This window comes from Eucalyptus grandis, chromosome 7 (assembly GCF_016545825.1).
Source record: "Eucalyptus grandis isolate ANBG69807.140 chromosome 7, ASM1654582v1, whole genome shotgun sequence".
Classification (NCBI taxonomy): domain Eukaryota; kingdom Viridiplantae; phylum Streptophyta; class Magnoliopsida; order Myrtales; family Myrtaceae; genus Eucalyptus; species Eucalyptus grandis.
Window position 1 is genome coordinate 9506937 of NC_052618.1, and position 129799 is coordinate 9636735.

The 129799-nt window shown below is 38.9% G+C and overlaps 4 protein-coding genes, 1 long non-coding RNA gene and 1 pseudogene across 7 annotated transcripts in view; 5 read left to right on the top strand and 1 right to left on the bottom strand.

The window, feature by feature from the left end:
* The window catches only part of LOC120295819, a 5470-nt gene extending 1201 nt beyond the window's left edge, over window positions 1–4269 (top strand). The window contains exons 2-6 of the mRNA XM_039317402.1: window positions 1954–2613; window positions 2871–3368; window positions 3627–3729; window positions 3847–4124; window positions 4252–4269. Of these exons, the coding sequence (XP_039173336.1) occupies window positions 1954–2613; window positions 2871–3368; window positions 3627–3729; window positions 3847–4124; window positions 4252–4269 (1557 nt within the window). The remainder of the gene's footprint in view (window positions 1–1953; window positions 2614–2870; window positions 3369–3626; window positions 3730–3846; window positions 4125–4251) is intronic.
* A 4086-nt stretch (window positions 4270–8355) lies between these two features.
* LOC104454910 lies at window positions 8356–9761 on the top strand. The gene is made up of 2 exons (XM_039317403.1): window positions 8356–8931; window positions 9045–9761. The coding sequence occupies exons 1-2, from the start codon at window positions 8848–8850 to the stop codon at window positions 9759–9761; spliced, it is 801 nt and encodes a 266-aa protein (XP_039173337.1). The 5' UTR covers window positions 8356–8847.
* A 1618-nt stretch (window positions 9762–11379) lies between these two features.
* Window positions 11380–12992, top strand: LOC108960979. The gene is made up of 2 exons (XR_001988945.2): window positions 11380–11811; window positions 12287–12992. It is a non-coding gene; the product is annotated as an uncharacterized LOC108960979 (long non-coding RNA).
* Window positions 12993–30306: 17314 nt separating this feature from the next.
* LOC108960983 (disease resistance protein At4g27190-like) lies at window positions 30307–36919 on the top strand. The gene is made up of 4 exons (XM_039317404.1): window positions 30307–30667; window positions 31157–34175; window positions 34889–35551; window positions 36125–36919. Exons 2-4 carry the CDS (start codon window positions 31197–31199, stop codon window positions 36917–36919), a joined length of 4437 nt encoding a protein of 1478 aa, XP_039173338.1. The 5' UTR covers window positions 30307–30667; window positions 31157–31196.
* Window positions 36920–38980: 2061 nt separating this feature from the next.
* LOC104454997 lies at window positions 38981–116115 on the bottom strand (annotated as a pseudogene).
* Window positions 98506–103031, top strand: LOC104454996 (disease resistance protein RPV1). 3 transcript variants are annotated; one of them, XR_005552686.1, is made up of 4 exons: window positions 98506–99631; window positions 100344–101016; window positions 101588–102308; window positions 102528–103031. XR_005552686.1 is itself a non-coding variant. In XM_039316374.1 (2 exons), exons 1-2 carry the CDS (start codon window positions 98525–98527, stop codon window positions 100773–100775), a joined length of 1539 nt encoding a protein of 512 aa, XP_039172308.1. In that variant the 5' UTR covers window positions 98506–98524; the 3' UTR covers window positions 100776–101182. The 3 variants fall into 3 exon arrangements, 1 of the variants encoding a protein (XP_039172308.1); XR_005552685.1 differs by having other exon boundaries at window positions 101588–103031; XM_039316374.1 differs by lacking the exons at window positions 101588–102308; window positions 102528–103031 and having other exon boundaries at window positions 100344–101182.
* Window positions 116116–129799: the final 13684 nt, after the last annotated feature.

Consider the following 129799-nt stretch of genomic DNA (forward strand, 5'->3'; position numbering starts at 1 on the left):
ACAATTTTATTCGCCTTTTGATTTACAATTGAAAAATCATCTTGATTATTCGTACAATTTTATTCACCTTTTGATTTACAATTGAAAAATCATCTCAAATAGAACACAGGTCCAATTATAATTAGAGGGAAGCTGCTTTCCACGACTTATTATTTTTAAAAAAAATAATCAATGGTAGATTATTGGACCTATAACTGGGGTTTCTACTGTGACTATTTATTAGTTATTTAACATTTTTAATGAGTTGAAAAAATAGTAATGTGCTTAATGAATATAAGCAAAAATGAATCTTGAATGAATAAATAAAATTCAATAATTTGAAAATGAAGAAAGCGACGTCCAGAAATTCAATAAAGATGGCGAGCGAGAAGCCACATAACAAAGAAAGTCCCCAGAATTCATGTCCCACCTAACATGCAATTTTGTAACTTCCAACATGTCATGCCAAGTTTCCAATGTCGCCATGACAACATGACCGTGCAATTGTGCGGCACTAGCAGCATGATAGTGGTGAAGATATCATCATGAAAATGATTTTGCTTTTCACAGAAGAGAAATGATTTTATTTTATTTTTTTGCTTTTTAGACTGAGAGTTTCACTTATTTTCTTGTGAAAATAGCTTGATTTGTAACAAACTCACCTTTAATGAGTCTCATTGTGGCGCTTTGTTAGGTTTCATTGCCTCACTTGGAATCCCTAGTAATGGTTGGATTCCTTGCCCCAGAAAAAAATACTCTACAGTGAACCCTCAATAAAATACAGCGTTGTGAAATCGCTAAGGATAGAAGAGTCTAAATCCACGTTGAGTATTCCAAAGATAGGATACTCAAGCTGCCAAATTTGGAGTCAATGAATATTTGTTGTCGTTATTCATTAAATAATCGGTACGAGTGAACGAAATTCAACAATCTCGAAATGAAGAAAGTGAGATTAAATAAATGGAAGGTGAACCAAGAGCCACGTAACAAAGAAAGTCCACCTAATTGATGTTTCACCTACATGCAAGTTGTAATTGATTTTAACAAGTCATGCCAACCTCACCATGTCAACATCATTCTGCTTCCGTCATCCCTTTCTTCAACTACTAAGGGGATATTTCCTTCTCCATTCTTTCAGGCACGACAAAAAATCTACATATTCCGTCCTCTGATCAATTGATTTTTGAATATTTAATTTTGATCAATTAAGTTTTTGACATTCTTAAGAGACATCGAGCCCATTCATGTATTCAATGTCCATTTGTTTCAGTAAAAATTCCTTACTGTTGAAAAATGTTTTCTTGGTAAATCGTTTTTTTCTAGAAATTGTTTCCCCGTATTTGGTTCTACTGAAAACGCAATTTGAAAAGATGTTTTATGATGTTTATTAACGAAGCGCAAAAATTTACAAAGTGAAGATAAAAACTGTTATGGATCCTTAATAGAAACAAAGCTCGAATAAGTCATATTTACTTGTTCTTAATGAAAACCAATAAGTTAACAAAAAATTTATGAAAAACTGAACTTTGATATGATTTTTTTTTTTTTGTCAATTTTGAAGTTCAAAATAGAAAAACAAAAGAAAAATTATGGTAGTTGTTTTTTTAAGATCGGTAAATGATTTGAAAAGAAAAGAGAAAAAAATAGAGTTGTAGTTTTGAATATCGACTAAAGAAAAGATAAAAAAATATGATGACTGTTGAGAGAGAGAGAGAGAGAGAGAGAGAGAGAGAGAGAGAGTTGTGCGATAGTGTTGCAGAGAGAGTTGTGCAATAGTGCTGCATTTGCAACATGATAGTGGTGAGGATATCCTCATGAAAATTATCCCTTTTCACAAAAGAGAAATTCATAAATTCATTTTTTGCTATATAGTCATTTTCTTGTATCCATGAGAAGTCTGAAAGCAATTTCCTGAAAATAGCTTTACTTGTAAGAAACTCACCTTTAATGAGTTTCTTTGTGGTGCTTCATTAGGTTTCATTGCCTTGCTTGGAATCCCTGGTGATGTTTGGACTCCTTGGCCTAGAAAAGATACTCTATAGTGAACCTTCATTAAAATACAGTAATCTGAAATCACTAGAGATAAAGGAGTCTACATCCACGTCGATTATTCTAAAGGATTGGATACTGAAGTTCCCGAATTTGGAGTCAATGAAAATTGCGTGCACTCCATATGTAGAAGTTGTTTTCAACCTAGAGGAGCTAAAAGTCATCAAAGAAGTGGAGATTCTCTCTCGGCTAAGTACATTGGAATTATCTAAGTTACCAAACCTGCGGCACATGTGGAAACAAAATGTACAACTACAAGGAATATCGATACTTCAGAACTTGAAAAAGCTCTTTATCAACAATACAGGACTCTCATTTCTCTTTCCACTGTCTGTGGCTAAATGTCTTAGAGAAATTAGAGACATTAAAGTGGAGGATTGTCCGAATATGAAGGCGGTGATTGTTGATGAAGAAGGAAGAGATGATGGGATAGATGATATTATAGAGTTCCCATTATTGGAGCGACTATCTATAAGCCACTGTCCCACGGAGAAATTCTTCTCATATCCTCATGGACAAAAAGAGTCAATAACCACTACTTCAAATTCACAAGATACTTATTCGGATTCTTTCTTTGATCAAAAGGTACGAATCCTTTCTTTAGAGCTTACGCCCATAACAGTCATAAGCACGCGATTGGTGGGGCAAGTATTAATATTTTTTGAAGATTTTTTTATTTGTTATATTAGTTAAAATGTTTTTATAATTTATAGCTACACTTGTTAGAGTAAGGCCATTGGTGAAAATTCTATCCTCCACCGCATTAGACAGATTAGTATAAGATTAGACCAAATTGTAAAAAATTTCATAGCTATGATCTGATGTACAACTCTTATGAGCAGATAAGTTTACCAAACTTGGAGAAGTTAATACTCGACTCGCTAGGATCCTCTCGCCGTGGCTGTGGGCTCGGCCTCGCCATTGTTGGGCGAGGCATATGGCATAGTGAGCTTCCCAAAAGTTCTTCCGACAAATTAGCCAACCTCACCCCGAAACAAGATTTGCAATCACAAGGAACATCAATATTTCGGAATCTGAAGGTGCTCTCTATCAAAAATACAGGGCTATCATTTCTCTTTTCAGTGTCTGTGGCTAAATGTCTTAGGGAAATTAGAGAGATTGAAGTGGAGGATTGTCTGAATATGAATGCGGTGATTGTTGATGAAGAAGGAAGAGATGATGGGATAGATGATATTTTAGAGTTCCCATTATTGGAGCGACTATCTATAAGCCGCTGTCCCACGGAGAAATTCTTCTCATACCCTCATGGAAAAAAAGAGTCAATAACCACTACTTCAGATTCACAAGATACTTATTCGGATTCTTTCTTAGATCAAAAGGTACGAATCCTTTCTTTAGAGCTTACGCCCATAACAGTCATAGGCACGCGATTAGTGGGGCAAGTATTAATATTTTTTTGAATATTTTTTTATTTGTTTTATTAGTTAAAATGATTTTATAATTTATAGCTACACTTGTTAGAGTAAGGCCATTGGTGAAAATTCTATCCTCCACCGCATTAGACAGATTGGTATAAGATTAGACCAAATTGTAAAAAATTTCATAGCTATGATCTGATGTACAACTCTTATGAGCAGATAAGTTTACCAAACTTGGAGAAGTTAATACTCGACTCGCTAGGATCCTCTCGCCATGGCTGTGGGCTCGGCCTCACCATTGTTGGGCGAGGCATATGGCACAGTGAGCTTCCCAAAAGTTCTTCCGAAAAATTAGCCAACCTCACCCCGAAACAAGATTTGCAATCACAAGGAACATCAATATTTCGGAATCTAAAGGTGCTCTCTATCAAAAATACAGGGCTATCATTTCTCCTTTCGGTGTCTGTGGCTAAATGTCTTAAGGAAATTAGAGAGATTGAAGTGGAGGATTGTCTGAATATGAATGCGGTGATTGTTGATGAAGAAGGAAGAGATGATGGGATAGATGATATTATAGAGTTCCCATTATTGGAGCGACTATCTATAAGCCGTTGTCCCACGGAGAAATTCTTCTCATATCCTCATGGAAAAAAAGAGTCAATAACCACTACTTCAGATTCACAAGATACTTATTCGGATTCTTTCTTAGATCAAAAGGTACGAATCCTTTCTTTAGAGCTTACGCCCATAACAGTCATAGGCACGCGATTGGTGGGGCAAGTATTAATATTTTTGAATATTTTTATATTTGTTTTATTAGTTAAAATGTTTTTATAATTTATAGCTACACTTGTTAGAGTAAGGCCGTTGGTGAAAATTCTATCCTCCACCGCATTAGATAGATCGGTATAAGATTAGGCCAAATTGTAAAAATTTTCATAGCTATGATCTGATGTACAACTCTTATGAGCAGATAAGTTTACCAAGCTTGGAGAAGTTAATACTCGACTCGCTAGGATCCTCTCGCCGTGGCTGTGGGCTCGGCCTCGCCATTGTTGGGCGAGGCATATGGCATAGTGAGCTTCCCAAAAGTTCTTCCGACAAATTAGCCAACCTCACCTCGAAACAAGATTTGCAATCACAAGGAACATCAATATTTCGGAATCTGAAGGTGCTCTCTATCAAAAATACAGGGCTATCATTTCTCTTTTCGGTGTCTGTGGCTAAATGTCTTAGGGAAATTAGAGAGATTGAAGTGGAGGATTGTCTGAATATGAATGCGGTGATTGTTGATGAAGAAGGAAGAGATGATGGGATAGATGATATTTTAGAGTTCCCATTATTGGAGCGACTATCTATAAGCCGCTGTCCCACGGAGAAATTCTTCTCATATCCTCATGGAAAAAAAGAGTCAATAACCACTACTTCAGATTCACAAGATACTTATTCGGATTCTTTCTTAGATCAAAAGGTACGAATCCTTTCTTTAGAGCTTACGCCCATAACAGTCATAGGCACGCGATTGGTGGGGCAAGTATTGATATTTTTTTGAAGATTTTTTATTTGTTTTATTAGTTAAAATGTTTTTATAATTTATAGCTACACTTGTTAGAGTAAGGCCGTTGGTGAAAATTCTATCCTCCACCGCATTAGATAGATCGGTATAAGATTAGGCCAAATTGTAAAAATTTTCATAGCTATGATCTTATGTACAACTCTTATGAGCAGATAAGTTTACCAAGCTTGGAGAAGTTAATACTCCACTCGCTAGGATCCTCTCGCCGTGGCTGTGGGCTCGGCCTCGCCATTGTTGGGCGAGGCATATGGCATAGTGAGCTTCCCAAAAGTTCTTCGACAAATTAGCCAACCTCACCTCGAAACAAGATTTGCAATCACGGGAACATCAATATTTCGGAATCTGAAGGTGCTCTCTATAAAAAATACAGGGATGTTATTTCTCTTTTCGGTGTCTGTGGCTAAATGTCTTAGGGAAATTAGAGAGATTGAAGTGAAGGATTGTCCGAATATGAATGCGGTGATTGTTGATGAAGAAGGAAGAGATGATGGGATAGATGATATTATAGAGTTCCCATTATTGGAGCAACTATCTATAAGCCGTTGTCCCATGGAGAAATTCTTCTTATATCCTCATGGAAAAAAAGAGTCAATAACCACTACTTCAGATTCACAAGATACTTATTCGGATTCCTTCTTTGATCAAAAGGTATGAATCCTTTCTTTAGAGCTTATGCCCATAATAGTCATAGGCACGCGATTGGTGGGGCAAGTATTAATATTTTTGAAGATTTTTTTATTTGGTTTATTAGTTAAAATGTTTTTATAATTTATATCTATACTTGTTAGAGTAAGGCCATTGGTGAAAATTCTATCCTCCATCACATTAGATAGATCGGTATAAGATTAGGCCAAATTGTAAAAATTTTCATAGCTATGATATGATGTACAACTCTTATGAGCAGATAAGTTTACCAAGCTTGGAGAAGTTAGTACTCCACTCGCTAGGATCCTCTCGCCATGGCTGTGGGCTCGGCCTCGCCATTGTTGGGCGAGGCATATGGCACAGTGAGCTTCCCAAAAGTTCCTCTGACAAATTAGCCAACCTCACCCCGAAACAAGATTTGCAATCACAAGGAATATCAATATTTCGAAATCTGGAGGTGCTCTCTATCAACAATACAAGGCTGTCATTTCTCTTTTCGGTGTCTATGGCTAAATGTCTTAGAGAAATTAGAGAAATTAAAGTGGTGAATTGTCCAAATATGAAGGCGGTGATTGTTGATGAAGAAGGAAGAGATGATGGGACAAATGATATTATAGAGTTCCCATTATTGGAGCGACTATCTATAAGCCGTTGTCCCACGGAGAAATTCTTCTCATATCCTCATGAAAAAAATGAGTCAATAACCACTACTTCAGATTCACAATATACTTATCCAAATTCCTTCTTTGATCAAAAGGTATGAATCATTTCTTTAGAGCTTACACCCATAATAGTCATAGGCACGCAATTGGTGGGGCAAGTATTAATATTTTTTTGAATATTTTTTTTATTTGGTTTATTAGTTAAAAAATGTTTTTATAATTTATAGCTACACTTGTTAGAGTAAGGCCGTTGGTGAAAATTCTATCCTCCACCGCATTAGATAGATCGGTATAAGATTAGGCCAAATTGTAAAAATTTTCATAGCTATGATCTTATGTACAACTCTTATGAGCAGATAAGTTTACCAAGCTTGGAGAAGTTAATACTCCACTCGCTAGGATCCTCTCGCCGTGGCTATGGGCTCGGCCTCGCCATTGTTGAGCGAGGCATATGGCATAGTGAGCTTCCCAAAAGTTCTTCCGACAAATTAGCCAACCTCACCTCGAAACAAGATTTGCAATCAGAAGGAACATCAATATTTCGGAATCTGAAGGTGCTCTCTATCAAAAATACAGGGCTGTTATTTCTCTTTTCGGTGTCTGTGGCTAAATGTCTTAGGGAAATTAGAGAGATTGAAGTGGAGGATTGTCCGAATATGAATGCGGTGATTGTTGATGAAGAAGGAAGAGATGATGGGATAGATGATATTATAGAGTTCCCATTATTGGAGCAACTATCTATAAGCCGTTGTCCCACTTTGAGAAATTCTTCTCATATTCTCATGGAAAAAAAAAGAGTCAATAACCACTACTTCAGATTCACAAGATACTTATTCGGATTCCTTCTTTGATCAAAAGGTATGAATCCTTTCTTTTAGAGCTTATGCCCATAATAGTCATAGGCACGCGATTGGTGGGGCAAGTATTAATATTTTTTGAAGATTTTTTTATTTGGTTTATTAGTTAAAATGTTTTTATAATTTATATCTATACTTGTTAGAGTAAGGCCATTGGTGAAAATTCTATCCTCCATCACATTAGATAGATCGGTATAAGATTAGGCCAAATTGTAAAAATTTTCATAGCTATGATATGATGTACAACTCTTATGAGCAGATAAGTTTACCAAGCTTGGAGAAGTTAGTACTCCACTCGCTAGGATCCTCTCGCCATGGCTGTGGCTCGGCCTCGCCATTGTTGGGCGAGGCATATGGCACAGTGAGCTTCCCAAAAGTTCCTCCAACAAATTAGCCAACCTCACCTCGAAACAAGATTTGCAATCACAAGGAATATCAATATTTCGGAATCTGGAGGTGCTCTCTATCAACAATACAGGGCTGTCATTTCTCTTTTCGGTGTCTATGGCTAAATGTCTTAGAGAAATTAGAGACATTAAAGTGGAGGATTGTCCAAATATGAAGGCGGTGATTGTGGATGAAGAAGGAAGAGATGATGGGACAGATGATATTATAGAGTTCCCATTATTGGAGCGACTATCTATAAGCCGTTGTCCCATGGAGAAATTCTTCTCATATCCTCATGAAAAAAAGAGTCAATAACCACTACTTCAAATTCACAATATACTTATCCGATTCCTTCTTTGATCAAAAGGTATGAATCATTTCTTTTGAGAGCTTACACCCATAATAGTCATAGGCACGCGATTGGTGGGGCAAGTATTAATATTTTTTGAAGATTTTTTTTATTTGGTTTATTAGTTAAAATGTTTTTATAATTTATAGCTATACTTGTCAGAGTAAGGCCGTCAGTGAAAATTCTATCCTCCACTGCATTAGATAGATTGGTGTAAGATTAGGCTAAATTGTCAAATTTTTCATAACTATGATCTGATGCATAACTCTTATGAGCAGATAAGTTTACCAAGCTTGGAGGTGTTAAAACTTGAGTCGGTAGGATCGTTAAAAAGGATATGGCATGGTGAACTTCCCAAAAGTTCCTTCAACAAATTGGCCAACCTCACCCTTGAAAAGTGCTCCAACCTACTTGATGTCTTTCCTTCGACAATCATGGGGAGATTGCACAACCTCGAAATAGTTAGAGTTTCAAAGTGTCCCTCCTTGGAATCGTTGTTTGATTTTGGATCCCTTGATTCATATACGGAACAAACAATTGTGTTGCTCCCCGAATTGAAAAAAATTAAGGTTTTAAGCTGTCCCTCCCTAGAATCGTTGTTTAATTGGGGGCCCCTTGATTCAAGTACAAAACACAAAAATGTATTGCTCCCCAAATTGGAAGAAGTGTGCATGGGTGGAGCAGGAAGGCTGAGACACCTGGTGATGAGTGATTCCCAAACTGTTTTGGGTTTTCCTAATCTAGAAGAAGTCTTTGTTTTTAATTGCTCTGAGTTGAGATATCTCTTCCCCAATTATACAGCCACAACTCTAGAGAAACTTGATACCCTGTGCATTCTCAAATGCGAACAAATGAAGGAAGTGGTTCCCAAGGAAGAAGGTGGTCGATCCAAGGCAGAAGTGATGAGTTTCCATTCCTTAGCTAATTTGGTTATTTGGCGGTGCCCCAACATTAGAGCATTCATATGGAGTCCTACAAGTGCCAAGAGGCGTTAGGTGAAATGATCGAAGAAAATGATGAATCGCCCCAACCGTTGTTCAATGATATGGTTTGCTCTATATCTTATTGTGATCATCTTTAATCTCACATTATCATGTTTTAGAATGAACAATGTAATAATTTGTCCTACTTATTTTCCTTTCTCACATTATCCTCGTGCAGGTTACATTTCCCAATTTAGAAAAACTATATATTGGAGGTGTCCGGTGCAAAGAGTTATGGAACAATCAAATTTCTGATGATTCTTTTTGCAATTTGAAATCTCTTATATTGAAGGATTGTGACAATCTCCAACATATTGCCCCATCCCATATGTGGAAGAGGCTGCAGGACTGTCTGGAAACCTTAGAAGTGAAATCATGCCGTTCAATCGAGATCATATACGAAAGTGATGGGACGGTGGCAAAAAGCGGTAATTTGAGGATGCTGGATTTGCGTGATCTGGACAACTTGAGGCACATTTGGCAATACGACAATCTCCCAAACATCCCGTTCCCAAATTTGAGATACATAAAGGCTGTGAGGTGCTCCCGTTTGGATATGCTTTTCGCCACCTTCACGGTGAAATTTCTCGGGCAAATTGAAAAGCTGGTGGTAGGGTCATGTGAAGATATGGAACTAATTGCTGGCCATGAAGAATGTGAAGAAGTGACTGGTAAGACAATCACATTCTCTGGGTTAACCACTCTTAGACTTTACAATTTGCCGAAATTCAGGAGCTTCTTACCAGAGAAATATTTTACGGAATTCCCATCCTTGGATGACTCGAGTAGAATAGAGCCAGACCAAGGCAACCGAAGTGCGGAGGAAAGTGAGGGGGAAAGTGAGCAGCTAGACCACGGAATTGAGGAGTATGACCGCGGAAGTGAGGGGGAATAATTAGTTTTATGAAGCGAGCCACAAAAGTTTGTGAATGTTGCAACGAATGGTGTTTGGCAAAACAAAATGGACGTGTCTGGTAATGTGAGATTTTGTTTTTTTCTTTTGTATTCTCTTTCTACACTTCCCTCGAAGTAACTGTCTTCTTGGCTATTCATTTCTTTGGTTTGTGTCCTGGGCTACAGTGACGAGTGGCTAGTCATTGGACCATAAATTGTGGGGTTATGATGTATAAATTCTAATCAAGTGCATTATCGTGTGTGTAAATTTTCCTGTAATATTAGAAAATGTATGTGCTATTATATTAAGCAATCGAAGTTGTAATGAATTACCTCACGACAACCGTTGTAGGGGGAAGAAGGAGATCGAGGAGATTGCAATCTGGGAAAGCCCATGTTCCTCTCCTCTCTCTCTCTCTCTCTCTCTCTCTCTCTCTCTACAATTGATAAAGGCTGAGACTATTTGAGTTTGAGGGACGGTATTATGATTTCGAGTTCGACGAAGGTTGAATGTGAGTTGAAATCAGTGATAACGAGGCTTCCTTTGAGTGGGTTGAGTATTTGAATCTTCATGATTCTTATCAAGGTAAACTTCGCTCTGTTTCTCCTGGAGGTAGGGACCGAGTGCTTGATTCCGCCGGCGTGAAATCTGGTTGAGTTCGGGACTGTCCTGATGAACTCATTCAGGTGCCCTTTACTGAAACGCCTACCATACGTTTGATTGAATTCTTGAACGGTACTAGCATGCGTATTTTGCAAGTATTCTTGCATCGTGATGATTATCTGGCAATGGCGTGCTTAAATTGAGAGTTCTCCAGGGCATATGACATTATTTTCGTTGATGTTGGTTGAACTCTCCCGGTTGTGCTCAATGCTCCCATGACTAAGAATTTGAACATGCCGTGTTGGCTTAATTTACTCAGAATTATGTTTTCCTTATCAATCTATGATTTTGTATATGGCTATTCTAATATTCAAGACAATTACCATCTTTGAATTGGAAATTGTGAAATCCTTCTTTGAAATGTGCATCGTTACTGTGTACTTCAGTGAATTCCTGTGCAGACTTCATCCTTTGCTTGATCTCGCTTGTAATCAATTTCATGTGCCTGGATGATTATGCCTTGCATTTCTTGATCCATTCAGTGATACCCAACCCCTTTGCACTGCCAATGATATTCGGTTCATTTTTTTGGCGAATGCATGGGCCTCTACCTCTTTGATTTTCTTCATTTACTGAAAACTCTGAAGTTCATTCCTCAATGTCATTTGCTTGTATCTTTTCTGTAAATGGCGTGCGAGTCCCTGTCATACTGACATTTGATGGCTGACTGCATAATGAGTTGTTCATGCCATGACTGAATGCTTTGCTCGATTCATTATCCACATTGCCAATTTGTATACAAGTTCAGTTGTTGCCGAATGAGTCTCAACCATGAGAATTGTTCCCGTGTTTATGATGTTGCGTTTCAGTTTTTACAGCATGATTTCTTTGAAAATGTCTCCGCTGGAGCCACCCGTGGGTAATTAGAATGTCTTTAGTATTTGGTCCAACAGTTTTTTTGTGTAAAATCAAATTGTTCCAAGTTATTCAAGTCATTTATCAATATATGTTGGATTCATGTTGACTCCATGTTAATTTCTTATAGAGTTCAACGTGTTTTTTGCATCATATATGGGCTAGGATTGGATTTGATAGATCTTGGTTTCATATGAGGGTTAATTCGGTAGCACATGATGGTACATCGACGTGCAGATGATTTCTCATCATTTTTTAGTTACTAGTCTCTATCTATCTAAATCATGCTCATGCATCGTCATTCTACTACTCGTATTTCTCAATTTTCAGTAGTTGAAATTACCTCAATACCATGAGCCACATTGCTTTAGAATCGAATGTGACTAATTTACATATTTGATCATGTTGTAATCGTATCGGGAAGAGTGGTGGGCGATCTGAGGATTTTGCCGCCCACCTGAGGAAATGTTTCGAAACTGGCCAAAGGACTGACTTTACCATCTTTGCTCAGATGGATCGGATATTGCATCAGGTGGCCTCTCATTTCCTTGGGACTATGTTGGTCCTCATCCGCATAAGCCCTCCAATTCCGTTTGGCTATTTTGTTCACCCTCTTCATGCGTTCAGTGCTTTGCGGCTCCCTGAAGCTGTCCTCTAAATCTCCCAAGTGCTCCACCCAAAGCGACATCCTATAACCATAAGCCTGCACAGCATCATTAAAACATTATTAGTCACAAGCTTAAGTTTTTGATAAATGTCGATGCACTCACTGGGTGTTCAGCTAGTACCTGCTATTAAATAGCTGTAACCACATGGAAATATGACATACTTGAACTTCATAAACAATTCCATTGTTGTGCCCTTTGAATCCAAAATCAGTGGTATTAGCTAATGCGCAATTCTCAGTGGGACCCACATGCACTCTACATCACGCGACCCTCCGCAGAATTCTCTGCCTCTCTTCCTGTCTCTCTACATCTAATGAACTGAGTCGCTTTCCTTTTCAGCTCAGGCTTGGCGCGCTCTGCAGCAGGGGGGCAGAACAGAAACAGAGCACCTTCCAACACGGAAAAGGAGCTCAGCAAATTCTCTCTAGCCCTCGGTTATTCCTTTGATCTTCATTCCCTCTTCATTGTCCTCTCTGTCACCCTCCATCCACCAACAGCCGCTGCCACACCTCCATCGCTGGCCACCACAGGACATGTCACGCTGAGAAGGGGCAAGAACAAACAGCGTTGATTAAAGGAACTCGGGTGATTTTTGAGCATTTATAAGGCTGAGAAGAACAGAGGGCGAGCTTTAATTGACACCGTAGACTGATGCTTCAACGAGGATTATCACCGTAGACAAATGATGTGGACAAACATGAAGAGATTGTTCAGATGGAGCTGACTGAATAGTGATGGCTATGTTCTTTTTACTGAAGGCAACGGGAAAGATAAAGTTGGAGTTTTGATTTGGATCCCTCTTCCTTGGTGGCTCTTATACCATGGAAATATTTCTATGATTTGCAAGCGAGAGGGAGAGAGAGAATCAACAAATACTACACCTTTACTCAATAGCCAAATAAAAGAGTATATAGTAGCTCCACTTATAAAGATTGAGAGACATTAACAAAGCTCCGATTACCTTATTTGTGACCACCTGCTAATTGCCGACTAATATTCATAATTGTACTTCAACACAAATCACAATTGGAGCAAATACTTGACAGTGTTTTTGCATGTTTTTCCAAGATGTTACTGCGTCACTTTCAAAGAAGTATACAAAACTGCACAAAGAGGGAATACGGAATTCATACTTCAAGTGGAGAGTTGTGGCAGCCTAGGCTTTTTTTTTGCAGTCTACCGGTCTCTTGTCTTTTATCACTTTGTCACAGCTTCTAGTTCTACTGGTCTAAATTCATGGGGAAAAACGTTCGGCCTCTGGGATGTCAGCACGATGGTATTTGCCTGTGTTGTCACTATCAACTTACGCCTTCTTTTGATGTGTAATACAATTAAATTATGGCATCATATAGCTGTCAGTAGGTTGTCAATGGGTCCTGAACGGAAGGAAATTTTGTTAATACAATTACAGATATGTTTCTTAATACTGTAAAATGAAGTTTTTAGACTGTTCGAGTTTCTCCATTATTGTCAGAATCACAAGCATACGATCTTTAGGATTCTCCCTTCCAAAAGTCGTACCCATCCCTAAACGGAAGGAAAGGGAGGGATGTGATGATAACAGACTTCTGGACTCCTTCCAGACGCCAAGAGTATCGCACGTTTCAGAGCAGTAGGAAAGCAGCTTACGTTAATTCTGTTCGTGCATTTATGGGCTAGTTCTAGCCCAACCGCAAAGTCCTAAATGCTTTTCTGGAAACGTTTTCTTATATCTTCCTGTTCATTGTTTCTTGTCAAAGCTTGCTTCACAAAGGAGGCTCACCTTTTATTCCCAGACACGCTGCTCATTTCTTGCATTGCGACTGCTTATATGGCAGCAATAAGGAGTTCCTTTGCCTGTTCATTAATTCTCTGGTCGCTTTTTCTCTGGTTGAGTGGGAGATGTGTTAACAGTTAGGTTATTTTAGGTGCTACTCTGGGAGCCATCGCTGGCTGAATCCCGAAGTTGTTTGAGGATGACAAACTGACCATGCCTCTGTCGAAAAAGTCGGGTGGTTTATTAGGAATTGCTAAAAGTGTGATCGTTGAAAGCACCTCATTAGTTGAAGAAGGAACATTTTCTCAGATTTTTATAACTGATTCCAACCGTGTCCTATGATCCCCTTCCAACACAGAAGTAATTATGGACTCGGCTCGGTCCTTGCATAAGTACCAGCGGCTCTGTACTTGATCATTCCGTCTTATGCAGGGGAAAGGCAGAGGATATCTGTTGGAGCAGTATCCTATTCTATTCTGTAAGCAAAAGCCGTTGCAAGAATCGCATATAATCACCTTAACGATGGACCAAATATCTCACGAGGAGCTGATGAACTTGGCCAAGTTTCTGAGACACTTGACTGCTGGGATTCGTCCAACCGTTCTTCATTACCATCGTCATCATCATCATCATTCTCGAAAACCAGCTATATCCGGCGCTTTTTCAGCGAGAGCCCAGGAAAGGTATGGTGGGTCTCGCAGGACTATATCTATTCTTGTCTCCTTTGAACAGCAGCTCTGTACTTGCTTTTTCAGCAAGGCTTCTCAGGCTTGAATTCTGGATATCTAATCTGGTAAAGCTGGTCTTCGCTTGTGTCATTTAATGTCTGACGTGTATCGGATCTTCAAGCCTGAGAAGCCTTCCTTTAATGTCCTCGATTGCTGGTAGCGGAATGTTTGCCCGGTTTGCACTGTCCATAGACAACAACAGCGAAAATCATTCCCTCTAACCTCGCAGTTCTTTGGAGCAGCAAAATGAGGAACTTCCAGACAAAACCATCCAGGAATCTCACTCCCAGGGACACTCGAGTTGTGCAAATGCTTTAGAGCAACCTGAAATTTCTTCTGAAAAAACACATTTAAGGTCAAACTTTTTGCATTCATGATTGAAGATACTGAACAAAGGTGGAGAAACGGAACTGATGAGTAGTTTTCCCAAAATGGGAGTTATGAGTGATCTTTTTCACCTTTTCAATTCTTCTCTCCCAAGAATAAACGCCTCAGAGATTTCAATACCCGGAGACCAGTGATGTCAACTAGATTGCTGCAATCAGTAAAGTTTAGCTCCTTCAAATCAGTAGAATTCAGATGAAAGGCGTAAATTTGAAATTGATTAACCTCAACGCGGGATAGTTCTGGGGGATGATGGCGCCACAACGGCGCCGAGTCGTCGATCACCTCCGGAAGGCCCGGCGCTATCTCCTCCCCTCACTCGAGGCCTTCTTCATCGAGCCAGAGCCACGGCACGCTGCTGAGCACGTGCTCGTGGTAGAGGTGATCCATGATGCCGTGGCAGGGGGGGTGTCGGCACCGTGGGAGCTGAGGAAGACGTCACAGAGGAAGCGAGATAAGAACATAGCATCTTCCTCTTCGGGATCTTTTGTCAGCATCGTCGTCTTCGGCTTCTTGATCGGCCTTATGAAGGAGTCGCCGGTCTTTTGAAGGTGGTCAATGCAGAGATTGGGGCACCACTTAACAATGAGCAATGAGCAACGAGCACCTTGCCGACGGATTCGTGTTCCCTTTGAAAAGCGATTTCCACAGCATGGGAAATGTGCTGTCTTAATTTTTAATTGACGAATCATGGCATTCTCATTAGTTAGGAAAAATTATCTAAAAAAATTAAAATTTATTGTACGGAGATCAATGTAATTTTAAATTTATGTATTAATTTAGTATAAAGCAATCATAAATATTTTAATTTAATCAATTTAAAAATTATAATTTTTTTAAAAATTATAAATGTAGTCATTTCGGATAATTTTGGCTGGAAATCTCTTATGTGGTGTTCTAGTCAATACTAGCCATCATATGTGAAAGGCTCATATGAATGTGGAAAATTGTGTTTAATTTTTTTAAAAATTTTTACTTTTTTATATTTTTTTTATATTTTTCTTTTCTTATCTTTCTTTTTATTTTATTGTTTTCTTCATAGCAAGGATCCGTAAGTCCACCGGTCACTAGCCGAGGGCCAGCAGCCCTACCACCCCGACACGACACGTAAAGAAAAAAAAATTAAATGGTAAAGAAAATTAAAAATTTTAAGAAATTAAAAAAATTCTTAGTATTCATGATGGATAGTTTATGCCATGACATAGCAACATGTCTCCTCGATACGTAACCAAAATTATCACCACCACAAGGATGTTCATATCTACTGCAGTTAAATGTAGGATAACAAGTGTTGTCAATTTGGCTTTGAGTTGGTTTCAATTTCAATCCTTTAGACTAAAATTAATTAGACCTTGAGGCCGCACGCCTTGCACGTGCTGGTGTCGGAGAACGTCAGCACCTCCCTGCACCGATGGTTGCGGCACGCCGACGTCTTCTTCTCCCTTGGGTCGCAGCCCCCGAACCCCTCTTGCCTCTGCAAGATGACCTCTCTGGTCTTGATCTGCACATGATTTGCTCGTTTGCATGTAAAAAATGTGTGATTCAGGATCGAAAAATTATTGAAGAAATCTTTCTTTCCGTATAAATTTTTAATGGATTGGCCACCAAAATCGCAAACTCGATTGCTTCATGATCCGACATAAGCAATCGAAGTCATGATGAATTACCTCACGACAACCATCGCGGGTGGAAAAAGGAGATCGAGGAGATTGCAATCTGGGAAAGCCCATGTTCCTCCTCCTATCTCTCTCTCTCTTTGACAATTGATTGAGGCTGAAACCGTTTGAGTTTGAGGGATAGTATCATGATTTCGAGTTTGACGAAGGTTGAATGTGAGTTGGAATCGGACATAATGAGGATTTCTTATCAAGGTAAACTTCGCATGCTCTGTCTCTGCTGGAGGTGGGGACCGAGTGCTTGATTCTGCAGGCGTGAAATCTGGTTGAGTCCGAGATTGTCCTGATGAACTCATACACGTTTCAATGATTCGGTGATTGTTTGGATGCGCACCTTTTCCTTATCATTGCATTTAGGTGCCCCTACCGAAACGCTTACCCCATGTTTGATTGAATTCCTGAACGGTATTAGCATGTGTATTTCGCAAGCATTCTTGCATCGTGATGATTATCTGGCAATGGCGTGCTTAAACTGAGAGTTCTCCAGTTTATATGACATTATTTTCCTTGATGTTGGTTGAACTTCTAAAGTTGTGCTCAATGCTCCCATGACTGAGAATTTGAACATGCTGTGTCGGCTTAATTTACTAGGAATTATGTTATCTATATCAATCTACGATGTTTGTATGTGGCTATTCTAACATTCAAGACAATTACCATCCTTGTACTGGAAATGGTGAAATCCTTCTTCGAAATGTGCATCATGTGTTGTGTACTTCAGTAAATTCCTGTCCGGACTTCATCCTTTTCTTGATCTTGAAAGTAATTGGTTTCGTATGCTTGGATGATTATGCCTTGCATTTCTGGATCTGTTCATTGATACCTCAATACCTTCTGTATGTTAATAATATTTGATTCATATTTTTAGGCAAATGCAGGGCCTCTACCTGTTTGATTTTCTTCGTTAACTGAAGATTCTGAAGTTCATTCCTTGATGTCAAAACTGACATTCGATGGCTGAGTGCATAGTGAGCTTTTTATGCCATGACCGAATGCTTTGCTTGATTCTTTGTCCATTTTGCATTTGTATACAAGTTCAGTTGTTGCTGAATGAGTCTCAACTATGAGAATTGACTGTAGAACGCGGCTCAATGCTGTTTTCCTGTGTTTATGGGTAGACAGGCATGCGGCATGCTGGAAAACGACAAAAAGAGCTAAGAAAACTTGCTTCCGCGGGTGGCTTCCCAACTTGAAGGCACATTATCGTCTCGGCAGGGAGGGGAGGAGGACAGCCAAGGCCATCCGCGCACTCGAATCGTAGATTAAAATAATAATCTATTTCTTCTAAAGATAATTTTCTAGTTCACCATATGCAAGACGACATTTTAAAGCTTTGGCTTCTAAGGGCGTCCGATTTGTTAGACCTCAATGATTTTTTTTCTGGCAAATCTATTGCTGTTGGTAATTCTTTTCATATAGTTAGTAAATCCTTAAATAGAGTAGTAACTTGAGATAAATGAAGTAACTTGTACTCGGCATCCACAAATTTTATTGTTCGCCTTTAGTTTTCTCTAAATACGTTGTCGATTTCAGTACAAGTCTGGATTCCCTATTCAATTTTTCACCTATACTTTCAATTTGCTTGGGATTTCAGTTTCCTGCATTTCGACTCGAGTTGTTTATTGTTTTGGAAAAAAAATTCATTTAATTTCCCAAAAACAAATACCAAGTGTAGAAAACAGAGGTAAGAGATGCAAAGGAAATCTCAGTGATTGAGGCTGGCTTTCTCTCAGTAACGAATAAGACTCAAATGGCTGACTTCAAAATTTTCAAGTCTGATTCCAAGGAAAGAAGGGAACTCTGGAGTCAATTTCACTTGCATAGCTCTTTTGCATCAAAGGGATTGAGTCGACTAAAACGTTCTATTGACATCCGAATTTTTATCAACGTTCTAAATATCCATTTATTTCGAAAAAATATAAAAATTTATAAAAAGATAAAAAAGGAAAATAAAGGAAAATAAAAAAAGAATAATGAATAAAAATGGATCAAATAAAATGAATGAATGATGAAAAATGAAGTCGTGTGGGCCGGCGTGTCTAGCCCACTTGGTTATTTTCAGCTCACCCCTTAACCGGGCTTCCCATTCAGAAGGGAAGAACTTATGTGAGTGTCTCAATTTCAATTCAAACATGGGTTTGGCCCATTTTCCTTCTTTTCTTTGGCCCACCAGAGCCTAAAAAAGAAGCCCAGCCCATCACTCTTTCTTCTTGCGCGCGCGCGCTCGTGAGAAGAGCGTCTGTGACGCAAGGAGGAGAGAAGGTACAGTGACGGTCACCGAAGAAATGCCCGTGAGCGAGTGATGAGAAAGGAACCTATGAATCTTAATCGATATACTCCCTGCTCAACCCTGCGAAAGCGAGATATATTCGTGCGAGATGATGGAACCTGTCGCGTCGTGTTTTGGTTGGAAAATAGTGTCAAAGCTGAATCAAAAACCTGCTCTCGTAGCTGCACAACATGTGTTCGACAAAATGCTCGAATGATGCACCCAAATCCATGTTATCCGATCGACGTTAAAAGTTTAGTTCGAGGCTTGATCACGCATATGTTGTTGACGCACGTCTGCTTTCTTCGTTTTTTGCTATGTTTTTGCTTGATTTCACGGCCCACTTTTTGACGTTCGTTAACGGCCACGTAAAACCGAACTCGGTTCGGCCGTCGCCGGCGATAGGCAGACGACGACGGCCGGAGATGTAATCTGGTGATGGTGTGTAGTGGTGTGAGCTCCGGTGTCCGTAGATGGCATCTAGTTGTACGGGTTCAAAAAATGGAGAAGAAGATGAAGGTTCGGAGTGAAAAAATGACTTCGGGGAAGAAGAGGGGAAGAAGAAGAGTGCGGTAGAAAAGGACTTAATAAGGAAAAAAAAGACAAAAGAAAAAAATTTAAAAAAAAAAATTCAAAAAAGCGTATTTTTAAAAAATTCCCCGAAAAAATAAAAATAGAAAATTAAAAATCAATAAAAATTAAAAGTTTAAAATCATTAAAAATATAAAAAAGTAATCAAAAATATTTAAAAATTTGAAAATTTGAAAATTCAGAAAAATCATAAAAATTCAGAAAATCATAAAAAAAAAATCTGAAAATTTCAAAAATGGAAAAAAAATTTCTTAGAAAAAGTAAAACCAAAAATAGGTTTCTTTATTTTGCATTGTCTTTTTATTTTTTATGGACAATATTAGGATGCTTGTATGTTTCCTTTATGATTATAATTTGTTTGTGCATTTCAATATTTTGGGTGTTCCTTTCTTGTTCTAGAATGGTTAGGATGAACCTTAAATTTCCTTTAGATAGGTTGTTATGGCGTAATCAAGGGTGCTAATCTTAATGCAAGTCTAGAATATTTTGTTGCAAAGAGGAAGATATCCTCTCGTATCTTACTTGGGTTTTAGCTGACCAAAAAGGCTAGTAATGACTCCTTTGTCAAAATTTATGTAGATTTAATTGATTTAAAATTTGAACACCCAATATCATGTCGGGGTATAAATTTGGGAGAGCTCAAGTCAATGAAATGTCATCGGCAAAAAACACTGACAATACCCTAAACATAACTCTCTCTCCCCCAAGGGTTAGGTCGCAACACCTTCCACTAAGAACAAAACAACACAATCTGGAATGATAATCATTGACACATCGCATGTAACAATAATCATTGATGTGCTATTTTGATACTAGCATGATCATCAAAAAGCAGTTTCGCTTAGATAGCAAAACGATCGAATAAGAAGAAAGCAACTGGAATGGCATCAGCTGGAGCTTGAACTCATGGAAACGAGCAGCGGGGGGAATGATCTGCATCTGGTGCACCTGAAGGTCTCTTTGGCAGAGACATTGATAGCCGGAGACAATGAACGTGACTAGAAATCTTTGTCTACTTCAAGCTCAGCGTCAAGGCAGAGCGAGCATCCCTTTCTTTGGTCAAATCAACAACGACACCTCGCAAGGCGGAGGAGGGGAAAGAGAAGGCCAGGCCAGGGGAAAAAGCTGAAATGTTGCGGTGATGGGGCTGATGGGTCTGGGCCGCGGATCAAATCAATGGGTTTGCTCTTGTGGGCCACGCCAATTGGCTTTTTTATTTGTTATTTATTTTTATCTTTTTATTATTCTCTTTTTTTGTTCTTTTTACTACCATTCATTGTTTTTATGCTCTTTTTTTTACAAAAAAATGCAATTTTAATTTATCAACTAAAATTTAGGTGTCGACAGTTTCGAAAATATTTACCTAATATTCGAAGAAGAATATCATGTCATTGCAAACAAACTACAAGACATTGCATGTGTTGTTGCATCAAATCTTAACTTACTAAAGGTTATAGTAGTTTCTTGATCAATGGAAGAAACAAGCCAAAAATATGCGACAATCCAATGGAATAGAATTAGGTATGTGTTGATGAAATATTGACTCATCTAAAATGACTTAATTTATGACTCGGATTAATATGGACCCCAATTCCAATCTCACCCATTTGGTGGGTCGAAGTCCTAAAAAATCAGAATGGAAGATTAAACAAAGATTGGTACAAGGGAAGAGAAAGAGATGGCTTTTTGATAGTGGAAGATGATTCTTTCGTGTTTTGTTTTTCTTGCTTGAGGATTCTTTTTCAATTTATCTGAAGTTTTCAAAGTGAAGAAATGATTAAACATGGCAAAGAGTCAAGGAAAAAGCAAAAGAAATGAATAAATATGTTGAGAATAACATAGGTTTAAATAAAACTAATGTTTATAAAGTTTCAATTGAAAAACCGACCAAGTGACTGGTCAAGTGGCCCAAGACCTGATTTGCAAGTCAAAGGTCGCAAGTTTAATTTCCCAATCTGATCCGTTTTGGGATAATTATGCAAATAACTTGGTGGAATTAATTTGAACAATATCTTGTGGCAAACACATTCACCCGTTTGGGGCCAAAGATTGTTGTGGGTTGGAGAAACTCCAAAAAGAATGTCCAGCAAAAACATATGAGTCACCATTTGATGCCCCTTGATGGAGGGCTGTGACTCCACTTCGACGAATTTCCACTTGCACCATGACGTCGAGACAATTTCCTTCACGCGCAATAGCATAATTAACAATAACCTTTTTCAACAATAACAATAATAATAGACAATTTTGTCTCCATACCAAACAAAAGGCAAATATATGGTGGAGTAGTGAAATTTCATTTGCTTCCAATTATATTTTTCTTGTCTTGAATAAGTATAAGCTTTATTTGGTATTTCAGCACATGAAGTTACAATCATGCGAAATTGCAACAATCAAGTCATAACGATGAATTAAATGTTGATAATTAGCTTATGTAGAGAATGATGGTGTGAAATAACTGAATAAAACGTGTATTTTGTAGGTAGTGTGGCTCGAAGGTAATTTTAGTACAAAGAAATGGTGGAGTGCCTCACTTGTTTTTAATTAGTGGAGCATAGGATTTGGGAGAATTTTTTTTTTTTAAATAATTTTGGATTCTTTGAGGTCAAGCATAATCAAAGGACGCATTTTTTTTTTTTTATTGATTATTTGGATGTTGTAGATGATTAGATGACGCAATGTACAACCTGCCCGAACTGAGGACAGGCCAAGAGATGCAAACAATCCACATTCTTGTAACTCAACTTTTTGCCTACTATCTCTAATAATCCATCCGTTGGTAGTGAAGGTGGATTTTGATGGTACAGTTCACGTTGATAGAGTGAGCATGTCATGTTCCACTGTGGAAAGAATAGGAAAACACGATACTTTTGGCCTTCCATCACCTAGAAGGTCGACATTGTCTTCCTCAAAATTTTCAAATGCAATTCCTGTCATCCTTGCTGGGATATTCATTCACCTCACTAGCATTCGGCACCAAAGTGCTCGAGGCTGGCCGTTCTTTTTTGGGGCACATGTGACCCAAGAGCATAGGTCCAAAGTGGCCCGGCCCGTTGGCCATCCTAGCTAAAATCTATCTGAGCTCATGCACAGATGTTCGAACATTTTCTGCTAGTCGAGGACCCTTCACTAAAAAAGAGTGTTGCCGACACCTTCATAGATATTTTTGGAGCTCCAATCCATCTCATTCGAACATCAAATCACATTTCTCATCTTGCATTCACTTTATGTCCCTCCTTCACTGTCTCCTGTCTTTCACCGAAAGTGTTACCGACAGCCTCGCAGATAATTTCGGAACCTCAACCCATCGGACATCTGTAAAATTTCCCATCTCGCAGTCACTCTGTGTCCTTTCTATCCTTCACCGAAAATTGTTGGTGACAGCTTCGTTGACGTTTTAGGAGCCTCGACCAATCTTATTTGAGACATCTATCCACAATTCGCATCTCCCCATTCAATCCGTGTCCTCCCTGTCTTCTATCCTTCACGGTAATTCAGACATCTGTCACGTGTCCCATTTGAAACGAACAAGAGTCCAGAAAATGCAATATGTTATGGGCTTACTGAACTTGTCTTTTAAGGAAAGAACTCATTTTGCATTTCCCCTCGCTTTCTCCCGACTTTCCGGAGGAAAATATCTTGTGGCCCCCCACAGGAAAATCTTTCTCAACGGTTCTCTTCGTATTCCTTGAATCTTTATTTTCCTCGCTTCTTTTTCCCCCAATTCCTGAAACCGGCTTCATTCTACGGAATGGCTCCATTCGGATTTATATATACAGGTCTTGCTCTCAAAAGAAAAATCATGGTAGCAAACATTTGGAGTGGCTCCATAAATAACATCTTTCGTTTGATGAGAAACTTGAGATATAAGAATTCTCCCACAAGTGTTGATGTTCTCATTAATAATAATATGTGTCGACTTGACTACTATAGTTGCATGAATAGACATTCCTCAAAGAAACGTCAATAACATTGGTAAGCTTCTAAATTCAAATTATGTTTTGCACTCGGCATTATAGCCTGTCGTTTTTTTCTGGTCCATCAAGCTATGCTAAGAATGAAGTAAAGATGAGATGTGAATGGTTTGGGCAAAGAAAAAAGTGGATGAACAAGACAACGTCTTTGTCCTCAGCAATGGTGCATATAGATTTTTTGCAGAGGAGCGAGAGGTTCTTTTAAGTTCTTCCGTTGATCGATATCTTGCAATTAACTATCTTGTATTATCTGTTTTTAAATATTGAAATTGAATGTCATGGCTACATATGGATTATGTACCTTTTTAACTAGAGATTTTTGTTAGCACCATAGTTGATAGAATAACAACTCCAATTGTGACACTAAAACAATTATACGTGTATCATGATTATTTGATTATGTCAGGTTATTTAAATTTTTTGGTCATATTTTTAAATATGTTTTCCCATCGTTTAAAGCAGTTTTTGTTTTGGGTGATCAACTGAATATGTTTTTTTTTTCCAGAATTAAGAAGTTGCCTTTTTCAGAATATTTATTGTTGTTATTCGTAAAACAATTTGTACAAAGTTGGGACCAAATATATAATCATATATGGCTACGCACATATTAAGTCGAAGCTAGACAGGACAACGTTGAGAAGAGAGAGAGAGAGAGAGAGAGTACAGTGGAGTCGGGTCGCCCGACGCGAGGTTGAAAAATGAAAGAATGCGTAGAGAAGCAAGAAGCGTAGAAGTTTGGGGAGAAATCTTTTGTGTTTCTTCAGTTGTATTCAATGTACAAAACTTAGTAATTATAATACAAGATGTACATGAAGAAAAGGTAATGAAATATTCTACAAATCAATCTAATATCTCAATCTAATCCCTAATTGATTTAGTGTATGATTATAATCAAATCGGATTCCCGAAATATCTTCCGAATCTTCAGCTATATCTTCCAACAAAAAATCAAGAAACTTTAATAATTGCAACACGATCCACAATGTATAAAGTCGTACTGTCTATATGCATCACGAGGCAGACACAACACTAACCTTCAATAATTGCAACGTGATCCACGGCAAAAAAGCAACTTAACTTTAAGCCGTTTAAACTCTTAACCTCGCTTTGTTAAGTCTTTCTCCCTCCTCCTCCTCCTCTGCATTTTAGAGAGAGATATCAGTAGTAGCATCAGAGGAACGATTGTGGACGTGTGTGATCTGTACTTGTTAGGGAAGGAGAGAGATGCAAGGATTTGGAGTTCATAGAGAATCGGAAAGAGGGTCATTGAATTGTTAACGAGGTGTAGTCAATCAATGCAATTGTCGGGTTTTCTTTAAAAATATTTAAAGTGAGGTTTTGAGAAATAAGTGATGAGTATAATTAGTAATTTTTATTGAAAAAATGAAAAGGCGTTTGTCATGGACCTTCAATTTCTCTCAATGGAGTTGTGTATGTAGCTCAAAGCCTATGCATGTTCACAAGATTGACAAATTGTTGTCTTTTAAATATTAATGGAGTGCCGAAGCATCCAACAAATCTCCATCAAATGTGGCACTTCCTCCATTTCATACAGATTGGATAATTATCAAAGACATATATATATTTTTTTTGATACACATGTGATAAATTTATTTTTTATATTATTATCTTTTGAAAATGGGCAAGTTACTACACTTGACTTTTTCATCTCGATTTCTATTTGAAGTTGATTTCGGCAGATTAACAGTCTACACTTGGGAGCTAAGCCCCCTTCCCTTCTTTTCCTTTTATTCTTGGGAAGGTTTGGTGAGTATTTCTTCTATACTATAAACTATTAGTTATTTAAATTCTAACCTTAATATCAAATTATTCATTTTTTTTGCACGTGAAAATAAAATTAAGATATTGGGAATGAGAAATTACTTCCATTAAAGTTCACATATTTAAATGATGAGGCATGACCAACTAAAATTTAACAATAAAATTTCGGGTCATCAGCTTGGAAGAATTTATGATTTGATGGTCGTAGCATAATCAGCTTAGATATTAAGATTGATGGGGAAACTGAGCGCGACTCTTGTGGATCTTATCTTCATTACGTTTTGTCAAATAAACTGGGTGCTATTAGAGACGCAATGCCTATCTTCTCGAGAATTGATGTAAGGGGCTGAACATTTTCCTGTACTTTTCACATGTCAATTGTCGTACCGAGCATCTAAGTAAAAGAAAGACAGACGAGCATCTAAGTAAAAGAAAGACGGACAATTCGGTGGACAATTCGGTGGAGTTGGGTCCCTCGGTGACTGGCTGAGTAGCCTTCAGGTGCATGAAGCCGTACTGCCCATGGGCACCACTAGGTTGACATAACATGAAACTTTAATAATTGCCAAGCGACTGCTGATGGCCAAGCAGCAACTTCATCTCCATCCTCATTAACTCTTAACATCACTTTGTTCAATCTTCCTCCTCCTCTGCGTTTTAGAGAGAGAGAGCACCGTCCCAACTGGCACGGCCCGTTGGCTATCCTAATTAAAATCCATTCGAGTTCATGTACCATTTTCTGAGAGTGGAGGATCCTCCATTAAAAAAAAATGTTGCCGGCAGCTTCATAGATATTTTTGGAGCTTCAGCCCATCCCTTTGGAACAATCATTCACATTTCCCATCTCGTGTGCACTTTATTTCCCATCCTTCACAGTCTTCTGTCTTTCACCGAAAGTGTTGCCGACAGCTTCGCAGATAATTTCGGAACGTCAATCCATCAATTCGGACATCTGTAAATTTTCCCATCTGGCAGTCACTATCAAAAATTGTGAGTGACAGCTTCGTTAACGTTTTATGAGCCTCGACCAATCTTATTCAGACATCTATCGACATTTCCCGTCTCCCGATTCAATTTGTGTTCTCACTGTCTTCTGTCCTTCACCATAATTCAGACATGCGCCCCCGTCGAATCTCCAAATGACCAAAGAGTCCAGAAAATGCAACATGTTATGGGCCCACTGAGCTCGTCATTTGAGGAAAAGAAAGAGCTCCATTTTGCGTTTCCCGCTATTTTCTCCACACTTTCCGAAGGAAAATATGTTGCGGGCCCCCACAGGAAAATCTTTCTCTACCATTCTCTTCGTATTCCTTGAATCTTTTATTTTCCTCACTTCTTTTCACCCAATTCCTGAAACCCGCTTCATTCTACGGAATGGCTTCATTCGATTCTATACATACGGGTCTTGCTTTCAAAAGAAAAATCAAGGTAGCAAACATTTGGAGTGGCTCCTCATCCGTAAACAACATCTTTCCTTTGATGGAAAACTCAAAATGTAAGACTTCTCCCACAAGGGTCGATATCCTCATTAATAATAATAATATGTATAGACTTAGCTATACTTGCATTAGTAGATATTACTCAACAAAATGTCAATAATATCAGCAAGCTTCTCAACTTAGATTATGTTTTGCACTCTACATTAAAAAATGAAGTAAAGACGAGATATAGATGGTTTACACAAAGAAAAAGAGTGGATGAACAAGGCAACGTATTTATCCTCAGCAATGGTGCATGCAGATGTTTTACATAGGAGACAGATGTTCTTTTCATTTCTTTCGTTGATCAATATCTTGTAATTTTTTATCTTATATTATCTGTTTTTCCATATAGAAATTGAATATCATGGCTACACATGGAATATATACATTTTTAACTAGAAATTTACTTAGGTCCATAGAATAACAAATCCTACTATGAGACTAAAATAACTTTACATGCATGATGATTATTTAATTATATCGGGTTATTTAAATTTTTTTGTCATATTTATAAATATGTTTTCCCGTTGTTTAAAGCAATTTTTGTTGTATAAAGCAGTTTTTGTTTTGGGTGATCGATTGGATGTGTTTTTTTTTTTTTTTTTGGTGAGGATGATTGACCCAATTAAGAGGTTGGTTTCTTTAGAATATTTGTCGGTCTTGTCCATAAAACGATTTGTACGAATTTGGGACCAAACGTTTAATCATATATGGCTTTGCACAAATTAAGTCGAAGCTAGTGGGACAACGTTTAAATTGATAGAGAGAGAGGATAGTATGGTGGAGTGGGGTCCTTGGGCGTGGAGTTCAAAAAGCATGAACTTTAATAATTGCAACACGATCCACAATGTATAAAGTCATACTGTCCATCTGCATCACGAGGTTGACATGACACCCCAGTTAAATTCTTAACATCACTTTGCTTTGTCCTCCTCCGTTTTAGAGAGAGAGAGAGAGAGAGAGAGAGCAGGGAGCAATGATCGTGGAGGCGTGTGCCGTGTGGTCAGTACATATTAGGGAAGGAGAGAGACTCCCAAGGATTTGGATTTTACAGAGAACAGGAAAGAGGGTCATTAAATTGCTAACGAGGTATGATAAATCAATAGAATCAGGTCTTCTTTAGAACTATTCAAGTGAGGTTTTGAGAAATAAATGATGAGCATAATTAGCAATTTCTATACAAAAGAAAAATGAAAAGGCGACTTTCATGGACCTTCAATTTCTCTCAATGGAGTTGTGTATGTACCTCAAAGCCTATGCACATTCACAAGATTAATAGATTGGTGTTTCTTAGATATTAACGGAGTGCCTAGGTCTCTTTGAGCATCTCGTGAATCTCCATCAAATGCGGCGGTCCCTTGATTTTATACACATCGGATAATTACTGAAGACAAACGGTTTTTATTAATATATTAGTGATAAATTTATCTTTTATATTACATTTTTTTGAAAAGGGCTAGTTGCCACATTTGATAATATCATCTCAATTTCTATTTGAATGTTGGTTTTGGCAACTTAACGGTCTAAATTTGGGAGCTGAGCCCCATTCCTTTTATAGAACGGTTACTTAAGTATCATAATTTTTTGTCAATTAAGTGGGTGTCATGACTTAAAAAATTTCATTTAAGTGTCATGGCCTTCAATTGCTCATTTAAAGACTACAACTCCCATCATCACAAGTGTCATGATGCTAACACTATTGGGCAATGTTTTTGAAAAGGTTATAATGCTCAAGTGAATATTTTTTAGAGGTTTTAAAATATTTAAATGATCAGAAAAATAAATTTATGATACTTAAATAAGCGTCATATGTGGTGACCTTTTTTCAAAATTAACCTTGTATAGCTAGGGCATTGCAAACTTCTACATGCTATGACAATACAATTACACAAGCACTGTAAGATGCTTTTGTATGAAAATGATAAAAACTTTTATGAAGAAGAAGGGATGAGAAAAGCATTTTGGTCAAAATTGATGGTCTCTACATAATACAACATTAGAAAGCCTTATTGCACTCAGCGGGCTCTATTGTTGTGCAACTTTATTAAAGCTGATACTTAAAAGAGCTCATGAAGCGACTGAAATTGGAGTGCAGCATCTGAATCGGATTCTGGACTCATAGAGATTGGGGCCTCGCCGCTGTTGATAGCTGGAGCTGAGCACGTATGAAATGATTGATGGACAATGATAGTCATAGACAGCTGGATAATTCTCGCATTCTACCCGCGGTGGGGTCCGAAGGCAATTTTAGTCCAAAAAGAAACGGTGGACTGGATTTTTTTCGAACCGTTAAATTGATGTTCTCCATTGAGGTGCATCATCTGAATCGGAATCTGGACCATTAGCTCGGTCCCAAGCGGAGATTTGTGCATCGCTGCTGCAGTGCTGCTGATTTCTGGAGCTGAGGTCAGATGTGTTGAACGATTAAGCATAATCAAATGGGAGAAAATATTTGGGGGTCCCGCTGCCAAACCAGCGTATACCCCGACCAATGAGGCAGTGACGCGTGGCTCGACGATGCGCTAGCGGCTCACTGGTTTTTCTGCACAAAGTATATTATTTTCCCTTTTCTGCTTAAAAATTTACGGTCATTAAGGGCGCGTTTGTAACGTTTCGTTTAAAAAATTGTTTCAGGAACAGAAATAGAAAAAAGTATTTACTTAACAATTTTGAACAAAATACGCGTTTGTAAACTTGTTCTAATAAAAAATAAACAAACATGTTTGGTAAATTTGGATAATTTTTTTATTTCTTTTATTTTTTCTATTTTTTTCTTATTTTTCCTTTTTTTCTTTTTTCTTTTTCATTTTTTTTCTTCTTTTGGCGGCCGCCGCCAAGGCCTTGCCGGCGACCGCCGGCGAGGGCCGAGCTCGCCCGGCGGCGGGCGAGGCACGGCCTCGCCGGGCCACCGCCGGGCGAGGCCGAGGCTCGCCCGGCCGCCGGGCGGCTCGGCCTCGCCCACTGGGCGAGCTCGAGGCCGGATCCGGGCGAGATCGAGCTCGCCTGGCCGGCGCGAGGTCGGCCTCGCCTTGATCCGGCGAGCCGAGCTCGCCCGGCCATGGCGGGCGGCGCGGCCTCGCCGGACCCCGCGAGCCGAGGCTCGCCGGCCGCCGGGCGAGCTCGGCCTCACTGGGATCTGGGCGAGGCCGAGCTCGCCCCGGGCCGGCGCGAGGTCGGCCTCGCCATGGCCGGGCGAGCTCAAGCTCGCCCAGGCCGGCGCGAGGTCGGCCTCGCCATGGCTGGGTGAGCTCGAGCTCGCCCAGATCCGACGAGGCCGACCTCGCCCCGGCGGCCGGCGAGCCTCGGCCTCGCCGAGCCACCGCCCAGTCGGCGTCGCTGGGCGGTGGGCGAGGCCGAGGCTCGCCGGCCGCCGGGCGAGGCCGCGCCGGGGGATCCGAGCGGCGGCCTCGCCGGGGCCGGCGAGCCTCGCCGTGGCTGAAGCGAGGCCGGCCAAAAAGAAAGAAGAACAAAAAATAAGAGAAAAAGAAAAAGAAAAAAAGTGTTTCGATTTGTGTTCCAGAAACAAGAAAAAAAAAAAACAAGCAAACAAGTTTTTTTGTTTTGTTTCTGTTTCTTTTGTGTTCAGAACAAAAGAACAAAAAAGGAACAGAAACGCACACAAACGCGTTTCTGTTCCTTTTTTGTTCCCAGGAACAAAAGAACAGAAATTTCTGTTCCTGGGAACAGAAATAAGTGCCAACCATGCAGGGCCTAATAGATCTGCTGCCGCTTTTTTCTCTCTCCTCTCTAATGGAGTTGGCCTGCATGCATTAAAAGAGCTTTGTCTCTCGTTATTTCTTTCCTTCTCACTTCAAAATTTTGGGTGAGAACTCGCTCTCTGGCCAAAGGACGTTGCTCCTCCGCCTTGCTCTGGCGCCGGGTCATCTTCGGTCTCTGCCCCAAAGCTCGTTGCTTCTTTGGCCTGCGTCGTTGTGTTCCTTCTCCGCCCTGCTCCGGTGTGGTTTCCTTGCGCAAGACGGCCAGGAATGTTCTTGCTGTAAGTCGCAGACTTCAAGCGACAAGAAGTTCCAGCTCTCTCCGATTCGGCTTCGATTCTGCTACGTTCGCGGCTCGTACCAGTGAGTTGATTCTTTCCCTGATTTTTGTACTCTTCTTTTCTTTTCTTTTTCTTTGCTGTTATTGCCTCTCTCTCTCTCTCTCTCTCTCTCTCTCTCTCTCTCTCTCTCTCTCTAGTTTTAGTTTCTTTTGTTGGTGGGTGATTGCACGAGCTTGGCTATCGAGTCGGCAATTTTGCCCGTGAGTGTCCGGTGTTGTAATTTTTGGGAGGTTGGTTTGTCTAGGCTAGCACTGAGTTTCAGTCCGAGGCGAAACGAATGGTTGGAAGTTTCCGGGAAACCGGGGAGATTAGCAGAAAAACGAATGGTTAGTAATATTGGAGATGATGGGGAAGTATTTCGTAGAAAAGAATAGTCGGCACTCGTCTGATTTTTCTGTTGTTGGCTTTTGTCTTCAAGTATTTCGGTGGAAGTAATTCGATTGGGGAAAATGGCGGATATTGTTCCGCCTCCCTCGGCATATATACGTTCTTAACTCTCGTTTCTCCACAGAGAAGGGAAGAAAACCAGAAAGAATCCAGAAAGGGGGAAAATGGCGGAAGTCGTTCTGTGTGCGGCTTCCACAGTGGCGGGGTGCCTGGTGGCTCCGGTCGATCGTCTTTGCGGCTATGTGATATCCTACGACAGCCACGTCCGCGAACTTGAGGCCAAAGTTGCGGAGTTGGGCAACGCGAGGCAAGAGGTTCAGAAGTCCATCGATTATGCTCAAAACAACGTGAAGCCTATCGGAGCCTATGTCAATAAATGGGTGGAAGATGTGGACAAGCACGCCGAGGAGGCGCGCCGTGCTCTGGATGACTACCGAAGAGCTAATGAAACTTGCTTCTATGGGTGGCTTCCCAACCTGAAGGTGCGATATCGTCTCGGCAGGGAGGCGAGGAGGAAAGCCGAATGCATCCAGGGACTCATTGATCGGAAGCCATCCGGGGAGGTCTACGACGATCCTCCTCCAGGGCTCGTTGATGGTACTTCCAATGTGATTTCCTCGGCCGGTGATCGAGGCGACACTACCTTCGATTCTCGAGCTTCCATCTTAGAGGACATAATGAATGCTCTGTATGACGAGGAGCACAAAGTGATTGGGGTCTACGGGCCTGGTGGCGTGGGGAAGACTACGCTGTTGGAGGAAGTCAACAAGAAGCTCAGGAAAGAGGGGAGACCGTTCAACATGATCGTCAAAGCAAGAGTCTCACAGACTCCGGACTTGAATGATATCCAATACCAAATCGCTGACGACTTGAATCTGAATCTGAAGGACAAGCAGAGCCAACAGGGAAGAAGAGATCTTTTGTTTCAGAGATTGCAAAAGGATCCGAATGAGAAGGTTCTCATAATATTGGATGATCTATGGAAAGAATTTGATCTGAAGGAGGTTGGAATTCCTTCGGGAGATGAGAGCAGGGGATGCAAGTTGCTGCTAACATCGAGATTTAAAGATGTTCTGGAGCAAATGAAGTGTGACACTCCCATCTTTCATCTTGAAGGTTTAAAGGACAAAGAAGCATTCGGGCTATTTGAGAAGACGGTCGGTGACAGGCTCAAAGACGATGAGGAATTGAAAGCAATAGCACCTAAAGTCGTCAAGAAGCTTGCAGGTTTGCCTCTTCTGATTATCTCCGTCGCGTGTAGCTTGAAAGATCGGGATGTGGCCGCATGGAGAATCGCTTTGAAAAAAATAGACCGGTCAAAAATGGAAAGTATAGTGAAGTTGAGTTACGGCCATTTGAAGAGTGAGGACACCAAGATTTTATTCTTGCTCTGTGGTCTTATTGGCGGGACTATTTGCGTCGAAATCTTGCTGGTTTTAGGCATGGGTTTAGGCTTGTTTAAGGAATTTGGAAGGACGATACAAGATTCAAGAGATGGATTGAATACTATGCTTGATGAACTCCGTTCTGTTTGTTTGTTGCTGGATGGTGGCGATGACAAGAACGATGTAACCATACATGATCTTTACAGCGAGGTGGTCGTCTCAAATGCATTTAGTGGTCAGGATTCCTTAATTATCAACAACGATTATGGCTCATGGCCAAAAGAAAAGCTTGAGAAATGTTGGGCATGCCTAGTTAATGTTGGCAGCGATAGGCTTGCTGAACTAATGCTGGGTCGGTTTCGCCACGTGAAGATACTTATGTTGTCAGAACAATATGATATGGGAGATTGCAGTATAATGGATTTCACATACATGGGGGAGCTTCGAGTCCTCTGTCTTGGTTCCATGTGTATCAAAAGTTTACCTTCCTCGATGGAATTCCTCGGGAATCTCCAGTCATTAAGCATAAATTGCCATGTGGAGGATGTGGCAAATCTTGGCAAGCTCAAAGCATTGCAGATTCTCAGCATCACAGAGTCTAAAATTTCTAGGTTGCCTAAAGAAATCGGGAAACTGACAAATCTGAGATCGTTGAATCTGAGCTGCTGCTCTGAGCTTCAGATAATCGAGCTTGGAACATTAAAAGGCTTAATCAACTTGGAAGAGTTACATATGTATAGAAGCTTTGATCAGTGGATGGGTAAGCATGGAAAATCATCAAAATCATGTAATGCTAGGCTTGTTGAGTTGAAGAGCCTGACAAATCTAGCATCTCTAAAAATATCGATTCCTGATCCCATCATACTCTTGGAGGCTGGTGACCTACCATTGGAGAACCTGGACAAATTTTGGATCCAGATAGGAGATGCTAGGTGGAGGGATTATGAAGGTTTGACAACCATGAAGCTCAATTTGGAAGGGTGCGATAGTATTCTTCAAAGAAAATGGGTTAAGAAAAATCTGCAGAAGACTCAACACTTATATTTATGCAAGTGGAGTGAGTTCAAAGAGAGCCCTCGCGAATTGTGCACCCAAGGATTCCAAGAAGTGAAGTATCTTGGCATTGAAAACAGCCCCTCAATCAAGTACATTGCCGATTCATCCAAAGACCTCCCTCTCACTGCTTTTGGAAAGTTAGAGTCTTTTTTCCTTGAAGATCTTATTAATTTGGAGAAGATATGCCATGGCCCCATCGCGCCAGAGAGCTTCAACAAATTGAAAGCCGTGAGGGTCAAACAGTGCAACAAATTGAAATACTTGTGGTGTCTTTCAGATGTGCAAAGACTTGTACAGTTGGAAGAGATCGAAGTGTCGGATTGTGACTCAATGCAATCCATTGTCACACATCATGCGGGAGAAGATATAGTTTCTACCGATAACAAAGTTGAGTTGCCTAATGTACGCCGTATGGTATTGGATAACTTACCAAAGATGCCAGAGAGCTTCAACAAATTGAAAGCCGTGAGGGTCAAACAGTGCAACAAATTGAAATACCTGTGGTGTCTTTCATATGTGCAAAGACTTGTACAGTTGGAAGAGATTGAAGTGTCGGATTGTGACTCAATGCAATCCATTGTCACACATCATGCAGGAGAAGATATAGTTTCTACCAATAACAAAGTTGAGTTGCCTAATGTACGTCGTATGGTATTGGATAACTTACCGAAGATGACAGGCTTTTGTGATACATCAATTCAGGTAAATTTTTTTTTTTTAAATTTTTTCCCTCTTGTCAATTTATCCTGTTAGGATGAGATGATATTGGTGTTCACTCAACGTCGGTACATATTGCATTTAACTTTTGACTATTTGTACAATTTGATTCAGGTTTTGATTTACAAATAAAAAGTCCTCTCAAATAGAACACAGACCATATTATAGTTAAAGGGAAGCCTCTTTCCAGGACTGATTTTTTTAATTTTTCAAAAAATAAAAATTCAACATTAGATAATTGCACTGCTAACTTGGGTTTCTTCTGTGACTAATTTGTTACTTCTTTAACATTCTTAATGAGATGAAAAATAGTGTGCTGAATGAATGAAAGGGAGAGTGAATCTTGAATGAATAAATAAAATTCAGTAATTTCTAAATGAAGAAAGCGTCGTCCAGAGATTCAATAAATATATGGAGCCACGTAACAAAGAAAGTCCCCATAATCCATGTCCCACCTAACATGCAATTTGCAACTGATACCAACATGTCATGCCAAGTTGCCAACATCACTGTTCAGTTGAGCTGCATTGACAGCATGATAGCGGTGATGATTTCCTCATGAAAATGATTTCGCTTTTCACGGGAGAAATTCTTTCCTTTTTTTTTTTTAGCCCTAGATTTCCACTTATTTTCTCGTGAAAATAGCTTTACTCGTAACAGACTCACCTTTAATGAGCTTCATTGTGGTGCCATGTCAGGTTTCATTGCCTCACCTAGAATCCCCGATAATGGTTGGACTCCTTGGCCTAGAAGAGATACTCTATAGTCAACCTTCGTTAAAATACAACAATCTAACATATCTAATGATAAAAATGTCTAAATCCACGTCGAAGAGTATTCTGAAATCAGATTGGATATTGAAGCTGCCGAATTTGCAATCATTGCGCATTGACAGCGCTCCATTAGCAGAAGTAGTTTTTGAGTTGGAGGAGCTAAAAGTCACTAGAGATGTCAAGATTCTCTCTCGGCTAATTGAGTTGACATTAATGTGGTTACCAAACCTGCGGCACATGTGGATATGGGATGTAAAATTACAAGGAATATCAATACTTCGAAACCTGAGGAAGCTTTTTGTCAATGAAACGGGGCTATCATTTCTCTTTCCGGTGTCTGTGGCTATATGTTTCAGAGAAATTAGAGAAATTAAAGTGTTGAGCTGTCCAAATATGAAGGCGGTGATTGTGGATGAAGGAAGAAATGAAGCAACATATGATATTATAGAGTTCCCACAATTGGAGTGTCTATCTATAAGGCAATGTCCCATGAAGAAATTCTTCTCATATCCTTGTGGAAAGAAAGAGCCAGTGACCACTACTTCAGATTCACAAGATGCTAACTCCGATTCCTTCTTTGATCGAAAGGTACAAATCCCTTATCTTGAGATTACACCCCTACTAGCCATAGGCACACGCTTTGTTGGGGAGTGTAATAAAATCTCTTTGAAGAATTTTATTTGGTTTTATTAGTTAGAATATGTTCATTATTTAAAATTACATTTGTCATAGTAAGGCCATTAGTTAAAAATTCATTCTTCCATCGCATCAAATAGATTGTTAAGATTAGGCCAAATTGTCAAATGTTTCATACCTATGATCCAACGTATAACTCTCATGAGTAGGTTAGTTTACCAAGCTTGGAAATTTTATGGCTTCATTTAGTAGGATCCTTCAAAAGGATATGGCAAGATGGAACTGCCTAGAAGTTCTTTCTGCAAATTAGCCACCTTTATCTTGAAAATTGCTTTGAGCTACTCAGCGTCTTCCCTTTGACAATCATAGGGACATTGCACCATCTAAAAGAAGTCAGAATTTCAAACTCTCTCCCCTTGGAATCGTTGTTTGACTATAGGTCCTTTCATATTATCATGTATTAGAACGAACAATGTAATGAACTTTGTCCTACTTTTCCTCCTTTCTCACATTATCCTCATGCAGGTTACAATTCCTAATATAACAAGTCTAAATATTGATGGCCTTTTGTGCGAAGAGCTATGGAACAAACAAATTCCCACCGATTCCTTTCAGAAGTTGGAATCTCTTGAATTGAGGAACTGTGACAACCTCCAACATATTGCCCCACCCCAAATGTGGAAGGTGCTCCAACGTTGTCTCAAGAATCTTGTAGTGATGTCATGCCATTTGATTGAGATCATATACGAAGGACATGGGATGGATATAGAGGGTGGTGAATTGAGGAAGCTGATTTTGCGTGATCTCAAAAACATAAAGCACATTTGGCAGTCCGAAGGTCTCCCAAATGTCCCGTTCCCAAACTTGATAGATGTAGAGGCCAGGAGGTGCCCTCATTTGGAAATGCTTTTCACTACCTTCACGGCGAAAATTCTCGGGCAAATCCAAGAGCTGGTGGTGGAGTCATGTGAAGATATGAAACTAATTGCTGGTCATGAAAAAGGGGAAGAAGGGACCGGCACGACAGTGACCTTCTCCAAGTTAACTGTTCTTAGACTTTTCAAGTTACCGAATTTCAGGGGCTTCTTACATGAGAAATACTCTCAGAAATTCTCGTGCCCTAAGGACTTCCCATCCTTGGAACTCTATAGTATAGAAAGCTGTGGAGAAGAGTTGGACCAAGCCTGCGGTGACTGGAGAGAACACGAAGTGGAACAACGAGAACTTAGCCTGCAATCACCTGATGTATTCCTTCAATATTTCATTGCTTTGGTTTGGCTTTCTATTCCTTTGAATCGAAAATCAGTTTGCATTAGCTAAGACACAATTCTCAGTGGCACCCACATGCACTCAACATCACGTGGCCCTCTCTCTTCCTTTATCTCTCTCTAGTTCTCTTCCTTACTCTCTTCGACTAACCATCATCGATTCCCTTTTACGCTCAGGGTGATATGGTTTACATGTATCTCTATTGGTGATTTTTGAGCATCCATGAGTCGACTCTCTCGGTGATTTCAATTGAATCCTTTTCACTCCCTTCGTTGCTGGTCGTCACCGCTTCCCGAGTGCCACCTGTTCCGCTAACGCCAAGAAGTTCTGTAATGCTGGAGTGCTCGAACTTTGGTCACGACTGCCTACTTCGATGATTCCATCCCTTGATGTTGCTTCTGTTATTTCTTTACTCATATCCAATCTCAATTGCTATAGCTAATTGTTCTCTATTCAACTAAACCATATATGCTTTGTTTTCCGTTCCTATTGTTACTATCTATGTGCAAATCGACTATGATTGAAGGGTTGTATTAATGATTAGAAGCAGTGCTCGTCGGCCGAAATTAATGTATGCAACTTGTTTGATGAAATTCCCAAAGTAAGTCGATGTGTATTTTTATTCAGTTCTTGACCGAGAATTCCCTTGATTACTAGATTGTTGATCGATTCTGGTCATATAAGCATATTTGAGTTTTGTTTGTTCATAAAAAAAAATAAAAAAATAAAAACAAAAAACAAAACCACAAGTATTCAATTTCCAACTTGTTTGGAATCTGTTGGAACCTTGTCGATACTTGTTGATTAGCCACTGTTGCGGCCCTGAGTTGATGTCGATTGGTACTTGATTTCCACTCAAGTAAGCATGTGCAGTGATATAAGATTTGTGTTATGGTGAATTTCATGTTCGCTTGGGAAAGAAATTATGTCATGAATGAATGAAATTTTACTAGAAATTGATCTGTGTATGCTGACCCTGTCTTGATATCATTGATTGGGTGTGCTTTTGATTCCTGCTTGAGGCAAGTTTGGTTATGGAATCATATATGTTCATGCTAGAAAAGTAATAGGGTGAATCTCATACCATTTAGCGAGAATTGGGTTCATCTCCAAACTTGAATATGCTAGAGTGAAGTATTGCATGCTGACCATGATTGTTTTGTTTAAATTTGGCACTAATTTGGTCTTGGATTGATGTCATTTTGATCAAGTAGACTCATATGCACTTATAGGAAGATATGGCTTCAATTCATGTCAATTAGTCATCAAAAGATCACAATTTGTGGTTTTTATGCTCTGTTACAATTTTGAACATGTGCCGGAATTTGTGGAATACGCATGAATTAGACAGATTTTGTCTTAGTTTGGTTGCCTTCTTTATTTCCCGTGGATGAGTGATATGCATGTGCATGATTAAATTGATAAGATGTGTGCTTGATATTTCCATGGTAGTCTTGGCCTGATAAATAACTTAGAGGACTTTAATGTTAATTGAAGCATAATTCCATAATTCTTGCGATTCCAGGGCAAACCCTCTACTAGTACACATTGCAACCTACTCATTCATGATGTCCTTTTTCTCGAAGTGTTCACTGGTCACTACTGTTCATAATGATGTTTCAAAGATACGGTTTCCTCCTCCCCCATAGAATTCGCAAAAGCATGTCAACAGCACTACCAGTAACCTACCCTTGAAATCCATAGGACCCTGCCCATATGTTCCACCAACCTGCCCTTGAAATCCATAGGACCCTGCCCATATGTTCCACCAGGAGTAGGTCCCTAGTTCTGATTGTCTCTCCTATAAACTATTCTGCAATGGAGGTGCAGGGCTCCATCTATCTCCTTGCAGCAGGTCTCTCTGTTGATGATAGTAATTATTTTTTAGGACCTTGCTTATTGGAGGTCCCCTAATCTTAAAAAGTTGAATCTTTTCCCTCTGAGAAGTTTATGCTATAAATCTCAAATGGAAAACACTTAGCCAAGAAGAACTTGATGAACCATATGAATTTATCTTAATGTCCACACGATAACATCAACTCATCCAAAGCATGTTATACGACAATGACATCGTGTGTCCTTTCTACAACTTGCTTTAATTAGTAGAGAGTATCCATATGAATCACAACTTTGTCCTACTCATGAATGCTCATTCTACTCATATTTCTCAATTTCAGCTGCTCAAAACACTGCGATTTAACCCAAAATCACTTGGAAAATTTGTTATATATCATTGCATTTGCACACTCTCAGAATCGAATGCCACTAATTTTACATAGTCAATTATGTCGTGAGAGCATCGGGAATAGGGGTGGGTGATCCAAGGATTTTGCCACCCACATCGGGAAACGTTTCGAAACCGACCAAAGGACCAACTTTACCGTCTCTGCTCACATGGATGGGATACTGCATCAGGTGGCCTCTCATTTCCTTGGGATTATGTTGGTCCTCATCCACATAAGCTTTCCAATTCCGTTTAGCTATTTTGTTCACCCTCTTCACGCATTCAGTGCTTTAAGGTTCCCTAAAGCTGTCCTCTAAATCTCCCAAGTGCTCCGCCCAAAGCGACATCCTATAACCATAAACCTGCGCAGCATAAGTTAACATTATTAGTCACAAGCTTAAGGTTTTGATATATGTCGCTACCCTCGCAAGGGTGTCTACCTAGTACCTCCATTTAGATAAGAGGCTAATCCGATGTACTAACTTGGCCATGCAGATGCCTCTTTTTCCCAGCCCAAGTGTGATGCGGCTGATAAGCCCCCATCGCAATTTCGTTGTCTCTCTTGAGCCATCTAGAGATCTTTGGTTGATATTTGCCGATCCCATGATCACATACTAATCATCTACTATCATCCCTTTGGCATGCACATATATCATGAACCTGCGAAACTTTTGAACCGAAGCCTGAATGGATAGAAACGACAGCATGCTTCGAAGTAGAAATCTTTCTACCACTCATTCAAAAACCATAGCTCTTAATAACTATTTATGTTTTGCTTTTTAACAAATAAGTCAAAGGAGGAATCCATGAAAAGAGTATAGACATATACCAAGGCATTATTTTCGGATTGTTGATTCATTGCTTAGGATGAAGACTGTGTAGAGGTCAAGGGCTCCCGCTTGCCAAGACAATATAAGTGCAAGTAATCTGACGGATGGTACTTGTGTGACAACCCGGGTTTTTCGGGAGCCTGGGCTATAATTTTGTACATCATCGTCATGGTTTGTCCCTATCCACATTATCAATACACAAATATGAGAGTAGTGAATGTTTATCTTTGGAGAAAAAAAAATGCTAAAATGACCTAAACAGGGGCGGGTCTCAAATTTTTGCCTTTAAGTAGCTTGGTTTGTTCTGCTTGGATAACTTCCTTTTCTGCTTAACTCTGTTCATCGTATTGTTTAGTTTCAATTTGCTAGGACATTATATTTATTGATATACCGTTATCGAAATGCATGTGTGATCGCTATTTTTTTGCAAGATGAAAGAGTCTATCCTTGATCTAACCTGCCTGAAGAGAATTTCTTGCACTGCAGCACTAGTAGGGACACCCTCCGGCCACATCGGTATCACTATATATACACACAGAAGCACTTGTTTTCACTAATCTTACTTGCGATTTTCAATGCCAGCTCCATCGGCACTAGATTGTTTGCACTTGCTTGTCAAAACCAAATCAAGCATTGGTTGCCATCAAAACTTGAACTCAAGAAATTAGATAGGCCGACAAAACTAGAAAATGGAGGAAAAATTCTAAATTTAAAAAGGTTTGATCTCATAAATATAACATATTGAATCAGAAGTCAATTTTAATGTCTTATACAGTGAGTCCTAGCTATTATTAGCTAATACACAATCCCCAGAGGAAGCAAAGTCTGAATACTCTTTACTAGGGGTGCTATTGTTCACTAAACTCAAGTTAGTCAGAATGAATAGAAATGTGCGTCTTATGCCTGCATTTTTGTATGATGCCCAATGGTAGGAAGAACCAAGAAAATATTGGTTTTCAATGTAGATGAAGTGTTATGCCAATCTAATCGCTTTCACATACACCGTGTGAATGCTCTTGTCTACTTTCAAGTTCTTTCCGCATATAAGATTCTACAAGCATGAAGAGATTGAAAGAAATTGTTATAATTATGGTTATAATTATGGTTAATGGATCAACGAATGCCAATAAATTAAGACACGTCTTTTCTATTCACGTATCTCTTTTGGATTCATGAATTTCTTAAACTTTTCCGTTCACGTATCTATTGAATTCATGAATTTCCTAGATCCATGTATCTTTTAGTTTATGTATTTATTGAGTTCACGAATCTCTTGAATTCACGTATCTCTGGATTCGTGAATCTCTTGAATTCATGTATCTCTTGATTCATGAATTTCGTGGATACATGCGTCTATTTAATTCATGTATCTCTTCTGTACATGAACTAAAAATCTCTATAAATAGATGGGAGCATAGAGCTTCATTATGGTTTTTGGTTTTTCCGACTCGATTTCAAAAAGGCTCTGATACACTTTTCTACTCTTCTGAATTTTCTGAGTGTGCTGGTTCAATTGAACGGTTCGATTGAGTCTTGTTTGCATAGTGCTAATCCAAGCGGGTTCGAGGTGTTGTATCTTGGGAGGCATAGTTCGTGAATCTGCGGAGCACCTTTGGTTGGAACTAATTGCCTTAAGGAGATTCGGATATCCGTACCTCACCTCCAACTTCATGTTCTGATTGCAACAAATAGTTTGTGTTTTCTTTGGATTATTTTCCAACAATCTTAAGGCAATTATCTCACTCACTGTTTGTTGTTCTTGTCAGATTATTGAGATGGCTGGAAATAACCAAGTGCCCTTCAATGTCCCGAATGTTTCTGGAGACGTTCCTATGGTCGATTCGGCTGTTGCTATGGAAGATGTTCAACCCTTAGGGTCTGAATTTGTAGCAGCCAATGCTACGGGCCCTTGGGCTAACACCAATTTTGGTGGTGCGGGTACAAGTCATACGACCGGTATGCCCGGGACTGTTTTTCAAAATGTGTAGGCCAAATGGCTTTTGGCTCTATTTCGGAGGGATGGTTCAACGAACCTTGCCTACCGTGATGGCAACACCTCCGTTACAACTAATGAGAAACCGGAGAAATTTACCGGAGTGGGCTTTAAACAGTGGCGGCATAAGATGTACTTCTATTTGACCATGCTCAATCTGACGAAATATTTATCGGAGGTGTGCCCGATAATTAGTCCAAACGAGCAAGATGTCACGACGCTCGGTGCATTGGAGGCTTGGAAGCATGGGGACTTCTTATGCCGAAATTATATCCTTAACTGTTTAGTGAATTCTCTTTATAATGTTTATTGTAATATTGAATCTGCTAAACGATTATGGGAGTCCTTAGAGAAAAATACAAAACGAGGATGCTTTTGGCACCAAGAAATTTGTGGTTGCCAAATTCTTGGACTACAAGATGGTGGATTCTAAGTCTGTCATGAGTCGGGTTCAAGAATTGCAATTAATTCGAGTGACATCTCGGTGAGGGAATGATACTTAGTGAATCATTCCAAGTGGCAGCCATGATTGAGAAACTACCTCCGGGCTGGTCAGACTTCAAAAATTATTTGAAGCACAAACGGAAGGAGATGAGCCTTGAAGATCTCATTCTGCGCCTCAAAATCGAGGAGGACAATAGAAGGAGTGCAAACCCTTCTTCTGAGCCAAAGGCCAACATTGTGGAATCTTCCAAATCCAAGCAAGATAGAAAAAGGAAGATGTCTTTTCAAGGAAAAGGCAAGCAAAAGGAGCAGTTCCAGAAATTCCAAGGGACGTGTTTTATATGCAACAAGCTTGGCCATTGTGCTAAGGATTACAAGAAGCACCCGAAAAAAGGCAAGAACGAAGGTGCAGTCCAGCAACTGAATTTGACAGAGCATGACAATATTGAGAGACTGTCTGCTGTGGTAATGTCTGAAGCATCTCTTGTGTTGAACACTAATGGCTGGTGGCTAGACACAGGTGCCACAAATCACATCTATGCAGATAAACACATGTTCTCATCTTATGAGAAGGCTGAAGAAGATGAGAAGCTTTATATGGCTAACTCGCATCAGCAAAGATCGCCGGAAGAGGAAAGGTGATCCCGAAGTTTACATCCGGCAAGGAGGTCGGCCTGCTGAATGTGCATGTACCAGATATTCGGAAAAATCTAATTTCTGGCCTTATACTTGTCAAGAAGGGTTTCAAAGTTGTATTTGAATCGACAAGTTTGTACTTTCAAAAGGAGGGATGTATGTGGGGAAATGGTACTTGTGTAATGACCTGTTTAAGGCCAATGTGGCTGTCATTGATGTAAACTCAAAGTATGTGTACCCAAAGACTATTAATAAAGAAAAGTCTTCAGTTTACACTATTGTGTCTCCTTATCTATGGCATGGTAGATTAGGACATGTAAACTATGGTACAATGAAGAGAATAGCAAACTTGGGGTTAATTCCAAGATTTGAGTTGGATGCCCGTTACAAGTGTGAGACTTGTGTTAAGGCCAAGTTTGCCAAGAAATCTTTCAAATCCATTGAAAGAACAAGTGAACCTCTACAATTAATCCATAGTGATCTATGTGATTTAAAATTTGTAGAAAGTAGAGGTGGAAAGAAGTACTTCATCACATTTGTGGATGAGTGTACTAGATTTTGCTATGTCTATTTACTAACTAGCAAAGATGAGACTATGAGCATGTTTGTCAAGTATAAAAATGAAGTTGAAAACCAACTTGATAAACGAATCAAAGTGCTTAGGTCTAATAGAGGAGGAGAATACAGTTCAATCAATTTGAAAGAGTTTTGTGCTAGTTTTGGAATAATTCTCCAAACGACCGCACCTTATACTCCACAACAAAATGGAATTGCTGAACGATTGAACATGACACTAAAAGAGATGGCTAACGCCATGCTTTTGAGTTCAAGTTTATCTCAGAACTTGTGGGGGGAGGCAGTTTTAACTGCAAATTATATTCTTAATAAAATACCCCACAAAAAGACAGGTAAAACTCCATACGAGTTATGGAATGGAAAGTTGCCATCCTACAATTTTCTAAAAGTGTGGGGGTGCTTGGCCAAGGTGGCGATTCCTCCTCCGAAACAAACTCGGTTGAGACCTAAACGGTGGATTGCATATTCATCGGTTATGCTCAAAATAGTAGCGCATATAGATTTTTGGTTCATAAATCTGAAAATGCGGAAATTCATGTCAATAAAATCCTAGAATCAAGGGATGCTGAATTTTTTGAGGATATATATCCTGCAAAAAGAAATCAAGGAGAACTTTTTCAAAAAAGGCTTAGAGAATCAAAATCTGAGAATGATGAAGTTGTGGCCAAAGAAGCCGAACTTCGAAGGAGTAAAAGGTCTCGAATCGAAAAATCTTTCGGACCTGATTTTCTAACATACATGTTAGAAGGTGAGCCCCAAACATATAAAGAGGCAATGTCATCTCCAGATGCCCCTTTCGAAAGAAGTTGACAATGAAATCCATTCTATCCTAAGTAACCATACTTGGGAATTGGTTGATCTTCCACCTGGAAATAAACCAATTGGATGTAAATGGATTTTCAAGAAAAAACTAAAGCTGATGGTTCCATTGATAAGTACAAAGCTCGGCTTGTAGCCAAAGGGTTTAGACAAAAAGAGGGTCTTGACTACTTTGATACTTATTCACCTGTCACAAGAATAACATCGGTAAGGATGTTGATTGCTATAGCTTCGCTATACAATTTGCAAATACATCAAATGGATGTGAAAACTGCATTCTTAAATGGTGATCTCGACGAGGAGATTTATATGGAACAACCTGAAGGGTTCAAGGTCAAAGGACAAGAACACAAAGTGTGTAGACTTGTCAAATCATTGTATGGACTTAAACAAGCTCCTAAGCAATGGCATGAGAAATTTGATCGAGTAATGATTCAAAATGGGTATAGAATCAATGAGTGTGACAAATGTGTGTACACTAAATCCACTTCAGTTGGATATGTACTTATTTGTCTATATGTTGATGACTTATTAATTTTTGGAGATAACATTGAGGTCATCAAAATCACCAAGAACATTCTCAAGAAGAACTTTGAGATGAAAGATTTAGGTGTTGCAGATGTTATACTCGCATCAAAATTCTAAGGAATTCGATGGCTTAGGTTTAACACAATCTCATTACATTGAAAAGGTATTTGAGAGATTTAAAGGATTCGGCATTAAAGATGCAAACAATCCTTTTCTTCCACACCTAATTTTAAGAAAGAACATTGGAAATAGTGTTAGACAGCTAGAATACTCTCAAGTAATCGGCATCATGTATATCATGAATTGCACTAGACCTGATATTGCGTACTCAGTAAGCAAACTGAGTAGATATACTAGTAACCCTGGTCACGAGCATTGGAATGCTTTGATGAGAGTATTAGGATATTTGAAAAAGGAAAAAAGACTATGTTCTACAATATGGCAAATACCCAGCTGTTTTGAAAAGTTATTGTGATGCCAACTGGATTTCAGATTCTGATGAATCGAAATCGACTAGTGGATATGTGTTCACGCTAGGAGGTGCTGTAGTGTCATGGAAATCCTCTAAACAAACTCTAATAACACGCTCTACAATGGAATCAAAGTTTGTTACTTTGGATAAAGCTGCTGAAGAAGCAGAATGGCTTCGACATTTTTTAGAAGATGTTCCAATGTGGCTAAAACCTATGCCTGCAATTTGCATACACTGTGACAATCAAGCAGCAATTGCAAGGGCGCATAATGTGATTTATAATGGTAAGTCTAGACATATTCGTCATAGACATAACACCGTAAGGCAGTTGCTCTCAAATGGAATAATTTCTTTAGACTTTGTAAAGTCAAAGGAAAATATTGTGGATCCGCTGACAAAAGGTTTGTCAAAAGAGCGAGATAAACTGCGCATCGAGGGAATGGGTTTAAGAGCCTTAACCCAATAAAGAGATTCCGGTGGAAACATAACCTATGCGATTGGAGTTCCCATGGTCTAGGTTCAATAGGACAACGAAAATTTTGGAAACTCTAGTGTAAGCACTGTCTCCCATTCCTATGATGCAACAATGCTTTCTTACAGCGTTATTAAGGGTACGATATGCGTTTAATGATTCCTATAACTTGGAATATAACATCCAAGTAAGATAAGGTATGATATCTTTAATAGGAATGCACATATATGCGTGGAGCTAGCCGACTCTATGAAAATCTTTAAAGGCTAGATTTTCTAAAGCACGCATGAATCCCGAGAGGTTCGGGGCCGAAAGAACGAACACAACCGAGAACCAATCTTGAATTGGAAATACTCAGTGTGAGGTTTATTGTCTAGGCTTACACAAACAACTGGCGATTCAAGGCTTAGTCCATCGACTAGTTAAGTAAGTCCGATAGGCTTTCACTAAAGAAGGTTCAAAGCGAAAGCTACCTATCTTGATGTAGTGTATTTCAACAGGTATGCTCAGATTCCATCGAGTCAAAAATATTTTGTTGATCCATTAATGTGGGGGATTGTTATAATTATGGTTATAATTATAGTTAATGGATCAACGAATGCCAATAAATTAAGATACGTCTTTTCTATTCACGTATCTTTTTTGGATTCATGAATTTCTTAAACTTTTCCGTTCACGTATCTATTGAATTCATGAATTTCCTAGATCCATGTATCTTTTAGTTTATGTATTTATTGAGTTCACGAATCTCATTCACGTATCTCTGGATTCGTGAATCTCTTGAATTCATGTATCTCTTGATTCATGAATTTCGTGGATACATGCGTCTATTTAATTCATGTATCTCTTCTGTACATGAACTAAAAATCTCTATAAATAGATGGGAGCATAGAGCTTCATTATGGTTTTTGGTTTTTCCGACTCGATTTCAAAAAGACTCTGATACTCTTTTCTACTCTTCTGAATTTTCTGAGTGTGCTGGTTCAATTGAACAGTTCGATTGAGTCCTGTTTACATAGTCCTAATCCAAACAAGTTCGAGGTATTGTATCTTGGGAGGCATAGTTTGTGAATCTGCGGAGCACCTTTGGCTAGAACTAATTGCCTTAAGGAGATTCGGATATCCATACCTCACCTCCAACTTCATGTTCTGATTGCAACAAATAGTTTGTGTTTTCTTTGGATTATTTTCCAACAGAAACAACATTATCATTGTGGGCTTCAATCTATATTCAAAAACACTAATGATTGTGCATAAGAAAATAGAGTGACTTTCTAACGTGACAAAACTTTTCGAGTTATGCATATGTAACAGCCACTTGCAAATCTACTAACACGGTATTAGCAGCTAAAACTTACTTGCTTTGCAGCTTCTTCAACGCTCTTTGGGAATCCCTTTACAAATCCCGAATCAATTGATTTGAAGATATAGGTCAACGTAAAATAGAAATGAAAGGATCGGCTCAGGCCGAACGCATCGTGGTCCTTCACACAGAAGTGTTCATCTTGCAAGGGGTTCTTATAGGTCGGGATTATTGACACTTGAACTGTACCAACAATGAAACAATAAAAAGAAGACGCGACAGCTAGTGTAATAGAATTTTTTATTCCCTTGGGCCCACCACCAATTTTCCCTTCTCTCTTGAATTCAGTTATGACAGCAACAACCAAAGGGACATTTTCGTCGTTTTAAATCAGGGCACTTTCGTCATTTGACGAGGAAGTTCTCGATTCTGCTTCGCGTCCATAGCCTTTACCGTCCTCCCTAGCTTCACCGTTGGCCGCCGGCTCCAATCACGGCAGATGCACGAAGGAAGGCACACAACACACACGCAGAAGAAACGAAGCTCGATCCTGGAATCCAAAGTTCATTGTCGTTGATTCGAGGTTCGCCGGAGGTGAATCGACGTCGATTCCACTGTTCATGACTTCGGTTGCGGTTCCAGTGTCGTCTGGTTGCAGTTCCAATCGCATGATGTTCTGACCACGAGGCGTTCCTGCGATTCGTTCTTTCGCTTCAGTGATCGGTGGAAGTTTGCGGTAGATTCGAATCGCATGGAAAAAGGACGCCCCGTCTCAGTTGACTCCAACCATCGCTTACGAATCTTCTCTCCACCGATTGAGCTCTTCAACTTCTTGCTCTAGTCCAAGCCCAAGAGTCGTCATCGCGTCTAATGAATGTACAGATACTGCTCACGAAGTGCTCAATGAAATGATTGAAGGAATCCATCCGTTATTCTGTCCTGTTGGTGGCCGTTAGAATCAATGCTATAATAGTGAGGCTGTGCTCGCTTTCTGGAAAGTCGCTGAGTTGTCATCTCGAGCTCGCGCCCTCCTCGCCATCAACTCACCAGGTCGTCTCTTCTCCAATTAAGCTTCATTATTGGTGTCGATTTGTTTTAGACTCATCTCTCTTGATCTTTGTTATGTTCTTTTTTTTTTCCCTCGCCTTTCACTTGACTGCTTCGTCGTCAGACATTTGCTGCGTCGTCGTGCCGAGACACTCCTCATCACCAAAAGCCAGAAGCGGGACTGCGACGGCAGAAGCCAAGGAGATGCGGTTGCGATTGCTTTCGATAATTCCGCTTGCGTAGCTCACTACATCAGAGGGATTGAGTCGACTAAAACCTTCCACAAAGAACAATAATCATTGACGTGCCATTTTGATACTAACAACATCATCTAAAAATAGCAAACCGACCGAATAAGAAGGAAGCAACTGGAATGACATCAGCTGGAGCTTGAATTCATGGAAACGAGCAGCGGCGGCAATGATTTGCATCCGACACCCCTAAAGGTCTTCTGGTAGAGACATTGCTAGCCGAAGACAACGAACGTGACTTGGAATTTCTATCTACTCCAAGCTTAGCATCGAGGCAAAGAAGGCCAGGCCAGGCTAGGGGAAAAGGTTGAAAGGTGGGAGTAATGGGGCTGGTGGGTCTGGGCCGCAGATCAAATCAATGGGTTGCTCTTGTGGGCCATGCCAGTTGGACCAACTTGGCCTTTTCTATTTGTTTTTTATTTTTATCTTTTTTTACTCTTTTTCGTTTGTTCTTTTTTACTTACATTCGTTGTTTTCATGATCATTTTTTTTTATAGAAAAATGTGTGCTTAATTTTTCGACTAAATTCAAGTGTCGACAGTTTCGAATATATTTACTCTAATATTTAAAGAAGAATATCATGCCATCGTGAACAAAGTACAAGATATTGTATGTTTTTGTTGCGTCGATTCTTTACTTCCCAAAAAGCTAGAGTAGTTTATTGATCGATGGAAAAAATAGGCCAAAAAAATGGGATAACCCAATCGAATTGAATCGGATATGTGTTGATGAAATATCGACTCATTTAAAATGACTTAATTGATGACTTGGATTCATATAGACCCGATTTCCAATCTTGCCCATTTGGTAGGTTGAAGTCCTAGAATATCACGATGGAAGATTAAACAAAGATCAGTACAAGGCAAGAGAAAGATATGGTTTTCTTTAGTAAAAATTGATTCCTTCGTGTTTTATTTTTCCTGTTTGAGGATTTTTTTCAATTTATTGAAAGTTCTCAAAGTGAAGAAATGATTAAACATGGCAAAGAGTCGAGGAAAAAGCAAATGAATAAATATGTTGAGAAGAACATCGGTTTAAGTAAAACCAATTTTTATAAAATTTCACCCAAAAAACTGACCATGATTGGTCAAGTGGTCCAAGACTAGATTTGCAAGTCAAGGTCACAAATTTGATTTCCCAATCTATTATCCATTTCAGGATAATTATGCGAATAACTTAGCAGAATTAATTTGAACAATATTTGGTGGCGAACGCATTTCACCCATTGGTGGCCAAAGATTATTGCGGGTTGGAGAAACTCCAAATAAAATGTCCAGCAAAAACATTTGAGTTGCTGTTGATGTCCTTCAATGACGGGCTGTAATTGTACTTTGACGATTTTCCATTTCCATGATGATTTCGAGGGACTTCCTTCACATACAGAATCATAATTTAAAAAAAAAAAAATCTTTTTTGACAATAATGATCTAGGCCATCGGTATCTCCACGACCCCAATGAGCTCATCGTTGTCCTTCACGTGGAAGTCTGCCTTCAAGACCGGGTGCAAGGAGAAGAAGCCCAGCCCATCTTCTCCTTTTCCTTGCACGCGCTCACCCCCGTGAGAAGAAGAGCGTCGGTGACGCAAGGAAGAGAGAAGCAAGAGCGACGCGCGGGTAACGGAGGAGGGTGTGTCTGTGCGCGCGCAGGAGCCGGGCTGTGAGCGACGAGCTGTGACGAGAGCGAAGCCAGCGCCATCTAAAATCTCGCAGCCACGGCTGATCGACGTCGTCAGCTTCCTCCCGAACACCATCCGCTCGTAGCCGTTCATCGTCATCGCTGGCCCCATCTTCAGAGAGCTCTAGACGCTCTCTGTTTTGCATTCAAAAGCGCACGCCATTTCTTGCGTAATCGGTTGTCCGACGGTGTCTAGATTCATGGTCGATTCATGTCCACTTCATTAGTTGTTGAACTGAATCTGAGTCTGTGTTTTTCCCTTTCGTTTATGTCGTGCTCTTGCGATTCCTTGTGCCGGTCGTCTATGGACACGAGTTTGGAGTTGCTATTCTCAACCTCGTCGCCAGTGATGCCCGCCACTCAAGGCCGCCAAGTAGACCCGTTAAACGGGTAGGTTGGGTCGGGTTTAGGTCGGGTCATAAATGATCCGACCCAAGTCGACACATTTAATCCATTTATTGTAATGCAAATTTTTTGACCCATACCTGATCTATTTAACGAAACCTAAAAAAAGCTTATATATATATATAAATGGTATTGATAACATGATTTTATACAATACAATTTTAATAGATATTTTATAATTTTAAAATAATTTATTTTTTTATTTTTTAAAATTTAAATTTTTAATTATTTTTTTTTAATTTTCTTTTTCTCTTTTCTCTTTTCTCTTTTCTTTTTCTTCTTCCTCTTCTTTGGCCGGCCACTGGCCACGACTATGGCCAGCGACGGCCACAGGTGAGCTAGCTCGCCCCTCGTTGGATATGGCGAGGCCGGAGCCTTGCCTAACGCCGCCGAAGTTCGAGTCTCACCCGGTCGGCGAGGCTCGAGCCTCAGCGGACGTCGGCGAGATGGAGGCCGGATCCAGCAAGCTCGAGGCTCGCTTAGTCGGTCGCCGGCCATCGCCATGCTAGCGACCGAAGGAAGAAGAAAGAAAAATAATTAAAAAAAAATTCAATTTTTATAAAAAAAAAAAAATTGTAAAGTTAAAGAGAAGAGAGAGAGATAATGAGGTTTTGAGTGAAAATAAATGGGTTCATTTTTAATGGGTTGATAAATGGGTCATAAACGAGTCAGAAAGCTGATCCATTTAAAACCCATATATTTTAGTTTTAACTCATTAAAACCCATTATGGGTGTTTTATGAAATCAAACTTGACCCATTAATGACCCATTTAACCATAAATGAGTTGCACAACTCATTTAACAGCTCTAGTAAGAATGGGCAACTCGATATATAATCATTATATTGTGCCCACTTAATATGATGAAGTTAATATTAACGTTCATATGTATGAAGTTTGAATGACAAATACGACAATACAATGGAGTTTTGTCCCCCACCAATTCACCGAGGCGTCATATTAGCTTTCATGTTTATGAAGACATACAACCATCTCGATCGTGAGGTTGACATAACACCAAGGTTAATAATTGTTTTGCTCAGACATTCAAAATTGAATTAAATCGTGAATTGCCCACATCAAAGCAGATATATATTAATAAGGGGTCTCAACTGTTAGAGGGCAGCATTCGCTTTTATAATCACTCACCTTGGTCGTGCCCTGGACATAGGCGGTCGGGCCCAAAGGCAGTTTTAGTACAAAAGAAATGGTGGAGTGGGCCTCTTTGTCTTTTACCGCGGAGTACAGGACATAGGAGTTCAAAAAAGAAAAATTGGTTTCCTTGTGACTATTGGCAATTTTTAGTTGGAAACGTCCGTGAATGTTAACCAACAAATTAAAGTCAAACAATGATAATACTTTATTGGGATAATGACTTAAATGATTTTTAAATTTTGGCTTAATATATAATATGATCCATGAACTTTAAGTTTGTTTAACGTGATTCTTACACTTCAACTAAATATGCAATATTGTCCTTGAAATTTTAATTTATTTAAAATGATCTTTAGAACTTTTTATATATGTTCAATTTAATCTAGAATGTATAAAGATATTTAATACTATCTATTTATTAATTTAAGTTCAGTGACAACATTAAATATTTTCATTAAATTAAACTTGCACTAAAAATTCTTGCCATCACTGGCAAATGTTCTAGATTTGATTAGCAATGACCACGGGCACATGAAATTATTATTATTTCCCTCATGTAACGGGAGGGAACTAAATCAACAAAAACTCCATAAATCTTCAAGTGAAATTAAACGTTACAAAAGAAATTGAAAGTAACAGGAGGGGTGGAGTAATTAGTGGAGAGTATTCGAGAGGCCACAAGGGAATTTGCTGCCTCAGTGTAGTGGATGCCATCCCAGCTCACGTGGCGCGACGACTCCTCGCACACGGTGCCGTTGTTGTAGCACGCCATTAACGGGTTCTCAAATCCTACTCATATTGGAATGCAAAAAACACACAAACTTAAGTAAGTCGACTATCATTGTAAGTTTGTAACCACTCCTAGGGCACAAAACAAATGAGCAAGATACTCTTGCTAACTCTTGAGTTTCGACTTGACAATCGGCCCTAACAGAACTTGAGGGGACTTAGATTAGAGGCAATGGAATCCATACCATGTATAGTGTAATTGGCGATGAGATCGTATTTGATCGCGAAGACGTCGACATACACGATCGTGGCATTCTTCATCTGACTCCTCAGTTCTTCGCAAAGGGACTGCAATAGGCGATTGAATTGCCGAGCAGCATCATTGCGAGATCGGAGGCATCCGAGCTCATCGATGTCGCTCGCATCATGGGCGGTGGTGACCAATATGCTAGGCAAATAGCCCAATGGCCTGGTGTTGTGCACCCAGAAATTCTTCCCTCCGCTTTGGTATATGCTCTACAAAAAATTAGATATACTCTACAAAAAAATTAGTTATATAAATTAAATTTACATAGATGGGATTATGTCTAATCTTTTGGTAATTGTTGATTGACCCATATGGCGAATCTGATTTCTTCGATGAAGATCAGGATGTTCCCGACGACCTGCAAATACGGAAGGTTGGTGAACTGAGCTGTGAGGTCGTTTTGGCCGATGTCAATGGTGTAAAGAGCATCAGCGAAGCCATCCTTGCCGACCAAATTTGCATGGCCTGAAATTCGTGACACCAAATTGAGATATCATAATTTTGCCTTTGTGGAGGTTAATTTGTCTAGTTAAAGGATAGATCACCTCTCGAGAGAAGCAACGGAGAGCGAGATCAGAAAAGGAGGAACTGGTGGAGTTGGACGCCCAAGCTGAAGGGCTGGTCGCGAGGGATGGTGGCCGCGCGGGACACGGCGAAATTGGCGCCATTGCTGAAATTTGGGCCCAATGATTCCAAGTACGGACTCAAGAAGCTTGTGTTCAGTCTCTCACCTATTTTGGATTTTATGCAAATCTCAACAAAATCTCATAGTGTATACTTAAGACAATCCTATTTTAATAGATATAGTCCAAAAAATTTCGGCATTTACATGATTTTGTCCTCTAACTTTTATTCAATGAAGTCACCTAACCTTTTGGATTTATGCGATTTGATCCTTAAAGTTTTATCTTGCATAATCGAGTAATGATTCCTATTTCTAGCTTAAATACTTTTTGTTAGACCTAAAATTAACATTACAAAAAAAGTATATTTTTTTCATGTATTTTCTTCAAAGAACATCAAAAGAAAGGGTTTGAACTAGTTTTCATCATGCGCTGAAGCCCCTCCTCCCTAGGGAGGACGCCTCGAGAAATCGCAGGATAAAGAGAGCGAGAACTCACAGAGGAAATCGATGGTCAACCACCCGTCGCACAGCCAGCCGGTGGCCTCATGAAAGAAGGTGTGCCCGTTGGGCAACGCGACATCGATCCCGAGCCCCGCCGACCAGCCGCCAGTGTCCGAGTTGGAGTCACCAAAGTTGAAGATGACGGGCTTCCTCTTGCACAGAGAAGCAGCCGAGCTTGGAGGCCAAGACAGAGTCCAAACATCACGGCGTGGCACCTCAAAGCACGGAGGCTGGGAACGCAACAGCCCCCTCCTCTCTTCTTCGCCATTTTCTTTCTCTCCTCCGCTTTCTTTCTTGTCACTAGATTGACTGTAAAAGTGCAAGAGAGAAGCTGTTCATGTAAAAATTCATAGGGCTCTAAGTTGTGGATCTCGAGGTCGGGCAGAACGGTCTCTTGCAATTTGGTCACATCCCTTCGTGGAAATCTTGTGATCGTCTTCTACTGTGATTGCTGACAATTTGAATTGTCCCACCGAGACCATCTAGAAAAGAAAATATTTTGGGAGTTCGTTTTCTTTTCTGACGACTTAAATGGAGGAGCAAAAATATTGATTAGTCAAAATCTAAGCAAGTTAGTCCATGAACTGTGTTCATTTTCATTAGACGAAACATGTGACTGTTGACTAAATAGTATCGACATCAATACGCGACACGATACGACACGACACGACATACCAACACATCGTTTTTAAAAAATCAGAGAATTTTGATATGTTAGGACACGTTATATATATATATATATATATATATATATATATATATATTAAATTATCATTTTATGATTATTTCAATCAAACTAATTTAATTCAAATTCATAAATAAATATTATAAAAAAGTCTAGAATGAATTTACACTAAAAACATTAATCTGCTATTTCTTAATATCATTTTGACAAATTCAACTCCATTCCAATAATTTATAAAATTTGAAAGGAAAAAAACAAGCAATTCACATTCTAGACTCACGTGTTAGATATGTTGGAAGAGAGAAAAAACTTGGTGGTGAATTGTGTATCACGAGAAGTGAAAGTCAGAAAATAAGATAAGATTAGGTTTTTTTTTCTTTTCAAATTTATTATTTTTATTATTATTATTTTTATTTTTTTACATATATATTTTGACCCATCATTTATTGAAAATTTTTAAAATTGATTTCGCATGTCGAATCACATTTCAAAAATTCACATGTCAGAATTTCAACTCGAGTATTAGAGATTGTCGGGAAAGTTAACTAAGTGTTGGATTTTCCAACACGTATTGACCGAGTGTCAAAAGTATCCAAAAGTGATGGAGAGCATTTGACACTTGTCAAAGTGTCCAACATGACACAAAGGCTCTTAGAGAGTGTTAATACTTTCTAGACTATTTACACCTTATATTTGTTACTTAAAAAAAAAAGGAAGAAGGGGTAAAAATGACAAAAAAAGAAAAGAAAACTATATGGTGATAAACAAATAAAAATAAAAAGGAAAGTGAAAATACCGTGATTGCTAACAGTTTGAATTGTCCCCATTGAGGATTATCTAGAAAAGAAAATCTTGGGAGTTCATTTTCTTTTTCAATGACTTCAATGGGGAACAAAAATCATTGACTAATTGAAAATTAAGCAAGTTGGTTTGGGAACTGTGTTTATTCCCATTAGACGAAACACTGATTACATAAAAATAAAAGAAAATGGTAAAAACGACAAAATATTAAAAAGGAAGGCGAAAATACTGCGACTGACAACAATTTAAATTGTCCCATCGAGGATCATCTAGAAAAGAAATTGTCTTTAGAATTCTTTTTTTTTTTTTTTTGATGACTTCAAAGTGGGGAGCAAAAATCATTGACAAATCAAAATCTAAGCAAGTTGATCCATGAACCGTGTTCATTCCCCTTAGACGAAACACGTGACTATTAACATCTTATTTTTGTTATGTAAAAATTAAAAATAAAAAGGTAAAAATGACAAAAAAAACTATGTAGTAAAAAAAATAAAAAAAAAAAAAGCAAAAATTCCGTGATTGCTGACAATTTGAATTGTCCCCATTGAGGATCATCTAGAAAAGAAAATGTCCTGGGAGTTCATTTTATTTTTTGATGACTTCATTAGGGAGCAAAAATCATTGACTAATCAAAATCTAAGCAAGTTGGTCCATAAACCATGTTTAGTCCCATTAGATGAAATAGGTGACTGTTGACACATTATTATTTTTTTTTACAATAAAAAAATGGTAAAAACAACAAAAAACTATATAGTAATAAATAAATAAAAAGAAAACGAAAATACCATTAAAAAAAAGGGGCCATAGTACTAAGCATGGATAAATAGAAGAGAGTAGAGAATTTTTTTTTGATAAAAATTAATATATAAAAAAAGTAAAAATTAATAAAAGCACTAATAAAGCTTGGGTGGGCCATTTATTCCAGGCCCGTTTTCTTTAGTAAAATTTTCAGTCCAACTTCCCGATTTTCCTTATTTCCTTTTAGCCCACAATTTGAGCCCAAAAAGGTGAGAAATAGAGATAAAAAAAAAAAAAAAAAAAACTTACGAAACTCGTTCGATCCAGAGTACTTCACCGGAGTTTCTTTGAATTTGGCCGGAACTAGCTTCGAGTCTTTTGGTCGCCGGTCGCCGTATCTCTCCACGGCCAAGCAACGTAGATACTTTCTGAAGCCGTTCGCCCAATCGACGACCTTGTGGAGCTCAATTACCTTGATCCTTCGTTCTCAGTCTTGCCCATGTAAGGTGAGCTTCCTCTTTCTCGAACATGCTCTATCTTAGCCTTGTCTTTCAAGAGCCCAAACTCGATCGGCAAGTTAATAAATATATCATGATAAGCTGGGATCGATTGGCTGCAAGTGACATTGATCTAAGGGTGTGTTTGTTTTGTGAAAAACAATTTCCGAGAAAAAGTTTTCCTCATTTTCTAGCATTTGGTTCATTTAGGAAAATGAGTCAAAGCAAAATGCTTTCCTAGTCAACTGAAATTTTTTTCTTCCAAAACTTAAATTCAGAAAACGATTTTCCCTTTAAAAGAATCGGAAAACGTTTTCCAAAGTGTTTTAAGGTCATTGCTTAATGAAAAATTTATTATTAAAAAGAATTTCTAATTAAAAAATTTGATTTTATTATTATTATATCTTTTCTTTTCTTTCTTCTTTCTTTTTTTTTTTCTTGTTTTTTCTTTTCTTTCTTTGCCTATGAATGTAAACCCTAACTCCTCCTCTCTCTCCTTCTCCTTCGCCCCCTCCCTTTCGTCACCGCCGCCTCCTCCAACCCTAGCCCCTCTTGTGCTCTCATTGGCTTTGCTCCCTGCTCTTCCTTTTCGTCGGCGTCTTCTACACCTTCAATCATTTTTCAAATGCAATCCAAACACCAGAAAATATTTTCAGCCACTTATTACCAAACAAAGGAAAACGTTTTCCTAGAAAACGGTTTCTCAGAAATTTTTTTCCAAAAACATTACGTTTTTCGTGAAACAAACACACCATAAGTCTATGTATACCATGATTAGGCTGAGAGCCGCTGAAAATCAAGTCGGAAAATCATTTCTGAAGTTGCACATCACCTGTTCGATAAAATGCTTAAGTGAGATTTCGAAATAGATTGTGTGTGATTTGCTTTTGACTTTATTTTAGTCCGAGTTTGATCCTTTTCATTGAATTGCTTGCTCATACTGATGTTGTTGCCTTGTTTTGTTCTTTTATGTTGCCATTTACACATCACCGAGTTGGCCATGGACGAACTTCTTGCCGGAAAATCCATACCCTTAGCCGGAGAAGCCGTGGTTAAAAGCTGCAGTAGTCGGTCCTTTCTTTTTGCCTCGTGGTAATGCTTCTGAAGTGGTTACACCTGACCTTTTATTAGCTGAAGAGTTGATGTTGCCAGTTGCTGTTGCCACTTAACAAACTGGGCCTACTCTAATTAAAATGGAAAAAAATAATTGCAAAAAAATAATCCCAAAATAATTGAGATTTTTGTTAAGTAATCAAATAAGCAAAATACTCTAAAAATCTTCAAGTGAAATTAAAAGTAAATCGAATTGATGCGATGGTGGGCGGTGGTTGTGATGGCGCCTGTCGAGTGCGGGTAAAGCGGTGGTGGTGGTGGGGTTGGGGGTGTGATGAGGAGGGAGAAGGCAAAAAAATTGTGTAGTGTGGGTGGTACATGAATCAGATCATAACCTGATCGTGAGCTTCCTTATTCACTCGACGAGCCGGTTCATGGGTCTTCCATTCTTCAAAAGTAACAATACAAAGAGTAAAAATGCTAAAAATGAATCTCAAGACGAGTTTGATATGAGTCTAGTTGGTTGGGCATGAGTCAAGAAATTTGCATCGCAAATAAATGGGTCAAAATAGATTAAGTGGATTAATATGGGTCAAACCATTTATGACTTAACCAAACTCAACTCAATCTACTTGTTTAACAGGTCTATTGATTAATGACGGAGGGTTTTTTACTGAAGGCAAGAGAAAAAGATAAAGTTGGGGTTTTGATATGGGTCCCTCTCTCTTGGTGGGTCTCTAGGCAGTAGCTCATGTATAAATCATTAGGGACTAACAAGGCTCCGATTTCTTTTTTCGGGACCACTTGCTAATCGTCGACTAACATTCATAAATATACTCCAACGCAAATCACAAGAGGAGCAAATACTTGACAGCGTTATTGCATGTTTTTCCAGGATGTTAGTGCGTCACTTTCGAGAAGTATCCACTACTGTATAAGGAGGAATACGGAATTCATACTTCAGGTGGAGAGATGTGGCAGCCCGGGGCTGTCTGCAGTCTACTAGTCCCTCCTCCTTTATCACTTTGTGACAGCTTCTACTTCTGCTGACCTAAATTCATCAGGCAAAATGCTCGGCCTCTGGGACGTCAGCCCGATGGCAATTACCTTTTTTCTTGTCACTGTCAACCTGTGCCTTCTTTTGATGTGTAATTCAATTACAATATGGCAACACATCGCTGTCTGTTTAAGCGTCCCTCTTTGGTTTCTTATCGTTTTCATATGTTCACTTAAAAGGGCGAGTCTTCTCCCTTTCGGGGGGTTCTTTCCTTCCCTTTACCTAAACTAACCCTTTATTTGATAGCAATAATTCTGACATTCGTCTTATTACACGTATGCGCAGGAAAATCTCTATCATGCCATCCATGTAATAATAAGTACAGTCTACTTTTACCTAACGTCTCTTATGGTTCCAATTGTCGCGCCACTTGGTGACTTCTTATGGCATGGGTAAGGTTTCAGCCTTTTCTCTGGCCACAAAAAAAAATAAAAAAGCCTGAGCTTTTTTATTCTTAGGCATGTTTCTCGCCTACAAACGGGGAGAAACGCTGTACATAGTCCTTAAGTGACGAATACTGATTGCAAATCTGCAATTTAGCTTTTCTAAAAGTAACGAAGGACGTTTGTCGTGGACAATATAATGGAGGGCCTCCTTTTTCTTTCAAATAGCCTTCCTCATCTTCCTTGCCGATTTTGTGGCTCCTTTTATCCCTATTTGCTCCAAGACAAGATGCATGGCTTTTCATGTCCATACTTTTCCAGTTTTTCATAAATTTATTGGGGTTCCTCAGATGTTCCATCATTTGTGAATTGCATCTGCCCCGCCTCTCTCTCTCTCTCTCTCTCTCTCACCCCTCTTCGTCATCTCTGGGCTGAACATTTGTTTTTTTGGTCGGTCCTACTCTAATCCTACTCTACCACTCACTCTTAGAATTTTGCCCTGCCTCCTTGTAAGGCGTGGGAGTCGAAACCAACTCCTGAAATGAAATCGATCCCACCCCAATCCCCCCTGAGAAGGTGGGGATTTGAACTCATTACCTATCCCTTCCAAGTTGGAAGGGTGGCCATTGGGACTGAACATTGACCTACTACTGGAATGCCATTACAGGATAAATCCATATATCGACCTTAATTGGTGTAAGTACTTATTAGCAATGAATGTTTTCTTCAAGCAATTGCAATGGATACTTCCTCTTATTAGTTTCTTTTCTTCCCCAACTAATTTTTCATGCACCTGGTTACAAGGTTCAAAGGTGTTTCTTCCCATATGATTATGAGATAGTACAAGAAATTCCTAGGCACGAGCCTAATGATTACACCGGAGCAACAGGCTTGGAAAGCAGGAACTAGCTCGCGTCGGATGAAAGTGGGAGCTTTCCTATTTCTCTACTTCCATGCAAGACATCAAAGTACACTGGGTTTGCTTTCGACTCACCTGGGTATGAGTCATTTTTCGCTTCACAACATGGTGTGTGTGCCCCGCAAAAGGCTTGGGTTGTCATAAGAAGAGCCAGCATGAGGACTAAGCCGAAGACATTGCTCGAGAAATGAACTTTAAGTGCTACACTTCTATTGGGGAGAACCCAGGGACACAATTCATCACAGCGAAATGCAATCCATGATCAATTCCTCCCCCGATACTAAATCAACTTAAAATTTCTTAACCCCTAGCAACAACTAGTAATGTATAGCCTCATAATATGCAAATATAATGCTGAAATGATAAGTAGACAAAGCAAATAACGACACTAAGGAATTAACGTGGAAAATCCAATGCGGGAAAAACCACAGATCGCCCAAAAACATCCACTAATCACCAAGAATAATAAGATACACAAAGTATTCTTCTCTAGTCACACACTAGAGATTCAACATCAACATTATAATATTTTTTTCTCACCACATAGGTAGACAAATAAGTTTGGAGTAAGAAAACCTTAACCGCAACTAGAGAATTTAAAGACGGTTCTCGACGAACAAAAACCATCAACTTGTAGCCCTCGGTCTCACGAACAACATACTAAAATTTGAGCTGATTTCATCAATATTTGGCCTTCAAATTGGAGCTGCAAAATTGCTGCTCTCTTCCTTTCTTCTCTTCTTCCTTGCTTGTGCAGTTTTTGTTTTCTCTCTCCTCTCCTTTCTTTTTCGACGGACACCCATGCACGACCACTTCCACTTCTTTTTATTATTATTATTATTTTATTTAATGATGGCTGGGCCCCACATGAAGGTGGACTCAGCCAACAAATCTCCCCCTCCACCTCGTGTGGGAAGGTTCGTCATGCCCACTTTTCTTCTACAAGCGTCAAGCTTCACCACGAGCAAGGCCTTGGTTAACATGTCAGACCTATTGTTATCGGTATGAACTTTCTCAAGTAGGAAGAGCTTCTCTTCTAACTTTTCTCAAATCCAATGGTACTTCACATCAACATGCTTTGATCTTGAATGCAACACCGGATTCTTGCTAAGATGGATGGCACTCATGCTATCGCAATATAGAACAAACTTCTCTTGCTTCAAGCCCAACTTTTGTAGAAATTTTTGCATCCACAAAAGTTCTCTACTTCCTTCGGTAATAGCAATATACTCCACTTCAGTTGTAGACAAAACGGTATATTTTTGCAATCTCGATTGCCATGAAACAACTCATTCTGCAAAGATTATTATATAACCCGATGTGGATTTCCGAGAATCAACATCACCAGCATAGTCTGCATCTGAGTAACCACTCAACTCAGGCTTCGCATTTTCGTAACACAAGCAAAGTGTAGAAGTGCCTCTAAAATATCTCAAAATTCATTTAACAGCGATCAAATGCTCCTTACCTAGATTAGAGAGAAATCTACTCACGACACCAACTGCATGAGCAATGTCGGGTTTTGTACAAACCATGACGTACATCAAACTACCCATGGCCGATGCATAAGGAATTTTCATCATCTCAGCCTTCTCTTTCTCACTTGAAGGACACTCATTACTGCTCAACTTGAAATGACCTGCAAGTGAAGTACTCATCGGTTTACATGTGCTCATGTTGAATCTTTCAAGCACCTTCTCAATATACTTCTCTTGAGATAACCACAGTTTCTTATTCTTCCTATCACAAGTATTTCTCATGCCTAAGATTTACTTAGACAAGCCTAGGTCTTTCATTGCAAAAAATTTACTCAACTCATTTTTCAAGCTCTTGATTTTCTTGGTATCATGCCCAACAATTAACATATCATCCACATAAAGTAAGAAAATAAGAAAATCATTATTTGAGAATCTTTTCATAAAGACACAAGAATCGGAGTTTGTCTTACCGTATCCTTGTTCTTCCATGAATGATTCAAACTTCACATACCATTGCCTTGGCGCTTGCTTGAGATCATATAAGCTTTTCCTCAATCTACATACAAGGTGCTCCTTGCCTTTAACTTCAAAACCCTGCGGTTGCTTCATATATATCTCTTCTTCTAGGTCTCCATGAAGAAAAGCCGTTTTTACATCAAGTTGTTCAATTTCTAAATTCAAATTGGCGACCAACCCAAGAACAACTCAAATAGAAGACATCTTTACAACTGATGAAAAAATCTCTTCAAAGTCTATGCCCTTCTTTTGACGAAAGCCCTTCACAACAAGTCTAGCCTTGTATTGTGGTTGTAAACTATTTTCTTCCGTCTTCAACTTGTACACCCACTTATTTGTGAGTGTTCTCTTATCCTGAGGTAACTTCACCAATTCAAATGTGTGGTTCTCATGCAAGGATTTAAGCTCCTTTTGCATAGCTTCATACCATTCATTCTTTCGTTCATATGATATAGCATCTTCATAAGTTTCTAGCTCCCCTGCATCAGTAAGTAATACATACTCATGAGGCATATATTTTTGAGAAGGTCTACGCTCTCTTTCAGATCTTCTAACTTGAGGTAGGACAGATTGCTCTTGCTTAGCTATTTCACCTGTCTTAACTAAAGAGTCAACATTATGTGAGGATTCACCATCTTCATGATTTCCATGCACTTCTCCCTCATGATTTCTATTAATATTAGAATGATTTGGGCTAAAGCTAAATGAACGTTGAGCTATATTCTTTAGTCTCTCCGCCTTGTCAATGTCTTCAATAGTTTGATACTCACAAAACACTACATCTCGGCTTCTAATGAATTTCTTTGCAACTGAATCCTATAACTTGTAGCCAAATTCTTCATGTCTATAACCTAAGAAGATACACTGTTTAAACTTGTCATCAATCTTGGATCTTTTATCTCTTGGAACATGCACAAATGCTCGACAACCGAACACTTTTAGATGGCTGTAGGAAATATTTTTGCCACTCCAAACTCTTTGCGGAACATCCCCTTAAGAGGAACCGATGGAGATAGATTTATCAAGTCCATTATTGTTCTCATCGCTTCACCCCAAAATGACTTAGGCAACTTCACGTGAGAAAGCATATACCAAATCTGATCATTAATTGTCTGGTTCATTCTCTCTGCTACTCCCTTATGCTGTGGTGTTTTTGGAACAGTCTTCTTAAGCTTGATACCATAATCCCTGCAATAGTATTCAAATAAGCCTCTATATTCACCACTGTTGTCAGCCCGAACACATTTCAGCTTCTTCCCGATTTCTCTTTCCACATTGACATAAAATTACTTGAAAGCAGCAAGTACCTGATCTTTAGATTTCAAAGCAATAGCCCACACTTTTTTAGAACAGTCATCGATAAATGTCACAAAGTATAATGCACTTCTAAGAGTTCTAGTATCCATGCAACAAACATTAGTGTGAACTAAATCAAGTACATTTGATTTCGTGTGTAAAGAGAAACTATAAAATGAAAATCTATGTTGCTTACCCGTAAGACAATGAGTGCATTTCTTTAGATTTTTCTCCTTCAAAGGTAAAAGGTTCTTTCTAGCAAGAGTTTTAAGTCCTTTCTTGCTAAGATGACCCAGCCTCATATGCCATAAATCAACCGAGGAATCCTCCACTGCATTTACCTCTTCTTTAATCAAGTCAGCTTGCATGGTGTAGAGAGAGCCTGTCTTCTTACCCTTTGCCACTACCATGGAATCTTTAGTCAACTTCCATTTGCCATCAAAGAAGGAATTACAATAACCATCATCATCTAAGGCACCCATAGAGATCAAGTGAAGTCGAATATCTAGAACGTGTCTCACATTTTTCAAAAGCAAATTACATCCGACATTAATTTCCAAATAAACATCTCCCATGCCAATAACCTTGAAAACATCACTATTTCTCATCCTAATACAACCAAAGTCGCTACTGCGATAAGAAGCAAAGTAATCATGCCGTGAAGTGACATGAAAAGAAGCCGCGGAATCAACAACCCACGTAGAGTCCTAGCATGTAAGATTCACATATCCGTCGTCACATACAAACACAATATCGCCATCAGATGCAACTGCCGTTGTAGCTTGTTTCTCTTCTTTGTTTCGATCTCCATTTCTATTATGGGATCTATCTCTCTTTGGCAACCAACACTCTTTTGCATAATGTCCCATTTTGCAGCAATTATAACACTTCACACTCCTCATCGGTCTTGATTTCAACCTTCCTCTTGACTTGCCTCAGGTATCATTTCTTTGAAACCTTTTTTTATTCACTTCTCGCCCTGTTTTCTATAACAAGAGCATCCGATATAGAAGCATAATTCAAGCATTTTCTTCTTGTTTTTTCATTGAACAAACTTTCTTTAACTATGCTCATAGAAAGTACACTAAAAGGAGCCGAGTTGTTTAATGCCACAACCAAGGTATCCCAACTATCAGGAAGAGTACCAAGTAATAATCATGCTTGCAATTCATCACCAAGATCAATCTCAAGATTTGTCAATTGATTTACAACATCTTGAAATTCATTCAAGTGTTCCATCATATCACTCCCCTCATTGTATCTCAAATTCACAAGTCACTTAACTATAAGAGCTTTTTATTTTGTGGAGTTTTTCTCTCATAGAGATCTTGTAATTTATTCCACAAAGTGTTCGCCTTCGTTTCTTGAGTAACATGATGAAACACACTATCATCACTCCATTGTCGGATAAGCCCAACCGTTTTTCAATTCATTCTCTCACATTCTTTGTCTTCCTTATCTCCTTTGGCTTCATCACCCTCAATAGGATCAAATAAGTCTTTGCAATATAACACGTCTTCCATCCGATGCTTCCAAATAAAATAATTCGAGGCATTTAACTTAAACATAGTGCTGCTTGTTTCTTCTATTTAATACTAGAATTTCAACCTTAGCTCTGATACTACTTTGTTAGGGAGAACCCGGGACAAAATTTACCATAGCCAAACGCAATCTAGGATCAATTTTTCCCCCGATACTAAATCAACTTAAAATCTCTTAACCCCCAATAACAACCAGCAATGTATAGCTTCACAATATGTAAATATAATGCCGAAATGATAAGTAGACAAAGCAAATAACGGCACTAAAGATTTAACGTGGAAAACCCGATGCGGGAAAAATCATGGACCGCCCAAAAACATCCACTTATCATCAAGAATAGTACGATACACAAAGTATTCTTCTCTAATCACACACTAGAGACTCAACATCAATATTACAATCATCTTTTTCTCACCACATAGGTAGACAAACAAGTTTAGAGTAAGATTACCTTAACCGCAACGGGAGAATTCAGAGACAGTTCTCGACGAACAAAAAGCATCAACTTGTAACCCTTGATCTCACGAACAACATATTGAAATTTGAGCCAATCTCGTCAATATTTGGCCTTCGAATCGGAGCCGCAAAATTGCTGCTCTCTTCCTTTTTCTTCTCCTTTGCTTGTGCAGTTTTTGTTTTCTCTCTCCTCTCATTTCTTTTTCAACGGACACCCACGCACGACCACTTCCACTTCTTTTTGTTTTTATTTTATTTTTTATTTAATGTTGGCTGGGCCCCACATGAAGTTGGACCCAGCCAACAACTTCGATTTGGGTAGTGAGCCGTATAGATTCAAAGTTGTAAAGTTAGTTGTACCATAGTCGTTGCTTCTTTATTGTGAATTTTATATACGGACATTATAGTTGCCCTCCATGCTTCAAACCCGATACACTTTTAGAGGAGCCACAGTGTCTATCGCTTCCCTAGTTGCTAGTTCGGATGTAAATGTCTATGTTTCGACAGAAGGGAGGGATGTGATAATTCCAGACTTCTGGACTCCTTTCAGATGCCAAGAGCATCACTCGTTCCAGAGTGTTAGGAATGCTGCTTACGTTCATCCGCTACGTGCATTCAAGGGCTAGTTCTCGCTAAACCGCGAAGTCTTAAGTGCTTTTCTTGAAACGTCTTGTTATGTCGTCCTGTTCATTGTTTCTTGACAAACTCTCTTCATAATGGTGGCTCCCCTTTTTATTCACGACCAGTTCGCTCTTCAATTCTTGCATCGCAGCTGCTTTGTTGGCGGCAACACGGAGTTCCTTTTGCCTGTTCTATTTCATTGATTCTCTGGTCGCTTGTTCTCTGGTTGAGTTAGAGATCAAGGTTATTTTAGGCGCTACTCTGAGAGCCATCGCTAGCTGCATCCCTAAGTTGTTTGAGGATGACAAACCAACCGAACCTGTGTCCAAAAAGTCGGGTGGTTTATTAGGAATTGCTAAAAGTGTGATTGTTGAAAGCACCTCAATAGTTGAAGAAGGAACATTCTCTCAGATTTTCAAAACTGCTGCAAGCCGCGTCCTATGATCCCCTTCCAACACAGAAGTAATTACAAACTCGGTTTGGTCCTTGCATAAGTACTAGCGGCTTTGTGCTTGATCTTTTCGTCTATGTGAGAGAAAGGCAGAGGATATCTGTTGGAGCAGTATCCTATTCTGTTCTGTAAGCAAAAGCCGTTGCAAGAAATCGCGTGTAATCACCTTAACGCTGGACCAAATATTGCCAGAAGAGGCATGTTATTAGGTGGTAGAGGGACAAGAGAATTTCCGAAAGTAGAAGTTTAGAGCAGCTTCTTGTCACTTCATTGTGAGAATAAAGAGGAAAAAAAACATATCTCACGAGGAGCTGATGAACTTGGCCAAGTTTCTGAGATACTTGACTGCTGGGATTCGTCCAACCGTTTTTTCATTAGCATCGTAATCATCATCATTCTCGAAAGCCAGATACATCCCGCGCTTTTCCAGCGAGAGCCCAAGAAAATATGGTGGGTCTCGCAGGACTATATCTATTCCTGTCTCCGAACCATTGGCTTGGATTCTGGATATCTAATCTTCTAAAAGCTGGTCTTCACTTTTGTCCCCCCATCTGGTTTAACGTCAAAGCGTGTATTGGATCTTCGAGCCTGAGAAGCCTTCCTTTAATGTCCTCAATTGTCCGTAGCAGGATGTTTGCCCGGTTTGCACTGTCCCCAGAGACAACAACGGCAAAAATTATCACTCTAAACTCGCGGTTCTTCTTCGGAGCGGCAAAATGAGGAGCTTCCTGACAAAACCATCGAGGAATCTCACTCCCAGGGACACTCGAGTTGTACGGATGCCATAGAGCAACCGGCAATTCCCCATGAAAAAACACATTTTGAGGTCAAACTCTGTGCATTCGTGATTGAAGATGCTAAACAAAGGGGGAGAAACTGAACTGATCTACATCCAGATTTTTGGTACAGTTAAGAGTAGTTTTCCTCAAAATGAGAGCTATGAGTTAACGTTTTCACCTTTTCAATTCTTCTCTTTTCACTGGTGGGAAGCCTGCCTTGCAGCCACCCAAGAATAAACGCCTTAGAGATTTCAATACCCGGAGACCTGTGATGCCAACTAGATTGCTGCAATCAGTAAAATTTAGCTCCTTCAAATCAGTAGAATTCTGATCAGAAGCAACCGGTCGAGAGCCCTTGAGCACGGGCTCGCGGTAGAGGTGTACACGATGCCACGGCAGGGGGTGTCGGCGCTGCAGTGGAAGCTAGAAGAGAACATTGCGTCGTCCTCTTTGGGATCGTCCGTCAGCATCGTCGCTTTTCGGCTTCTTGATCGACCTCACTTAAGAGTCACCGGTCTTTTGGCTGAGGCGGTCGTTGCAGAGATTGAAGCGCCCCGTAACGATGAGCAATAAGCAACGAGCACCTTGCGGACGGATTCGTGTTCCCTTTGAAAAGAGCGATTTCCACAGCACGGGAAATGTGCTGTCTTAATTTTTAATTGACAAATCATGGCATTCACAATACTTAAGGGAAATTTATCCAAAAAATTTTAATACAACGACCCATTCAATTTTAAATCTATATATTAATTTAGTTCTAAACAGTTATAAACATTTTAATTGTGTCGATTTAGTTATAAATCTTTTAAAAACTATAAATGTAATTCTTTCTGGTAATTTTAACCAAAAATCTTTGATGTGGTGTTCTAGTAAGTGCTGTGGAAGGTCAGTATTAATGTGGACAATCGTGTTTAATTTTTTTTTAAACAATTTTTTTCTTTATTTTGCTTTATTTTTTTCTTTTTATTTTATTGTTTTCCTCACAAGGCCGGCAAGTCCACCAGTCAATGGCCGAGGGCGAGCAGCCCCGCCACCCCTGTAAAGAAAAAAAAAGGATAATAAAGAAAATTATATTTTAAAGAAATTAAAAAAATCTTAGTAATCATGATGGAGAGTTTATGCCATGACATAGCAACATGTGTCCTCGATATGTGACCAAAATTATCAGCACAAGGATGTTCATATCTACTCCGGTTAAATGTAGGATCGCAAGTTTGTCAATTTAGCCTTGATTTGGTTTCAATTTCAACCCTTTAGACTAAAATTAATTAGACCTTGAGGCCGCACGCCTTGCACGTGCTGGTGTCGGAGAACGTCAGCACCTCCCTGCACCGACGGTTGGGGCACACCGACGTCTTCTTCTCCCTCGGATCGCAGTCCCCCAACCTCTCTTGCCTCTGCAAGATAACCTCTCTGGTCTCGATCCGCTCATGATTTGCTCGTTTGCATGTGAAAAATTTGTGATTCAGGATCGAAACATTATTGAGAAATCTTTCTTTCCGAATAAATTTATAATGGATTGGCCACCAAAACCACAAACTTGATTGCTTCATGATCTGACGGAAGCAATCAAAGTGACGAATTACCTCACGACAACCGTCGCGGGTAGGGGCGAGCACGGGTACCAGGTAGAATCGGGAATCGGAGAACCGGAACTGGAGGTTCGGTTCGGTTCCCGGTTCTTAAGGACCGGTTCCGGTTCTCGGTTCCATTTTTCCGAGAACCATCGATCCCGGTTCCGGTTCCAAGTGGAACTGCTTTCGGAACCGGTTAGGGTTCCAAAAGGAACCCCCGCCCGCTCGACACTCCAGCCTCCAGCCTCTAGCCTCCTGTCCTGACTCCTGAGTCCTCCCCGATTTCAGTTTCACTTTCAGCCAAACGCCACTTTGAGTCTTGCCGCCGGATGCCGCTCGCCCTCAAGGCCACCGCCGCCGGACGCCGCTGGACGCCAGTCTCGGACATCACTCGACGCCCGCATTCATGACACCTGAGTCCTGATGCCGTTGCCCCGAAGACCCGACCGACGTCCCCGCTCCTTTGCTCGGGCCGCCCACCGTTGCCGACGCCGCTCGACGCCCGTCGCTGCCGTGCTCGCCTCGACGCCCATCGCCAACTACCCAACGCAGCAGATCGAGCCGAGCTCGTCTCCGCTCACGACCCACGCTGCTCATGCCAGAAGCCCCGACGCCCCTGCTGCTAGGTCCTCCTCTACTCCACCGCTGCTGCAACCAGACGCTAGAAGCCACTGTTCCGGCCGCGATTCCGTCCTCAAGCCGTTCGATCGTAGCTGTTGATCACTAGGTCTCCGATTCTGACCCACGATGCCGCTGCTGCTGTCTCCGCCTCTGCTCCAACGACCCGACGCCAGCAGTCGCGAGGCCCATTTCGGAGCGATGGAAAACCACATCGCCAGAGCTTGCCATGGATTTTCAGAGCTCCGGTCAAGGGTATTCCGCAAGTTGTTAAGTTGTTCTTCACAGATTTGGTGTCGAAGATCAGACGAATACTGAGATTTCTTCTTCAAGTGGAGGAAAAGCTCTAACCAGACGCTCTTCATCGTTGTCAATCGAGACCTCGATCCGCCAAACAAACCAGGTGCAAAATCTCGCTCCAAATGCTCTACTTTGTCTATGTTTTGGCCAAGAAAGATTCGCTCGGTTCGATGGTTTGAATTGTATGTTGTCTGGTGAGAAAACGGTTTGCCGATATGTGATAGAAATTAATTTATCTCATTAGATTGTTCATTCGATTGTACATAGGGTTTGCTAGTGTGAATATTAGTGCTGGAGGAGCGACACCTTTGCACATTGTTGCTGCTAATAGGAACCCAGAAATCATAAACTGCTTATTAGATGCTGGAGCTGATCCCAATATCATGGATGAGGTTGAGAACTTTAAAAGGCTTTAATTTGCTAAATGTTTGTATCTTATGTTAGCATTTTATTGATCTGCATTTTCTTAAAGCTTGCTTGTTTTGTATATCATTAAATTAAGTTAAGATGGTTGATAAAGAGTTCATTTTATACTAAAGATGGGAAAGAGATGTTTATGATTGCTTAGAGTTTTGCTTGGTTTCATGCCTTATCATAAAAATAAGAGCATATCTGAATAAATTTTTACTTTTTGCTTGATCTAAATCTTGTGGCAGATGCAGTTTGATTTTTTTTTTTTTTTGAAACCCAGATGCCTGAAGCTATCACAATATACAAATGTTGACATGTAGGTTCTCATATTTTTATTTTTTATTTTCAATAACTAAGGAAAATCTCCATAATTCCATGCATCTTGTCTTGCTAGTAATGGGTTTTGGAAAAGTGCCAAAAAAGTATTAATCTTTTGCATTTGTGTTGATATAGTCCTAAAGTTGTGTATTGATTTGGTTTTTAGCAATTGCTTGCACATTCTATAACTCAATTCACATTTTGTTTTAAATTTTCTAATTATATTCTATTATTATTGTGTAGTGCGAAGTTAATGTATCAAGATAACACGTCAATGGAGTTGGAGGGACGTGAGGAAATGACTTTGGGTACGGAATTTGAGTTTTCAGGCAATGAAATTGAAGAAGATGCACCTCCTACCTTGAGTGCCACAAATAAGGTATCCGATTCTCATCATTCTCATTATAAGAAATATACATCCGAATGCTTGAATCATTATTCGAAAATCAGTGATAATGATGGAAAAATATATCAAGTGAAATGCATTCATTGTGGGTCCATGCTTAAGTACCGTGTTGCTAACGGTACTTCTGCAATGAGGAAATACTCGAACACATGCAAGAGGTTTCCTCATAATCTAAATAAGAGACAGAAATTCTTTGTACAACGTAATGTCAACATGGCTGGCAAGGCAGGAGGAGATTCTAGTACTGGTAGCATCTTATCGACATGGTCATTTAATCAAGAACGAGCTAGGTACATGCTTGCTCGGTTTATCATCCTTGATGAGCAACCTTTTTTCTTGATTAAGCGTGTTGGATTTTGTGAATATGTTACTGAGATACAACCTCTTTTCAAACATATATCATGTTTCACAGTGACAAAAGATTGCATGAAGTTGTTTTTATGTGAAAGAACTTCTTTGAAGAATTATTTTGGAAAGATTAATTCTAGGATCGCATTCACAACTGATACATGGAGTTCCAATCAAAATCTGAATTATTTGTGTCTCACTACACATTTTATTGATGAAAATTGGAAGTTGCATAAAAGAATCATCAACTTTGTGGTGATGCATAGTCACAGGGTAGAGAGATTGGGAAAATGGTGGAGACATGCATTGAGGAGTGGGGAATAGAAAAAAAGGTGTCCACAATTACCGTTGATAATGCTAGCTCGAATGATGTTGCAATTGGCTATTTGAGGGATAAAATTTCCAAACAAAGGTCGTTGATATTAGATGGTAGTGTTTTGCACATGAGATGTACAGCTCATATATTAAATTTTATTGTGAGAGATGGCTTGACTACGGTACGTGACTCCATTGCACGTATCCGAAATGTGATTAGGTATGTAAGGAGTTCTCCCACAAGAGCCTAATGATTTCAATCTTGCATTGAGAGAGAAAAGATCACTTATAAGGGTTCGGTAGTTTTTGACGTTTCCACTAGATGGAACTCCACTTACTTCATGTTAGACACCACAATAAAGTTCAGAAAAGCTTTCGAAAGGATGGAAGATCACAAATCCATCTTTTGTAAGTGAGCTAGATCATGAAACTCCTAGGGATGATGATTGGGAAAATGCTATTATTCTTTTGAATTTTCTAAAAGCATTCTATGATGCCACCAAGAAGATGTCTGTGACTTCATATGTTACTTCAAATGATTATTTTGAAGGGATAGCTCTTTTGTATAGATATTTGAAAGATGCAATCAATGCTTCGGATCCTAAGCTTCAAACTATGGGTCTGAAAATGAAAGAAAAATTTAACAAATATTATGGAAACTTGGATAAAGTGAATATGATGGTGTTGATTGTGGTTGTGTTAGATCCTAGAGCCAAGTTAAATTATATGAGATTCTTGTATGGACAAATTTATGATGATGAATTAAAGATTGAATATATGCATTGCAAGGTGAAGGATACATTGGAGCATTTGTATGAATTTTATGAGCAATCTTTTGTTATTTCAAGTGATCAAGATTTTGGTGGCCATAATTTGGGTGCAAGTAGTAGTAGTTCTGATTCCCAACCCGATACGGGTGGTAGTGAAGAACTAAAGATGTATGACACCCAAGATTGGAAGAAAATATTTTTATACTCGAATGAATAAGGGCGCGATGATAACAAGTCCGAGCTTGATGAGTATCTTCAAGAAAAAAAATAAAAAGGATCTTGGTCTTGACATTTTGATTTGCTGGAAGGCTAATAGTTCAAAATATAAGATCCTTTCTTTGATGGCTCGAGATATTTTGTCAATTCCTGTAACTACCGTTGCTTCAGAGTCAACTTTTAGTACATCGGGTCGTGTGCTTGATGGCTTTCGAAGTTCTTTAACTCCCAAAGTAGTGGAAGTTTTGATTTGCACTTAATATTGGTTGAGAGCCGCTCGTGTACCGCATGATGTTGAAGAGTGTATCGAGAACGCAGAACAATTTGAATTGGGTAAGTAATGTTTATATCTTTATATATTGTAATTCATTTTGTATATTTGATAAGTGAATATTTTATTTAACCTCTTCTTCTTCTTTTTTCAAATATGATTGGTCTTAATGCAAAGATTATTGTTGATAAATAGAGTTGGTGGTGTCGCAACTACAATGGGTCTAGCGGTTGAGAATTCAAACAATGTTTTTTTTTGGCTTTGTGCTGCTTTAACTATGTTGTTAAAGAGTTTAGGAGCCTTTAGATGGTTGTTGTAATCTCACCATTGATAAGTTTAATGCATGGAAAAACATTGTGCAAAGAGGATAAGAAGCCATTTAGTTAGTTCCATTGTCTTGTTATTGTACTTTTTAGGGTCATCCTGAACCTTCTACATTTCCTTATTCATTATGCATATCTGCATTGAAGGACTTGGAAACACTTGTTGAAGTCGTCGCGCAACATTACTATGGTGATACCCGTACGTTATAGTTTTTTTTTGGTAACGTGCGCGTACGTTATATATATATATATATATATATATATATATATATATATATATATATATATATTTGATAACGTGCGCATATGTTATAGTTCAAATCTGAAAATAACAAAAAAAAAAAAAACCTGTTGGAACCTGGAACCGACCCTGGAACCTGTGACAGGGTAGGTTCCAGTTTCTCGATTCTGACGGGTAGGTTCTAAGTTCCTCATTTTGAGGAACCTATACCCGATGGTAGGTTCCAGGTTCCAGACGGAACCGAACCGGAACCTGGAACCACTCACCCCTAGTCGCGAGGTGGAAGAAGGAGATCAAGCGGTGCAATGCTGGGAAAGCCCATGTTCCTCCTCTTATCTCTCTCTCTCTCTCGACAATTGATTGAGGCTGAAACCGTTTGAGTTCTAGGGATAGTATCATGATTTCGAGTTTGACGAAGGTTGAATGTGAGTTGGAATCGGACATAACGAGGATTTCTTTGACTGGGTTGAGTATTTGAATCATCATGATTCTTATCAAGGTAAACTTCGCATGTTCTGTCTCTGCTGGAGGTGGGGACCGAGTGCTTGATTCTGCAGGCGTGAAATCTGGTTGAGTTCGAGATTGTCTTGATGAACTCATACACGTTTCAATGATTTGGTGATTGTTTGGATGCGCACCTTTTCCTTATCATTGCATTTAGGTGCCCCTACCGAAACACTTACCCCATGTTTGATTGAATTCCTGAACGGTATTAGCACGTGTATTTCGCAAGCATTCTTGCATCGTGATGATTATCTGCAATGGCGTGCTTAAACGAGAGTTCTCCAGTTTATATGACATTATTTTCCTTGATGTTGGTTTTTTTTTTTTTTTTCATTCCTTGATGTTGGTTGAACTTCTAAAGTTGTGCTCAATGCTCCCATGACTGAGAATTTGAACATGCTGAGTCGGCTTAATTTACTAGGAATTATGTTATCTATATCAATCTACGATGTTTGTATGTAGCTATTCTAACATTCGAGACAATTACCATCCTTGTACTGGAAATGGTGAAATCCTTCTTTGAAATGTGCATCATGTGTTGTGTACTTCAGTAAATTCCTGTCCGGACTTCATCCTTTGCTTGATCTCAAAAGTAATTGGTTTAGTATGCTTGGATGATTGTGCCTTGCATTTCTGGATCTGTTCATTGATACCTCAATACCTTCTATATGTTAATAATATTTGATTCATTTTTTTAGGCGAATGCATGGCCTCTACCTATTTGATTTTCTTCGTTGACTGGAGATTTTGAAGTTCATTCCTTGATGTCAAAACTGGCATTCTCTGGCTGAGTGCATAGTGAGCTTTTTATGCCATGACCGAATGCTTTCCTTGATTCTTTGTCCATTTTGCATTTGCATACAAGTTCAGTTGTTTGACTGTAGAACGCGGCTCAATGCTGTTTTCCTGTGTTTATGGGTAGACAGGCATGCGGCATGCTGGAAAACGACAAAAAGAGCAAAGAAAACTTGCTTCCGCGGGTGGCTTCCCAACTTGAAGGCACATTATCGTCTCGGCAGGGAGGGGAGGAGGACAGCCAAGGCCATCCGCGCACTCGAATCGTAGATTAAAATAATAATCTATTTCTTCTAAAGATAATTTTCTAGTTCACCACACGCAAGACGACATTTTAAGGCTTTGGCTTCCAAGGGCGTCCGATTTGTTAAACCTCAATGATTTTCTCTGGCAAATCTATTGCTATTGGTAATTCTTTTCATATAGTTAGTGAAATCTTAAATAGAGCGGTAACTTGAGATAAATGAAGTAACTTATACTCGGCATCCACAAATTTATTGTTTGCCTTTAGTTTTATCTAAATACGTTGTCGATTTCAGTACAAGTCTGGATTCCCTATTCAATTTTTCACCTATACTTTCAATTTGCTTGGGATTTCAGTTTCCTACATTTTGACTCGAGTTGTTTATTGTTTCGGAAAAAAAAATCATGTAATTTCCCGAAATCAAATACCAAGTGTAGAAAATAGAGGTAAGAGATGCAAAGGAAATCTCAATGAATGAGGCTGGCTTTCTCTTAGTAACGAATAAGATTCAAATGGCTGACTTCAAAATTTTCAAGTCTGATTCCAAGGGAAGAAGGGAACTCTAGAGTCAATTTCACTTGCATAGCTCTTTTGCATAAAAGGGATTGAGTCAACTAAAACGTTCTATTGACATCCGAATTTTTATCGACGTTCTAAATATCCATTTATTTTGAAAAAAATATAAAAATTTATAAAAAGAGGAAAGGAAAAAAAAAGAATAATGAATAAAAATGGATCAAATAAAATGAATGAACGATGAAAATGAAGTCGTGTGGGCCGGCGTGTCTAGCCCACTTGGTTATTTTCAGCTCACCCCTTAACTGGGCTTCCCATTCAGAAGGGAAGAACTTATGTGAGTGTCTCAATTTCAATTCAAACATGAGTTTGGCCTATTTTCCTTCTTTTTTTGGCCCAGCAGAGCCGAAAAAAGAAGCCCAGCCCATCACTCTTTCTTCTTGCGCGCGCACGCGCTCGTGAGAAGAGCGTCTGTGACGCAAGGAGGAGAGAAGGTACGGTGACGGTCACCGAAGAAATGCCCGTGAGCGAGTGATGAGAAAGGACCCTATGAATCTTAATCGATATACTCGCTGCTCAACCCTGCGAAAGCGAGATACATTCGTGCGAGATGATGAACCTGTCGCGTCGTGTCTTGGTTGGAAAATAGTGTCAAAGCTGAATCAAAAACCTGCTCTCGTAGCTGCACAACATGTGTTCGACAAAATGCTCGAATGATGCACCGAAATCCATGTTATCCGATCGATGTTAAAAGTTTATTTTGAGGCTTGATCACGCATATGTTGTTGACTGACGTCTGCTTTCTTCATTTTTTGCTATGTTTTTGCTTGATTTCACGACCCACCTTTTGATATTCGTTAACGGCCATGCAAAACCGAACTTGGTTCAGCCGTGGAAGGCAATAGGCAGACGGGGACGGCCGGAGATGTAATCTGGTTATGGTGTGTAGTGGTGTGAGTTCCGGTGTCCATAGATGGCATCTAGTTGTACGGGTTCAAAAAATGGAGAAGAAGATGAAGGTTGGGAGTGAAAAAATGGCTTCGGAGAAGAAGAGGGGAAGACAAAGAAGTGGTGCGGTAGAAATGGACTTGATGAGGAAAAAGACAAAAGAGAAAAAAATTTAAAAATATTCAAAATATTCTTAAAAAATTCGTTTTCTATATCCGACTGCGTCGGATCCGGTAGACGGGTAGGTCAAGGGGTCGGATCGGGTTGACGGTCCAACCCATTCCCCGAAAATAATAATAATAATAAGTAAAAAATAGAAAAAAAAATTAAAAATTCTAAAAGATTCTAAAAATTCTAAAAGAAGTAAAAATTTTAGAAATTTCGAAATCAATAAAAAATATAATTTTAGGAAATCATTAAAAATTTAAAAAAATCCTGAAAAGTCATTAAAAATAAAAAAATTCGGAAAAAAAAAATTCAAAATTTCAGAAAAATCATAAAAATACAGAAAATACTAGAAAATCCAAAAAAATTAAAAAAATTGGAAAATTTCTAAAAAAAGTAAAACCAAAATTGGACAAGCCTTTAGGGCTTTAAAATAAGGTTATTTGTTTCGCGCTGTCTTTTTTATTTTTTAGGGACGATATTAGGATGCTTGTATGCCTTTCTTTACGATTAAAATTGCACATTTCAATAAGACAAATCTTTGATTTCTTTTGGATAGGCTACTATGGCATTCGTTAGCACAAAGTCAATGTCCCAAATCTAGAATCTCTTATTGCAAAAAGTATGATATTCTTTAGTATCTTACTTAATTTCTTGCTAATCAAAAAGGCTAGTGGTGACTTATTTGTCAAAATTTATGTAGGCTTAATTGATTTGAAATCTGAACACCCACTGTCACGTAAGGTACGGGCTTAGGAGAGCCCAAGTTAATAGAAGCTCGTCAACCCGAAGTTGATAATATCCCTAAACATAACTCTCTCCCCCCAAGGGGTTAGGTCGCGACACCTTCTAGTAAGTACAAAATGGCACAATCCAGAACGATAATCATTGGTGCATCGCACGTAATGACATCGATGTGCCATTTTGATATTACATTAAAATTCCTTAATGGTTTTCCCAGATAGTCTAGTTATCTCAAAAGTTATCAGTTCTGAGAACAGCCCTTATAGGCGCGTCAATGAAATGCTCGATTTATTCAAAAGAAAACAAGATCGAAAATTTGGGATGTCACAATACACGTTGCCCGACTACACTTGTTAGCGAGGATAATTTGTTTTTAGAAATATGGATGCCCATGCTGATTCATTTTGGCATACTTGTGCCCAATTTATATATTCTTTTTATCATTACAAATCCTTGTTTGACCAAAGATCTCCATCCTTACTACCTTAACATCTTGTTTTAAGTCGCTTAAATATTTTCAATCTTTCCTCTCTTTTTCCGACGTGGATAACTTCTTAAAAACAGAACGTAACTTCATTTAGTATTAAGCAGATATTGATATTTTCAAACTTTCCTAGCAGGAAGGAGGGAGGAAGGGAGGGAGAGAGAGTTTATGAAATTAAATGAAGGCATATAAATGAGAAATTAGTGGAAAGGAAGTAGATAGAGCTGATAACAAAAGGGTGGAAAATCCTTTGATCAGAGTGATACTTCACCATTACGATAATATTATAGTAAGAGAACTCGTGAAATTGATCTGAATAAATTTTCTATTGAAAATATCAATATGATGATCCATGAAGTTTCATAAAAAAAAAATTAAATTGATTAGTTAAATCTAACAATAAAAAAAAAATGGTAATGAAAGAGATTATTATCTGCGTTGACTTTAGGGGAGGATTTTGTTGGCTACAAAAGACTCTCGAGTATTATTATTTTCTAATTTAAACAAAGAAGGGCGATAATTCATCCAAATTACAAAATTCTTGTCGAAATCAATACCATGAAATGGAAAAGAATGCTACATATTATTAAATGAAAATCGAAACTCTAAACTGAAATTGAACGTGGCTTGAAATAAAAGGTATTTGACTGCAATCTGATAGGGACGAACTCATTTTGCATTTCATTATGATTTCTCCCACTTTTAAGATGAAATATTTTTGTGAGCCCACAAGAAAATTTTTCTCTGCCATTCTCTTCTTCACTCCCTTCCCCACTCATTTTAGCCCAACAAGGAAAGAAAATTTCTAATTCTGTACCATAACACGGTAGGTTATATCTTTGAAAATCAGAATGGGTCAATAAATGTTCAAACATAGCTTGTATTTCCGAGCATGCTTACTAAATACTAGTTTCACACACTAAGGTAGCTTATTAGCATTGGTTTATTGTCCTCGAACACAATGGTAAGTTCTCCCATGTTGATTGTAGATTATGACTATTTGAAATTACAAAATTTGGCCAATTTTCCATTGCCTTTCTAATCGCATTTATGCGTTACCAGATATGGATTAATGATCCCATTCACATACATATAGAAACATACTAAGGCACTTTATATTCACTTGTTCCATTAATGAGAGGTACATCATTGTGTAATGGAAGAATGCTTGGCAAGCTCAGTGCAAGGGCCACTTCTTTATTTGATTAATTACAATTAGAGAACTCTCTCTCTCTCTGTCTCTCTCTCCCTCCCGCGCTTGGTCCTCCAAACACAGCCTTGATTTTCGTACTCCCATAGGCAAAAGTCCTTCCCCTTTTGGGCTGATTGTGGATGAGGAGGGATCCAAAGTTTCACCAAAATTAGCAAACAGAGAAACCCGAGCAACATTTTCTTTCTGCTATAAATTCCGAGAATCTCTATTTTTTTACTAAGACACCTGTTGTTAGATTGAATTTTAATGAATTTTTGTGAATTTGTAAGAAACTCTTTGTTTATTAAATAAAATAAAAATTAGAATTTAATTCTAATTTAAAGACAAGAATAAAATAGATTATCATATGTATATTTCTATATTTCATGTAGAAAGATAAAGAAGAATAAGTCTCATTTATTTAATTATCCATTTCTTGCACTTATTATTTAACATATATATACTCAGTCAAATATACTCAATATAATTATTCTAAGATATCTTTTTAACAATAACAGGTACAAATATTAAATCGAGGTACCTGTTCTATGGTAATTTTTAACAACTTGCCCTCTTTCTTTGTGCCTTTAGTGGGCCTTAGACTCACCGGCTTCCACTCCGGCAGTGGCGAATGACTTCACTACTTCTTCGCCTGCCCAGATATCGACCACCGGGGCCTTCTACCTGTGGAAGACCACTCAGGCAACCAACTCCACCTCTCCTTTGAACAAGGGATTGCCGCGGGGGACGTTGGCGGCAATGATAGTGGGGATTAGGATGGGGGACTGATTCTGCTGGTTAGGGCAGCACCACAGACACTGCAAAGCAGATACACCGCGAATGTGGATAGGGCACGGTGCGCGTCGTGGCGAAGCAAGGCGGCGCGGCCGTGGCCTGTTAGTGTTGCGACTGCAAAGATGCCTCTCTATTGTTACGAACCACACCGCCGTCTCCGCCGTTGCTCCCTCGAGCCCCACCGTCGCCTGTCAAAGCCCCGTTGACAGCTTCAATTCGTCCCCTACCACTCTCTCTCTCTCTCCCGGAAAACGATTCCGCTCTACTCTCTCTTGTCCAGCAAACCACGCTTAGGTTGTTGCCTCCCAAATAATAATCTGTTTCTTTTAAAGATAGTTTCTAGTTCACCTCATGCAAGACGACACTTTAAAGCTTTGACTTTCAAGGGCATCCGATTTGTCAAACATCACTAATTTTCTCTGGCAAATCTATTGCTGTTAGTAATTTTTTTTCATACAGTTCGTAAAATCTTAAATAGAATGGTATCTTGTGATAAATGAAGTAAGTAATTTGTACTCGGCATCCGTAAATTTTATTGGTCGCCTTTAGTTTTCTCTAAATATGTTTGTTGATTTAAGTACAAGTCTAGATTTCCTATTCCAATTTTCACCTATACTTTTAATTTGCTTGTGATTTCAGTTTCCTGCATTTTGACTCGAGTTGTTTATTGTTTCAAAAAAAAAAAATCATGTAATTTTACTGAAAAGAGAAACCGAGTGTAGAAAATAGAGGTAAGAGATACAAAGGAAATCTCAATAATCGAGCCTATCTTTCTCTCGGTAACGAATGAAACTCAAACTGCCGACTTCAAAATTTTCAAGTCCGAATCCGAGGAAAGAAGGGAACTAGAGTCAATTTCGTTTGCTTTGCATCAAAGGGATCGAAGTCGACTAAAACCTTTTGTTGACACCCGAATTTTTATCAATGCTCTAAATATCCATTTTTCGCCAAAAAAAATAAGATAAAAAGAAAAAAAGGAAAAAAGGAAAAAAAATGAAGAATGAATAAAAATGGATCAAATAAAATGAATGAATGATGAAAATGAAGTCGCGTGGGCCGGCGTGTCTAGCCCACTTGGTTTTTCCGGCTCACCCCTTAACCGGGCTTCCAGTTTACTTTATTCTCTTTGGCCCATTTTCCTTCTTTTTCTTCAGCCTACCAGAGCCTAAAAAAGAAGCCCAGCCCATCACTCGTTCTTGCGCGCGCGCGCGCGCTCGTGTGAAGAGCGTCTGTAACGCAAGGAGGAGAGAAGGTACAGTGACGGTCACCGACCAAATGCCCGTGAGCGAGGGATGAGAAAGGAAGCTGTGACGGAAGCAGATCCGAGAGCGTGAATCTTCATCGAAATACTCGCGGCTCAACCCCGCGAAAACGAGATATGTTCGTTCGAGATAATGATGTCTAGAACCTGTCGCGTCGTGTTTTGTTTGGAAAATAGTGTCAAAGCTGAATCAAAGACCTGTTCTCGTGGCTGCACAACATGTGTTCGACAAAATGCTCGAATGATGCGCCCAAATCCATGTTATCCGATCGACGTTATAAATTTAGTTCGAGGCTTGATTGCGCATATTTTGTTGACGCTCGTCTGCTTTCTTCGTGTTTTGCTATGTTTTTGTTTGATTTCACGGCCCAACTTTTGATGTTCGTCGACGGCCATGCAAAACCGAACTTGTTTCGGGCATCGCCGGCGATAGGCCGACATGGCCGGAGATGTAATCTGGTGATGGTGTGTGGTGGTGTGAGCGCCGGTGTCCGTACATGGCCGCTAGTTGTATGGGTTCAAAAAATGGAGAAGAAGATGAAGGTTCAGAGTGAAAAAATGGCTTCGGGGAAGAAAAGGGGAAGAAGAAGAAGAAGTGCAGTAGAAAAGGACATAATAAGGAAAAAGACAAAAGAGGAAAAAATTTAAAAATAATAAAAAATTCAAAATATATTTTTTGTAAATCCTACCGGGTCGGATCCAGGTAGACAGGTTGGACCGGGTTAACTCATTACCCAAATATAATAATAATAATAATAATAATAATAATAATAATAATAATCAGAAAAATCATAAAAACTCAGAAAAATGGAAAATTGGAAAATTTCTAAAAAAAGTGAAACAAAAAATAGGATTCTTTGTTTTGCATTGTCTTTTTATTTTTTTAAGGACAATATTAGGATGCTTATATAGTTTCCTTTATAATTATAATTGATTACGCATTTCAATATTTTGAGTGTTACTTTCTTATTCTAGAATGGTTAGGACGAATCTTAAATTTCATTTGGATAAGTTGTTATGGCATTCATCAGCACATAATCGAGTAGGTACTAAAAGGGAGTTAGTCTTAAGGCTAACATAATCAAATTCTCAAGTCTAGAATATCTGGTTATAAAAAATAAGATATCCTCCCGTATTTTACTTGGGTTCTAGTCAACCGAAAAAGGCTAATGATGGCTCTTTTGTCAAAATTTGCATATGCTTAATTGATTTAAAATTTAAACGTCCGATGTCGTGCAAAGTATGAGCTTGGTAGAATCCGAGTCAATAGAAAGTATGACAATACCCCCAAAACATAACTCTCTTTCCCCCAAGGCGTTAGGTCACGACACCTTCTATTAAGAACAGAATAACACAATCCAGAACGATAATCATTGACACATTGCATGTAACAATAATCATCAATGCACCATTTTGATACTAACAAGATCATCTAAAAGTAATTTCGCCTGGATATTAAAATGGCCAAATAAGAAGGAAGCAATTGGAATGATATCAGTTAGAGCTTGAATTCTAGAAACGAGCAGCAATGGCAATGGTCTGCATCTGGTGCGCCTGAAGGTCTTTCTGGCAGAGACATTGCTAGCCGAAGACAACGAACGTGACTAGGAATCTCTATCTACTCCAAGCTTAGCATCAAGGCAGAGCAAGCGCTCCTATCTACTCCAAGCTCAGCATCAAGGCAAAGCAAGCACTCCTTTCTTTGGTCAAAGAGAAGACTAGGCCAGGGGAAAAAGCTGAAATGTTGCGATGATGGGACTGATGGGTCTGGGACATGGATCGAATCAATGGGTTTGCTCTTGTGGGCTGCGCCAATTGGCTTTTTTTATTTATTATTTATTTTTATATTTTTATTATTCTCTTTTATTGTTCTTTTTGCTAGCATTCATTGTTTTTATGCTCTTTTTTACAAAAATGTATTCTTAATTTGTCTACTAAAATTTAGGTGTCGACAATTTCAAAAATATTTACCTAATATTTTAAGAAGAATATTATGCCATCACGAACAAACTACAAGACATTGTATGTGTCGTTGCATCAAATCTTAACTTACTAAAGATTATTGTAGTTTCTTGATCAATTGAAGATACGAGCCAAAAATATATGACAATCCAATCGAATAGAATCAGGTATGTGTTGATGAAATATTGACTCATCTAAAATGACTTCATTTATGACTCAGATTAATATGGACCCTAATTCCAATCTCACCCATTTGGTGGGTCGAAGTCCTAGTAATCATAATGGAAGATTAAACAAAGATTGGTACGAGGGGAGAGAAAGAGATGGCTTTTTATAGTGGAAGATGATTCTTTCGTGTTTTGTTTTTCCTGCTCTAGGATTCTTTTTCAATTTATCTGAAGTTTTCAAAGTGAAGAAATGATTAAATATGGCAAAGAGTCAAGGAAAAAGCAAAAGAAATGAATAAATATGTTGAAAAATAACATAGATTTTAATAAAACTAATGTTTATAAAGTTTCAGTTGAAAAACCGATTAGATGACTGGTCAAGTGGCCCAAGACTTGATTTGCAAGTCAAAGGTCGCAAGTTTAATTTCCCAATCTATTATCCGTTTTGGGATAATTATGCGAATAAGTTGGCAGAATTAATTTGAACAATATCTTGTGGCGAACACATTCACCCATTTGGGGCCAAATATTGTTGTGGGTTGGAGAAAATCCAAATAGAATGTCTAGCAAAAACATTTGAGTCGCCATTGATGCCCCTCGATGAAGGGCTGTGACTCCACTTCGACGAATTTCCACTTCCACCATGATGTCGAGACAATTTCCTTCACGCGCAATAGCATAATTAACAATAACCTTTTTCAACCATAACAATAATAATAGACAATTTTGTCTCCATACCAGAAAAAAAGGCGAATATATGGTGGAGTAGTTGGCACTGAGCATTTGCCCCTTGAAATTTCATTTGTTTCCAATTATATTTTTCTTGTGTTGAATAAGCATAAGCTTTATTTGGTATTTCAGCACATGAAGTTACAATTGATGTGAAATCGCAACAATCAAGTCATAACGATGAATTAAATGTTGATAATTAGCTTATGTAGAGAACGATGGTGTGAAATAACTAAATAAAATGTGTATTTTGTAGGTAGTGTGGCTCGAAGGTAATTTTAGTACAAAGAAATGGTGGAGTGCCTCACTTGTTTTTAATTAGCAGAGCATAGGATTCGGGAGAATTTTAAAAAATAAAATAATTTTGGATTCTTTGAGGTCAAGCATAATCAAAGCAAGCATTTATTTTTTTAGTGATTATTTGGATGTTGTAGATGATTAAATAATGCACTGTACAACCTGTGCGCATTGTGGACGGGCCAAGAGATGCAAACAATCCACAATCTAGTAACTCAACCTTTTGTCTACTATCTCTAATAATCCATCCGTTGGTAGTGAAGGTGGATTTTGATGATAGAGTTCACGCCGATGGAGTGAGCATGTCATGTTCCACCATGGAAAGAATAGGAAAACACAATACTTTGGCCTTCCATCATCATAAAAGGTCGACATTGTCTTCCTCGAATTTTTCAAATGTAGTTCTCATCATCCTTGTAGAGATATTCATTCACCTCACCAGCAATCGGCCCTGGAGTGCTTGAGGCCCGCCGTTCTTTTTTGGGGCACATGTGGCCCAAGAGCACGGGTCCGAAGTGGCACGGCCCGTTGGCCATCCTAACTAAAATTTATCTGGGCTCATATACAGATATTAGAACATTTTCTGATAGTCGAGGACCCTTCCCTGAAAATAAGTGTTGCTGACACCTTCATAGATATTTTTGGCGCTCCAATCCATCTCATTCGAACATCAAATCACATTTTCCATCTTGCATTCACTTTATCCCTCCTTCACTGTCTCTTGTCTTTCACCGTAAGTGTTACCGACAGCCTCGCAGAATATTTCGGAACGTCAACCCATCGGACATCTGTAAAATTTCCCATCTCGCAATCACTCTCTGTCCTTTCTATCCTTCACCGAAAATTGATGGTGACAGCTTTGTTGAGGTTTTAGCAGCCCCGACCAATCTTATTTGAGACATCTATCCACAATTCGCGTCTGCCCATTCAATCCGTGTCCTCCCTGTCTTCTATCCTTCACGGTAATTCAGACATCAGTCACGTGTCCCATCTCGAAACGAGCAAGAGTCTGGCAAATGCAATATGTTATGGGCCCACTAAACTTGTCTTTTAAGGAAAGAACTCATTTTGCATTTTCCCCCTCTTTCTCCCGCCTTTCCGGAGGAAAATATCTTGTGGCCCCCCACAGGAAAATCTTTCTCAACGGTTCTCTTCGTATTCCTTGAATCTTTATTTTCGTCGCTTCTTTTTCCCCCAATTCCTGAAACCGGCTTCATTCTACGGAATGGCTCCATACAGGTCTTGCTCTCAAAAGAAAAATCATGGTAGCAAACATTTGGAGTGGCTCCATAAATAACATCTTTCGTTTGATGAGAAACTCGAGATATAAGAATTCTCCCACAAGTGTTGATGTTCTCATTAATAATAATATGTGTCAACTTAACTACTATAGTTGCATGAGTAGACATTCCTTAAAGAAATGTCAATAACATTAGTAAGCTTCTAAATTCAAATTATGTTTTGCACTCGGCATTATAGCCTGTCGTTTTTTTCTGGTCCATCAAGCTATGCTAAGAATGAAGTAAAGATGAGATGTGAATGGTTTGGGCAAAGAAAAAAGTGGATGAACAAGACAACGTCTTTGTCCTCAGCAATGGTGCATAGAGATTTTTGCAGAGGAGCGAGAGGTTCTTTTTAAGTTCTTCCGTTGATTGATATCTTGCAATTAACTATCTTGTATTATCTGTTTTTAGAAATTGAAATTGAATGTCATGGCTACATACGGATTATGTACCTTTTTAACTAGAGATTTTTGTTAGCTCCATAGTTGATAGAATAACAACTCCAATTGTGACACTCAAACAATTATACGTGTATCATGATTATTTGATTATGTCAGGTTATTTAAATTTTTTGGTCATATTTTTAAGTATGTTTTCCCATAGTTTAAAGCAGTTTTTGTTTTGGGTGATCAACTGAATATGTTTTTTTTTTTTTTTTCAGAATTAAGAAGTTGCCTTTTTTAGAATATTTGTTGTTGTTATTCGTAAAACAATTTGTACAAAGTTGGGACCAAATATATAATCATATATGGCTATGCACATATTAAGTCGAAGCTAGACGGGACAACGTTGAGAGAGAGAGAGAGAGAGAGAGAGAGAGAGTACAGTGGAGTCGGGTCCCCCGACGCGAGGTTGAAAAATGAAAGAATGCGTAGAGAAGCAAGAAGCGTAGAAGTTTGGGGAGAAATCTTTTGTGTTTCTTCAGTTGTATTCAATGTACAAAACTTAGTAATTATAATACAAGATGTACATGAAGAAAAGGGAATGATATATTCTACAAATCAATCTAATATCTCAATCTAATCTCTAATTGATTTAGTGTATGATTATAATCAAATCGGATTCCCGAAATATCTTCCGAATCTTCAACTATATCTTCCAACAAAAAATCAAGAAACTTCAATAATTGCAACACAATCCACAGTGTATAAAGTCGTACTGTCTATATGCATCACTAGGCTGACATAACACTAACCTTCAATAATTGCAACGTCATCCACGGCAAAAAAGCAACTTAACTTTAAGCCGTTTAAACTCTTAACCTCGCTTTGTTAAGTCTTTCTCCCTCCTCCTCCTCCTCTGCATTTTAGAGAGAGAGAGAGATATCAGTAGTAGCATCAGAGGAACGATTGTGGACGTGTGTGATCGGTACTTGTCAGGGAAGGAGAGAGATGCAAGGATTTGGAGTTCATAGAGAATCGGAAAGAGGGTCATTGAATTGTTAACGAGGTGTAGTCAATCAATGCAATCGTCGGGTTTTCTTTAAAAATATTAAAGTGAGGTTTTGAGAAATAAGTGATGAGTATAATTAGTAATTTTTATTAAAAAAATGAAAAGGCGTTTGTCATGCACCTTCAATTTCTCTCAATAGAGTTGTGTATGTAGCTCAAAGCCTATGCATGTTCACAAGATTGACAAATTGTTGTCTTTTAATTATTAATGGAGTGCCGGGAAGCATCCAACAAATCTCCATCAAATGTGGCACTTCCTCCATTTCATACAGATTGGATAATTATCAAAGACATATTTTTTTTTATACACCTGTGATAAATTTATTTTTTATATTATTATCTTTTGAAAATGGGCAAGTTGCCACACTTGATTTTTTCATCTCGATTTCTATTTGAAGTTGATTTTGGCAGATTAACAATCTACACTTGGGAGCTGAGCCCTCCTTCCCTTCTTTTCCTTTTATTCTTGGGAAGGTTTGGTGAGTATTTCTTCTATACTATAAACTATTAATTATTTAAATTCTAACCTTAATCTCACATTATACATGTTTTTTCATGTGAAAATAGAATTAAGAAGTTGGGAATGAGAAACTACTTCCATTAAAGTTCACATATTTAAATGATGAGGCATGACCTAAAATTTAACGATAAAATTTCGGGTCATCAGCTTGGAAGAATTTATGATTTGATGGTCGTAGCATAATCAGCTTAGATATTAAGATTGATGGGGAAATTGAGTGCGACTCTTGTGGATCTTATCTTCATTACGTTTTGTCAAATAAACTGGGTGCTATTAGAGACGCCATGCCTATCTTCTCGAGAATTGATGTAAGGGGCTGAACATTTTCCTGTACTTTTCACATGTCAATTGTCGTACCGAGCATCTAATTAAAAGAAAGACGGACAATTCGGTGGACAATTCGGTGGAGTTGGGTCCCTCGGTGATTGGCTGAGTAGCCTTCACGTGCATGAAGCCGTACTGCCCATGGGCACCACTAGGTTGACATAACATGAAACTTTAATAATTGCCAAGCGACTGCTGATGGCCAAGCAGCAACTTCATCTCCATCCTCATTAACTCTTGACATCACTTTGTTCAATCTTCCTCCTCCTCTGCGTTTTAGAGAGAGAGAGCACCGTCCCAACTGGCACGGCCCATTGGCTATCCTAATTAAAATCCATTCGAGTTCGTGTACCATTTTCTGAGAGTGGAGGATCCTCCATTAAAGAAAAAATGTTGCCGACAGCTTCATAGATATTTTTGGAGCTTCAGCCCATCCCTCTGGAACAATCATTCACATTTCCCATCTCGTGTGCACTTTATTTCCGTCCTTCACAGTCTTCTGTCTTTCACCGAAAGTGTTGCCGACAGCTTCGCAGATAATTTCGGAACGTCAATCCATCAATTCGGACATCTGTAAATTTTCACTAGCAAAAATTGTGAGTGACAGCTTCGTTAACGTTTTATGAGCCTCGACCAATCTTATTCAGACATCTATCCACATTTCCCGTCTCCCGATTCAATTTGTGTCCTCACTGTCTTCTGTCCTTCACCATAATTCAGACATGCGCCCCCGTCGAATCTCCAAATGACCAAGAGTCCAGAAAATGCAACATGTTATGGGCCCGCTGAGCTCGTCATTTGAGGAAAAGAAAGAGCTCCATTTTGCGTTTCCCGCTATTTTCTCCCCACTTTCCGAAGGAAAATATCTTGCGGGTCCCCACAGGAAAATCTTTCTCTACCATTCTCTTCGTATTCCTTGAATCTTTTATTTTCCTCACTTCTTTTCACCCAATTCCTGAAACCCGCTTCATTCTACGGAATGGCTTCATTTGATTATATACATACGGGTCTTGCTCTCAAAAGAAAAATCAAGGCAGCAAACTTTCGGAGTGGCTCCTCGTCCGTAAACAACACCTTCCGTTTGATGGGAAACTCAAAATGTAAGACTTCTCCCACAAGTGTCGATATCCTCATTAATAATAATAATATGTATAGACTCGGCTATAGTTGCATTAGTAGATGTTACTCAACAAAATGTCAATAATATCAGCAAGCTTCTCAACTCAGATTATGTTTTGCACTCCGCATTAAAAAATGAAGTAAAGACGAGATGTAGATGATTTACACAAAGAAAAAAAGTGGATGAACAAGGCGACGTATTTATCCTCAGCAATGGTGCATGCAGATGTTTTACACAGGAGACAAAGGTTCTTTTCATTTCTTTCGTTGATCAATATCTTGTAATTTTTTTTTCTTATATTATCTGTTTTTCCATATAGAAATTGAATATCATGGCTACATATGAAATATATACCTTTTTAACTAGAAATTTAATTAGGTCCATAGAATAACAAATCCTACTACGAGACTAAAATAACTTTACGTGCATGATGATTATTTGATTATATCGGGTTATTTAAATTTTTTGGTCATATTTTAAAATATGTTTTCCCATCATTCAAAGCAGTTTTTGTCGTTTCAAGCAATTTTTGTTTTGGGTGATCCATCGAATGTGTTTTTTTTTTTTTTTTGGTTAGGATGATTGACCAAATTAAGAGGTTGGTTTCTTTAGAATATTTGTCGCTCTTGTTCATAAAACAATTTGTACGAATATGGGACCAAACGTATAATCATATATAGCTTTGCACATATTAAGTCGAAGCTAGCGGGGACAACGTTTAGATAGATAGAGAGACAGAGAGAGGATAGTACGGTGGAGTGGGGCCCCTCAGTGTGTGGTTCAAAAAGTATGAACTTTAATAATTGCAACATGATCCACAATGTATAAAGTCATACTGTGCATATGCATCACGAGGTTGACATAACTCGAACCTTCAATGATTGCAATGTGATCCACGATGGCCAAAAAACAACTTAACTCCACCCCGGTTAAATTCTTAACATCACTTTGCTTTGTCCTCCTCCGTTTCAGAGAGAGAGAGAGAGAGAGAGAGAGAGCAGGAGCATCAGGGAGCAATGATCGTGGAGGTGTGTGGTCGTTCCATATTAGGGAAGGAGAGAGACTCCCAAGGATTTGAATTTTACAGAGAACAGGAAAGGGGGCCCTTAAATTGTTAACGAGGTATAATAAAGCAATGAAATCGGGTTTTCTTTAAAACTATTAAAGTGAGTACTTTAAATGACGATTATAATTAGCAATTTCCATAAAAAAAGAAAAATAAAAAGGCAACTTTCATGGACCTTCAATTTCTCTCAATGGAGCTGTGTATGCAGCTCAAAACCTATCCATGTTCACGAGATTAATAAATTAGTGTCTCTTAGATATTAATGGAGTACCAAGTCTCTTTGAGCATCCTACGAATCTCCATCAAATGCGGCAATCCCTCTATTTCATACATATCGAATAATTACTGAAGACAAATAGTTTTTCTTAATATATCTATGATAAATTTACCTTTTATATCACGTTCTTTTGAAAATGGGCAAGTTGTCACACTTGATTTTATCATCTCAATTTCCATTTGAAGTTGGTTTTGCCAGCCTAATGGTCTAAACTTGGGAGCTGAGTCCCATCCTTTCGATTGTTACTTGAGTGTCATAATTTTTTATCAATTAACTGAGTGTAATGACTTTTAAAAAAAATGTTTACTTGAGTGGCTTAACTTCTAAACTTTTTTCACTTAAGCGCCATGATTTTCAATTAATTATTTAAATACTACAATTTCCACCATAGGCGTCATGATGCGTAGCACTTTTGGGAAACCTCTTCTACAGCGCTCAAATGAATATATTTTAGAAGTTTTATAGTAAAGTGAGAGAATAAAAAAACTTGCGATACCCTTGCTGTGACATTTATTTCAAAATTAGCCTTATGTAACTAGGGCATTACAGACTTTTACATGCCATGACAATACAGTCACGTAAGCACTTCAAGATGCGTTTGCATAAAAATGATACAAACTTTTATGGAAGAAGAGGGGACAAGAAAAACATTTTGGTCAAAACTGGTGGTCTTCACATAGTACAACAGTAGAAAGCATTAGTGCACTTAGCGGACTCTGTTATTGTCCGACTTTATTAAAGCTACATGAAGTGACTGAAATTGGAGTGCATCATCTGAATTGAATTATGGACTTAGAGAGATTGGGGCCTTGACGCTGCTGATAGCTAGAGGCGAGCACGTATGAAATGATTAATAGACGGCGATGGTGGGAGACAGCCGATAATTCTCACATTCCACAAGCGGCGGGGTCCGAAGGCAATTTTAGCTCAAAAAGAAATGGCGGAGTGGGTTATTTTAGAACCGTCAAATTGAGGTTCTAAAAAAATGATAATTATGCTTATTAATTTTTATAAAATTAAATGAAAAGGCATCTTCCATAATCGGTATTCCAATGGAGTTGTCTGTATAGCTCAATGCATATTCACAAGATTAGTAGATAGGTGTCTCTTCGATATTAATTGAGTGTCTGAAATTCTTTGAATATTCGAGTAATCCTCATCAAGTACGGTGGTATTTTTTATCCCACACACATTAATAATCACCAGTGACATACGCCTAGGCTCCCAATGGTGGCCCTAAGTAAATGCACAAATATGGTGATTCAATCACAATTACCATTTGAGCAACCTCTTAGATTTAAAAGATAGGCGCCGCTTAGTTTTCTTGGAAGAAAGCTGACTTAATGTAAAGTGAAAACTCTTGATTTTTCCTTATAATTTTTTTTGATTTTGTAAATGATATCTATCATTGTGATCACAGTTTTATATCATATTCTTTTGAAAAAAAATTTAGTTGCTGCCCTTAATCTTTTAATATCAATTTATATTCGAAGTTGATTTTGGCTGCTTAATGTTTTAAACTTGGGAGCTAAGCCCCACTTCTTTTCTTTTCTTTTAACTCGTGGGAAGGTTTGGAGGATATTTCTTCTACACTAGAAATATTTTATTAAAATTTAGATTCAAATGATGATGCATGACCAATTAAAATCTAATTGCAAAAGTTATGGGTCACAAGCTTTGAAAAATCTGGAGTTGATGGTCACGGCATAATTAGCTTAAATATTAAGATTTATACGGAAATTGAGTGCAACTGTCGTGGATCTTATCTTTCCCATAGAGGTGCAAGTTGGAGGAACATTTCTCACCCTGGCAGCACCATTCTAGTTTGTTGACATTGAAATTTCATGTTGTCGCAATAGTGCCACATATCTCAAACAAACTTGAAAACTTGTCACTCTTATTATCGATGGATGCTTGGCACTTTCCTATTTTGAAACGCTTGGTGAAGTTGAGGACACTGCGAATTACTAGGTGCAAATGCCTCATAAGGACACCTGATCTGTCGTGCTACAATCCTTGGAGCCCTCTCAATTAGAAAGACTTGTTGGGATTCAAGGTTTGCGAGCATTGAGATCTTTGTTGCACCTAACAGTTTTCTATTACGATTCAATTGAAACATTACCTAAGCTATGCAAGCTGAAGAAGCTTAGGTGTGTTGAACTGAGGGGTTGTGCTAAGCTAGGAGCCATGGAAAGCCACAATAGCCTAGAGTCTTTATGGTACTTGCAGACCAAAGGTTGTAGATCTCTCGAAATGTGCCACCCAAGGTGTCGAGATCGACCAAAAAAGAGACGAATTAGATGTCACTTTATGAAAATTGATTCCCGATGAGGTACCTCATCATAATTTGGACATTTCTATTCACTTTGATGGTTGATCTTAATTTGGACATTTCTAATCAAGCAAGTTTGAATTGTATTCGTGGTATGAACAAAAAGTATCAAAAGCATAAGTACAATATGGTTAATGTGTATACAACTCAGTGGAAGAGATTCATCTATGGATTGATATTTGACAGCATGCTTGTCCTCAAATTTAAATTAGTGATTGATGGTAAGAAAGTTAGGTAATGTTTCTTTGGTGGTGGTGGTTGTTGTTGCCGTTGTTATCATCATTGTTAATAATGGGAATAATTATTCAAAAAGTCCTAAATTTATTGTACAACGATCACTTCAGTCATAAACCTCTCATTTATGTCGGTTTAGTCTAAAATCTTTTAACAATTTCTTAATGTAGTCACTTCAGTCAATTTTGATCAGAAATTGATGATGTGAATATCAACCATCTGAGGTGATTAATTTTCTAATGAACTGATGTCAAAATTAGGTGGGAAGAAAGATATTCTGTTATGATCTAGGACATTGAGCCTAATGATTTTAAGCTTCAAATTGAACTCTATAGAAATGATAGAGAGGATGAGATATAATTTGGTTCTGATGAACCGAAGCAGTGGAAAGTGGCCCCAATCGAGGTGGCGCGTATAGTGTTAATTGCTATTGACTGCTGAGCCACAAGGTTTAAGCTTACTGCAATATGGCCTCTTAGTTGCCATATGTCGTTCCTTGAGTTCCCTAGTTTCCAGAAATTTACGAATATTTAGTTGAGTGGATGTCACCCGATTTTGCAAAACAACTATCACATATTATAGACCACTCTAGTTATGATAATAAGTCAATAGCTGAAACTTATTGCGTGTTTTATCTAGCCTTCTAAGGTCACCCGACGAGTCGATCCCCCATTGTATCTTATCAAGCCCAAATTCATTGTCATAATTTATGCACAATTGCCATACCACACAAACAATTACAAATTTTCAATAATGGTTGTTTGTATGGTATGACAATTTATGTAGGAATTACGAGAAATATGGGTTCAGTAATGGAGAAAGCTTATAAACAAAATAATCAGATTGTCCTCAGGACGGGTAGAGCTTAATATGCCCAACCACAATACTCGAAGCATTGTGCAGAATTGCATTGCATTGCGTGTATAGGAGATATTATTGCACATTGACTTTGCACAACTTAAGTTCTAGTACTATATTTCCTTGGAAGTTGTATTAAAATGTTATTTTTAGTTCTTCATTTCACTTGTCTTGGCAATTCTTCTCAACTGATAGATGCATGTCAAATTGACCGTCCGTGAGCTTTGGATTAAGCTGAAGGTTCAACATAAGTTCATTATTGATCATCTGATCGTATTGAATGATCAAGAAGAAGGCATAATGAAAACTATTAGATGCCGAAACTGAGAGGGTACAGGGTACGCTTTGTTCTAATATACAACATGGATGGCAATGGCAAGATGATTTTAATGGTGCTATTTTTAGCCAATTATCTGCTAGCTCCAACTCTTACGCCATTGAATAGAGCATATCTTGATTCAAACACTTTTCAATTCTTATAATCGAGATGAGAATACAATAAGTGATGTAATTTTTGTACATCAATTATTTGAGTATCTTTATTTTGATTAATTGAGTATCGTGACTCTAAAAGAAAATATTCACTTGACTGATTTAATTTTAAATTTTTTTCACTCTAATGTCATAACTTTTCATTGATTATTTAAATTCTATGACTCCCACACCACGAGTGGCATCTGTGGGCAATAGTTGGACAGAACTCGAATTTTGCATTTCTATTGAAAACAAGGAATTCATTTTGCAGAAGAGAAATGCTATGATTTTCCGAGGGGAATCTCTTGATATTCCTGCTTTGAAGAACCATTTGATAAAGATGGTTAAAGATAAAGCAATTACCTACAAGGATGTCCCTGACACTCCAAGGAATCGGCATCTTCAGAGAGGTTGGGATCTTGACCCAATCATCTTCACTTAACCTGCTTGGTCGTCTCCAGCTCGGATGTCTCTGGGCTTCGTTCTCAGCGTTGTGCCTTCCCCTCACGGTTTCCCAGGCATCCATGGAGGTCTGGTGGCTGAATCTGGTGGCTGGGCTATGTCTGTTGTATGCGCTCTTTCTGTCCTTGCCTCTTGAGGCTTTTGCGCGGCTCCCTTCCACTCTTTTGTTCGGATTTAGAGTGTGAGTTTTTGTGCCGTTTGTGTACATTTATCTAAAGCTTATCAATATATTCTTACCTTTACCAAAAAAAAAAGAATTCATTTTGCATTTCCCTCCATTCCTCCCACTTTTTGGAGGAAAATATCTTTTGCAACGTGACCCACGATGCGCAGAAGTCGTACTGCCCATCTGCACCATGAATGAGATTGACATAACATGAAGCTATAATAATTGTCAAGTGACCGACGATGGCCAAAAAACAAACTTTTTTTTTAAATTTTTTAATTTTTTATTTTTGAGCAAGGCCAAAAAGCAAACTTAACTCTACCCTGATTAACTCTTATTCTCGCTTTGTTCTATCTTCATCCTCCACCCCGCGCTTTAGTGTGAGAGAGAGAGAGAGAGGACAGCATCAGAGCAACGATGACAGACGTGTCAGGGTGGGGAAGACACGTAAGGGCCTCGAGTTTGGCAATAAGAAGCGTCGGCTTTGTGAATTGTTACGTCACTTATTTTTTTGCAGAGAATTTGAAAGTGTCGTCACGTGCCAGGGTATTAGCAACGAGAGATCAGACAGAGAGAAATCCATATAATCCATGAAATTGGCTGATCTTATCGAGTGCATGCAACACTGATATGTAGTTAATGATCCCTTAACATAAACACATAATTTGTTACAAATACAGTTCATATACACTGGATCCATTGATGAGGTGTAATCAATCAAATAAAATTGGGTTTTTTTAGAACTATTGAAGTGTGGTTTTAAGAAATAGCTGATGACTATGATTTGTAACTTCTACACAAAAAATTAAAAAGTCATCTTCCATGAACCTTCAATTTCTCTCGATGGAGTGATGGAATTGTGCATGTAGGTCAGAACTTATGCATATTCCATTAATTAAATTAGATTAAGAAATAAAAAAAGGAACTTGTGATGACATTTTTCCGAAGTTAGCCTTAGGCCATTGCAGACTTATTGCATGCAAGATGCTTTTTACAAGGAAATAATACAATCTCTTGATAAGAAAAGCATCTTGGCCAACGCTGGTGGTGGCCATATAGTACAACAGGAGAAAGCATTATTGCACTGAGTGGACTCTATTGTTGTCCAACTTTATTAAAGCTGATGCTTAAAGGGCTCGAGAAGTGACTGGGATTGGAGTGCATTGAAATATGTCCAGAACCTCTCGAGTTTCACAGAAGGAGGTGGCCAGACTCGACCATTCATTAGCGTGAGATCCGTATAATCCCTAAAACAAGCTCGCGTTATCAAGTCCATGCTAAGCTAACATGGAGTCAATGATCCCCTTAACATGCATATTTATATACAAATACACTTTACATTAACCGATACAGTTAATGAGGTGTAATTAATCAATGAAATTGAGGTTTTTTAGAATTGTCAAAGTGAGGTTCTCAGCAATAATTGATGATTATGCTTATTAATATTTATGAAATTAAGACTCCATTCATTTTTCGAAAAATAAATTGATTGAGGAAAACATTTTCTTTGAAGGGAAAAAAAATCTCCTAAAATAAAGAAGGAAAAATATTTCACTCACTCACTATTTTTTATCTCATACTCTTATTGGTCCCCACTTCTTTATTTCTTTTTCTTTTTTTTTAATTAGATAGTTTTTTATTCTTTTTTTTTTTTTTTTGCTTTTCCTCCTTCTCGACTGGTGCTGGCTACGGTGGCGACCGACGACCGACCGAGGGCTAGCCTCTAGCCATGGGGCCTCAGAGCTGCTGTCGATTGATGGACGGAGATGGTGGTAGATAGCTTGGACAATTCTCGCATTCCGCAAGATGTGGGGTCTGAAGGTAATTTTAGTCCAAATAGAAATGGTGGAGGGGGGCCCACTTGATTTAACTCAGCATCCTTAAGGTCAAGCAACGGAGGACGCGAGGGGCATCTTGGGGAACATCAATCTAGTAACGCCACATGTATAAATTAAGGCTTCGTGCCGCTTTCTCCCACCACCATTGCATCGTCTAATTGATTTCTTCCTCGCTCTAGAAAGCCTCTCTTTCACCTGATCTTCTGCGGCTGTTCTTTTTGTTGGAACCGCCGCGTGTGCATCGTATTGAATCCTTCCCCTTCTTCAGTCATTGTCGTTTCTGGGTTCCATCAGTTTCGCCTTCCTCCGAATATATAAATTTTTAACTCTCGTTTCTCCGCAAAGAAAAAGGAAAGAAAGCCAGAAAGGTAGAAGAAGTCGAAACGGGGGGAAAATGGCGGATATTGGTGTGCCTGTAGCTTTCGAAGTGGCAAAGTGCCTGAAGGCTCCGGTCGGTCGGCACTGCAGCTACGTAATATTCTGCGACCGCTACGTTCGCCAACTTAACGGTGAAGTTGAGAAGCTGGGTGACACGAGGGATCAGGTGCAGCATTCCATCGATGAAGCTCGAAACAACATGAAGCCCATCAAACCCATGGTGGCGAGATGGGTGAACGAAGTGGAGGCCGTCGCTAACGAGGTGCGTGACGTGCTGGATTATGACGAAAAAGCTAAGAAAACTTGCTTCTATGGGTGGCTTCCCAACCCAAAGGCGCGATATCATCTCGGCAAAAAGGCGAGCAGGACGGTCAAGGACATCCAGGCACTCATTGCAGGGGGTCAATTCGAGAAGGTTGACTTCGAGAATCCTCCGCCAGGGCTTGTTGGCGGTGCTTCCGACGTGAATTTGTCGGCCGGTGATGGGGGCGACTTTATCACCGATTCGCGAGCTTCCATCTTTCAGGGCATAATGAAAGCTCTGAATGATGAGAAGGTGAAAGTGGTTGGGGTCTACGGGCCTGGCGGCGTGGGGAAGACTACGCTGTTGGAGATAGTCGAGAAGAAACTCAGGAAAGAGGGGAGACCGTTCCGCCTGATCGTCAAAGAGAAAGTCTCGCAGACTCCGGACCGGACGAAAATTCAAAACGATATCGCTCACTACTTAGGTCTAAACAGGCTGAAGGATGTGTCGAGTGAAGATGGAAGAAAAGATCTTCTGTCTCAGAGATTGCAGAGGGATCCAACTGAGAAGGTTCTCATAATATTGGACGATCTGTGGGAAGCACTTAAATTGGAGGCTGTCGGAATTCCTTCGAAAGACCAGAGCATGAACTGCAAATTGTTGCTCACTTCGAGAGATAAAAGTGTGCTAGAGCAGATGCATGCCGATCAAACATTTCGTCTTGAAGCTTTAGAGGAAGTCGAAGCTTTTAGGCTATTTGAAAAGATAGTGGGCGACAAGCTCAAAGACAATGAGGAATTGAAAGCAAAGGCGACTAGAGTGGTAAAGAAACTTGCAGGTTTGCCTCTTTTGATTACCTCTGTTGCAACGACCTTAAAATCTAGAAATGTGTCCGCGTGGGAAAGCATGTTAATAAAAATAAAAGACCCAAATATTGAGAGAATAGTGGAGTGGAGTTACAACCATTTGGAGAGTGAGGACGCCAAGTGCTTATTCTTGCTTTGTGGTCTTATTGGAGGGACCATTAAAGTCGAACTTCTGCTGGGTCTAGGCATGGGTTTGGGCTTGTTTGAGGGATATAACGAAAGAGTACAACATTCAAGGAATAGGTTGAATGAGATGCTCGAAAGCCTCCATTCCTTTTGTTTGTTACAGGATGGTGACGATGGCAAGAAAAATGTGACCATACATGATCTTTACAGCGAGGTGGTTGTTTCACATGCATTTAGAGGTGAGAATTCTTTAATGATGAACAACAATTATGGCCCACGGTCAAAGGAAAAGCTTGAGAAATGTTGGGCTATATGCCTAGCTGATGTAGATAGGTCTGATAAACTAATGACGCATCGGTTTCCTGGCTTGAAGATACTCATGTTGTCTGACCCAAAAGGCTGGCGTCGGAGGCACGATCACGAAGAGGGAGATTGCTCGGGACTACCAGATTTCACAAACATGAAGGAACTCTGTGCCCTATATCTTCGCTCCATAAATATCGTCAGGTTACCTCCCTCAATTAGAATCCTTGGGAACCTCCATTTTTTATGCTTAGACAATTGCAATCTGGAGGATGTGGCAATACTTGGTGAGCTTGAAGCATTGCAGATTCTCAGCATCACATGGTCTCCAATTTCTAGGCTGCCTGAAGAAATCGGGAAACTAATGAAACTGAGATTGTTGAATCTGAACAACTGCCGATGGCTTAAGATAATCGAGCCTGGAGCCCTAAAAGGCTTAATCAACTTGGAAGAGTTATATATGAAGAATAGCCTTGATCCGTGGATGGGCAAGCATGAAGAACTGTCAGAATCGTGTGTTGCTGGGCTTGCCGAGTTGAAGAACATGACAAAGCTAGCATTTCTAGAAATATCGATTCTTGATCCCATCATACTCTTGGAGGATGTTGACCTACCATTTGAGAACCTGGACAAATTTTGTATCAGCATAGGACATGCTATGCAGATGGAATATGAAGGTTTGACAACCATGAATCTCAATTTGCAAGGCTGCGGTAGTATTCTTTCAAAAAAAGGGGTTGAGAAAAATCTGCAGAAGACTCAACGCTTATATTTAAGCAACTTGAGTGAGTTCGAAGAGAGCCCTTGCAAATTGTGCACCCAAGGATTCCGAGAAGTGAAGTATCTCAACATTAAAGACAGCCCCTCAATCAAGTACATTGCCGATTCATCCAATGCCTATTCATCCAATGGCCTCCCTCTCATTGCTTTTGGGAAGTTAGAGTCTTTTTTCCTTCAAAATCTTATTAATTTGGAGAAGATATGCCATGGCCCCATCGCGCCAGAGTGCTTCAACAAATTGAAAGCCGTGAGGGTCGAACAGTGCGGCAAATTAAAATACTTGTGGTGTCTTTCAGATGTGCAAGGACTTAACCAGTTGGAAGAGATTAAAGTGTCGAATTGTGACTCAATGCAATCCATTGTCACACATGATGCAAGAGAAGATATAGTTTCTACCAACAACAGAGTTGAGTTGCCTAAAGTACGTGATCTGGTATTGTACGAGTTACCAAATATGACAAGCTTCTGTCATACTTCAATTCAGGTAAATTTTTTTTTTTTTTCATTTTTTCCCTGTGTCAATTTGTCCTGTTAGGATGAGATGATATTGGTGTTCGCTCTACGTCCGTACATATTGCATTTAACTTTGACTATTTGTACAATTTGATTCAGGTTTTGATTTACAAATAAAAAATCCTCTCAAATAGAACACAGACCATGTTATAGTTAAAGGGAAGCCTCTTTCCACGACTGATTTTTTTAAATTTTTTGTTAAATTTTCAACATTAGATAATTGTACTTTTGCTAACTTGGGTTTTTATTGTGACTAATTTATTACCGATTCAACATTCTTAATGAGATGAAAAAATAGTGTGATGAATGAATGAAAGCGAGAATGAATCTTGAATGAATAAATAAAATTCAATAATTTGAAAATGAAGAAGGGGACATTTGGAGTCATGTAACAAAGAAAGTCCCAATAATTCACGTCCCACCTAACTTGCAATTTGCAACTTGCAACTAATTCCGACATGTCATGCCAAGTTGCCAATGTCACTGTGTCAACATCACTGTGCAGTTGAGCTGCATTGACAGCTTAATAGCGTGAGGATTTCCTCACTTTTCACAGAAGAGAAATTCATCTTCTTCTTTTTTTTTTTAAATTTCAGCCCGAGAGTTCCACTTATTTTCTTGTGAAAATAGCTTTACTTGTAACAGACTCACCTTTAATGAGCTTCATTGTGGTGCCACGTCAGGTTTCATTGCCTCACTTGGAATCCCTGACAATGGTTGGACTCCTTGGCCTAGAAAAGATACTCTACAGTAAACGTTCATTAAAATACAGCAATCTAAAAAAGCTAACTATAAGGGAGTCTAAATCCACGTTGAAGAGTATTCTGAAATTAGATTGGATATTGAAGCTACCGAATTTGGAATCAATGATGATTGAAATCTCTCCATCAGTAGAAGTAGTTTTCGACTTGGAGGAGCTGGAGGAGCTAGAAGTCATCGAAGATGTCGAGATTCTCTCTCGTTTAACTGATTTGACATTACATGAGTTACCAAACCTGCATTGCGTGTGTAAACAGGATGTAAAATTACAAGGAATATCGATACTTCGAAACCTGAGGGACCTCTATATCTATAAAATAGGCCTATCATTTCTTTTTTTCAGTGTCTATGGCTAAATGTTTGAGAGGAATTAGAACCATTACAGTGTCGAATTGTCCAAATATGAAGGCGGTGATTGTGGATGAAGGAAGAAATGAAGGGACATATGATATTATAGAGTTCCCACTATTGGAGTATCTATCTATATATGATTGTCGCATGGAGAAATTCTTCTCATATCCTTGTGGAAAGAAAGAGCCAGTAACCACTACTTCAGATTCACAAGATGCTAACTCCGATTCCTTCTTTGATCAAAAGGTACAAATCCCTTCTCTTGAGATTATACCCTACTAGCCATAGGCACACGCTTTGTTGGAGAGTGTAATAAAATCTCTTTGAAGAATGTTATTTGGTTTTATTAGTTAGAATGTGTTCATTATTTATAATTACATCTGTCATAGTAAGGCCATTAGTGAAAAATTCATTCTTCCTTCGCATCAAATAGAATGTTAAGATTAGGCTAAATTGTCAAATGTTTCATACCAATGATCTAAAGTATAACTCTCATGAGCAGGTTAGTTTACCACGCTTGGAATTTTTTTGGCTTTATTCAGTAGGATCCTTCAAAAGGATATGGCAAGATGAACTTTCCAGAAGTTCTTTATGCAAATTAGCCACCCTCATCCTTGAAAATTGCTCTGAGCTACTCAACATCTTCTCTTTGACAATCACAGGGAGATTGCACAATCTGAAAGAAGTCATAATTTCAAACTCTACCCCCTTGGAATCGTTGTTTGACTATAGGTCCTTTCATATTATCATGTATTAGAATGAACAATGTAATAAATTGGTTCTACTTTTCCACCTTTCTCACATTATCCTCATGCAGGTTACGTTTCCTCATATAACAGTTCTGGAAATTGATGGCCTTCAGTGCAAAGAGCTATGGAACGATCAAATCCCCACCGATTCCTTTCGAAGTTGGAATCTCTTAAATTGAAGAACTGTGAAAACCTCCAATGTATTGCCCCACCCCAAATGTGGAAGGTGCTCCAACGTTGTCTCAAGAATCTTGAAGTGATTTCATGCCATTCGATCGAGATCATATATGAAGGACATGGGATGGATACAGAGGGTGGTGAATTGAGGGTGCTGCTTTTGCGTGATCTCAAAAAAATGAAGCACATTTGGCAGTCCAAAGGTCTCCCAAACATCCCGTTCCCAAATTTGAGAGATGTAAAAGTCGCGAGGTGCCCCCGTTTGGAAATGCTTTTCCCTACCTTCACGGCGAAATTTCTTGGGCAAATCAAAGAGCTGATGGTGGAGTCATGTGAAGATATGGAACAAATTGCTGGCCATGAAAAATGGGAAGAAGCGACTGGCACCACAATCACCTTCTCCGAGTTAACTGCTCTTAGACTTTTCATGTTGCCGAAATTCAAAAGCTTCTTACCTGAGAAATACTCTCTGAAATTCCCATGCTCCGAGGACTTCCCATCCTTGCGAGTCTTGAGTATAGTAAGCTGTGGAGCAGAGCTAGACCAAGTCCTCGATAACAGGTATCGCCACCAACAGGATCGAGAATTTCACGAGTATTCATAAGACGTGAGGTATTCCTTCAATATTTCATTGCTTTGGTTTGGCTCTCTGTTCCTTTGAATCGAAAATCAGTTTGTATTAGCTAAGACACAATTCTCAGTGAGACCCACATGTGCTCTACATCACGTTGCCCTCTCTCTTCCTCTCTCTCTCTCTCTCTCTCTCTAGCTCTCTTTCTTACTCTCTTCAACTAACGATCTATCGATTCCCTTTTATCCATCCACCAACAGCCGCCGCCAAGGGTCCATCGCTGGCCACCACACGACATGGCACACTGAGAAGGGACAAAGAACAGAGAGCATTGATCGAAGGCTCTCAATGATTTCGATTGAATCCTTTCCTCTCACTTTGCTACTGGTCGTCACCGCTTCCCGATCATCACTTGTTCCGCGGGCAGCAAAGAAGTTCTGTAATGCTGGAGTGCTCGAACTTCGGTCACGACTGCCTGCTTCAACGATTCCATTCCTTGATGTTGCTTCTGTTATTTCTTTACTCATATCCGATCTCAATTGCTATAGCTAATCGTTCTCTATTCAACCAAACCATATATGCTCTGTTTTCCGTTCCTATTGCTACTGTATGTGTGCAAATCGACTTTGATTGAAGGGTTGTATTGATGATTTGAAGCAGTGCTCCTCGGCCTAAATTAATGTATGCAACTTGTTTGATAAAATTCCTGAACTAAGTCGGTGTGTATCTTTTATTTAGTTTTTGACAGAGAATTCCCTTGATTAGTAGATTGTCGATCTATTCTGGTCATATAAGCATATTTGAGTTCTGTTTCTTCATAAAAAAAAACCATAGGTGTTCAATTTCAAACTTGTTTGGAATCTGCTGGAACCTTGTCGATACTTGCTGATTCGCCATTGTTGCGGCCCTGAGCTGATGTCGATTGGTCCTTGATTTTATGCTATTCCACTCAAGTAAGCATGTGCAGTGATATAAGATTGTCTTATGGTGAATTTCATGTTTGCTTGGAAAAGAAATTATGTCATGAATGAATGAAATTCTACTGGAAATTGATCCATGTATGCTGGCCCTGTCTTGATATCCCTGATTGGGTGTGCTTTTGATTCCAGCTTGAGGCTAGTTTGGTTATGGGATCATATATGTTCATGCTAGGAAAGTAATAGGGTGAATCTCATACCATTTAGCGAGAATTGGGTTCATCTTCGAACTTGAATATGCTAGAATGAAGTATTGCATGCTGACCATGATTGTTTTGTTTAAATTTGGCACTAATTTGGTCTTTGATTGATGTCATTTTGATCAAGTAGACTCATATGCACTTATAGGAAGATATGGCTTCTATTCATGTCAATTAGTCATCAAAAGATCACAATTTCTGGTCTTTATGCCCTTTTACAATTTTGAACGTGTGCTGGAATTTTTGTCTCAGTTTGGTTGCCTTCTTTATTGCCCATGGATAAGTGATATGCATGTGCATGATTAAATTGATGAGATGTGTGCTTGATATCGCCATGAGAGTCTTGGCCTGATAAATAATTTAGAGGACTCTGATGTTAATTGAAGTTTAATTCCATAATTCTCGTGATTCCAAAGGAAACCCTCTACTGGTACACATATTTTGAAGGTGATCTGGTAGACTAAGCCAGATCTGAGGAAATCTCTCAACAAAGTTGGTCAATGAGGCCCCTCGAAATATCGCATGTATTACACTTGCCACCAAAGTACATGTATTCTCTTCCTCTCCTTCGACGCTCAGCATTCAAGGCTTATTTACAAGAGCTATGGCTTAAATCTAATTGATCCTTCAAGTGTGTGTTTGTGCCAACATACCGTACACAACACCAATTGCACCCTACTCATTCATGATGTCGTTTTTCTCGGAGTGTTCACTGGTCACTACTATTCAGAATGATGTTTCAAATATACGATTTTTGTTTTCCTCCCTCCCCCGTAGAATTCGCAAAAGCATGTCACCAGCACTACCATCTGCCCATATGTTCCATCGGGAGTAGGTCCCTAGTTCCGATTGTCTCTCCTACAAACTATTCTGCAATGGAGGTGCAGAGCCCATCCATCTCCTTGTAGTAGGTCACTCTGTTGATGATAGTAATTATTTTTTTTGACCCTGCTTATTGGAGGTCCCCTGATATGGAAAAAGTTGAATCTTTTCCCTCTAAGAAGTTTATGCTATAAATCTCAAATGGAAAACACTTAGCCAAGAAGAACTTGATGAACCATATGAATGTATCTTAATGTCCACACGATAACATCTACTCATTCAAAGCATTTTATACAACAATGGCATCGTGTGTCCTTTCCACAAGTTGCTTTAATTAGTAGAGTATCCATCTGAATCACAACTTTGTCCTGCTCATGAATGCTCATTCTACTCATATTTCTCAATTTCAGCTACTTAAAACACTGTGATTAACCCAAAATCACTTGAAAATTTTGTTATATATCATTGCATTTGCACACTCTTATAATCGAATGCCACTAATTTTACATAGTCAATCATGTCGTGAGAGCATCGGGAAGAGTGGTGGGTGATCCAAGGATTTTGCCACCCACATCGGAAACGTTTCAAAATCGGCCAAAGGACCAACTTTACCGTCTCTCGCTCACAAGGATGGGATACTGCATCAGGTGGCCTCTCATTTCCTTGGGATTATGTTGGTCCTCATCCACATACGCTTTCCAATTCTGTTCGGCTATTTTGCTCACCCTCTTCACGCGTTCAGTGCTTTGAGGTTCCCTAAAGCTGTCCTCTAAATCTCCCAAGTGCTCCGCCCAAAGCAACATCCTATAACCATAAACTTGCGCAGCATAAGTTACCATTATTAGTCACAAGCTTAAGGTTTTGATATATGTCGCTACCCTCACAAGGGTGTCTACCTAGTACCTCTATTTAGATAAGAGGCTAATACGATGTACTAACCTAGCCATGTGGATGCCTCTTTTTCCCAGCCCAAGTGTGATGCGGCTGATAGGCCCCCATCGCGATTTCGGTGTCTCTTGAGCCATCTAGAGATCTTTGGTTGATATTTGCCGATCCCATGATCACATACTCATCATCTACTATCATCCCTTTGGCATGCACATATATCATGGACCTGCGAAACTTTTGAACCGAAGCCTGCATGGATAAAAACGACAACATGTTTCAAAGCAGAAGTCTTTCTACCACTCGTTCATAAACCATAGCTCTTAATGACTATTTTTGTTTTGCTTTTTTAACAGATAAGTCAAAGGAAGAATTCATGAAAAGAGTATAGACATATACCAAGGCATTATTTTTGGATTGTTGATTCATTGCTTGGGATGAAGACTGTGTAGAAGACAAGGGCTCCCGCTTGCCAAGGCAATAGAAGTTCAAGTAATCTGATGGATGGTACTTGTGTGACAACCCGGCTTTTTCGAGAGCTTGGGCTATAATTTTGTACATCATCGTCATGGTTTGTCCCTGTCCACATTATCAATACACAAATTTGAGAGTAGTGAATGTTTATCTCTCCTAGAAAAATACTAAAATGACCTAAACAATGTCGGGTCTCAAATTTTCCCCTTTGAGTAGCTAGGTTTGTTCTGCTTGGATCACTTCCTTTTTTGCTTAACTCTGTTCAATGTGTTATTCAGTTTCAATTTGCTAGGATGTTATATTTATTGATATACCGTCATCGAAATGCAAGTATCATCGCTATTTGTTTGCAAGATGAAAGAGTTTATCCTTGATCTGACCTGCCAAAAGAGAATTTCCTGCATTGCAGCACTAGTAGGGACACCCTCCGGCCACATTGGTATCACTATGTACACACAGAAGCGCTCGTTTTCACTGATCTTACTTGCGATCTTCAATGCCAGCTCCATCGGCACTAGATTGTTTGCACCTGCTTGTCAAAACCAAATCAAGCGTTGTTTCCCATGAAAACTTGAACTCAAGAAATTAGGGCTGAAACAAAACTAGAAAATGGGGGAAAAAATCTAAATTTGAAAAGGTTTGACCTCAGAAATATAACATATTGAATCAGAAGTCAATTTTAATGTCTTATACAGTGAGGTCTAGCTCTTATTAGCTGATACACAATCCCCAAAGGAAGCAAAGTCCGAATACTCTTTACTAGAGGTGCTATTGCTCACTAAACTCAAGTCAGTCAGAATGAATAGAAATGTGCATCTTATACCTGCATTTTTGTATGATGGCCAATGGTAGGAAGAGCCAAGAAAACATTGGTTTTCAATATAGATGAAGTGTTGCGCCGATCTAATCGCTTTCACGTATGCCGTGTGAATACTCTTGTCTACTTTCAAGTTCTTTCCGCATATAAGATTCTGCAACCACGAAGAGATTGAAAGAAGCAACATTATCATTGTGGGCTTCAATCTATACTAAAAAACACTCAGGATTGTGCATAAGAAAGAAAAGTGACTTTCTAATGTGAGGAAAACTTTTCGAGTTACGTATAGAACGGCCACTTGCCTATCTACTAGCATGGTATTAGCAGCTAAAACTTACTTGTTTTGCAGCCTCTTCAACGCTTTTTGGGAATCCCTTTACAGATCCCGAATCAATTGATCTGAAGATCTATACCAACGTAAAATAGAAATGAAAGATGATCATTACACTTCGTTTTGTTTACGAATGAAGTCCTTGAAAATGGTCATTAATTTGACAGAAAGTTTCCCGACCTGCAGGTGCCAATTTTCTAGGTCATCTTCGTCCCTGATGAGAGTGCTAGTATGAACAAAATAAAGGAGTTAGGGAAGAGAATAAGAACACGAGATTTATAGTGGTTCGGCTTAATCCAAGCCTACGTCCACTCTCCCACGATAACAGCCTTCTTGGCTGGATTCCAATATGCAATCAATAAGAGATTACAACTCCGAGTGCAAACACTTAGTAGATCACACTATCTCACTAAGTCACTCTCTTGGTATTTCTCTCACGATTACAAACGTTTAAGCTTTCAAGAGACAAGTATATGATCTAAAGTCGCTTAGACTTTGGAATTATAAATTCTACGCTCCGTCTCTTACTTGCTCATCGGTCCTTCATCTTCTTAAATACTCCTCCACTTCCAAACTACCCGTTGGACAGCATCCCGGAGAATCGTCTTCCAATATACCCATTGGACAGCTCGTATCTAGAAGATTTGGTAGCCGTTGAGTGACAAAGGTAAAATCCCAAATTGATTCCGATCGCCCATACAAACGAAATCTTGGTTTCCATAAGTAAAGCTTCTTCGTATAGAAAGTTCTTGTCTTCAATCAAATCAAACTTGATGTGGAATCCAAACCAGATCACTAGCCGTTGTATGATTGGGCTTGAGTTACGATTCATCGTAATCTGGATGTAAAGTCGAGTCTTGAGACTTTACGATATGAGTCTTGAGACTTTACAATCTGGGTCCGGGACTTTACAATCTGAGTCCGTAGACTTTACAATGCTGGCCCAGACTTTACAATCTGGGTCTGTAGACTTTACAATCCGAGTCGTACCCGCCTCGGCTTCAGCATAGAGTCTGTCTTCGGTTCGAGCTTCAAAGATAGAGTCCGTTTTGAGTCTTGAGTCTAACAGTCTTCGACTTTGAGTCTTGAGTCTAGCGGTCTTCACTTTGAGTCTTGAGTCCGCGCCTTCGGACTTTGACAATATCCTTTACATGTTTTATCATCTGCATGGTCTATTACTCAACCATCAAACATGTTAGTAGCCTTTGATTTATTTTGTCATCTTCAAAACATCATAAGGGATTTCCTAACAATCTCCCCCTTTTTGATGATGACAAAACAATCTCTGAATATGCAGATTTAAAAATTTAAATCAAAGGATATCATAAGATAGAAAATAATTGCAGCTCAATATTATGCAATAAATAATATCAACTAATTAGCACATATGCATATTCATATCTTCTCCCCCTTTTTGTCTTAATCAAAAAGCGATAATGGATTCACGTAGAGAATGATAACAAATATCTTGCATGAATCACAATTTCCACAAATCAGCTTTTATCGAATATTAAAGATATGCAATATAGCTCACTTCGATTATATCAGCAAATATCCAATAAAAATCACGGATGCATCATAAAATTCACGTACCATTTTTTGTCATAATAAATTGATAATATCAATATGAGATTTGTTAATGACAAAAGGTAATAAGAGATGCACTAACCGGATTTTTTTTTGAATAAATTCTGACACAATTACCTTTCCTTCCATCCATAATAAGATCACGATCAAAAAGATTTTTCCATAATTGATCAAAGCTCCCCCTCAATTTGTTGCCTTTTGAGGTGATCACGATTCTTTTCCTTTTCTTTTGGATTCGATTTCTCCCCTTGATTTCCTCATCGGATTCTGAGTCTGTTCTGAATGAGACTCTAATTCGAGTCTCCGTCGAGTTAGACTCAGATTCTGAATGTGCCATCAAGCATATATTTTCTTGATCATCATCTTCTTTCATGATTCTTTTATGACCATTATGCTTGTATTGACTTCTTCCATCGAATTTCCTTCCTTTTCTACTCAACTTTTTGAATTTCTTGACCATAAAGGCAAGTTCTTCGCCGTCCAAGTCATTTTCTGAGTCTGTTTCATCAAAAACAGCATTAGATATTAAAGCAATGGACTTTTTACCTTCAGGATCTTCATCGTTGAGTTGTTCCACTTCATAGGATTGAAGAGTGCCGATCAATTCATCAACGGAGAGTGGCATAATCCTCTCGAGTCTCCCGGATTGAGGTCTTGACATGATTCCAATCTTTTGAGAGACCTCGCAAGAGTTTGTTGACCTTCATCGGGGTAGAAATTTGCTGACCTTGATATGCTAAACCATTTACAATTTCTGTAAAACGGCTAAACATATCTCCAATTGATTCTCCTTGCTTCATCTTGAAGGATTCATATTGGCCAAGCAAGAAGTTTACTTTTGTCTCTTTTACACGATCGGTCCCTTCATATGTAACATGAAGTTTATCCCAAACTTCTTTTGCTGTTTCACATGAAGAGATTCTGTTATATTCAGCAAGAGATAAAGCGCAATATAAAGAATAAATGGCTTTTGCATCAAGCGCTTCTCTTTGGACAACTCCGTCCGAGACATAAAAAATTTGTCGAGGGGTTTTGTTTCTTTGTTTTTGCCATTCTTGTTTGATGTAGACGCAGCGATGGGGTTGATTCCTCTTTCCACAACATCCCATTGTAAGAGATCTCTGGATCTTAGGAATGCTTTCATTTTGTTCTTCCATACGTCGTATTCCTTTCCATCAAAATATGGTGGCCTTGTGTTGCTTTGCCCTTCCATAAGTCTCGGAGCAAACATACTAGCCATAAAGAATCTTTAGCTCAAAAGTAAAAACACTTTTATAAACCGAGCACTTGGCTCGATACCAATTGAGAGTGCTAGTATGAACAAAATAAAGGAGTTAGGGAAGAGAATAAGAACACGAGATTTATAGTGGTTCGGCTTAATCCAAGCCTACGTCCACTCTCCACGATAACAGCCTTCTTGGCTGGATTCCAATATGCAATCAATAAGAGATTACAACTCCGAGTGCAAACACTTAGTAGATCACACTATCTCACTAAGTCACTCTCTTGGTATTTCTCTCACGATTACAAACGTTTAAGCTTTCAAGAGACAAGTATATGATCTAAAGTCGCTTAGACTTTGGAATTATAAATTCTACGCTCCGTCTCTTACTTGCTCATCGGTCCTTCATCTTCTTAAATACTCCTCCACTTCCAAACTACCCGTTGGACAGCATCCCGAGAATCGTCTTCCAATATACCCATTGGACAGCTCAGATCTAGAAGATTTGGTAGCCGTTGAGTGACAAAGGTAAAATCCCAAATTGATTCCGATCGCCCATACAAACGAAATCTTGGTTTCCATAAGTAAAGCTTCTTCGTATAGAAAGTTCTTGTCTTCAATCAAATCAAACTTGATGTGGAATCCAAACCAGATCACTAGCCGTTGTATGATTGGGCTTGAGTTACGATTCATCGTAATCTGGATGTAAAGTCTGAGTCTTGAGACTTTACGATATGAGTCTTGAGACTTTACAATCTGGGTCTGTAGACTTTACAATCTGAGTCTGTAGACTTTACAATCTGGGTCTGTAGACTTTACAATCTGGGTCTGTAGACTTTACAATCTGAGTCCACCCTGGTTCGCTTCAAGATAGAGTCCGTCTTCTTCGGTTCAGCTTCAATCAATTAGATAGAGTCTCCTTTTGAGTCTTGAGTCTAACAGTCTTGAGACTTTGAGTCTTGAGTCTAGCAGTCTTCAGACTTTGAGTCTTGAGTCTGGCAGTCTTCAGACTTTGACAATATCCTTTACATGTTTTATCATCTGCATGGTCTATTACTCAACCATCAAACATGTTAGTAGCCTTTGATTTATTTTGTCATCTTCAAAACATCATAAGGGATTTCCCTAACAATCTCCCCCTTTTTGATGATGACAAAACAATCTCTGAATATGCAGATTTAAAAATTTAAATCAAAGGATATCATAAGATAGAAAATAATTGCAGCTCAATATTATGCAATAAATAATATCAACTAATTAGCACATATGCATATTCATATCTTCTCCCCTTTTTGTCTTAATCAAAAAGCGATAATGGATTCACGTAGAGAATGATAACAAATATCTTGCATGAATCACAATTTCCACAAATCAGCTTTTATCGAATATTAAAGATATGCAATATAGCTCACTTCGATTATATCAGCAAATATCCAATAAAAATCACGGATGCATCATAAAATTCACGTACCATTTTTTGTCATAATAAATTGATAATATCAATATGAGATTTGTTAATGACAAAAGGTAATAAGAGATGCACTAACCGGATTTTTTTTTGAATAAATTCTGACACAATTACCTTTCCTTCCATCCATAATAAGATCACGATCAAAAAGATTTTTCCATAATTGATCAAAGCTCCCCCTCAATTTGTTGCCTTTTGAGGTGATCACGATTCTTTTCCTTTTCTTTTGGATTCGATTTCTCCCCTTGATTTCCTCATCGGATTCTGAGTCTGGTTCTGAATGAGACTCTAATTCTGAGTCTCTGTCTGAGTTAGACTCAGATTCTGAATGTGCCATCAAGCATATATTTTCTTGATCATCATCTTCTTTCATGATTCTTTTATGACCATTATGCTTGTATTGACTTCTTCCATCGAATTTCCTTCCTTTTCTACTCAACTTTTTGAATTTCTTGACCATAAAGGCAAGTTCTTCGCCGTCCAAGTCATTTTCTGAGTCTGTTTCATCAAAAACAGCATTAGATATTAAAGCAATGGACTTTTTACCTTCAGGATCTTCATCGTTGAGTTGTTCCACTTCATAGGATTGAAGAGTGCCGATCAATTCATCAACGGAGAGTGGCATAATCCTCTGAGTCTCCCGGATTGAGGTCTTGACATGATTCCAATCTTTTGAGAGACCTCGCAAGAGTTTGTTGACCTTCATCGGGGTAGAAATTTGCTGACCTTGATATGCTAAACCATTTACAATTTCTGTAAAACGGCTAAACATATCTCCAATTGATTCTCCTTGCTTCATCTTGAAGGATTCATATTGGCCAAGCAAGAAGTTTACTTTTGTCTCTTTTACACGATCGGTCCCTTCATATGTAACATGAAGTTTATCCCAAACTTCTTTTGCTGTTTCACATGAAGAGATTCTGTTATATTCAGCAAGAGATAAAGCGCAATATAAAGAATAAATGGCTTTTGCATCAAGCGCTTCTCTTTTGGACAACTCCGTCCGAGACATAAAAGCAGGGGGTTTTGTTTCTTTGTTTTTGCCATTCTTGTTTGATGTAGACGCAGCGATGGGGTTGATTCCTCTTTCCACAACATCCCATTGTAAGAGATCTCTGGATCTTAGGAATGCTTTCATTTTGTTCTTCCATACGTCGTATTCCTTTCCATCAAAATATGGTGGCCTTGTGTTGCTTTGCCCTTCCATAAGTCCTGGAGCAAACATACTAGCCATAAAGAATCTTTAGCTCAAAAGTAAAAACACTTTTATAAACCGAGCACTTGGCTCTGATACCAATTGAGAGTGCTAGTATGAACAAAATAAAGGAGTTAGGGAAGAGAATAAGAACACGAGATTTATAGTGGTTCGGCTTAATCCAAGCCTACGTCCACTCTCCCACGATAACAGCCTTCTTGGCTGGATTCCAATATGCAATCAATAAGAGATTACAACTCCGAGTGCAAACACTTAGTAGATCACACTATCTCACTAAGTCACTCTCTTGGTATTTCTCTCACGATTACAAACGTTTAAGCTTTCAAGAGACAAGTATATGATCTAAAGTCGCTTAGACTTTGGAATTATAAATTCTACGCTCCGTCTCTTACTTGCTCATCGGTCCTTCATCTTCTTAAATACTCCTCCACTTCCAAACTACCCGTTGGACAGCATCCCGAGAATCGTCTTCCAATATACCCATTGGACAGCTCGTATCTAGAAGATTTGGTAGCCGTTGAGTGACAAAGGTAAAATCCCAAATTGATTCCGATCGCCCATACAAACGAAATCTTGGTTTCCATAAGTAAAGCTTCTTCGTATAGAAAGTTCTTGTCTTCAATCAAATCAAACTTGATGTGGAATCCAAACCAGATCACTAGCCGTTGTATGATTGGGCTTGAGTTACGATTCATCGTAATCTGGATGTAAAGTCTGAGTCTTGAGACTTTACGATATGAGTCTTGAGACTTTACAATCTGGGTCTGTAGACTTTACAATCTGAGTCTGTAGACTTTACAATCTGGGTCTGTAGACTTTACAATCTGGGTCTGTAGACTTTACAATCTGAGTCTGTACCCAGTTCAGCTTCAGCATAGAGTCTGTCTTCTGGTTCAGCTTCAGCATAGAGTCTGTTTTGAGTCTTGAGTCTAACAGTCTTCAGACTTTGAGTCTTGAGTCTAGCAGTCTTCAGACTTTGAGTCTTGAGTCTGGCAGTCTTCAGACTTTGACAATATCCTTTACATGTTTTATCATCTGCATGGTCTATTACTCAACCATCAAACATGTTAGTAGCCTTTGATTTATTTTGTCATCTTCAAAACATCATAAGGGATTTCCCTAACACCTGACTTGTACTTTTTTGTCGCCATCGGGACTTGTCGAGGGACAAAGTATCCATGAAATCCTATCAAGCCTTAAGAGAGCATTATCATGCCAACGCTTGACGTTTTTCAGCTTGAACTCGCGCCACTTTGCCGCCTTTTTCCATCTCTGTTCAAAATTCTTCAATATGTCATACGCAACTTGTCCCTTAACTTGGCAATGTAGATCATGCCACGGTTGCCTTGGGACATTGACAAGGGACTACGCTGTCACAAAAAAAAAAAAAAAAAAAAAGCAATGATCAAATGATCAGAAAATAACATTTACATGTGTTTACAGTGCTGAAGGTAAACATTGGCTTAATTACCGTGAATGTTGGGTTGTGAATGTCATTCTTAAAGACAGTGTCAAGATCACTATAGAGTCTATGCTCGGGAGTGTCGTATCGGCCATCACATAGGTTCAACCCACCAATGAAAGCCATTATTTTGCGGTTGTTTCCCGAGGCTTGAGTGTCGAGAACCACGCACTTTTTGTGGTATGTGTACAAGGTCCCCACCACCAGGACTACAAAAGATCCATACACCAACAAATTAAACCGAACATTTTCGTAGATTTATGCTGGATTTCAATTGAATGGGCAGCCTCTGCAACACTGTAAAATTCCCTATTAGAACTGTCCTAAATGCATGTCATTAGGTTAGAGAACACATCATATGATCTAGGACAGCATGAGACAGATCAATAACATCTGTGGATTGTCTGATGAAAAGAAAACCTTTTCTATGAAATTATATCCAAATGGAATAATCAGGTAATATACAGCAAAAGCAATGCTTTTGATGCCATCAAACAATGAGATTTTGATTAAGAATCGACCTAAACCTGTTGCTTGAAAATGCTAAGTTTGGTGCTTACATAACGAGGAGCAAGCACACAACGGACACCGGAGTGTTGGAAAAACTTCTTCGTCTCTTCATCATGAGTTTGCATCACACCATCCTGCACAAATAACATGGCACATGCTGAGTCTCAATGATGAGAGATCTCAATAAAGAACTATCTTTTCCTAAGTTGAAAAACGTACAAATTTTCTGTCACAAAGAGCATGGATTTGAAATTTGGCCAAATGGTGGGTTGCACCATAAATAAGGATACTTATTCAAGAAAGAGCCATTATATAACATATTCTCCATTCGCATTTTGTAAAGGCTAACTAAAAGAAAGAACTATTAAAGGTCAAGATTTTGATTAGTCCAGCCTTTGTGTTAAAAAACAGAAAACTTCTTATTCTGTAAATGTTCATTAAGCCAATAGTAAAAGTAAGAAAATTCTTTACTAACTATGCACCATTGATAAAAGGGTGATCCTTAAATGCAATGCTGGTAGAATAAAACATGTGTTCGCATGTGGCTCTTATCACCATTGATGCATTAGTTGTAACTTTGAACCACTCTACTGCACCGGCCCAACAAATCAATAGTGTTGGAAGCCGTGGGCAGACAAATTTTTCTCGACCCAGCAGTATTCCGATCATTTCGAAAACCATAATGACATTTCCATTTTTCAGCAATGAATTACATGTAAGCATGGTTTAGTATTACTATCTTCAAGAGGAACTTGTCGTGTGAGGTCTTGTTGTCCCAAATGAGCACGACCACTTGGACACCTTCATTGGACTTGTACTTCAGGAGCTCCCCTAAAGAGAGCTCTCGTCCATTCGGCAATTCCCTCATGGGCTCTCTCACAAGCCTCACAGGATGATAAATGGACCAACTAATGATGTAGATCAAGTGGTGGACCTCCAAAATGGCATGGCATATATCCTCCCAGCACCTACCTTGCTCATAAATCTTCCCATCAGCAAACGCAGCTTGCCCTCTGAAACATGAGCATCTTGCTAAAATGTCACATCCCCACCTTTCCTTAAGTGAAAAATATGTGTTCGGTACACCCACATAGTTTGGCCCAACCCCAACACCATTTTTGCATAACAGATTGTCACCGATCAACATGAATTGGATCGAGATGTGAAGTTTTGAATAGGGCTTGAGGGGGCTTCTGAAGTTGTCAATTATTGGGAACTAGTCATTGATCTTGTTGCCGGACACAATCTTGGCCATCGGTATATCCACGACCCCGATAAGCTCGGCCCCAAACACACTTGTTCTTCACATAAGACTCCATCTTCATTATCGGCTGCGCAAAGGAGATATAGAACCACTTGTCCCACGGAGGTTCTCGCAATTCGGAATTCTTAACACCTAAAATTTTCCAACAATGCACGCACAAAATTACGAGCAACAATAATAGTAAAAAATTGTCACACGCCACTGCGGGAACGAGAGAATTTTTTGTTCCGTGGGGCCCACCGAGTTTCCCTTCTCTCTTGAATTCGGTTAGGATAGCAATAACCAGAAGGACGTTTTCGTCATTTTGAAGCAGGGCACTTTCGTCATTTGCCCAGAGAAGTATATAAAAGAATTTTTGGCCTTCGTCATTTGACGAGCAAGTTCTCGAAGCTGCTTCGCGTCCTTAGCCTATCCCGTCCTCTCTAGCTTCACCGACGGCCTCCAGCTCCACCGGAATCCACAGCTGGTCTTGCATCTCCGACCACGGCAGACGCACGAAGGAAGGCACACAACACACGCGCAGAAGAAACGAAGCTCGATCCTGGAATCCAAAGTCCATTGTGGTTGATTCGAGGTTTGCCGGAGGTGAATCAACGTCGATTCCAGCGTTCATGACTTCGATTGCGGGTTCCGGTGTCGTCTGGCTGCAGTTCCGATGGGCGTGCTGTTCTGACCGCGAGACGCTCCTTCGGCTCGTTCTTTCACTTCAGTGATCGGTGGAAGGTTGCCGTAAGTTCGAACCGCATGGAAAAGGACGCCCCGGCTCAGTTGACTCCCAACCATCACTTTCGAATCTTCTCTTCCACCGATTGAGCTCTTCCACTTCTTACTCTAAATCAAGCCCGAGCGTCGTCCTCGCGTCAAGCTCTGGGAATCAGAATCAAAGTTGCTCTCGCGTCAAATGAATGTTTGGATACTGCTCAGGATGTGTTCTATGAAATGATATTTGGTCCTACAGTGGTGGTGTGATTAATTGTCTTCACATTGCAAGCTGGATCGTAAAATTCCATGAATTGGACCTTTGATTGTATGCGACGACACGATATTCTCCCGCAGCTATGTTCGAGAAAGCTGCGAATTTAATTAATGCGAGACAAAGGGCGTAGCGTTCCGTCGATGAAGCTCAAAACAACACGAAGCTGATCAAAGCGAGCGTCCAGAAATGGGTAGACAGGCGCGGAGATCCTTGCCGATGAGGCGCGCGGCGTGCTGGAAAACGACAGAAGAGCCAAGAAAACTTGCTTCCGCAGGTGGTTTCCCAACCTGAAGAGGGCACTATCCTCTTGGCAGGGTGGCGAGGAGGACAGCCGAGGCCATCTGGGCACTTGTATCGCAGAGTGAATTCCGAAAGGTCTACTACTAGAATCCTCAGATATATATCAATATATAAGGACTTAAAAGATAGTTTTGATCATCGTAATGTAGTTAGGAATTTTTAATTGACCATATTAAAATAATAATCTGTTTCTTTTAAAGATAGTCTTCTAGCTCACCACCACCCATGAGTTGATATTTTTAAGCTCTCACCACCACCCATGAGTTGATATTTTTAAGCTTTGACTATCAAGCGCATTTGATTTGTTAGACCTCAATGATTTTCTCGACAAATCTGTTGCTATTGGTATTTTTTTTACATGTACTTAGTAAAAACTTAAATAGAACGTTAACTTCAAATAAATGAATCAAGTAATTTCTACTCAGCATCCATAAATTTCATTGTTCGCTTTTAGTTTTCTCTAAGTACGTTGTTGATTTCAATGCAACTCTGGATTCCTCATTCAATTTTTCACTAGTATTTTCAATTTGCTTGCGATTTTAATTTTCCGCATTTCGATTTGAGTCGTTAGTTATTTTGGAAAAGATTTCATGTATATTTAACAAAAGAGAGATCGAGTGCAGAAAATCTTAATGATCGAGCCTGACTTTCTCTTAGTAAAGATTAAACTCAAAAACTAACCTCAAAATTTTCAAGTCCGAATCCAAGGGAAGAAGGAACTCTGGAGCCAATTCTGCTTTGCATAGTTCTCCGCCTCAGAGGGATCGAGTCGAACAAAACCTTCCACTAAGAACAAGAAGACACAATCAAAATGATAATCATGAATGCACTGCAAGTAACAATAATTGTCGACACGTCGTTCTGATATTTGCAAGATCATCTACAAGCGGTTTTGCCTGGATAGCAAAACGACCGAACAAGAAGGAAGCAACGGCAGGACATCATCACTCGGAGCTTGAATTCAAGGAAACGGCTGGCGATGGCAATGATCTACATCCGGCATGCCTGAAAGTCTTTCTGGTGGGGAAATCGCTAGCCAGAGACAACGAACGTGACTTGGAATCTCTGTCTACTCCGAGATCAGCGTCGAGGCAGAGCGAGCGCTCCTTTCTTTGGTCGGATCAGCAGCAACATCCTCGCAGGGCGGAGGAGGAGGGGAGAGAAAAGGCTAGGCTAGGGGAAATGTTGTGGTGATGGGCTGATGGGTCTGGGCGGGGAAAAACCAATGGGTTGCTCTTGTGGGCCACGCCAGTTGGACCAAATTGTCCTTTTCTATTTGTTATTCATTTATATATTTATTATTCTTTTTCTTTTGTTCTTTTTACTACCATTCATCGTTTTGATGTTCTTTTGTTTTTAATTACAATAATGCATACTTAATTTATCAACTAAATTTCATGTGTCGACAGTTACAAATATATTTACTTTAATATATGAAAAAGAATATCACGCTATCCAAACAAATTATAAGACGTTGTATTTATTGTTGTGTCAAATCTTTGATTACCAAAGGCCATCTTTGTTTCTTGATCCATGGGAGAAGTGGGCCTAAAAATATGGCACAATCCAGTTGAGTAGAACATGCATGCGCTGATGAAATATCAACCCATTTAAAATAACTTGATTTATGACTCATATTTATATTAAGCCCAGATCCTATCTCGCCCATTTGTCAGGTCAAAGTCCCAAAAATAGCTGTGAAGGAGTAAACAAAAGCAAAAGTGAAGAGAGAGATTGAGAGAAAAAGAGAGATGGCAAAGATTCTTTAGTGAAAGATGATTCCTTCATATTTTTGCTTTCCCTCTTTAGAGGATTCTTTTTACTTTACTTAAAAGGTTCCAAATTAAAAAAAAAAAATGATGAAAAGGTTGAGAATTCAAATCCTGTTTAAAAAATTTATGACCTCTATTTTACTTATGAAGTTACCCTTAAGTAAGTTGTCATAATTATTAGGATTTTTTCAATGTCTAAACAAATTAGTAGATTATCACCTCTTCTGAAATTTTACAAGCGTCTTTTTTATATATCAATATAATAAAGTTATATATATTTCACTAATACGATGATTGACCAATTTCTTTGAAATTTTACAACTTTTTTTTTGGGTAAAATGCCAACTCAATAAGGAATCTACCAACCACTTAATAAATCAGTGAATTATCAAGTTTTTTTAAGTTGCTAATTATTAAACTAACAAGATGAGATAATAATAATAAAAAAAGGAACAAATAAAGATGAGATAAGATAGGATAAAGACACGAAAAAGAGTCCGGGAAAAAGGAGATATGTGGTGGGCCCACACACTGCTGTAAGGGAAGAAGGAACAATTTTACGAGGAATAATTTTTCTGGGCCCCACAGGAACAATTTTCTCTACCACTCTTTCCACTTCCCTCGCACTTATTGTAGCTGGGGGTGTGTATAATCCGGTGAATCGATTCCAAAAAAGTAAAATTGGAAATCACACGTTACTTGCATGGATCCATCCGAGAATTGGATCGTCGGTCCGATCTAGGTTTCAAGTTAATCCATAAAACCAATCTCACTAAAAGCTATTTAACAGTTATATAAAGTGTTTGCCGGAAACATGAATTTTTTTTATATAATAACCAACTAAAAGCCTAAAAACAATCGCTTGGACTCCACAAAATTGTCTCAATCCTTGAATAGTGATTATTCTACCAATAATTGCTACATGCCATTACCTATTCATGTTCTCGTTTCCTCCTCTCTCTCTTTTTTTGACTCTGCTTATGTCGATCGACATCAGCACATTTCGCATTTGCTAATTTGTCTCAGTCCTCTCTCTTAAGCAAGGCTTGTTTCTGCATGGTTTTTACCATCTCCTTCATTGTCCTCTCCTCACCCTCAAGTTGCATTTTCATGATTGCCTCAGCCTGCTTGTCAAGAATCAAGAACCGGACCGGTTCCCTTAAGAGCTACCGGTTCCGAGCGGTTTCGGTCCGGTTCCAGGTGGTCCAAACGGGTTCCAGTTCCTTTTTACACACTCCTAATTCTAGCCCTACAAGGCAAGCATTATTTCCTTGTTTCTTTATTTCCTCTCCTTTTAACCCGAGTCCTAAAACTCGCTTTACTTTATGAAATGACTCGATTCAATTCCATGGGTCATGCCATTAGAAAAAGGGGGGACAATCACCTATTGAATAGAACCGGATATGTGTTGATACAATATCAGCCCTTTAAAAATGATTTGATTTATGACCTGGATTCATATTAAACCCAGATTTAATCTTACCCATTTGGTGAGTCGAAGTTCCAAATATCACAATGGAAGATTAGACATAGAGCAGTACAAGGAGGGGAGAGAGAAATGGAAGGTGAAGGATGATTCTTTAGTATTTTTCTTTTCTAATTTGGGGATTCTTTTTCACTTTTTCAAAGTTTTCCAAAGTGAAGAAATGATGAGATGCTTGAGGATTACAATCCTATATGTAAAATGATTGGGAAAATTGTCCAAAAAGTCCTAAATTTATTGTACTTTTGCGAAGTTGATTCTAAGCCTTTTTAATTTTATCAATAAAGTCCTAGACTTTTGACAATTTGCCTATTCAGTCTATCTAGGCGGTCGGAAATTGCTAACGTAAACATTAGGCATCCTACTTGGCACGCTGTCGTTGAAGTGGACATTTTTAGTGACATCTTTGAACTTTTCTGGTTTTTTTTTTTTCCATATCTTTACTTTCTTTTAGCCTATCCCAGATCTAACAAGGGTGTCATGACCCTCACTAGATCTAGGCGATGGCTCATGCACTCTCGCTTAACGTTGCGGCCCTAGCCCAAGCCCTCAACAGCCACGAGATGGCCGTTGAGGATTGCAATGCCCTCACCCCAAAATAGCAAGGATCGTCGTCCGTCACTCTAAAGAGTAAAGACCAAAAAAAAAAGAGTAAAAGAAAAAAAAGTACAAAAAAATTTAGAAAAAAAAAAACTATTTGTCATCGTCAACAGCAACGTGCATCGACTTGACTATAGATGCTATGCTAAAGAACGAAGAAATAGAGATGAGCTGTAGATGGTATGCGTAAAGATACAAGGTGGATGCACGCAGTGACGTCTTCATCCTCTGCAGTGGTGCTGGAGATATTTTCTATAGGAGCAAGAGGTTCTTTTGATTTCTTTCGTTGATCAATATCTTGTAATTCTTTATCTTATATTACCTCCTTTTCAGTATAGAACTTGAATATCACAGCTACGTATGGAACATAAACCTTTTAAACTAGAATTTTTTTTATTATGTTCACGGTCAGTAGAAAAACATCTTCTAATGCAGCAATATTATAATTATATGTGCATGATGACTATCTGATTATATTCGGTGATGTAAATGTATGGATTATATGTTAGTATGTTTTCCCATCGATTGAAACTGTTTTTGTTTGGGCAATTGACCGAATAAATGGTTGCGTTTTTTTTTTTTTTTATAATTTGCTGCTAGTATTCGTAAAAAAATATGTACAAATTTGGGACTAATATGTCATTAGATATGGTTGTGCACACATTAATGTGATGCTTTCAAGCTTTTTTCAGCAATTCCTTTTGAATTTCTATTTTACTAGGTGTACAGGTAGATACATGTACTTTTTTTTTTAAAAAAATGTACTAGTATGAAAGATAATCTTTACTCTTATTTTCATTTTCTAATGACTGAGTTTTGACTTCTTCCGGTGCAATTCATTATACATTTCGAGATGTAGGGGCTAAATAATTTCATATACTTTTCATATGTCATTATCATAAATTTGCATCTAAGTAAAAGAAAGAACGATATTCACATATCAACCATTCAATTTAATTAAATAAAATGCACAAATTATACAAAGTCCTTAGTAATTGCCATCTACAGCGTGAGGTTTACATAAGACCAAGCTCCACCATGTGCGACCATTAACATCACTCCGTTCTTTTCTTCTGTTTGGTCTAGCGCCGCGTTTGTCTCCCTCCTCCTCCTCTGCGTTTGAGAGAGAGAGAGAGAGAGAGAGAGAGAGAGAGAGAGAGAGAGAGAGGGAGGGAGAGCAGCAGCAGCAGCAACAGAACAACGATGGTGAACCATATAATTAAATTGGGTTCTTTTTTGGAAGACGGGTGGTCCGGCTCAACCATTGAATAACGTGACATCCATAAATTCCATGGAGTTAATGAACCTGTTAACATACATATAATTCCATACAGATACACTTTATTTTCACTGGTCCCGTTAATGAAGTGTAGTTAATCAATTAGATTGGGTTCTTTTTGGAAAAGTGATGTTCTCAGAAATAATATATGATTTTGCTTAGTACTTAAAAAAAAAAAAATGTAAAAGCATCTCCCATGAACCTTCAGTTTCTTCCAATGGAATTACATATGTTGTTCAAAACGAATACATATTCACAAGATTATGTTATGTTATGATAATCAAGAACAATGGTATAATTTGTACGAGGATTGTCAAGACAATACACATCATCAAATGTTACGAGAAGATCTCAGATTTTCACACTCAAAGTATATAGAGCCCATTGGCTAGGAATTTGGCCTGGATTTCTTGCTATAAGTATTGATTGTCCAGGAGGGATGGACATTCACATAATATTTCCTTGATTGGATATTTGGTATCCATGCGACAATCATCTAGAGACGAGACACACTTTCCAAACAGAGTAATCAACTTATGGAAACCTTATCTATGTTGTATGAGCAGCACAATCAAGGGAGACTCTTATCCTGGCAATCCAAAAGGAATCAAATTTTCCTATCCAACGGTGGATTGGATGATTGATCCTCAAAGGTTTTATCCAACAATCGTTTTGGACAATAAGGAATATAAAAGGAGATCATGATGCTGAATGAATTAGGTATGTGGTAATGAAATATCCACCCATTTAAAATAATTTGATTTATGACCCAAATTCATATTAAGCCCAGATCCTATCTCGCTCATTTGGCGAGTCAAAGTCCTAGAAATCGTTGTGAAAGGTTAAACAAAGAGCATTATAAAGTGAAGAGAGAGATTGAAAGAAAAAGAGGGATGTTAGAGATTCTTTAGTGAAAGATGATTCTTTCATCTTTTTTCCTTCCCTCTTTTGACGATTCTTTTCATTTTATTTAAAAGGTTCCAAATTGAAAAAATAATGAAAAGGTTGAGAACTCGAATCTTGTTTGGAAAAATATATGACCGCTAACTTACTTATGAGATCACCTTTTAGTAAGTTGTCAATATTATCGGGATTTTGTCAAGTCTAAACAATTAGTAAATTATCACATCTTCTAAAGTTTCACAAGCTTTTATATATAAATATATATATATATATATATCAGTAATATAATAAAGTAACCTATATTTCACTAATACGATGATTGATCAATTTCTTTGAAATCCCGCAACTTTTTCTGTAAAATACCAACTCAATAAGGAATCTACCAACCTCTCAATAAATCAGTGAATTATCAAGTTTTTTCAAGTTATTAATTATTGAACTAAAAAGATGAGAGAAACGGGAAAAAAAAAAAAAAAAAAAAAGATGAGATAACGTAGGATAAAGGCATGAAAAAGAGTCCAGGGAAAAGCAAATATGCGGTGGGCCCACAGAGTCGTGTTAAGGGAAGAAGGAACTCATTTTGCATTTCCCGCTCTTTCTTCCCACTTTTACGAGGAATATATTTCGTGGGCCTCACAGGAACATTTTTGTCTTCCACTCCTTCCACTTTCTTCGCACTTACTCTAGCCCTACAAGGCAAGCACTATTTCCTTGTTTCTTTATTTCGTCTCCTTTTAACCCGGGTCCTAGAACCCGCTTTACTCTATGAAATGACCCGATTCGATTCTATATAGGTCATGCCATAAAAAAAAAAAGGGGACAATCACCTGTCGAATAGAATCGAATATGTGTCGACAATATATTGACCCTTTTAAAATGACTTGATTTATATCCTTGATTTATATTGAACTCAGATTTGATCTTATCTATTTTGTAGGTCGAAATCCCAGATATCACAATAAAAGATTAGACATAGAGCTATACAAGGAGGTGGGGATGGCAAGTGAAAGATGATTCTTTCGTATATTTCTTTTCCAATTTGAGGATTCTTTTCACTTTTTCAAAGTTTTCCAAAGTGAAGAAATGATGAGATGCTTGAGGATTACAATCTTGTTTGTAAAAGGATCAGGAAAACTATCCAAAAAATTCTAAACTTATTGTATTTTTGCCAACTCGGTTCTAAGCCTTTTTAATTTTGTTAATAAAGTTTTAAACCTTTTGATATTTTGCAAATTAAGTCTATCTGACGGCCGGAAATTACTAACATGAACACTAGGCATCCTACTTGGCACGTTGTCATTGGAGTGGACATTTTTAATAACATTTTTGAACATTTTTGGTTTTTTTTTTTTCCATTTCTTAACTTTCTTGATGGCCGGCCAAAGCAAGGGTGTGCAAGCCATTGCCTATGCAAGGGCTGCCAAATTCTCGTCTAGCCTAGATCTAACGAGGGTGTCACGGTCTTCACTAGATCTAGGTGAGGATCTATGCGCTCTCGCTTGGTGTCGAGGACCTAGCTTAGGCCCTCAACACCCACAATGAGGGCTGCTATGGCCGTTGAGGATTGCAATGCCCTCACCCAAAACTAGCGAAGATCGCTGGCCATCACTCCAAAACCTAAAAAAAAAAAAAAAAGTAAAGAAAAAAGAATGAAAAAGTTCAAAAAAAAAAAAACTATTTGTCATCGTCAATAGCAATGTGTGTTGACTATAGATGCTATGATAAGAACGAAGAAATAGAGATGAGCTGTAGCTGGTATGCGTAAAGAACAAGGTGGATGAATGCCATGACTTCTTCATCCTTTGCAATGGTGCTGGAGATATTTTATATAGGAGCGAGAGGTTCTTTTGATTTCTTTCGTTGATCAATATCTTGTAATTGTTTATCTTACATTACCTGTTTTTCACTATAGAGCTTGAATATCACGGCTACATATGGAACATATATTATATTGGGTGATGTAAATTTATGAATTATATGTAAGTATGTTTTCCCATCGATTAAAACTATTTTTGTTTTAGATAATTGACCGAATTAAGTGGTTCTGCAGGCATTAACATGACGCTTTCAAGCTTTTTCCAGCAATTCCTCTTGAATTTCTATTTTACTAGGTGTACAGGTAGATACATGTACCTCCTTTTTTTTTTTTTTTTTTAATTTATGTATTTGGATGAAAGATAATCTTTACTCTTATTTTCCAATAGCTGAATTTTGACTTCTTTCGTGTAATTGATTATATGCTTGGAGATGTAGGGCTAAATAATTTCATATACTTTTCATATGTCATTATCTTAAATCTCCATCTAAGTAAAAGAAAGAACGATATTTATATATCAGCCATTCAATTTAATAAAAGAAACAGAAAGAAGATGCGCAAATTATACAAAGTCTCTAGTAATTGCCATCTGTAGTGTGAGGTTGACATAAGACCAAGCTCCACCGTGCTCAACTATTAACATCACTCTGTTCTTTTCTTCTGTTTGGTTCGGCCCCGCGTTTGTCTTCCTTCTCCTCCTCTGCATTTTTGAGAGAGAGAGAGAGAGCAGCAGCAGGCAGCAACAGAACAACGACGGTGAACGTGGGATTGGTACGTGTTGGAGGGGGAGAGACACGTAAGGATATGGAGTTTGCAATGAGAAACGTCGGCTTTGTGATGAATTGTTCACGTTATATTCTGCGGAGAATAGGGTCGTTTACGTGGAGGTTAATACCAAAGAAAGGTCAGAGAGAAGTGGTCAAGCTCGACCATTGGATAATCCGTGAAATACACTCACATTAAGTTGAGGATCTCTGAGAAGAGAACATTCTTGGAGCACTGAATTCTCAAACTCACTCCATCCTCTTTTCTCAATTTAACCTCCACCGAACCTTTAGAGAATATCTTGACCTCAGCAAATCCCACTATCTCCTCCCAAAATGGCCGAGAATCATGTGCCAAATATGTGGCCAAATATCATTCCCTTTTGTGATGATTCCTCTTGTTGGCCGAATGAATCAATCGCCTACCATGATGGGCAATAGCTTAAGAGTTATTCACATTCTTTCCTTGTCGATCTTATTCTCTAATTGGAAGCATCACTCGACATGCATGCGAAAACTTCGGCTAAGCCAAATGGGGTTTGGCTGAGTTCATTCGCAGGGGTCCATGCTCATGTGGGCTTAGTCTTAAAAATTCAAATGAGTCCAAAGTCAAGCTTATTTTGCATGTCAGGTTAATTTGAATGCAATTCATGACCGGACCAACTTAGATGAAATTTATTCGATGTCGACATGTTACTAGTAAACAAAAGATGTAGGGGTGTGCTTGATCCCTAATTTTCTAATGAGTGAATGATGAATCTATGAGTCAAAAAATAGGTGTTAGTAAAGATCGACCAAGATAGGGACGTATTGGATGTCTCCTGGATCTACCAACCAAAAGCAACTTATGGAAATTGATTCCCCATATGTTATCTCATCGATTTGATGGTTGATCGTAATTTGGACATTTTATAACCAAGGAAGTCCGAATTATATTCATGGTATGAACAAAAGGCATCAAATGCAAAAGTATCATATCGTTAATGTGTATGCAACTTAGCGGAAGAGATTCATTTATTGACATATCTAGGTGTTCTTGAGATTAATATTTCGTAACATGATTGTCCTTGAATCAAAATTAGTGATTGATGATAAGTAAAATTAGGTAGTGGTTTTTCTTATTTGTTGTTAGTGCCAAATGTGATGTCCGACGCATATATTCAATTGAAAAAATTAAAAAAGATGTGAACACCTTAGAAATCAATGTCTTCTCCAGATTTGACAGAGATAGCATAATTTTGCTGTAGTGATCACGAATAGATCCTATGGGATGTCAAGGGCCAAACAATAGTAAAGCCTTTTCCTAAATTCCAAGAGAAATCTCATCCAAAAAGCTTCATTTCATCCCTCAATTGAAGTACTTTCTTCCAAAAGTTTTTTGGATCTTGTAATATTTATTACGGCTTTGTAACAACCGTAGTAGCTATCGCAGCAAGAAAACACCGTAATATGTGTTACACTTGTGGTAGACTTGCGATGTACTAATTATGTTGCTTTGAACAGACCATATAATTAACAACTAATTCTTCGATTCAGTAAATATGTTTTGTCAAGGAACGTAAATTTCAACCTATGGGATATTAGCAACTCTTTAGGTGGTTAGTGAATTTGATATGAAAAATTAAGTATCAATATATCATGGTTTTATACTAAGTAATTTTTTTTAGGGAAAAAGCCACCAAAAACTCCAAACTTTGCCCAAAGTAACAAATTTACTTCAAACTTTTTTTTGTGACATAAAAAACCCCAAACTTTGCTAATCGTGGCACATTTACCCCAAACTCTTTTTTTGTGACACAAAAAACCATAAATTTGTATTCGTGTGACACATTTATCCTAAATTATAGGGTATTTTCGTCTTTTACTTTTTAACATTTCTTTCTTTTTCTTTTTTTCTTCTCTCTTCCCTTCGCCGGCCATGGCGAAGGGAAGCCGAACTCGAGTGAGGGCTGTCCTCGCCGGCATCAGGCCAGGGTCACCCTCACCTGGGCTAGCGAGGGTTGCCCTTGCTCGATGCCAACAAGGGCTTGACGTAGGTGAGGTCGGTCCTCACCGGATCGAGCGAGGGGTGCCAGATCTTGCGAGGGCAACCCTCGCCTAACGTAGGCGAGGGCGGCCTTAGTCGGTGTCGGGCAAGGATGGACCTCGTCGACATCAAGAGAGAGGTGCCAGATTTGGTGAGGGCAACCCTTGCCCAACATAGGTGAGGGCAGCCCTCATCAGTGTCGGGTGAGGATGGCCCTCGCTAGATCTGGCGAGGGCGGCCCTCACCGGTGCCGGGCGAGGGCATTCCTCACTAGATCCGACCCAAGCGAGGGTCGCCCTTGCTCGAAGTCCGGCTTCCTCCGCCATGGCCGGTGGAGGGAAGATAGAAGAAAAAAATAGACAAAAAAAAAAAAAAGACAAAAATGCCATTGGCCATAGAGTTTGGGGTAAATGTGTTACGATTATCAAAGTTTAGGATTTTTCATGTAACAAAAAAAAAGTTTGGGATAATTTGTCACTTTGGGCAAAATTTAGGATTTTTGGTGACTTTTTCCATTTTTTTAAATGATATTCAAGTTTACACATTGAAAAAAGCGGATACGTATCCATTTGCAACTTGTACCATTCCAAAGCAATTGAAGAGTTTTTTAGATCATAAGTAACATTCAACTTACATGTGGTAAGTAACTTTTCAACTACAAAAGTAGTATCAATAAATGCAAGGTTTGTAATTATTGAACATCAATTAGTAAGTTTTCTTAATTATAAGGTGAGTTTGTACCCTTTTTCTTGTCCAAGAAGCCCATCCTGCTTAGTAAAACATGAACCCATAAAAATACGCTACTAATATCCTAAATCATGTAAAATGTGAGTTAAAGAACCACATAGATGGTCCATATATAATATTATTTGTATTTGGTAGTGTGGGAAGATGGATATTTGTACCCGTTTGTAAACTATACCATTGATGATGGTTAGTATGTTTAAACGAGGAAAAGAAACTTCTCCAAGTGATTAGTAATTTTTCCCATAGAAAAGTAAGTTTTAAATTACCAAGTAATTATGATAGACTTTTTTTAATTTGAAAATTAAGTTTATACCCCTTTTTCTATGACAAGGAAGCCTACCCTGACTAGTAATACAGGAACCCATAAAAATACCCTACTAATATCCTAAATCATGTAAAATGTGAGTTATGATCTAGGATGGAGGTCCAAACATGATATTATTCGTATTTGGTAGCGTAGGTAGATATTTGTACCCATATATACACTAACTACTATTTCATGATGGCTAGTATGTTTATATGAGGAAAATAAACTTCTCGAAGAGATGAATAATTTTTCTCATTGAGAAGCCAAGTAGGACAAATATTTTTTTTCCACAACGGTGAGTAGCTTAAAATATTGACAAAAGTAATGCATGATTGTAGTCTACCAGTGTTTTGTGAATTGATTAGTAAATTTTGTTAATCGAAAGTAACTTTCAATCTATTGGGAATCAGATACTGAATAGGGAGATGAACCCGGAGACCGGCTATTGTCGGTTAAAGAGCTGTCCTTTTTAGATTCCTCTGGGAGAACTGGTGGGTTGGCGTCAACCTGCCACGTGTTACCGGCTATTCGCTGTTGCTCCTTTTCTTATGCTTCACACATCAGCTTCACCTCGTCCCCCAGCCCTGTTCTCTTTGTTAGCGTCTGATTTCCGAAAGATGATATTCTCTGTTTGATTCTCTGTTCCCAATTCGATTTTCGCCCCCACCGAGCTGTCGCCTCCCAACTCCATTTCTTGAAGGTAATTCAATATTCTTCTTCTCTTTCTGTTCTCTTTCCTCTTCCTAAATCATTTGCTTTGCGGGTTCCTGCAGTCCCGCCTTCCTCAGCATATTACAATTTTTTAACTTTCTTCCTCCACAGAGGAAGGAAAGAAAACCAGAAAAGTAGAAGTCGAAAAGGGGGGAAAATGGCGGATATTATTATATCTGTAGCTTCCAAGGTGGCGGAGTACCTGGTGGCTCCAGTCGGTCGTCACTGCGGCTACGTGATATTCTCTAACAGCTATATTCACCAACTTAACGATGAAGTTGAGAAGCTGAATGATGCCAGGGTCGGGATCCAGCGTTCCATCGATGATGCTCAAAACAACATGAAGGAGATAAAACACGAAGTTGACAGATGGAAGAATAATGCAGAGACCATCGCCGACAAGGCGCGTCGCATGCTGGATGATGATAGAAGAGCCAACAGAACTCACTTCTGCGGGTGGCTTCCCAACCCAAAGGCGCGTTATTGTCACGGCAGGGACGCAAGGAAGACAGTCCAGGCCATCCAAGCACTCATTCCTCAGGGTAAATTCGAGAGGGTCTACTACGAGAGTGCTCCGCCAGGGCATGTCGCTAGCTCTCCCGAGGTGAATTCC

What these genes read in the sequence shown, in the direction of transcription:
- LOC104454910 (XM_039317403.1), top strand. Translation starts at nt 8,848, where the DNA reads ATGGAGTCCTACAAGTGCCAAGAGGCGTTAGGTGAAATGATCGAAGAA. An exon ending in AACCGTTGTTCAATGATATG is followed by an intron (nt 8,932 to 9,044) that starts GTTTGCTCTATA and finishes ATCCTCGTGCAG; the next exon opens with GTTACATTTCCCAATTTAGA.
- LOC108960983 (XM_039317404.1), top strand. Translation starts at nt 31,197, where the DNA reads ATGGCGGAAGTCGTTCTGTGTGCGGCTTCCACAGTGGCGGGGTGCCTG. An exon ending in TTTGTGATACATCAATTCAG is followed by an intron (nt 34,176 to 34,888) that starts GTAAATTTTTTT and finishes GTGCCATGTCAG; the next exon opens with GTTTCATTGCCTCACCTAGA. An exon ending in ATTCCTTCTTTGATCGAAAG is followed by an intron (nt 35,552 to 36,124) that starts GTACAAATCCCT and finishes ATCCTCATGCAG; the next exon opens with GTTACAATTCCTAATATAAC.
- LOC104454996 (XM_039316374.1), top strand. Translation starts at nt 98,525, where the DNA reads ATGAAGGAACTCTGTGCCCTATATCTTCGCTCCATAAATATCGTCAGG. An exon ending in TCTGTCATACTTCAATTCAG is followed by an intron (nt 99,632 to 100,343) that starts GTAAATTTTTTT and finishes GTGCCACGTCAG; the next exon opens with GTTTCATTGCCTCACTTGGA.